Source organism: Rhinopithecus roxellana, chromosome 19 (genome assembly GCF_007565055.1).
Source record: "Rhinopithecus roxellana isolate Shanxi Qingling chromosome 19, ASM756505v1, whole genome shotgun sequence".
NCBI classification, from domain to species: Eukaryota; Metazoa; Chordata; class Mammalia; order Primates; family Cercopithecidae; genus Rhinopithecus; species Rhinopithecus roxellana.
The window spans coordinates 48,648,659-48,757,931 of NC_044567.1; the positions used below are offsets into that span (position 1 = coordinate 48,648,659).

General features: G+C 43.5%; 1 protein-coding gene and 1 pseudogene across 2 annotated transcripts; one reads left to right on the forward strand and one right to left on the reverse strand.

Moving 5' to 3' along the window:
• Nucleotides 1–26,626: 26,626 nt before the first annotated feature.
• Nucleotides 26,627–92,768, forward strand: SUZ12 (SUZ12 polycomb repressive complex 2 subunit). 2 transcript variants are annotated; one of them, XM_010372982.2, is made up of 16 exons: nt 26,627–27,140; nt 29,586–29,632; nt 29,722–29,786; nt 37,250–37,318; nt 57,475–57,524; nt 62,675–62,760; nt 65,069–65,300; nt 66,112–66,205; nt 73,059–73,164; nt 78,518–78,695; nt 84,071–84,162; nt 85,012–85,155; nt 85,682–85,839; nt 86,678–86,876; nt 88,556–88,635; nt 90,364–92,768. In XM_010372982.2, the coding sequence occupies exons 1-16, from the start codon at nt 26,867–26,869 to the stop codon at nt 90,707–90,709; spliced, it is 2,220 nt and encodes a 739-aa protein (XP_010371284.1). In that variant the 5' UTR covers nt 26,627–26,866; the 3' UTR covers nt 90,710–92,768. The 2 variants fall into 2 exon arrangements, with proteins under 2 accessions (XP_010371284.1, XP_010371285.1); XM_010372983.2 differs by lacking the exon at nt 37,250–37,318 and having other exon boundaries at nt 90,364–92,725.
• A 12,267-nt stretch (nt 92,769–105,035) lies between these two features.
• LOC115895040 lies at nt 105,036–105,188 on the reverse strand (annotated as a pseudogene).
• Between the last annotated feature and the right edge of the window lie 4,085 nt (nt 105,189–109,273).

The window sequence follows — 109,273 nt, forward strand, 5'->3', positions numbered from 1 at the left end:
GGGAGGCGGAGCTTGCAGTGAGCTGAGATCCGGCCACTGCACTCCAGCCTGGGCGACAGAGCGAGACTCTGTCTCAAAAAAAAAAAAAAAAGGAAAGATCCCAAATGGTGTATAAGAAAAGTGGTTAAATAAATTATAGTACATCCATGCAATGGTATACTATGCAACCATTAAAGAAAGTAAGGAGTGTGTATATCTAATGGGATGGAAATAGGCTTATCTTACGTTGCTAAATTTTAGAAAGGTAAGTTGCAGGCCGGGCGTTGTGGCTCACGCCTGTAATCCCAGCACTTTGGGAGGCCGAGGGGGGCGGATCACGAGGTCAGGAGATCGAGACCATCCTGGCTAACACAGTGAAACCCCGTGTCTACTAAAAATACAAAAAATTAGCCGGGCGTAGTAGCAGGCGCCTGTAGTCCCAGCTACTCGGGAGGCTGAGGCAGGAAAATGGCCTGAAGCCAGGAGGCGGAGCTTGCAGTGAGCCGAGATTGTGCCACTGCACTCCAGCCTGGGTGACAGAGCGAGACTCCATCTCAAAAAAAAAAAAAAAGCAAGTTGCAGAACAGTGTATTGAATAATCCATTTTAAATATGTGTATGTGTCATTAAAAAAAAAAAAGCGCCGGGCACAGTGGCTCACGCCTGTAATCCCAGCACTTTGAAAGGCCTGGCGGTGGGGGGGGGGGGGGTGGATCACCAGGTCAGGAGTTCAAGACTAGCCTAGCCAAGAGGGTGAGACTCCCTCTCTACTAAAAATACAAAAATTAACTGGGTGTGGGGGCAGGCGCCTGTGATTCCAGCCACTAGGGAGGCTGAGGCAGGAAAATTGCTTGAACCCTTGGAGAAGGAGGTTGCAGTGAGCCGAGATCTCACCACTGCACTCCAGCCGGGACAAAGAATAAGACTCCATCTCAAAAAAAAAAGATTGGAGGATTGCCCACCAAATCATTCAGATTGATAAACTCTGGGAAGTGGAAAAGGGACTTTATACTTTGCTATATTGTTGAGTAATATAACAAAGGCATATAATTTTTGTAATATTTATTAATTAATTTTTTTTTTGAGATGGAGTCTCACTCCGTCACCAGGTTGGAGTACAGTGGCGTGATCTCGGCTTATTGCAACCTCTGCCTCCCAGGTTCAAGATTCTCCTGCCTCAGCCTCCCAAGTAACTGGGACTACAGGCGTGCGCCACCACACCCAGTTAATTTTTGTATTTTTAGTAGAGATGGAGTTTCTTTTTTTTTTTTTTTTTTTGAGACGGAGTCTCGCTCTGTCGCCCAGGCTGGAGTGCAGTGGCCGGATCTCAGCTCACTGCAAGCTCCGCCCCCCGGGTTTACCCCATTCTCCTGCCTCAGCCTCCGGAGTAGCTGGGACTACAGGCGCCCGCCACCTCGCCCGGCTCGTTTTTTGTATTTTTTAGTAGAGACGGGGTTTCACCGTGTTAGCCAGGATGGTCTCGATCTCCTGACCTCGTGATCCGCCCGTCTCGGCCTCCCAAAGTGCTGGGATTACAGGCTTGAGCCACCGCGCCCGGTCAGAGATGGAGTTTCACCATGTTGGCCAGGATGTCTCGGTCTCTTGACCTCGTGATTCACCCGCCTTAGCCTCCCAAAGTTCTGGGATTACAGGCATGAGCCACTGCGCCCGGCCTATTATTATTTTTTGAGACAGCGTTTCGCTTTTGTTGCCCAGGCTGGAGTGCAATGGCACCATCTCAGCTCACCGCAACCTCCACCTCCCAGGTTCAAGTGATTCTCCTGCCTCAGCCTCCTGAGTAGCAAGGATTATAGGCATGCACCACCACGCCCAGCTAATTTTGTATTTTTACTTGTTGGTCAGGCTGGTCTCGAATTCCTGACCTCAGGTGATCTCCCCACCTCGGCCTCCCAAAGTGCTGGGATTACAGGTATAAGCCACCGCGCCTGGCCTGTAATTTCTATTTAAATAAAACATTTTAATGGAAACCAAAAAAAAAAAGTAAAAATAGGCTTCAGAATCAAACTGATTCAAATCCTAGTTCCATCAGCTTTTTAGGGTTCAGTGAGATATTAAGATGAAAATTTCCTTTACCTTAACTTCTGATTGTCTCTTCACAGCAAATGACTGAAATAGCTAAGCTTTTCTCTTATATATTGTTTTTAAGCGCCAGAGACGACTCCCTCTTAAGGGGCTTGTGATCCATTTTTCATGTAAGGAACCCTTTTTGTAAAGTGAATCATTTCCCTAATTTTTCTATTTGCTAATAAGATAATAAATATAGTATATTCTCTCTCTTTCGCAAATTCCACCCCCTTTTCTCTGCGTCTCACTTCAAGAGTCCACAACCTGGGAGCTATCCAGGTACCAATTAACATTTAAAAAGCCCTCAAGTTGTTCACACAAATAGTTCTATTATTGCTTTCCTTTACAGCCTTGGTCTGCTCAAAAACCCACATTCAAATTGGATCACATAAACTCCAGCCCTTAAGCACACAGGTATTGTAGGCAAGAGGCCGCTTTTGGCTACAAACCCCCTTATTCATTTAAAATAACTTCATTCATAAGGTTAATTGAACAGCTGGTTTGTGCCCATCACAGGCCCTGACAAAGCACTTCGTGGAACTTGTCACTAATCCTTACAGCAACTCTGGTTGGGTGTTACTAGTGTCATTTAACAGATTAGCAAACCAAGGCTCCAAAGGATAAAATGGCTTGACCAAGATCTCACAGGCAGTGAATTGGGGAGCCTGCTGGAAAATCTAGGATTTGGGGTAACTAAAGGTCACTACGGTTCTTTTTTAAATAAAATTTTATTTTATTTTATTATTTATTTATTTAGAGACACCGTCTCACTCTGTCGCCCAGGTGGGAGTACAGTGGCGGGATCTCCGCTCGCTGTAACCTACGCCTCCCGGGTTCAAGCCACTCTCCCTCCACAGCCTCCGGAGTAGTTGGGCTTACAGGTTTCCGCCACCATTCCCAGCTAATTTGTGCATTTTTACAAAATGCACCATGTTGGCCGGGCTGGTCTCGATCTCCTGATCTCAGGTGATCCGCCCACCTCGACCTCCCAAATGCTGGGATTACAGGCGTGGGCCACCGCGCCCCACCAGGAAAATTTTAATTAATTAGTTTTAAAACCCAAACAGCACTCTAAGACTTGTAAAGAAAAATGGCATTCCCCTCCCCCATGCATCCCCTCTCTGGAATTGTAACTTTCCTGTGCAATCATGTGGTATTTTTTTCAGGTATTTCTACTGGTTTCCCGCCATCTTTCTAAATAACCGGTTTAACTGGTGTGTGGCACAGATTTAACTACGATGTAACCAAAACGCCACTCTACAGTTAACTCCTTCTATTCCTTAGATTTCATTCCCGGGGTCACCTCTTTGGCCTAGGTGCACATGCCGCGGGCTGCGCTCTAGGTGGGGCGCAGGCTTTCGCCCGCCGCGTGCACGCTGCGCTGCGCAGCCCCAGCCAGCCCGGCCCGGGCTCAGCGACCCCCACCCCCGGGACCCCGCACCGGGGCTGAGCGCTCCCCTCCCGCCGCCCGCGGCTCCACGCCCTCGCCCCAGACTCCTTGTCAGAGAGGGAGGGTCGGGGAGCGAGAGCCGGGGTCCGAGGTGACCGTCGTGGTTGGGGCCGAGGTCCGTGTGGTAGGGGACTGGGACAGGAGTGGGAGTCGCAGGGCGAGGACCCAGGTCAGGGCTGGGAGCGTCAGGACTCTCTCCTTGTTTGGCCGAGCGGCCGGGACTCCGGGTGGGCGGCGGATGGAAGCGGGCGCTGCCCTGCCCGGCGGCGTCCGGGGCTTTCTGGAGGTTTCCTGCGGGCGCTCGACAGGGCGGCACCAGCTGCCGCGGAAAGGACGACCGCCGCCGCTGCAGCCGGGTCCCCGCGCCCCTGTCCGGCCTCTGGGCCGCCGAAGCAGGCCTCCCTCACCGCGGTAACTCCATGCCTGCAGCTCCAGACCAACCCCACAACCTTGTCCTGTCCCCAGGCAAGGAGTTGGCCTCCCTGGCCACAGGGAGGGAATCCGGTCCAGGTCACAGCCGGCCTCTGGCTTTCGTGGGGAGGGCACCAGGGCTTCAGGTTTCCCAGCTCCCGCGTTACCGTTCCAAGGCCCCTCCTGGAGCTCTGATTTGAGGGGAGCACTCCATGCCCCTTCCTCCAAAGAGGTAAGGGGTCACAACACGGAAGCCTTGCTCCAAACAACCCCCCCCCACCAACCCTCTCCACTCCTCCATCCTGACACCCTTTCTCTCACCATTATCCGTCTGAGAGGGTCCAGGACTTGAGCAGTTTCTGAGGGCGATCTCCTTTATCTTTATGGTGGGGGGTCTGTTTCCCACTAAGTGTAGTATCATCTTCTTTTTGGCCTCTCACCAACTCTGCCCGCCCCGTCCCTACACACACTCATCCCCCAACCTCCCCAAATTGTGGGCTAAACCGATTTTGAATTTATGTTATTATGAGTTTGAAAATACTTTTCCCTGCCAAACGCGGTGGCTCACGCCTGTAATCCCAACACTTTGTGAGGCTGAGGCGGGCGGATCGTCTGAGGTCAGGAGTTTGGGACCAGCCCGACCAACATGGAGAAACCCCGTCTCTACTAAAAACACAAAATTAGCCGGATGTGGTGGCGCTATGCCTGTAATCCCAGCTACTCAGGGAGGCTGAGGCGGGAGAATCGCTTGAACCTGACAGGCAGAGGTTGCGGTGAGTCGAGATTGCGCCACTTCACTCCAGCCTGGGCAACAAGAGCGAAACTCGATCTCCAAAAAAAAAAAAAAAAGAGAGATAAAGAAAATACTTTTCCCAGTTCGTTTGTGTAATATACTATGATTACGTTTCCTTTTTTTTTTTTTTTTTTTGAAGCGGAGTCTTGCTCTGTTCCCCAGGCTGGATTGCAGTAGCTGGATCTCGACTCACCACAACCTGCGCCTCCCGGGTTCAAACGATTCTCCTGCCTCAGCCTTCTGAGTAGCTGGGATTACAGGGGTTCAGCAGCACACCCGGCTAATTTTTGTATTTTTAGTAGAAATGGGTTTTCGCCATGTTGGCCAGGCTGGTCTCGAACTCCTGACCTCAAGTGATCTGCCCGCCTTGGCCTCCGAAAGTGCTGGGATTACAGGTGTGAGCCATCGTCCCCAGCCATATCTCCTTTCTTATCAGACTTATTTTTTTTTCTTTTCCTTGGAGTTAGTGATTGTCTTAACGGTTTGTTTGTTAAGGCTTTTATGTACCTATCATTAACTCCCCCCCAAATGCTTTGCCAGAACTGCCAGGCTTCATTCACTCGAACTCATCAGATAATACATCTATTTTTTTCTTGGAAATATTCCTCCCATGCGAATCTTAACTGTTGTTCATTAGACAAACTGCACAGCTGTTTTGGGAATTCCCTTCTTCATCATCCTGGGAATTTTCTTTACCTCTTTGTGTGAGTCCCCTTTGTCCTGGGTTCCATGTTTGTTTTTCTCCCTCACTTTGGTAGAATATGTCCTCCGGTAGCTTTCTGACAAAGCGTGTGGTGAAGGGGAAAATTTTTTGAGATGTTGCATGCCTGAAAATATCTTTTTTTTTTTTTAAAGGACAAAGTATTGCTATGTTGCCCAGGCTGGAATGCAGTGGCTATTCACAGGCACCAGCATAGCCACTGCAGCCTCAAACTCCTGGCCTCAAGTCATCCTCCTGTCTCACCCTCCTGGGAGAAATATATCTTTATTTGATCTCGCTTGATTAATGTGATAATTTGTCTGGTTACATAATTCTAAGTTGGAATCCATTTTTCCTTAGAAGTATGACTTGTCTTCTAATTTCTGTATTACTGAGAAGTCTAAGGAAATCTTTACTTACAAAAGAACATAACTGTGTACCTTTTTTGTTTGTTTGTTTGTTTTTTGAGACGAGTCTCACTCAGTCGCCCAGGCTGGAGTGCAGGAGCACGATCTCAGCTCATTGCAACCTCTGCTGCCCAGGTTCAAGCGATTCTCCTGCCTCAGCATCCCAAGTAGCTGGGATTACACGTGCCTGCCACCGTGCCCAGCTAACACAACTGTATACCTTTTGTATGACCCTATTTTTATTATGAATTCTGGAAGCTTTGAGGATCTTCTATCTTTGATGTTTTGAAAATGCAAGTGACAGGCCAGGCGCGGTGGCTCACGCCTGTAATCCCAGCACTTTGGGAGGCCAAGGCAGGTAGATGACCTGAAGTCAGGACTTTGAGACCAGCCTGGCCAACATGGTGAAGCCCCGTTTCTACTAAAACTACAAAAATTAGCCGGACGCGGTGGCAGGCACCTGTAATCCCAGCTACTCAGGAGGCTGAGGCAGGAGGATCACTTGCACCTGGGAAGAGGTGGTTGCAGTGAGCCAAGAGCATGCCATTGGACCCCAGTCTGGATGACAAAAGCAAAACTCCATCTCAAAAAAAAGAAAAAGAAAATGCAAGTGACATGCCATGCTTTGATGTGCATTTTCACTCATTGTGCCAGACAGAGAGCCCTTTCAATGTAGAAACTGTTGCCCTCAGTTCTGGAAATTTTTTTGCTTTATTTCTCTTGCATTACTCATATCTTCTACCTCCAGACACTCGTACCCCACTGTGCTCCACCCCATCCATCTTTGTTCTTTCTTTCTTAAATTCTTGTTACTTTTGTATATTGGAATATCCAAGTAAGTCTAATTCTCTCATCTTTTCTTTCATACTTATCTTTCTTTTTTCCCCCCACTGTCTGCAAATTTCCTCAACTCTACTTTCCAGACTTTTCATTGCCCTTTGATCAATGTTGCCTTCTAAACAATAGTGTGCTAGGCCGGGAGCAGTGGCTCATGCCTGTAATCCCAGCAACTCGGGAGGCTGAGGCAGGAGAATTGCTTGAACCCAGGAGGCCGAGGTTGTGGTGATTCGAGATTGTGCCATTGCACTCCAGCCTCGGCAACAAAAGTGAGACTCTGTCTCAAAAAAAAACCAAAAAACAATGATGTGCTAGTACATTTCTTTTTTTTTTTTTTTTTTTGAGGCGGAGTCTCGCTCTGTCACCCAGGCTGGAGTGCAGTGGTGTGATCTCGGCTCACTGCAAGCTCTGCCTCCTGGGTTCATGCCATTTTCCTGCCTCAGCCTCCCGAGTAGCTGGGACTACAGGCGCCTGCCACCTCGCCCGGCTAATTTTTTGTATTTTTAGTAGAGACGGGGTTTCACAGTGTTAGCCAGGATGGTCTGGATCTCCTGGCCTCATGATCCGCCCACCTCGGCCTCCCAAAGTGCTGGGATTACAAGCGTGAGCCACCTCACCCGGCCGATGTGCTAGTACATTTCTAACAACCAACTCTCAGAAGCAGAGGGAAGAAAGCCTTGATTTGTAGTGTTTGCCCATTTTGATAGTGCAAATATTTCCATCATGGCTGCTTTCAAGCTACTAACATTATATCACTGAAGGTAGAGTCAGGAAGAGATGCACAGTAGCATATCATATTAGCATTCCCACCATATAGATAGAATACACATAAATAATCTCAAGTGCATAGATAACAATAAAATGTAGAAAAATAATTTGGGGCCGGACGGAGTGGCTCACGTTTGTAATCCCAGCACTTTGGGAGGCTGAGGTGGGCGGATCACCTGAGGTCAGGAGTTTGAGATGAGCCTGGCCAACATGGTGAAACCCTGTCTCTACTAAAAATACAAAAATTAGCCAACCACGGTGGCAGGTGCCTGTAATCCCAGCTACTCGGGAGGCTGAGGCAGGAGAATTGCTTGAACCCGGGAGGCGGAGGTTGCAGCGAGCCAAGATCATGCCATTGCACTCCAGTCTAGGCAACAACAGTGAAGCTCCGTCTCCAATTATAATAATAATAATTTGGAAGTAATGAGTTTTGATTATTTATTTTGGTTTTTAATATAATTGATTTAATTGTAACTACGTAATAATTTAACAGTGACAGTGTTTTAACAACTAGCTTTTAAAATTTTATAAAAATTCAACAGTTGATTCTGTATGTGATAATTTGTCTGGTTACATAATTCTAGGTTGGAATCCATTTTTCCTTAGAACTATGACTTGTCTTCTCATTTCTGTGTTATTGCTGAGAAGTCTAAGGAAATCCTTCCTTACAAAAGAACATAACTGTATACCTTTTTTGTTTGTTTGTTTGTTTTTTGAGACGAGTCTCACTCAATCGCCCAGTCATACCAGGCTGGTATGAGCCAGCTCTTGTAAACTATTGCTTCAAAATAATCATGGTCGGCCAGGCATGGTGGCTCACGCTTGTAATCCCAGCACTTTGGGAGGCCGAGGCGGGCAGATCATGAGGTCAGGAGATCGAGACCATCCTGGCTAACATGGTGAAACTCTGTCTCTACTAAACTGCAAAAAATTAGGCTGGGCATAGTGGCTCACGCCTGTAATCCTAGCACTTTGGGAGGCCGAGGCGGGCGGATCACGAGGTCAGGAGATCGAGACCATCCTGGCTAACACGGTGAAACGCCGTCTGTACTAAAAATGCAAAAAATTAGCCGGGCGTGGCGGCGGGCGCCTGTAGTCCCAGCTACTTGGGAGGCTGAGGCAGGAGAATGGTGTGAACCCGGGAGGCGGAGCTTGCAGTGAGCCGAGATCGCAGCCACAGCACTCCTGCCTGGGCGACTGAGCAAGGCTCCGTCTAAAAAAAAAAAAAAAAAAAAAAAAAAAAAAAAAAAAAAAGAAAAAGGCCGGGCGCGGTGGCTCAAGCCTGTAATCCCAGCACTTTGGGAGGCCGAGACGGGCGGATCACGAGGTCAGGAGATCAAGACCATCCTGGCTAACACGGTGAAACCCCGTCTCTACTAAAAATACAAAAAACTAGCTGGGCGAGGTGGCGGGCACCTGTAGTCCCAGCTACTCGGGAGGCTGAGGCAGGAGAATGGCATGAACCCGGGAGGCGGAGCTTGCAGTGAGCTGAGATCCGGCCACTGCACTCCAGCCTGGGCGACAGAGCGAGACTCCCTCTCGGAAAAAAAAAAAAAAAAAAAAAAAAAAAATTAGCTGTAGTCCCAGCTACTTGGGAGTCTGAGGCAGGAGAATGGCGTGAACCTGGGAGGTGGAGCTTGCAGTGAGCCGAGATTGCACCACTGCACTCCAGCCTGGGTGACAGCCAGACTCCATCTCAAAAAAAGAAAAAAAAAAAAAAATTCATGGTCTCTAATGTAATAAAAGTAAATTAGGGGTCAGGCATGGTAGCTCATGCCTGTAATCCCAGCACTTTGGGAGGCCGAGGCGGGTAGATCACGAGGTCAAGAGTTCAAGCCCAGCCTGGCCAACATGGTGAAACCCTGTCTCTGCTAAAAATACAAAAATTAACTGGGCATGGTGGTGTGTGCCTGTAATCCCAGCTACTGGGGAGGCTGAGGAAGAAGAATGGCTTGAATCCAGGAGGTGGAGGTTGCAGTGAGCCAAGATGGTGCCACTGCACTCCAGCCTGGGTGACAGCAAGACTCCGTCTCAAAAAAAAAAAAAGTAAATCAGATAATCTTCCAAATGCAGTTCTGATCTTGTCACTCCCTTGAGTAAAGCTTTCTATTGCTTCTCTGCTTACTGAAACCCTCAAGGCTCAATTCACATTCCACCTTTCTTATTAGTTCATCAAACAAATATTGATTAGGTATCTGCTATGGGCAAGGTCTTAAGCAAGCTGCTGAGGATACAAGGATGAGTAATATACATTTCTTTTCTTTTTTTCTTTTTTTTTTTTTTTGAGATGGAGTCTCACTCTGTCACCCAGGCTGCAGTGCAGTGGCCTGGTCTTGGCTCACTGCAACTTCTGCCTCCCAGGTTCAAGCAGGTCTCCTGCATCAGTCTCCTGAGTAGCTGGGATCACAGGCATGTGCCACCACACCCGGCTAATTTTTGTGTTTTTAGTGGAGACGGAGTTACACCATGTTGGCCAGGCTGGTCTTGAACTCCTCACCATGTGATCCGCCCGCCTTGGCCTCCCAAAGTGCTGGGATTATAGGCGTGATCTACCACGCCTGGCCATTTCTTTTCTTTAAGGCACTCCATGGGGTAGTAGGAGAAACTTAAGTATGTATTACTCAATGTGATAAGAACATGAAAAATACATGCACAAACTATTATAGGAATGCCTTGCAAATGACTAATTCAGCCTGGGGGAATCTGCCATGGAAAAACCTAGCATGTCTTCCCTTGTCTTTTAGGTCTCTTAGTGGGTTGGGGTTTTTATTTTATTTCATTTTATTTTGAGATGGAGTTTTGCTCTTGTTGCCCAGGCTGGAGTGCAATGGTGCGATATCAGCTCACTGCAATGTCTGCCTCCTTGGTTCAAGCGATTCTCCTGCCTCAACCTCCCAAGTAGCTGGGATTACAGCATGCGCCACCATGCCCAGCTAATTTTGTATTTTTAGTAGAGACGGGGTTTTTCCATGTTGGTCAGGCTGGTCTCAAACTCCCAACCTCAGGTAATCTGCCTGCCTGGGCTTCCCAAAGTGCCGGGATTATAGGCATGAGCCACCACACCCAGCTGGGGTTTTTATTTTATTAAGCATTATATACTTTTCTCAATACAAGCCATAAAGGTAAAGTATAGTGTTCATTTCAAAGACTGCTAGTCAATTTTTCTTTTTTTTTTTCTTTTTTTTTTTTTGAGACGGAGTCTCACTCGGTCGTCCAGGCTGGAGTGCAGTGGCCGGATCTCAGCTCACTGCAAGCTTCGCCTCCCGGGTTTACGCCATTCTCCTGCCTCAGCCTCCCGAGTAGCTGGGACTACAGGCGCCAGCCACCTCGCCTGGCTAGCTTTTTGTATTTTTTAGTAGAGACGGGGTTTCACCATGTTAGCCAGGATGGTCTCGAACTCCTGACCTCGTGATCCGCCCGTCTCGGCCTCCCAAAGTGCCGGGATTACAGGCTTGAGCCACCGCGCCCGGCCTGTCAATTTTTCTTTTAATCTACAAGATATGTCCTCAGAAAAAACTGCTAGTTTATTCAGTTAAGTGCCAACTTTTTTTTTTTTTAAACAGAATCTTGCCCCATCGCCAGGCTGGAGTGCAGTGGTGGGATCTTGGCTCACTGCAACCTCTGCCTCCTAGGTTCAAATGATTCTCCTGCCTCAGCCTCCTGAGTAGCTGGGACTACAGGCGTGCACCAACACGCCCAGCTAATTTTTGTATTTTTAGTAGAGACAGGGTTTCACCATGTTGGCCAGGATGGTCTCGAACTCCTGACCTCAAGTGATCCGTCTCGGCCTCCTAAATTTATGGGACTACAGGCGTGAGACACCGTGCCTGGCCCTGAAGTGATTTTTCTAAGGCTATGTAGATGGTGGCTGAGCTATGATCAGAGAACCTAGGTATCTGGGCTCCCACTGCAGTGCCTTCTCTAAATTTTTCAAACATTTACCTAGGAGCAAGTTCTAAAGTTCACCAAGCAGTATCTGAAACAACTTTTTGTCAATATGCGAATTCCTCTGTCAATTAGTTGACAAACATTTATTGAATGCCTATTCTACAATGTGCTCTGGAGATGCACAGATGAATTAGACACATTTCCAACCTTCATTAGCTAATAGAAGAAACAAGCACATACATTACAGGTAATTCATTCTATCTGGGAAGATTTAGAGGATATTTTCAAGTCAGAGATAACATCTGAGTTAAAGCAATGAATAAGTAGAACTTTGATGAGGAAAGTATTCTAGGCTTATTAAGAAAATGTAGAAAATGTTCATGGAATAATGCTGCAATTAGTATGACTGGAGAGCAATATGGCCAGGAATGGAAGGAGTTAAGAAGGTAGGAAGCAGTCATTTTGCAATGCCTTTATCTGAGAAATTAGGGATATTTATTTACTTGCAAAAGGCTCCATCTTAGTGTTCTTTGAAGGAGGAGTCAGTCGCTTAGGCTCTTGAAAAGGTCTTTAAGACTCAGATTTCCAAACTATTTATTACAAGTCATACTTCTCTGAAAAACTCTTGATGTAACAGAGTTACAGAATATAACAAGTTCCCCAATTCTGTTTGGGAGTTTTATGGTGAACTCAATGTCTATTCATGACGTATTCTGTTCTTTCTTCTTCCACTAAGACACATTAGTAAAATTTAAAGATTTATAAGAAATGAAAAGTACCTTCTAATGAGGAAAAGGGAACTGTGCTTTTTTTTTTTTTCTCTTGGTCTCACTCTGTCACCCAGACTGGAACACAGTAGTATAGTCGTACAGTCATGGCTCACTGTAGCCTCAAACTCCTGGGCTCATATGATTTTCTTATCTTTTTTTTTCCCTGAGATGAGTGTTACTTTGTTGCTCAAGCTGGAGTGCAGTGGGGCAATCTTAGCTCACTGCAACTTCCGTCTCCCGGTTCAAGCGATTCTACTGTCTCAGTCTCCCAAGTAGTTGGGATTACAGGTATGTGCCACCACGCCCAGCTAGTTTTTGTATTTTTAGTAGGGACGGGGTTTCACCATGTTGAAGGCTGGTCTTGAACTCCCGACCTCAGGTGATCCACCCATCTCAGCCTCCCAAAGTACTAGGATTACAGGCATAAGCCGTGGCACCTGGCCCCTCATCTCCTCTTTCAACAACATTTGTTGGGAAGGGCAATGAGCAGTGCCCCCTTTCCTTTATTTATTTTTTGTTTTAATTTTAATTTAATTTAATTTTTTTTTTTTTTTGAGACAGGGTCTTGCTCCATCATATAGGCTAGAGTGCAATGGAGTGATAACGGCTCACTGCAGCCTTGACTTCCTGGGCTCCAGAGATTCTCCCACCTCAGCCTCCCAAGTAGCTGAGACTACAGACATAAGCCACTGTACCCAGCCTTCTTTTATTTTTTGTAGAAATGAGTGTCTCACACCTGTAATTCCAGCATTTTGGGAGGCCAAGGCAGGCAGATCACCTGAGGTCAGGAGTTGAGACCAGCCTGACCAACATGGAGAAACCCCTCTCTGTTAGAAATAAAAATTAGCCAGGCGTGGTGGCATGAGCCTGTAATCCCAGCTACTCGGGAGGCTGAGGCAGGAGAAGCACTTGAACCCTGGAGGCAGAGATTGCAGTGAGCCCAGACTGCACCACTGCACTCTAGCGTGGGCAACAGAGTGAGACTCTGTCTCAAAAAAAAAGAAGAAGGAAAGAAAGAGAGAGAGAGAGAGAGAGAGAGAGGAGAGAGAGAGAGAGGGAGGGAGGGAGGAAGGAAGGAAGGAAGGGAGGGAGGGAGGGAGGGAGGGAGGAAGGGAGGGTGCTGCTGTGTTGTTCAGGCTGGTCTCAAACTCCTGGTTTCAAGTGATCCTCCTGACTTGGCCTCCCATAGGCATGAGCCATGGCACCTGGTTCCAGCTTTCCTTTTCCTCTAGGATTTGGTTGTCATCTCTTACCTCCCTAACATTTCAAGGTTCCTGGGAAAATGAAATTAGTTCTTCCTCACTAAAATGTGGCAACAGGGCCAGGCACAGTGGCTCACGCCTGTAATCCCAGCACTTTGGAGGCCACTTTGGGAGGCCGAGGCAGGTGGATCATTTGAGATCAGGAGTTCAAGACCAGCCTTGCGAACATAGTGAAACCCCGTCTCTACTAGAAATACAAAAATTACAGGCATGCCATGGTGGTGCATGCCTGTAATCCAAGTTACTCAGGAGGCTAAAGTAGGAGAATCGCTTGAGCCTGAGAAGTGGAGGTTGCAGTGATCTGAGATCGCGCCACTGCGATCCAGTCTGGGCGACAGAGTGAGACTCTGTCTCAACACTAATACATAAATAAATAAATAAAATAAAATAAGATGTGGCAACAATTGTTAAACACATGAGTAATTATATTAACAGCACAAACTTGGATCCACTGGAATAAGTACTCTGGAAAAAAAGAGACAGATTGAAAAAGAATATGATTACTCTCATTAAAATACCAAAGACTACATCTAGGCATGGTGGCAGTGCACCACAGGAGCCTGAGTGAGGCAGGAGGATCCCTTGAGCCCAGGGTTTGAGGCCAGCCTAGTCACCATACTGAGAGTCTATCTCAAAAAAAAAAAAAAAAAAAAAGCTATTGGATTACTACAACTCATGTTTAGCTTACTATAGATAAAGATGGATATTTACAGAAATAATTATAGATTTGTGTGTATATATGGGTTAGTATACATACACATATTTTAGCTCTGTCTACTGGAGAGCCTAGAAGCACTGACACCCCAGAAGCAATGAGTATACCCAGCAACCACATCTTGGTTTCTTTTTTTTTCTTCTCTTTTTTTTTTTTTTTTTGAGATGAGTCATTGCATCGGGCCTTCATTTCTTTTTAATTTTTTTTTTTTTTTTTTTGAGATGGAGTCTCACTCTGTCGCCCAGGCTGGAGTGCAGTGGCGTGATCTCTGCTCACCGCAAGCTCCACCTCCCCAGTTCATGCCATTCTCCTGCCTCACCTTCCCAAGTAGCTGGGACTACAGGCGCCCGCCACCACGCCCTGATAATTTTTTGTACTTTTGGTAGAGATGGGGTTTCATCGTGTTAGCCAGGATGGTCTTGATTTCCTGACCTCATGATCCACCCGCCTCAACCTCCCAAAGTGCTGGGATTACAGACGTGAGCCACCGTGCTTGGCCATTTAATTATTTTTTTCTCTATTTTGAGACACTACTTCACTCTGTTGCCCAGGCTGGAGTGCAGTGGTATGATCTCGGCTCACTGCAACCTCTGCCTCCCGGGTTCAAGTGATTCTCCTGTCTCAGCCTCTGGAGTAGGTGGGATTACAGGCATGTGCCACCACACTCAGCTAACTTTGTATTTTGAGTAGAGATGGGGTTTCACCATGTTGGCCAGGTGAGTCTCAAACTCCTGACCTCAAGTGATCTGCTCACCTTGGCCCCCCAAAGTGCTGGGATTACAGGCATAAGCCACCACTCCTGCCCTCGCATCTAGGTTTCTAATACTGAAGCTGGCAGGGCTTCTGGGTGGGGTGGGCACTTGGAGAACTTTTCTGTCTAGCTAGATTGTAAACACACCAATCAGCACTCTGTGTCTATCCAAAGGTTTTTAAACACACCAATCAGCACTCTGTGTCTAGCTAATTGGGTGGGGACTTGGAGAACTTTTGTGTTTAGCTAAAGGATTGTAAACGCACTAATCAGCACTCTATGAAACAGACCAATCAACACTCTGTAAAATGGACCAATCAGCACTCTGTAAAATTGACCAATCAGGAGGATGTGGGTGGGGCCAAATAAGGGAATAAAAGCAGGCCACCTGCTCAGGGACAACCTGTTCTGGTCCCCTTCCCTCCTGTGGAAGTGTTGTCCTTTTGCTCTTGCAATAAATCTTGCTGCTGCTCACTCTTTGGGTCCATACTACCTTTATGAGTGCCAGCAGTCACTGACAGGTCTGCAGCTTCACTCCTGAAGCCAATGAAGCCACCAACCCACCAGGAGGAACAAACAACTTCGGATGCACTACTTTTAAGAGCTGTAACACTCACCCTGAAGGTCTGTGGCTTCACACCTGAAGTCAGCAAGAGCACGAACCCACCAGGAGGAAGATATTCCAGACACATCTGAACATCTGAAGGAACAGACTCTGGACACACCATCTTTAAGAACTGTAACACTCACCGCAAGGGTCTGCGGTTTCATTCTTGAAGTCGGCGGGATCAAGAACCCACTGGAGGGAACCAATTCTGGGCACAATACCATTCTCCAATAAAAGAACTAGGACTCTTTTATTCCTGAATTATCCAAAAACAAAAGACAAATGCTGTTATTTTCTAATGGGTGCAAAAAAGGGTTACAAATTTAGCTCAAAACATGTCAAGTGATATAGAAGAGTTCCTGGTAAGAAAATATACAACATTTAGGAAGGGAAACAAAATTAAAAACTATACGTTACACTTACCATGTAGTAATTTAAAAGTTATCTTTTTCTTTTTTTTTTATTCTCCAATAAAAGAACTAGGACTCAAGGATTGGAGTAGGGATTATACAAGATGAGGCTGGTGTATTTGTAGTACTAGAAAGTAGAAAAGTGCTTAAAGCCACAATGATGAAGGCATGTCAGCGTGGCACAGGAGCTAACTAAAAGATCTCCCAGTGGCCACAGTAGTAACCATCTGAATATCAAAATAAAAAAGAGTCTGGGCATGGTGGCTCATGTCTGTAATCCCAGCACTCTGGGAGGCCTAGGCAGCAGCCTGGCCAATGTGGTGAAACCCTGTCTCTACAAAAATACCAAAAAAAAAAAAAAAAAAAAAAAAAAAAAATTAGCTGGGCATGGTGGCTCAGTAATCCCAGCACTTTGGGAGGCTGAGGTGGGCAGATAACCTCAGGTCGGGAGTTCGAGACCAGTCTGACCAACATGGAGAAACCCCGTCTCTACTAAAATACAAAATTAGTGGGACATGGTGGCACACGCCTGTAATCCCAGCTACTCAGGAGGCTGAGGAAGGAGAATCGCTTGCACCTGGGAGGCAGTTTGTAGTGAGCTGAGATTGTGCCATTGCACTCCAGCCTGGGGACCAAGAGCAAAACTGTCTCAAGCAAAAACAAACAAACAAAAAAATTAGCTGGGTGTAGTGGCAGGTGCCTGTAATTCTAGCTATTCTGGAGATTGAGGCAGGAGAATCACTTGAACCTGAGAGGCAGAGGTTGCAGTGAGCCAAGATAGGGCCACTGCACTCCAGCCTGAGCCACAGAGCTAGACCCCGTATCAAAAAAAAAAAAAAAAAAAAAAAGAAAATTAAAAAGATAGTATTAGATTATACTCCAAAGTATAAAATAAATATCCATGAATCCATACTGATATAAAGTATTGAATAAATACAGAAATGGAAGAGAAGATAAATATCCACTTCACAAAAGAATTCCAAATTATTCATACAGATACTTAGCCATCAAGGTGGTAGAGCTTAATTCACCACCACAAGCACTATTACCACACCTTGAGTGTAGTGCTACACTTGGGGACTTGCTTCCAAAGAGTACGGGAGAGAAAAGTATGGAGAAGGTTGACAGATGTTGCCAGGTGATCAAGATTAATGTCAATAATGACAATCATATGGATACCAAATACCCTGGATATGGTATGATGACAATGGTACTTCACTTTTGTGATCTCCCTCCATAAAACCTATAACTCAACTATAATTATTAGAAAAACATCAAACAAGGCTGGACATGGAGGCTCATGCCTATAATCCCAGCACTTTGTGAGGTCAAAGTGGGTGGGTCACCTGAGGTCAGGAGTTCGAGACCAGCCTGGCCAATATGGTGAAACCCCATCTCTACTGAAAATACAAAAAATGAGCCTGGTGTGGTGGCACGTGCCTGTAATCCCAGCTGCTTGAGAGGCTGAGGCAGGAGAAGCGCTTGAACCTGGGAGGCAGAGGTTGCAGTGAGCCAAGATGGCACCATTGCACTCCAGCCAGGGCAAAAAGAATGAAACTCCGTCTCAAAAAAAAAAAGAAAAAGATAACTTTTAAATTACTACATGGTAAGTGTAACGTATAGTTTTTAATTTTGTTTCCCTTCCTAAATGTTGTGTATTTTCTTACCAGGAACTCTTCTATATCACTTGACATGTTTTGAGCTAAATTTGTAACCCTTTTTTGCACCCATTAGAAAATAACAGCATTTGTCTTTTGTTTTTGGATAATTCAGGAATAAAAAATGGAACCCAAGCTTTATAAAACTTATAATTCTAGGCTGGGCGCCATGGCGCACGCCTGTAATCCCAGCACTTTGGGAGGCCAACGCAGGTGGATCACACGGTCAGGAGGTCAAGACCATCCTGGCCAACATGGTGAAACCCCGTCTCTACTAAAAATACAAAAATTAGCTGGGCGTGGTGGTGCGAGCCTGTAATCCCAGCTACTCCGGAGGCTGAGACAGGAGAATTGCTGGAACCCAGGAGGCAGAGTTTGCAGTAAGCCAAGATTGTGTTGCTGCACTCCAGCCTGGCAACCCAGCGAAACTCCGTCTCAAAAAAAAAAAAAAAAAAAAAAAAAAAAAAAAAAAAGTATAATTCTATAGAAAAAATAACATTGATATAAATTTAACTTTGGTGTAAAAGAAAAAAGTGAATTTAACTTTGGTATTGCACACTGGAAAGTGATTTCTACGAGTTCTCAGAATTAAAGAACTGAGGTAACTTTAACAAGAACCGACATTAAAGTTTAGACTTCAGCACTACATAATATATGCCTTTAGGAAATCTGTACTTCTAAACCCTAAGTAAGTTTTTTGGTTTCTTTTTGAGACAGAGTCTGGCTCTATTGCCCAGGCTAGAGTGCAGTAGAGTGATCTCCACCCACAGCAATCTCTGCCTCCTGGATTCAAGCGATTCTTCTGCCTCAGCCTCCCGAGCACCTGAGACTACAGGCATGTGCCATCAAGCCTGGCTAATTTTTGTATTTTTAGTAGAGATGGGGTTTCACTATGTTGGTCAGGCTGGTCTCGAACTCCTGACATTGTGACCTGCCTGCCTCAGCCTCCCAAAGTGCTGGGATTACAGGCATAAGCCACGGTGCCCAGCCCTAAATATGTTCTGTTGTTGTTGTTGTTGCTCTGAGACAGAGTTTAGCTCTTGCTGCCCAGGCTGCAGTGCACTCCAGCCTGGGCAACAGAATGAGACTCTGTCTAAAAATAAATAAATAAATAAATAAATAAAATTGTATTATGAAAATAAGAACAATATGTGTAATAACAACAAATAGCTAAAAATAAAGGTCTGCATCTCTTAATTTGTTCTACTTAACAGTAGTAAATTAGTGGCTGGACCCGGTGGCTCACGCCTATAATCCCAGCACTTTGGGAGGCCGAGGTGGGCGGATCACGAGGTCAGGAGATTGAGACCATCGTGGCTAACACGGTGAAACCCCGTCTCTACTAAAAATACAAAAAAATTAGCCGGGTGTGGTGGTGGGCACCTATAGTCCCAGCTACTCTGGAGGCTGAGGCAGGAGAATGGTGTGAACCCAGGAGGCAGAGTTTGCAGTGAGCCGAGATCGCGCCACTGCAGTCCAGCCTGGGCGACAGAACAAGACTGTCTCAAAAAAAAAAAAAAAGTAGTAAATTAGCAATTGCAAAATAAAGGTTAATTTATAAACTTTGAGTGGAAATCCAGACTATAGTAGTATTATAGAAGTGATGGCTGGGTAGGGTGGCACATGCCTGAATCCCAGCACTTTGGGAGGCCGAGGTGGGCGGATCACCTGAGGTCGGGAGTTCAAGACCAGCCTGACCAACATGGTAAAACCCCGTCTGTACTAAAAAATACAAAATTAGCCAGGCCTGGTGGCACATGTTTGTAATCCCAGCTATTCGGGAGGCTGAGGCAGGAGAATCACTCAAACCTGGGAGGCGGAGGTTGCAGTGAGCCAAGATCACACCACTGTACTCCAGCCTGAGTGACAGAGTAAGACTCAGTCTCAAAAAGAAAAAAAAAGAAGTGATGATAATACCTGACAGGTTGACCCTAATGATCATGTTGACATGATTTATGAAGTACAATGACATAATAATGCTGTTTTTTTCCCCTAGAAAATGAAGAAAACGTAAGTTCACACACAGTTTAGTGGTATTATCAGCGAAACTAATTTTTTTATTTTCTGGGCAGGACAGGCATGAGATATTTACAGAATTATCTTTTTCATTTTCTTTTTCTTTTTTTGAGATGGAGTTTTGCTCTTGTTGCCCAGGCCAGAGTGCAATGTTATGATCTTGGCTCACTGCAACCTGCGCCTCCTGGGTTCAAGCGATTCTTCTGCCTCAGCCTCCCCAGTAGCTGGGATTACAGGCATGCGCCATCACGCCTGGCTAATTTTGTACTTTCAGTAGAGACAGGGTTTCTCCATGTTAGTCAGGCTGGTCTTGAACTCCCGACCTGTGGTGATATGCCTGCCTCGGCCTCCCAAAATGCTGGGATTACAGGCGTGAGCCACCGCACCCGACCAGAATGATCTTTTTCATCTGCATTTCATTACCGTGAAACAAAGTAATCTTCATTAGTCTTATCATAGGTTTTTATGTTTTATTTTCTTTAATTAATTAATTAATTTTTTGAGACGGAGTCTCGCTCTCCCACCAAGGCTGGAGTGCAGTGACACTGTGGCACAATCTCAGCTCACTGCAACCTCCATCTCCCAGGTTCAAGCCATTCCTCTGCCTCAGCCTCCAGAGTAGCTGGGATTACAGGCACCTGACACCACGCCCAACTAATTTTTTGTATTTTAATAGAGACGGGGTTTCACCGTATTAGCCAGGATGTTCTTGATCTCCTGACCTCGTGATCTGCCCACCTTGACCTCAGCCTCCCAAAGTGCTGGGATTACAGGCGAGAGCCACCGCACCCGGCCAGGTTTTTTTTTTTTTTTTTTTTTTTGAGACGGAGTCTCACTCTGCTGCCGGGGCTGGAGTGCAGTGGCCGGATCTCAGCTCACTGCAAGCTCCGCCTCCCGGGTTCACACCATTCTCCTGCCTCAGCCTCCCGAGTAGCTGGGACTACAGGCGCCCGCCACCTCGCCCGGCTCGTTTTTTGTATTTTTTAGTAGAGACGGGGTTTCACAGTGTTAGCCAGGATGGTCTCGATCTCCTGACCTCGTGATCCGCCCGTCTCGGCCTCCCAAAGTGCTGGGATTACAGGCTTGAGCCACCGCGCCCGGCAGGTTTTTTTTTTTTGAGACGGAGTCTCACTCTATCATCCAGGCCGGAGCGCAGTGGCGCGATCTTGGCTCAGGCTCATTGCGAGCTCCACCTCCTGGATTCACACCATTCTCCTGCCTCAGCCTCCTGAGTAGCTGGGACTACAGGCGTCCACCACCAAGCCCGGCTAATTTTTTGTATTTTTAGTAGAGACGGGGTTTCCCCATGTTGGCCAGGATGGTCTGGATCTCATGACCTCGTGATCCGCCCGCTTTGGCCTCTCAAAGTGCTGAGATTACAGGCGTGAGTCCCTGTGCCCGGCCCAGGTTTGTTTTTAATGCTGTCAAATTTTGAAATGAGTATATCCCAGAATACACTATTGGTGCTATTTTAGCTGGTTATTTCTCCTTATCAGACTTGGGAAGACAGCATAGTATACTGTAGTGGTTTTCAAAAAAATTATTTTTATCAAGTAGAACCATTATCTTCAAACAAATTATAAAACAGGCACAAGTAGAAAATTTCAGATGAAAGCAAATAGGAATGCAGAGCCCACCATATTGCAGCCTCCTCTTCTTCCTGAGGGTAGCTTCCTGAAACTCTGGAGTTCCAGAAAGACAGCTTGGATAGTTTAGTCATACTGGAAAACGAGGGGTTTTGAGTCCCCTATAGCTGGGTTTAAACTCTAGCTCTCTCCTTTGGGGGATGGTGTAATGGTGGGGGAGTTACTTAATATCTTTGAGATTCAGTGAGAAGTATTTGAGGGGGTTGACCAATACTAATAGTAACTAACATTACTGTTTATGATTGTTGTATGGACAGGTTCCTCAATAAATGGCAACTTACTTCACATTTGTTTAAAGTTAAACGTAAAACAACTTGTCCCACAGTCTGAAAAACAACCATAATAGTTTTTTTCCAGGCATAGGCCTCCCAAAATTCAGGTTTAGATATTTCCACTTTGGCACAGGTGGTTTTTTTTCTCCCCCAGGTTATTAGTGTCAAGTTTCTTCTTGTCCCAGGAGTTCTAACTATGCCTTACTAACATCCTTATTATATCTCATTAACTCTAGATAAACACACATACACAAATCAGTGGTTTATTATGAAAACCCTATAATATACAGTGAATGTTCCATAGTTCTCATGCTTTTCTTTCCTACACACAAAAAAACAAAAATCAGTAAACTTTTGGTTTTAAGAGTTCAACAGGACTGTTGAAACTGTTCCTTCAAACTATCTTTTATTAGGCAGGTCATTACTTTTTTTATCTTAGAGACCTTTTTATTATTATTATTATTATTATTATTATTATTATTATTATTATTATTTTTGAGATGGAGTCTTGTGGTATTGCCCAGGCTGGAGTATAGTGGCATGACCTCGGCTCACTGCAACCGCTGCCTCCTGGGATCAAAAGATTCTCCTGCCTCAGCCTCCTAAGTAGCTGGGATTACAGGCATGCACCACCATGCCCGGCTGATTTTTGTATTTTTACTAGAGACGGGGTTTCACCATGTTGGCCAGGCTAGTCTCAAACTCAGGACCTTAGATGATCCACCTGACTTGGCCTCCCAAAGTGCTGGGATTCCAGGCGTGAGCCAACACACCTGGGCTTTTACTTATTTTTATTTCTTTTTCTTTTTTCCTATTTAGATAATCAATCACCAGTTGACATTCTTTCTTTGAAAAAATCAAATTTGATTCTATTTCTTTAAGAACTTATCAACTAATATAACATGTCAGTTTCCTCAACAAGACAAATTTTTTTCCTGATACAGCGTTTGTTGACATTTTTTTTTTTTTTTTTGAGACGGAGTCTTGCTCTGCCGCCCAGGCTGGAGTGCAGTGGCCGGCTCTCAGCTCACTGCAAGCTCCGCCTCCCGGGTTCACGCCATTCTCCTGTCTCAGCCTCCCGAGTAGCTGGGACTACAGGCGCCCGCCTCGTCGCCCGGCTAGTTTTTTGTATTTTTTAGTAGAGACGGGGTTTCACCGTATTAGCCAGGATGGTCTCGATCTCCTGACCTCGTGATCCGCCCGTCTCGGCCTCCCAAAGTGCTGGGATTACAGGCTTGAGCCACCGCGCCCGGCCGGCTTTTTTTTTTTTTTTTAAGACAGAGTCTCACTCTGTCGTCTAGGCTGGAGTGCAGTGGCATGATCTTGGTTGACTGCAACCTCCGCCTTTCGGGCTCAAGTGATTCTCCTGCCTCAGCCTCCCAAGTAGCCAGGACTACAGGTCCTCGCCACCACACCCAGCAATTCTCATGCCTCAGCCTCCTGAGTAGCTGGGGTTACAGGCACCCGCCACCATGCCCAGCTAATTTTTGTATTTTTAGTAGAGACAGGGTTTCATCATAGTGGACATTCTGGTCTCGAACTCCTGTCTTTGTGATCTGCCCACCTTGGCCTCCCAAAGTGCTGAGATTACAGGTGTGAGCCACTGCGCCTGGCCTTGTTGACTTATTTTAATAGTCTCAGCCCTAAATTTTAAGGAAATGAGGATGAGTGGAGGATAGAAGGACACTGTACAAGGGAGGCTTGATACTTTCGTTAAGTCAAGTGCATTCATACTGATGATGATTCATTCCAGCACATCAGAGGCAATATTTACCGATTTTTTTTTTTTTTTTTTTTTTTGAGACGGAGTTGTGCTCTGTCACCAGGCCACCAGGCTGGAGTGCAGTGGCATGATCTCGGCTCACTGTGACCTCTGCCTCCCAGGTTCAAATGATTTCCTTGTCTCAGCCTCCCCAGTAGCTGGGACTACAGGCGCGTGCCACCATGCCCAGCTAATTTTTTGTATTTTAGTAGAGACGGGGTTTCACTGTGTTGGCCAGGATGGTCTCGATCTCCTTACGTTGTGATCCGCCTTAGCCTCCCGAAGTGCTGGGATTACAGGCGTGAGCCACTGCACCCGGCCTACTGATCTTTCTTGACTTAGAAATGACATATGAGCCAAGATTGCGCCACTGCACTCTAGCCTGGCAACAGAGCGAGACTCCATCTCAAAACAACAACAAAAACAAAACTCTTTATTTTTCTGGCATGATAATAAAGCATGAGGGCTCCAGAGACACTGCCTGGGTTAAAATCCCAGTTTGTGCAAGCTTCTTAACAAGTCTTGTGGTTATTTCCTCATCTATGAAATGGATATATTAATAAGTGTCTACCTCAGAGGATTGGCGTGAGAATTGCATGAGTTAAGCTTGTAAAAACTTAAAATACTGCCTGGCACATAGTAAGCACTCAGTCATTATTATCCAAATTTATATTTGTGCACTTGTGTCCAACCTTATTCATCAAGACTCACTGGATGAATCCCAATTCTATGCCAGGCACAGTGATAGACACCTCAGCTACCAAAGCATCCATCATCCGTGCCCAAAGAGCTTAACAGTAAAGTAGAAAGAAAAAGACTTGCTGCTATAACACAAAGTTTCTTAACTTGAACAGGCTTCAGGAAGTCTGAGAACTTGAATGAGAAAAAAAATACATATTTATTTACACTAACCTCTAGCTAGAATTTAGCATCTCTTTCAACTACTAATAGGTGACAAATCATGGTAGTGTTAGAAGTGCCTGTGGCTTTGTTACCAAGAGAAATGACTGATATTTCTCTCGGAGGCGAAGGTTGCAGTGAGCCGAGATCGCGCCCTTGCACTCCAGCCTGGGTGACAGAGCGAGACTCCGTCTCCAAAAAAAATAAAGGAGTACAGAGAATAGTGTAATAAACAAAAGGGGATTCTGAACTTTTTGTCTGAATATAAAATATAGCTTGTCCTTACCAACAGGCATTCCTCATTTCAGGTGAGAAGGTATACCTAATTTCGGATGTGTTCTTGAAATGCCAAATACTATATACATCATTTGTAGAGGTCACTTTCTTTTTTTTTTTTTTTTTTTTTTGAGACGGAGTCTCGCTCTGTCGCCCGGGCTGGAGTGCAGTGGCCGGATCTCAGCTCACTGCAAGCTCCGCCTCCCGGGTTTACGCCATTCTCCTGCCTCAGCCTCCCAGGTAGCTGGGACTACAGGCGCCGCCACCTCGCCCGGCTAGTTTTTTGTATTTTTTAGTAGAGACGGGGTTTCACAGTGTTAGCCAGGATGGTCTCGATCTCCTGACCTCGTGATCCACCGGTCTCGGCCTCCCAAAGTGCTGGGATTACAGGCTTGAGCCACCGCGCCAGGCTTTTTTTTTTTTTTTTTGAGATGAGGTCTTGCTCTGTCACCGGGGCTGGAGTGCAGTGGCCGGATCTCAGCTCACTGCAAGCTCCGCCTCCCGGGTTTACGCCATTCTCCTGCCTCAGCCTCCCGAGTAGCTGGGACTACAGGCGCCCGCCACCTCGCCCGGCTAGTTTTTTTTTTTTTGTATTTTTAGTAGAGACGGGGTTTCACCGTGTTAGCCAGGATGGTCTCGATCTCCTGACCTCGTGATCCGCCCGTCTCGGCCTCCCAAAGTGCTGGGATTACAGGCTTTAGCCAAGAGGTCACTTTCTTAAGTAACAAAGGCTTTGATAAAACCTGTGCTTTAGATATTTAATCATTACAAAGACAACTAGTTTTGTAAACAACTTGAATAACCATTCCAAAGACATTTATTTTGTAAACAGTGTTTTGCAGTTAACTATAGAGAACCCAAGTAGACATCTGAAAAATGCTGTTGAGCAAATGTTTATAGATTGGGATTTTTGAAATTTTAATGTAATATAAAATAATAGGATGTAAATTGGAAGAACATCCTTAGAGATCATCTTTTCCAACCTGAAATTCAAATCTTTAAGAATATTAGCTCAACTCCAAACCAATCTGTGCCAGAAGACTGAAATGGGCCTATGCGTCTATCATTTAAAGTAAGACCTCACCGGGCGCGGTGGCTCACGCCTTTAATACCAGCACTTTGGGAGGCCGAGGCGGGCGGATCACGAGGTCAGGAGATCCAGACCAGCCTGGCCAATATGGTGAAACCCCGCCTCTACTAAAAACACAAAAAATTAGCCGGGCGTGGTGGCGGGCGCCTGTAACCTCAGCTACTCGGGAGGCTGAGGCAGGAGAATCGCTTGAACCCGGGAGGCGCAGGTTGTAGTGCGCCAAAATCGCGCCACTGCACTCCAGCCTGGGCGACAGAGCGAGGCTCCGTCTCAAAAAAAAAAAAAAAAAAAAAAAAAAAAAAAAAAAAAAAAAAGCAAGATCTGCAAAACACCGGATTCCTTCTCAGCTTTCTGACCTGAAAAGGTATAGATCCTCAAGAAGAGAAGAGTATATGTACGTACTTTTCAGCCAGTTTACCGCTCTGACCACTCTTACGGTGTCTGGGGGCAAAAAACTAAGGATCTAGACTTTGCTCCCATCACGAGATCTTCCCCCTCAGGATCTCGGCATCTACAGAAAATAGTTTTCCTTGTCTATAGAGCACCCCTACAACGATGTAAGTCACTCCTTTGGTGGAGCTCAGTCGCCTCCCACAGCAGCAGCCGCAACCCCTAGGCTGTGCACGGTGGGATTCGGCCATGGATGGCTTGGGGCACATGGTGTCGAGGGGACAGGGGACGCGATCCCCGCCCCAGGAGCCCCTCAACTGAGAAGCCACCCCGACCGGGGTCACACCAACCCCCCTGGCAGGTCCCTTCTTGGGAAGTTAGAGACTCGCTGATATGTAAAAGATCTCAGTTCATTTAACAGGCCCCTCGCTACCAGTTTCTTGGAGGCCTGCTTCTCTTCAGGGGTCCTCTAACCCCCTGGGAGCGGTGACTGACGACGCTCAGAAGGCGAGAAACGGCTCCCTAAACCGCTCGTTGGGTCCCTCTCTCCCCACAATGCACCGGGGCCAGCAAGAAGGCCGCTCCGACCCCTAATTTTCCCGCGAATTCAGTTCAAAGAGGCGGCCGGGCCCGCGATCGGCAGCGCGCACGGGCCAACCAAGCCGCGCCTCCGCGAGAAGCACCTCCGCGTGACTGACGGGGGAATCCGCGGGCCAACGGGCTAGGCGGCCCAGCGGCGCGCGCTCCCGCCGGCCAATCAGAGCGCCGGGCGGGGGAAGTGGGCGGAGCGAGGCCAGGGTAGGGTGAGCGGCCTCCGGAGCGGAGCAGGGCTCTGAGGAGACACTTTTTTTTTCCTCCCTCCTTCCCTCCTCTCCTCCTCCCTTCCCTTCCCCTCTCCTCCCCTCTCTCCTCCTTCCCCCCTCGGTCCGCCGGAGCCTGCTGGGGCGAGCGGTTGGTATTGCAGGCGCTTACTCTCCGGGGCCGCCCGGCGGGTAGCTGGCGGGGGGAGGAGGCAGGAACCGCGATGGCGCCTCAGAAGCACGGCGGTGGGGGAGGGGGCGGCTCGGGGCCCAGCGCGGGGTCCGGGGGAGGCGGCTTCGGGGGTTCGGCAGCGGTGGCGGCTGCGACGGCTTCGGGCGGCAAATCCGGCGGCGGGGGCTGTGGAGGCGGCGGCAGTTACTCGGCCTCCTCCTCCTCCTCCGCGGCGGCAGCGGCGGGGGCCGCGGTGTTACCGGTGAAGAAGCCGAAAATGGAGCATGTCCAGGCTGACCACGAGCTTTTCCTCCAGGCCTTTGAGAGTGAGTGTGTGCGAGGCTTTGAGGGCAGGAAGACCCACTCTGCCAACACCGGGGATGGGACAGTCTGCTGGGCCCCCTTCCTCCTCGGGAGTCCACTTGTGTGTGAGTGGAGGGAGGAATTGAGGGGATGTCCCCCTTTCGGGGATTACGTCTCCAGGGGATCCGGAGTCTAGGGCCTTGGGAGAGCTGGAAAAGAGGGTCCGAGTAGGTTTTTGACTCCCCCAAGATTGACGCAAGAGGCTCGGGACGGGCCCCACGTTCAGAGCAGGCGGCTTTTAGTTGAGGAGGTAGCAGTTGAACTGAGCCGCAGTCACATCCTTGTGAGACTAGGTCTTGTTTTCTTTCATGCCTTTCGGACTCTAGAAATACAGGGGTTTCGGTTGTAGCTTTTGAGGGGCAAAATGAAGCCTGTGAAGGGATGAGTGCAGTCGAACCGAAGAAATTGTCCTTAGTCTGAAATGCTTTCGCGCTAACTTGGTGCTGCAGGTTCACATGGCACCTTTGGATGCTTAAAACCCTTCAAATCTATCCTCCCATTTTGTGGATATGTAAACTGAGCCAGAGAGTGGTCAAGCATCTTCTCTGGAGACGACCCCGGAAGTCTGTTTTTTATGCTCGGTTTACAGAACATTTTCTTACGTCAATTTCTGTTTCTAAGGTCTGTCTGGAAGGTGAAACAGACTTACTTGGAAAGGAGAGCAAGGTGTCTGAAAACAAACAATAGAATTTATTAAAAACATCGTGACTGCAAATAATCCTGATTGTTCTTTAAGGAATGTTATATCCTGATTGGTTTCCTTTTTTGCTTTTGTGTGTTACAATTTGGGTGATCTTTAATAGCTGAATAATCTTACGGAAACTTGAATAAACTTGGCTCTACTGCCCAGTGTCCTTATTTACAATTTCACTGTGGCATATGTTAAGGGCATGGTATCAGCTGTGCTTGGAAAGATGTATTACATTGTTTAATACCCTTCCTTCTTTCTCTCTCATTAGTGCTTCATGAAATTCTAATTGGAACTTAATAGAAGGAATTTCAATTTTTATCAAAACGAATATTGAACCTGCTTCAGAGAGATTCACATTATTCACGTATTATATTTCTTAATATACTTTGAAATATCTGGAGAGGCTTTAGTTGGAAATAGGATGGAGAACTGAAGGGGAGTGGTGACAATGATACTTGTTTGAACCCCTTCTAAAGTATCTCATCTCCCTTTAGTTAATTTAAAATAAAACCAATTGAAGATTTAGGTGGAAATTTTAAAAGTTCCTTCTGAATGTTAAGAGAAGACAAATCCTCGAAGAAAGTTTTAACTATTTGAGTTCTGATGAGTCCACCTCAGAGAAGTCAAGTGTCATTAAGAGCTAGATCTGGTCATAAAACAACTTGAAGTTGTTTACTGGAAAGTTTAAATACTCTAATGTAATTATTCACATAGTTATTCCTATTTGGTTTATTTTGATACTGCTGTATAATGACCTAATGTGATACTAATAGGTCATTAATGTAACTGATATGATGGTATATGTATGTATTTTTCATCGACTTAAGTCCTGTATAACAAATTACATTTTAACTAATTTGAAATTTAGCTCATTTTAAGCGTTGGAAAGACTGTTTTGGGAATCTGTCAATTGTGTAAAAAATATATTGAGGTAATATTTACATTGGACAAAATAGATACAACTTTAAATTATAATTAGGAATATTTATTGAGAATTTTTGCTGCAGTTTGTGTCCAAGATTTATTTCAATATTGACTGACTTTTGAGTGCAGTGGATCCCACCTGTAATCCTAGCTACTCTGGAGCCTGAGGCTGGAGGATCGATTGAGCCCAGAAGTTCAAGACCAGCCTGGGCGACATATCAAGTTGACCCCTTTTCAAAAAAAGAAAAAAAAAATACCTTGACTAACTTTCATCGTACCTGTATTAGGAATGTCTGGATCTGTATTAGGATGTCATCATATCTGTATTAGGATGTATTAGGAATCTGTTTTGGCTGACTACAAATTTTTTAAGTGATCATTTAAAAAGTGAAATTTTCATCTTGTTTGGCATCAATCAGTAGTTCTTTTGTTGACTCCAGCTACCTATTGCAGCTGATTTTTGGAAGAAAATCGGTTATAAATAGTTTAAATTAGCTAAGTTAAATAAGTACAACTACTTCTCTTCAGTTGCGCCCAGTAACAATAACTATCTTAGAAAGGCTTAAGAAAAATATTGTAGAGAACCTTCAGTATAAAAAGTGTAGATGAACTTTGTGAATGTATGCTATTGATGTGCATACTAACTTTCTTGATGTAAATATTTAGTGCGATATAAATATTTAGTGCATGATTTCCATAGCAGATGATTAGTTTATATTGATTATAACATGGTCTGGGTTGATATTTTTCTGATAAGTAAGTTTAGATCATGTTTGGATTTTGTTTTACCTAGAGCCAACACAGATCTATAGATTTCTTCGAACTCGGAATCTCATAGCAGTAAGTAGTCAACAAAATTCATCAATATGATTTCTCTCTTATAACTGCATCTGTATTCAATTTTAACATTTTTAAAACTCTTTTTGTAGCCAATATTTTTGCACAGAACTCTTACTTACATGTCTCATCGAAACTCCAGAACAAACATCAAAAGGTACATTTTATGAATCTTATTTCAAGCTGATCAAACCATGTTTTATTTTAAAGTATTTCTCAAAATTAAAAAAAAGAACAAAAATAAAGTACTGTAACTAAAGATTTAACTTGAAAACTGAAGTGAGAGAGTGACTGGTTGAATTGGTTGCACAGTGGTTTTCAATAGTTTCATCTTTGTAAGTCTCAGGTTATTACTAGTTTTTTTTTTTTTTTCTAATAGAAATGAGGCTGGGCACTTCAGGAGGCCACGTCGGGCGGATCACTTGAGGTCAGGAATTCGAGAGCAGTTTGGCCAACATGGCAAAACCCCATCTCTACTAAAACAAAAATTAGCCTAGCCGGGCGTGGTGGTGTGTGCCTGTAATCTCAGTTACTAGGGAGGCTGAGGCAGGAGAATTGCTTGAGCCTGGGAGGCGGAGGTTGCAGTGAGCCGAGATTGTGCCATTGTATTTTTGGTTTTTTTTTTGAGAGAGAAGTCTCACTCTTTTCCCCCAGGCTGGAGTGCAGTGGTGCAATCCCGGCTCACTGCAACCTCGGCCTCCTGGATTCAAAAGATTCTCCTGCCTCAGCTTCCCAAGTAGCTGGGATTACAGGCGCCTCCCACCACACCCAGCTAATTTTTGTATTTTTGGTAGAGATGGGGTTTCCCCATGTTGGCCAGGCTGGTCTCGAACTCCAGACCTCAGGTGATCTGCCTGCCTCAGCCTCCCAAAGTGCTGGGATTACAGGGATTACAGGCATGAGCTGCCGTTCCTGGCCTTTTTTTTTTTTTTTTTTTTTGGAAACGGAGTCTCACTCTGTCTCCGAGGCTAAAGTGCAGTGGCGCAATCTTGGCTCACTGCAACCTCCACCTCCCAGATTCAAGAGATTCTCATGCCTCAGACTCCCGCGTAGCTGGGACTACAGGCGCACACCACCATGCTCGGCTAATTTTTTGTGTTTCTAGTAGAGATGGGGTTTCTCTGTGTTAGCCAGGATGGTCTCGATCTCCTGACCTCGTGATCCGCCCTCCTCGGCCTCCCAAAGTGCTGGGATTGCAAGAGTGAGCCACCATGCCCAGCCTGGCCTTCTTTTTTTTGTGATGGAGTATCGCTCTTGTCGCCCAGGCTGGAGTGCAGTGGTGCTGTCTTGGCTCACTGCAACCTCCGCTTCCCAGATTTAGGCAATTCTCCTGCCTCAGCCTCCTGAGTAGCTGGAATTATAGGCTACCGCCACCACTCCCAGCTAATTTTTTGTATTTTTAGTAGAGATGGGGTTTTACTATGTTGGCCAAGCTGGTCTCAAACTCCTAACCTCATCAGCTGCCTGCCTCGGCCTCCCAAAGTGCTGAGATGACAGGCGTGAGCCACTGTGCCAGGTCCCCACTGGTTATTTTCAAGTTTGATAGAAGTTGAAAATTTAAATATTTACCAAAGGGCTCAGGGTAACTATATTTGTTACATAAAATTTAAGTTAATTTTTGATTATTATGTGTAATTTGAATTAACTCCTATAATGGTAGGTTCAGAAAGTCTCATTTTATATCTTTAGTGGTATTCTTTTCTTTTCTTTTTTTTTTTGGAGACAGTTTCACTCTTGTTGCCCAGACTGGAGTGCAATGGCGCAATCTTGCCTCACTGCAACCTCTGCCTCCTGGGTTCAAGGGATTATCTTGTCTCACCCTCCCAAGTAGCTGAGATTACAGGCGCCCACCACCACGCCTGGCTAATTTTTTGTATTTTTCATTGAGTCGGGGTTTTACCATGTTGGCCAGGCTGGTCTTGAACTCGTGACCTCAGGTAATCCACCCACCTCAGCCTCCCGAAGTGCTGGGATTACAGGCCTGAGCCACAGCGCCCGGCCTTGGTGGTGGTCTTACTGAAGGGGAAACACTTTTGAAATCAACAGGATGAAAGTTTTTAAAAAACAATGAAGTCTTAATCATTAGATTTTAAAGTGGGGTCTGGAGGTGGGAGACAGCTTATTTTTGCTGTGTAACCTGTACTACTCAACCATATGTAATTTTCGATGAAGTTTTTTGTCCTAGGTGCAATATTATATTTGAGCGTATCAAGTGAACAAGTTTATGTGTAAAGGCGAGAATTCTATTAAACATTTGGTATTGTTATTATAGTTTTAGTAAAACCATCAAGTTACCTCATTAGAGTTTGAAACTAAGCTTTTTGGTGGACTGCTACTGTTTATTACTACTACATTTCTATAGCAAGACATGGTTGAATTTTGTAAATACATCTACTTGTATTTTGAAGATGGAAGTGTTAAAATTATTTGTCTTTTGGCAATCTTTCTGAATAGAGAGAGCACATGAGCAAGTTTGCATTGCAATTGATAAGTGAAAATTGCTAAGCACCTAAGTAACTAAAAAGAAGGTGATGAATTAGGTTACAGAATTAGTTTTGTCCACCCTTTACCTGTCTATTTCATTATTTGATCTCTACCAGCATTCAGCATGCTTTTTCTGTAAAGGACCAGTAAACAACAGTAATTATTTTAGGCTTTGCAGGCAGGATGCAAAATTGAGGATATTATGTAGGTACTTAATATAAAAAAAAAGAAAATATTTACACATTTTTAAAATTTCAGTCCAAAATGTCAATCCGTAAATCTTTTATTGATAAAAATACAACAGTATAAGATAGAACATTTCATAATACAGGCCTACTAATGAGAAATGTAGAATTTTATGTTTTATTTTTGTGAGCGTAGCGGAGATAACACTTAGCTTAATTGGGGTTCAGAGTTAGTGTTTTCTATAATCAAATCAATTGCTAATGTTTATCTATAAAAACCATTCTTACCTTCTGGGCTGTACAAAAACAGGCAATAGGCCAGATTTGGCCATGGTCTGTAGTTTACCCACCCTTGATTTATTCTATAAAACTAGTAGAATTTGATTAACTTTTTTGTTTCATCAAACCTTTTTTTTTTTTTGGAGACAGAGTCTTGCTCTGTCACCCAGGCTGGAGTGCCGTGGCACAATTTCGGCTCACTGCAATCTCTGCCTCCCAAGTTCAAGCAATTCTCCTGCCTGAGCCTCCTGAGTAGCTGGGATTACAGGGGTGTGCCACTACGCCCAGCTAGTTTTTGTATTTTTAGTAGAGACAGGGTTTCACTATGTTCGTCAGGTTGGTCTCGAACTCCTGACCTCATGATCTGCCTGCCTCGGCCTCCCAAAATGCTGGGATTACAGTCGTGAGCCACCGCGCCTGGCCATCAAAATATTTTTTTTTTTTTTTTTTTTTTTTTTTTTTGAGGCGGAGTCTCGCTCTGTCGCCCGGACTAGAGTGCAGTGGCCAGATCTCAGCTCACTGCAAGCTCCGCCTCCTGGGTTTACGCCATTCTCCTGCCTCAGCCTCCTGAGTAGCTGGGACTACAGGCGCCCGCCACCTCGCCTGGCTAGTTTTTGTATTTTTGGTAGAGATGGGGTTTCACCGTGTTAGCCAGGATGGTCTCGATCTCCTGACCTCGTGATCCGCCCGTCTCGGCCTCTCAAAGTGCTGGGATTACAGGCTTGAGCCACCGCGCCCGGCCCAAAACATTTTTAATATAGAAGGTCAGTTGAGTTGCTGTCTAAGATGCAACCTGATCTTAATTTAAAAAGGGATTAAATTATTGTAAAATAAGTTTGCATTCATAGATTAAAAAGTACACATTCATTTTATTATTATTATTATTATTTTTGAGAAAGAGTTTTGCTCTTGTAGCCCAGGCTGGAGTGCAGTGGTGCGATCTTGGCTCACTGCAACCTCCGCCTCCCGGGTTTAAGTGATTCTCCTGCTCGGCCTCCTGAATAGCTGGGATTACAGGCATGCGCCACCATGCCCAGCTAATTTTGTATTTTTAGGAGAGACGGGGTTTCTCCATGTTGGTCAGGCTAGTCTCGAACTCCCGACCTCAGGTGATCTGCCCACCTCGGCCTGCCAAAGTGCTGGGATTATAGGCGTGAACCAGTGCGTCCTGCTAAAAAGTACACATTTAAAATCTAAGTTCCATTTTCCTGTCATGTTTGTTAATTTGCCCCATTGCAGGATATGTTTCTGTTGTCTGCATGGGTAGAGATAATTTTAAAAGCTTAGTTAAGTAAAAACTGATTTTCTTAATTATTGCCCTTTAGGTTAAAAAAAAAGTCTTTGGGGAATTTTTAAGCAGTCTGCCAGCCAAGAAACATTTAAGTCCCACCTAGTTTAGTTCCTACAGAAATGCATAGGAATAGGCTAGGCATGGTGGTTCAGACCTGTAATTTCAGCATTTTGGGAGACTGAGTTGGGAGGATCACTTGTGTAACTTTTAGTACTTAACCATATGTAATTACGAATGCAAGTTTTTCATTCTAGGTGCAAGATTATATTTATTTGAGTGTATCATGTAAACAAGTTTACAGTTATAGGCCAGCCCTGGCAACATAGCGAGACCCTATCTCTACAAAAAATTTTAAAAAGTAGTTGGGTGTGGGCCGGGCGCGGTGGCTCAAGCCTGTAATCCCACCACTTTGGGAGGCCGAGATGGGCGGATCACGAGGTCAGGAGATCGAGACCATCCTGGCTAACCCGGTGAAACCCCATCTCTACTAAAAAAATACAAAAAACTAGCTGGTCGAGGTGGTGGGCGCCTGTAGTCCCAGCTACTCGGGAGGCTGAGGCAGGAAAATGGCATAAACCCGGGAGGCGGAGCTTGCAGTGAGCTGAGATCCGGCCACTGCACTCCAGCCTGGGTGACAGAGCGAGACTCAATAAAAAAAAAAAAGGTAGTTGGGTGTGGTGGCTCAAAAAAAAAAAAAAGTAGTTGGGTGTGGTGGCTCATGACTGTAGTCCTAAATACTCAGTAGGCTGAGGCAGGAGGATCACTTGAGCCCAGAAGTTCCAGGGTGGCTATGAATGTGTCAGTGCACTCTAGCCTGGGCAGCAGTGGGAGACTGTCTCAAAAAAAAAAAAAGTATGGGAATCCTTTAATCATCTTGTTAGATGCCTGATCTTATATATATGACTTATTAGGACTAATTATTAAGGAATTATAGCACAACTCGTATACTGTTGTCTTCAACGTAGTTGGTGACTTTGGAAGGTGGCAGATTTAGCCCAGTGATTGTCGTCTTTTCTCAAAATGTTTTCAGAACTCCTTTTTTACTATTACAGCAGCATAATATCCATTGTTGGAATAAGCATATCACTCCCTTTAAAGTCATACTCTCAGTTGTGATATTAATTCTGGTATATTTATTAAAGTCAGCTTATGCTTTACTCTTTCTAGGAGTATTCAACTTCTATAGGCAAACACTGCCCCAACAAAGTAGAAATATAGGTGAGGAAAAGGGCATCATTTATTGAATCCATTTTGCTAGATTTCGTGTAAGCTGTTTCTGAACTCACCCAAGAAAAGTTTCTGAAATTTCTTGAATATTTAAATATTCTCCTTTTAGATGACCTTTTGATAATTATTTCCTTTGTTAAATCTGACCTACAGTAACATTACCTTTCTAAAGAACAGAAATACTTGGTGTTGGGGGAGGAGCGGCTTTTGTATAGTTGCTTATGAGGTTGGTTTTGTTTTGTTTTTTCCTAAGGAAGGCTGGGTTGCTTTTGTGATTTATCTGTTTCAAATGGTTGTTAACATTCAATTCTATTCACTTCTGTATACAACTTCATAAAGGTAGAAGAGATGAACCTTAGAACTTACAGTCTTTTTCTGCAGACAGAATTTCTTAATCATTACATAAACATTATTCTGAAAAGTTTTCAGTAATTTCATGGCCCTCCTCAATAGTAATTTTCAGTATTTATACTGAATAGCTCTTTGCAACTAGCTTAAAAGAGTCCTTTATTTTTCTTCTTTTTTCTCTCTTATCTGTGGAGATTGAAAATATATTGCCATCCTTCAGAAAGCACTTCTTACTGTACTCTATTGGATGAAACTTTACTATTGAAGTTTTCAGTAACTCTAAAGGTAAAGAGAGAAGCTTTTTTTCCCTTAAGATCTTCGCTGTGGAGGCTCTTCTCATTCACTTGAAATATAGATTGTATCAGTTCTGCTCTAATATCAATATTTTACTATATTTACATTAACATTTCTCTGCTGTTAATTTTTACAGTAGTTGACTACAGTAAATGCTCTTTTTTGGCCAGGCATGGTGGCTCACGCCTTTAATCCCAGCACATTGGGAGGTGGGGATGGATGGATCATCTGAGGTCAGGAGTTCAAGACCAGCCTGACCAACATGCTGAAACCCTGTCTCTCCTAAAAATGCAAAAATTAGCCGGGCGTGGTGGCGCATGCCTGTAATCCCAGCTGAGGCTGAGGCAGGAGAATTGCCTGAACCCGGGAGGTGGAGGTTGTATCGACCTGAGATCACATCGTTGTACTGCAGACTGGACAACGAGTGAAACTCCATCTCAAAAAAAAAAAAAAAAAAAAGGAAAAAAATAGTTCTTTTTGAGGAATGAGATTATTTGTAGTTTTTGGTGTCTGCATTCAAGCATTATAAAGTAATTGATGTGGAGTACATTTGACTTTTCAAGTTCTAAATAGGAAGGCACTATATGAATATAAAGAGACACATTTTTTTCTAATTAAATTATATATGGGTATGGCTTTTTAGACTCTCTCTAGAACATATCATAGACCACCTTAAGAGCTAAGATGAGGCTTGTTTTACAATCCATTCATTCTTTAATTTCTTTGAGAGATTATACTTAAGTTTCTGTTTTTCGGGAAATAACTTTTTTCTCTTAAATTTGTCAGGTTAAAAGCTAATAATTTTATTACGATTCGATGGATGATCGTTCCCTAACTTCAAAAATTTTTCATGATGTCAGTAACCATCTCTTTAATATGACATATCATTGAGCTTTAGGCTTTGCTGATAATCTTTGAGGATACTTTATGAACTTCAAATATATTTTATAGAATATTTCTTTTTTTATGTGATGATGCTAGTGCATATTTGTTGTGTTGCTTAGTATATGTATTGTTTCAGAATACACATAATTTATATTTGTTTGGGTCAATTCAACAGATACTTGAATACCTACCACGTATAAGGCACTATGCCAGCACTACATAGCTTTCCTTGAAGGAGAACTGTCACTGCCCTTCAGGAGCGTATAATCTAGTAGGATAAATAAAATATTTACATGAGTTTTACATGTAGGAAACTGAATGAAAACTAAGTGTCAAAATAAACATAAACCAAGTACCATGGGTAAGGAGAAATCACTGGTTTGGGAATAATTGGGAAAAAAGTTAAATGAAAACAAGTTAGCGTTTTTAGATGGGGCTTGAAGGCTTGTCTGCTGTATTATACACGGTCTCCATAGTATTCATTGTTATGGCTAATTATCCATAATTTATCTTACTAAAAATAATCAAAATCTGATTTCCATCTTGCCTATTAGAGTGACAATAAAGTATAATTTGTTTCTTTTTCCCAGTTGAGAAGTGATTATTTTGTTTATCTGTTTCTTCCAGGAAAACATTTAAAGTTGATGATATGTTATCAAAAGTAGAGAAAATGAAAGGAGAGCAAGAATCTCATAGGTAAGATAACCTATCAGTTTACATTAAGTGATATGCTTTAGGAAAGAGGAAAAATTACAGTGATCATTTTCCTAGTGATCACCTTGATATAAGGAGTTAGAAGGAATCTTAGAGGTCAGTTTGGTCCAAACTCACACACAACTCAGGAATTAATTTCTGTAGCATTCCTGGCAGAGAATCCTTAAGCTTTGGCTTGAATACCTCCAGTGTAGTTGTATTTATTATTGTTTGTCTTTATTACCAGTTTCTTCTATTTTGAGTGAAACCTCTGACTTCTGCTGTTGGTCTTAACTCTACCACCTCATTTAAAGAGGGCTACTCGGCCGGGCGCGGTGGCTCAAGCCTGTAATCCCAGCACTTTGGGAGGCCGAGACGGGCGGATCACGAGGTCAGGAGATCGAGACCATCCTGGCTAACATGGTGAAACCCCGTCTCTACTAAAAAAATACAAAAAACTAGCCGGGCGAGGTGGCGGGCGCCTGTAGTCCCAGCTACTTGGGAGGCTGAGGCAGGAGAATGGCGTAAACCCGGGAGGCGGAGCTTGCAGTGAGCTGAGATCCGGCCACTGCACTCCAGCCCGGGCGACAGAGCGAGACTCCGTCTCAAAAAAAAAAAAAAAAAAAAAAAAAAAAAAAAAAAAAAAAAAGAGGGCTACTCATATTTATGTATATGTGCTAGGTACTGTGGCAGGGACTTCACAATATTACATATCTTGTAAGTTATTCTCAAATATGAGAGGGGTTCTCTTTTTTTCCATCTTTTTCTTATTTAAATCTGTCAGGCAACATATTCATAACTTTCATTTCATATTTGAAATATGTTTTTCACATAGTTTCAGAAACTTGAACATTTGGACAGAATCTACTTGTACATTATCAAATATATGCCTAGAACTAATCCCTAAATGTTCTGACTAGTCTAATATCTGTCTACTCTAGATAGTATGCTTCTATTTATTTTTTGATATGTAAACTGTTTATTTTTTGATGTTTTTGATAGAAAATTGAATATTCTAAAGAGAAATAGCAGTTTGAGTGGTGTTTGTTCATTCATTAACTACCAATGGAGAGAATGCAGAACTAAAATTACTAGATTTTTGAAAAAATAGAGTTGGAAAATTTGTCACAATGTATTTTTCTTTTCCTCCTAAAGTTTTAAATCGTAGCTTACCAATTTAGATAGGATATACACTCAATGATGCATCAATTATGCATCTCGTTGTTTTCCCATTGTTCTATTGACTGGTAAAAGACTTCCTTTTGGCCGGGCGCGGTGGCTAAAGCCTGTAATCCCAGCACTTTGGGAGGCCGAGACAGGCAGATCACAAGGTCAGGAGATCGAGACCATCCTGGCTAACACGGTGAAACCCCGTCTCTACGAAAAAATACAAAAAAATACAAAAAACTAGCCGGGCGAGGTGGCGGGCGCCTGTAGTCCCAGCTACTCGGGAGGCTGAGGCAGGAGAATGGCGTAAACCTGGGAGGCGGAGCTTGCAGTGAGCTGAGATCCGGCCACTGCACTCCAGTCTGGGCGACAGAGCGGGACTCTGTCTCAAAAAAAAAAAAAAAAAAAAAGACTTCCTTTTTTTCAGTCACTTATATTTTAAGTTTGGCTTTGGAATGAAGTGATTTTTTTACTTGAATTGTAAAACATTAGTTTTTATTTTATATCCTGCAATCTTGTGGGAAGATTGTGAAGTATAATTTATATTTCCATGTCTAGGCAATCCTGACTTGTAGATAAACTGTGATAGTCCATTCTAGAAGCCGAGATCGTGAATTGTTACCTGTTATATCTGTTAATGCCCGGGGAGGGCCTTTTTTACTTAAAATACAGACTGTAGTAAGATCCTGGTCTGACCTCCCTGCTTCTTTTCTCGTGACCACATTAAAAGTTTGCCCTATAGTCATTTCAGGGTTCAAGTGAGAAGGAAGCATGACCCAATAACAAGAACACTTGACCCTTTTCTTCATCTTCCTCATCAGGGTTTACCTTCACTACTAAACCCTATTACTATCTCATTGTGACATTGGGTTTGAAAAATATTACAGAGCTTCCCTAAGAGTGTGTGAGAGATACATACTGTTCAGTTCTCTCTGAACAGTTGTTTCCCCAGTAATTTTGTTCCTTTTGACATGGTGGGTTCAATAGCAACTAAAAGATTAACATCAGAGGATTACATAAATTCCTGCTCGTAGTTTTGGAAGAGAACTTTTTCAGTCTTCAGGGTCTAGCTAGGATCAGTGAATTGGCCATTTCAGCCTCTCAAGATTCTTATGAATGTCTCCCAGAGGCATTAAGATGAATTAAGAAAGTGTGTCATTTTAAGTTTACCGCTAAGACCCTACATTATTAACTTTCTTTAATCTATTTTTTTTTTTTTTGAGATGGAGTCGTGCAGTGGTGCTGTCTCGGCTCACTGCAACTGCCACCTCTTGGGTTCAAGCAATTCTCCTGCCTCAGCCTCCCAAGTACCTAGGCTTACAGGCGCCTGCCACCACACCCAGCCTTTTTTTTTTTTTTTTTTTTTGAGACCAGCTCTCCCTCTCACTGAGGCTGGAGTGCAGCGGTGCGGTTTTGGCTCTCTACAGCCTCCACCTCCCGGGCTCAAGCGATTCACCTGTCTCAGCCTCCTGAATAGCTGGGAATACAGACGTGCACCACCACACCCAGCTAATTTTGTATTTTTAGTAGAGACAGAGTTTCTCCATGTTGGCCAGGCTGGTCTTGAACTTCTGACCTCAAGTGATCCGCCTGCCTTGGCCTCCCAAAGTGCTGGGATTACAGGTATGAGCCACCAAGCCTGGCCAATTTTTGTATTTATTTATTTATTTTTTTGAAATGGAGGTTTGCTCTTGTTGCACAGGCTGGAGTGCAATGGCGTGATCTCCACTCACTGCAACCTCTGCCTGCTGGGCTCTCCTGCCTCATCCTCCCAAGTAGCAGGGATTACAGGTGCCTGCCACCACACCCAGCTAATTTTTTCTTGAACTCCTGACCTCAGGTGATCCACCCACCTTCCAAAATGCTGGAATTATAGGCATGAGCCACTGTGCCCAGCCTCCTTTAGTCTATTTCTTATCTCAAATTAAGGTAATCTTATTTTTCTCCTAAACCTATCACACAGGGTTGTAAGAAGGACCCTAGACACCAGTATATGATGCCAGCAGTATAAATATTTACTTCTAAAATCTATTGTCACATTCTTAAAAGATAGCACAGACTGGGTATGGTGGCTCACACCTATAATCCCAGCACTTTGGTGGCTGAGGTGGGTGGATCACTTGAGGCCAGGAATTTGAGACCACCCTGGCCAACATGGCATAACCCTTTCTCTAAAAAAAAATACAAAAATCAGCCAGGCGAGGTGGTGTACACCATAATTCCAGCTACTTGGGTGACTGAGGAAGGAGAATCCCTTGAACCTGGGAGGCAGAGGTTGCCGTGAACTCAGATCGTGCTACTGCATTCCAGCCTGGGCAAGAGTGCAACTATGTCTCAAAAAAAGGAAAAAAATGATTAATCTTCGTTGTTCCATAACATTAGTTAATAGAAGTTAATATCTTAAATCGTACACAAGAGTATCTCTCCTCCATTTATATTCTTTGTACTATTTCAGTTTGACTCGATCCTGGATCTGTACAGCTGTAGTCTGGGAGTCTTCCGCTAGAATTCATGTTCTTTTAGCACTGCCAAAGTTATAGTATGTATGCTTCTGAGCCCAATATATTTCATTCCTCAAAGTTCAAAGGGTATCAAGATAGATAAAAATACCATAGTAGTATAGCCCAAAAGTTAGTTCAGTCAAATACATTTCTGAGCTGATTATGACGTTTGTAGTAATTTGTAAACTAAACCAAGATAGCATTATCAGTTCAAAAGAAGTTGGTGTTTCAGGGTCTTTTGTATTTTAGACCTACAGTTGTCTTAAGTCACTTGCAGAAACTTGTTAGTGGAAGGAGCTGATAGAAATGGTGGTTACTTATTTTTTTTTTTGAGACGGAGTCTCACTCTGTTGCACAGGCTGGAGTGCAGTGATGCCATCTCAGCTCACTGCAAGCTTCGCCTCCCAGGTTCACGCCATTTTCCTGCTTCAGCCTCCCGAGTAACTGGGACTACAGGCGCTTGCCACCATGCCCAGCTAATTTTTTGTGTTTTTAGGCAAGATGGGCTATCTCCATGTTAGCCAGGATGGTCTTGATCTCCTAACCTCATGATCCGCCCACCTCGGCCTCCCAAAGTGCTGGGATTACAGGTGTGAGCCACCACACGCCCAGCCCTTTTTTTTTTTTTTTTTTTTTGGAGACAGTCTCACACTGTCGCACAGGCTGGAGTGTAGTGGTGTGATCTTGGCTCACTGCAACCTCCGTCCCCCACGTTCAAGCAGTTCTCCTGCCGCAGCCTCCCTAGTAGCTGGGATTATATGCATGCCGTACCACGTCCGACTAATTTTTGTATTTTTAGTAGAGACAGGGTTTCGCCATGTTGGCTAGGCTGGTGTCAAACTCCTGACCTCAAGTGATCCTCCCACCTTGGCCTCTCAAAGTGTTGGGATTACAGGCGCGAGCCACTGTGCCCATCCTTCTTTTTCTAAGAGACAGGGCCTTGCTCTGTTGCCCAGGCTGGGGTGCAAGTGGCTGCCCACTGCAGCCTCTTAACTCCTAGCCTCAAACCGTCATCCAGTCTTAGCCTCATGAATAGCTAGAACTACAGGTGCGTGCCACCATGCCTGGCTAACTTTTAAATTTTTGTAGATACGGGATCTTGCTATGTTGCCCATGCTGGTCTCAAACTCGTGGCCTCAAGTGATCCTTTTGGATTGGCTTCCCAAAGTTCTGGTATTACAGGTGTGAGCCACCATGCCTGGCCTTTATTTTCTTTATAGAAGGTCTGATAATAATGCCTATATCCTTTCCAGCTCTTGTTTCTGGTACTCCAGTTTTGAATTTTTCATGGATTTTGACCAAGCACTATGACTGATTAGAATAAATCTCTTCCCTTTGTGTAGTTGTATATGCTAGCAGGATTCTAGGGATTCTTAGGCTGTCAATCCTACCAATTTTGGAATTATCTTTTTTTGTTGCTGTTTTTTTGAGATGGAATCTAGCTTTGTCGCTCAGGCTGGAGTGCAGTAGCGCAGTCTTGGCTTACTGCAACCTCCTCCTCCCAGGTTCCAGCAATTTTCATGCTTCATCCTCCTGAGCAGCTAGGTTTATAGGCGCCCACCACCAAGCCCAACTAATGTTTGTATTTTTAGTAGAAACGGGGTTTCGCCATGTTGGTCAGGCTGGTCTTGAACTTCTGACCTCAAGTGATCTGCCTTCCGTGGCCTCCCAAAGTGCTGGGATTACAGGCGTGTGCCACCGTGCCCGTCCCTAATGTTGGAATTCTCTGGTAACAGCTCTTGAGTGCTGAGTGCATCTCCATGGACTAAAATGCATCATGAAAAGATTTTTAAATCTGAATTGCTTCAGAGTGTTTACCAGGGCCAAATGAAGCAAAATGTCGCTTCTTTCTTGCCCTTATTCCTCTTCTGTTCCTGGTCTTCTGTTAGTAGCTGGAGAAAAATCCCCTCAAAAGATACCTGAATTAAAACTTTTATTAGGGTTATTTTCAAGCATGTATTTTTATTTCATTTTTATTTTTTGAGACAAAGTCTTGCTCTGTCACCCAGGCAGGAATGTAGTGGCACAATCTTGGCTCACTGCAACCCCCGCCCCCAGGTTCAAGCAGTTCTTAAGCCTCAACTTCCCGAGTAGCTGGGGTAACAGGCATCTGCCACCACACCCAGCTAATTTTTTTTTTTTTGAGACGGAGTCTTGCTCTGTCACCCAGGCTGGAGTGCAGTGGCCGGATCTCAGCTCACCGCAAGCTCCGCCTCCCAGGTTTATGCCATTCTCCTGCCTCAGCCTCCCGAGTAGCTGGGACTATAGGCGCCTGCCACCTTGCCCGGCTAGTTTTTTGTATTTTTTAGTGGAGACGGGGTTTCACCGTGTTAGCCAGGATGGTCTCGATCTCCTGACCTTGTGATCTGCCCATCTCGGCCTCCCAAAGTGCTGGGATTACAGGCTTGAGCCACCGTGCCCGGCTTTTTTTTTTTTTTTTTTTTTTTTTTTTTAAGTAGAGACAGGATTTCACCTGTTGGCCAGGCCAGTCTCAAACTCCTGACCTCAGGTGATCCACCCACCTTGACCTCCCAAATTGCTGGGATTAAAGGTGTGAGCCACCATACCTTGCCTTATTTTTGTTTTTTGAGAGAAGGTCTTTCTTTGTCACCCAGGCTGGAGTGTAGTGGCACAATGATGGGTCACTGATGGATTGAATTCATGGACTAAAGGGATCCTCCTGCCTCAGCCTCCTGAGTAGCTGGGACTACAGGCGTGTACTATCGCACCTCACTAATTTTTTGAATTTTTGTAGAGTCAGGGTCTCACCATCTTGCCCAGGCCACTTTTGAACTCCTGTCCTCAAGTGATCCTCCCACCTTGACATTCTGAAGTGCTGAGATTACAGGAATGAGCCCCCATGCAGCCTTAATTTTTTTTTTTTTTTTTTTGAGACTGAGTCTTGCCCTGTTGCCCAGGTAAGAGTGCAGTGATGCTATCTCGGCTCACTGCAACCTCCACCTCCCGGATTCAAGCGATTCTCCTGCCTCAGCCTCCTGAGTAGCTGGGATTACAGGCACATGCCACCACGCCCAGTTAATTTTTGTATTTTTGGTAGAGACGGGGTTTCACCATGTTGGTCAGACTGGTCTTGAACTCCTGACCTCATGTTCCGCCTGCTTGGCCTCCCAAAGTGCTGGGATTACAAGCGTGAGCCACCACACCCAGCTGACTTTTTGTTTTTGATGCAACCTAAGCTTTTGAATTAGTAATCTTCCTTTTCTAAACCTTCCCCTTTTTAAGCATTTATTTTTACAATAAGGCCTGGATCTGTATTTTTGTGTGTACATTTCATTTCTGTAGTGTGCAATGTCCTAGGCACTATACTCAGCACTCAGGTATATAATGGTGAACAAAATGGATGAAGGCCTTTATGGAGCTTAGTGTTTAGGGGAGAAAGACATAATCATATAATAAATGGGAAATAAGTGCTGGCAAAGAAAAGCGTAAGAAAACTATGAGTGTATAAAACAGGAGAACCAGCTTTCATTTGAGGTGTTAGATTTGGGAATAATGATGATCAGGGAAGGCATCTCTGAAGAAATAAGCTGAGATTTGAAAGAAGTGTACAGAGGTAAAATGGGGTGGGAGGATGAACAAATAGGTGGTTCTAGTTGAAGGGAATATTACATATACAGCATTTGATGCCAGAGTAGCTGTGTAGAAAGAGCAAGGAGAGTGGTATGAGAAGAGGCTGGAGCAGAGGCCTGAGCCAGATAGTCCATTGTCGTCAAGGTAATTTAAGGATGTTGGTCTCAAGAAAGTCGTTCGTTCTTTTTTTTTTCTCTGAGAGATGGAGTCTTGTATTGTCACTCACACGGGAGTGCAGTGATGCATTCATAGCTTACTGCATCCTCAAACTTCCAGGCTCCATTGTCTTACTTTATTTTTTATTTTACTTTTTAGAGATGAGGATTTTCCCTGTCACTGATGTGGCAGTACAGTGGTGTGATCATGGCTCAATTACAGTCATGAACTCCTGGGCTCAAGGGACCCTCCTACCTTAGCCTCCTGAGTAACTGGGACTACAGGCACATGCTACCATGCTCCACTTATTTTATTTTATTTTAAAAGGTTTTTTAGGAGACAAGGTCTCACTCTATCACCCAGGATGGATTGCAATTGTGCGATCATGACTCACTTTACCCTTGACCTCCTGTCCTCAAATGGTCCTCCTACCTCAGCCTACCGAATAGCCTAGGACCTCAGGCGCAAGACAACACACCTGGATGATTTTTTTAAATTTTGTAGCCGGGCACGGTGGCTCACACCTGTAATCCCAGCACTTTCAGAGGCCAAGGAGGGCGGATCATGGGGTCAGGAGATGGAGAACAGCCTGACCAACATGGTGAAACCCCATCTCTACTAAAAATACAAAAATTAGCTAGGCAGGGTGTCGCACAACTGTAATCCCAGCTATTGAGGAGACTGAGGCAGGAGAATCGCTTAAACCCGGGAGTTGGAGGTTGTAGGGAGGCGAGATCGCACTCCATTGCACTCCAGCCTGGGTGACAGAGCGAGACTCCATCTCAACACTTTTGTAGAGATCCATTGTCTTGTCATGTTGCCCAACATGGTCTCAAAAACTCCTGGCCTCAAACAGTCCTCTTGCCTCAGCCTCTCAAAGCATTGAGATTACAGGTGTGAACCACTACAGCCAGCCTTTTGTTTTTAAAATTATATATTATTATTATTTTTTTTTTTTTTTAATTTTTTTTGAGACGAGTCTCACTCTGTCGCCCAGGCTGGAGTGCAGTGGCACGATCTCGGCCCACTGCAAGCTCTGCCTTCCCGGGTTCACACCATTCTCCTACCGCAGCCTCCTGAGTAGCTGGGACTACAGGTGCCCACCACCATGCCTGGCTAATTTTTTGTGTTTTTTAGTAGAGATGGGGTTTCACCGTGTTAGCCAGGATGGTCTCAATCTCCTGACCTTGTGATCTGCCCGCCTCGGCCTCCCAGAATGCTGGGATTACAGGCGTGAGCCACTGCACCCGGCCATTATTATTTTTTTGAGAGGGAGTCTCATTCTGTCACCAGCAGTCTGGACGCACTGCAACCTCCGCCTCCCGGGTTCAAGCGATTCCCCTGCCTCAGCCTCAGAGTAGCTGGGACTACAGGCATACGCCACCATGCCTGGCTAATGTTTTGTATTTTAGTAGAGATGGAGTTTCACCATGTTGGCTAGGATGGTCTCAGTCTGACCTCATGATTCCCCTGCCTCGGCCTTCCAAACTGCTGGAATTACAGGCATGAACCACCGCACCCAGTCCATTTTTAAATATATATATAGTTACTGTTTTTGCATTCTTCTGTTTCTTCCAACATCAGATCAGTGCATATGATGGTTAGGATTATAATCTGAGTTCCAGGAGCAGGATGCTGCTCTTTAGTCACTTCGGAACCTCAAGATATCACAGAAAACCCTCCCCACCCACCTCAGCTATTATTACACTTCTCACCTAGTATTGTGGTGTGTAAAAAAGTTATTATTTATTTTATTCTGTCTCTCTCTATATATACACACATATATATAGAGTATATATTTTCTCTCTATATACATATATTCTATATACTATATTCTAAATATTCTAAATACTATATACTATATTCTAAATATTCTAAATATATAGAATATAGTATATAGAATATATATACATATAGAGTATATACATGTGTATATGTGTGTGTGTGTGTATATATATATATTTTTTTGAGACAGTCTCAGTCTATGGCCCAGCAATGTCGCCATCTCAGATCACTGCAACCTCTGCCTCCCACGTTCAAGGGATTCTCATGCCTCAGCCTCCCAGGTAGCTGGGATTATAGATGGTGCCACCACGCCCAGCTAATGTTTGTATTTTTAGTAGAGACTGGGTTTTACTATGTTAGCCAGTCTGGTCTTGAATTCCTGACCTCAAGTGATCGAGCCACCTCAGCCTCCCAAAGTTCTGGGATTACAGACCTGTGCCAGTGTGCCTGGCCTTATTTTTATTACTATCATTATTATTATTATTTTTGAGATAGAGTCTTGCTCTATTGCCCAGGCTGGAGTGCAGTGGCACGATTATGGCTCACTGCAGTGTCAACATGCTGGGATGAAGAGATCCTCTCGCTTCAGCCTCTTGATTAGCTGGGACTACCTGGCTATGGCTACGTTGTTTTTTTTTTTTTTTTTTTTTCTTCGAGATGGAGCCTTGCTTTGTTGCCCAGGCTGGAGTGCAGTGGTGTAATCTCTGCTCACTGCAATCTCCACCTCCTGAATTCATGTAATTCTCCTGCTTCAGCCTCCTGAGTAGCTGGGATTACAGGCATGTGCCCCTATACCTGCATAATTTTTTTTTTTCCCCCTGAGACGGAGTCACGCTCTGTCTCCCGGGCTGGAGTGCAGTGGCCGGATCTCAGCTCACTGCAAGCTCCGCCTCCCGGGTTTACGCCATTCTCCTGCCTCAGCCTCCCGAGTAGCTGGGACTACAGGCGCCCGCCACCTCTCCCGGCTAGCTTTTTGTATTTTTTCTTTTTCTTTTTCTTTTTTTTTTTTTTTTTTTGAGACGGAGTCTCGCTGTGTCGCCCAGGCTGGAGTGCATTGGCGCGATCTCGGCTCACTGCAAGCTCCGCCTCCCGGGTTCCCGCCATTCTCCCGTCTCAGCCTCCGAGTAGCTGGGACTACAGGCGCCCGCCACCGCGCCCGGCTAGTTTTGTGTGTGTGTGTGTGTGTGTTTTTAGTAGAGAGGGGGTTTCACCGTGTTAGCCAGGAGGGTCTCGATCTCCTGACCTCGTGATCCACCTGCCTCGGCCTCCCAAAGTGCTGGGATTACAGGCTTGAGCCACCGCGCCCGGCCCCCCACATAATTTTTATTTTTATTTTTATTTTTAATTTTATTTTTTTTGATACAGAGTTTCTCTTTTTTTTTTTTTTTTTTTTTTTTTTTTGGAGACGGAGTCTGGCTCTGTCGCCAGGGCTGGAGTGCAGTGGCCGGATCTCAGCTCACTGCAAGCTCCGCCTCCCGGGTTCCCGCCATTCTCCTGCCTCAGCCTCCCGAGTAGCTGGGACTACAGGCGCCCGCCACTGCGCCCGGCTAGATTTTTTTGTATTTTTTTTGGTAGAGACGGGGTTTCACCGTGTTAGCCAGGATGGTCTCGATCTCCTGACCTCATGATCCGCCCGTCTCGGCCTCCCAAAGTGCTGGGATTACAGGCTTGAGCCACCGCGCCCGGCCCAGAGTTTCTCTCTTCTTGCCCAGGCTGGAGTACAGTGGCATGATCTTGGCTCCCTACAACTTCCGCCTCCCAGGTTCAAGCGATTCTCCTGCCTCAGCCTCCCGAGTAGCCAGGATTACAGGCGCCTGCCACCACGCCCACCTAACTTTTTTGCATTTTTAGTAGAGAGGGGGTTTCGCCTGGTAGGGCAGGCTGGTCTCGAACTCCTGACCTCAGGTGATCTGCTTGCCTCTGCCTCCCAAAATGCTGGGATTACAGCCATGAGCCACTGCCCCCAGCCAGTTTTTGTATTTTTGGTGGAGATGGCATTTCACCGTGTTGGCCAGGCTGGTCTCGAACTCTTGACCTCAAGTTATTCACTGGCCTCAGCCTCCCAAAGTGCTGGGATTACAGGTGTGAGCCACTGCGCCTGGCCCTGGCTCACCTTATGTGTACTCACAGTACTTTTGTAGAGATGAGGTTTCACCATATGGCCCAGCGTGACCTCGAACTACTGAGTTCAAGTGATCTGCCCACTTTGTCCTCTTAAAGTGTTGAGATTACAGGCGTGAGCCACTGCATCGGACCTATTAAATTATTTTAAAGAGAACTATTGTATTAATGATTTTTTCCTACCCTTCTATTTTGTACATTTAGCCGCATTTTAAAATCTTTAGGTTGGCCAGGCGTGGTGACTCACGCCTATATCCCAGCACTTTGGGAAGTCGAGGCAGGCGGTTCACTTGAGGTCAGGAGTTCGAGACCAACTTGACCAATGTGGCGAAACCCCATCGCTACTAAAAATACAAAAAATTAGGCCGGGCGCGGTGGCTCAACGCCTGTAATCCCAGCATTTTGGGAGGTCGCGGTGGGCAGATCATGAGGTCAAGAGTTTGAGACTATCCTGGCCAACATGGTGAAACCCCGTCTCTACTAAAAATACAAAAATTAGCTGGGCGTGGTGGCTTGTGCCTGTATTCCTAGCTACTTGGGAGGCTGAGGCAGGAGAATTGCTTGAACCTGGGAGGCAGAGGTTGCAGTGAGCAGAGATTACACTACTACACTCCAGCCTGGCTACAGAGTGAAACTCTGTCTCAAAAATAAATAAATAAATAAATAAATAAATAAATAAATAGCCGGACATGGCGGTGCGCACCTGTAATTTCGTCTACTTGGGAGGCTGATGCAGGAGAATTGCTTGAACTCAGCAGGCGGAGGTTGCAGTGAGCAGATATAGCTCCACTGCACTCCAGCCTGGGCTACAAAGTGAGACTCCATCTCAAAATAAATAAATAAATAAAATCTGTAGACTACCTCTTAGGTTGGTTGTGTGTCTCTCCCACAATTAATAAGATCTGATGTTTTCCCTTTCTTTTTTTTTATACACTTTGCCTTGATTGTAAGCTTTGAAGTTGTTTTGAAATTGTCGTCTTTTCAGTCTTGAGTTTTTGTTCTTTTTTCAGAACCTGGGCTATACACATTTCTTTTTGCATACTTACTCTTAAAGGTGCCTCGTCAGTTGCCACTTGAGCATATCTGATTCTTAAAAATTTGAATATTCAAGAACAAATTTTAAAAATATTCCTTGTATAACTTTTGTTTTTGTAGTAATTCCTTTGTTTTCTTCACAGTACTTCTGCAGAGTGATCCATTTATGATTCATAGATACACATCATCCACCATTCACCTTTATCTTCCCATTACAAAGTGCTTCTAACCCCTATATTTTGAGATCCTGGGTTTCAGAATATTAGACTTGATGTAGACATGAGTTTCTCAGCTTTACGTATCATAGGATAAAATGTATATAACAAAAGTTGAATAGCTAACATCTAGCTATAGAAACCAAGTTGATTATCAGACTTGTCCTGTTTTGAGGTAATACTGCCCTTAAAATGAAGCCTTATACCTGCTGCTAGCAGATTCACATATATAAATTAGAGGCACTAATCTTGATCTCTTGTTATAAAAACTAGTTCCTCTGTGGGATCTGGCTGTTCTTAAAATGGGAGACTCTTCCTTGAATTAGATTTCAAAGTGTCAGTCTCTTATGAATTAGCTTAGCATCATTTTCTGTAGACTGTATCAGGACTGTAGATGTTTGTGCTTGGAATGCTGAAATTCGCATCTCAAAATTTCAAATTCTCTACCTGATTTCTTGTTATCATGTGTCTTCCTGAGAAGATAGAGGGAACACATCACATGGATGAACTAAGTTTCTTAAATCTTATTCTGGTCATCTAAACTAGATTTTTTGTGGCCTAAAACCAAATAATCCTGACCAACCTTACATGTTTCTTTTCCTCCCATTCATCTGGTCCAGCCTAACCAAGTAAGATGTGGACAAAGTAGCCACAAGAGAGGGGAGAGGGAAGGGAGAGAGAAAACTTTGCCCTTTTCCTTGGAAGAAACCACCTATGGAAAGAATCATTGGTACACTTTATTCTAGGTACATATCAGAGTGTTTACTTATTTATTTGAGACGGAGTCTCACTCTGTTGCCCAAGCTGGCGTGCAGTGACGCAGTCTCGGCTCACTGCAACCTCCGACTCCCGGGTTCAAGCGATTCTCCTGCTTCAACCTCCTGAGTAGCTGGGATTACAGGTGCCCGCCTCCATGCCCGGCTAATTTTTGTGTTTTTAGTAGAGACAGGGTTTCACCATGTTGGTCAGATGGGTCTCAAACTCCTGACCTCGTGATCTGCCTGCCTCAGCCTCCCCAAAGTGCTGAGATTACAAGTGTGAGCCAGGGCGCCCAGCCCGAGTGTTTACTTTTAGGTGGGGAAGGGGAAATCATGCATAGCAAGTCACATTCCCAATGTTACATTTATTTATTTATTTATTTATTTATGAGACTTGCTCTTGTCCCTCAGGCTAGAGTGCGGTGGTGTGATCTTGGCTCACTGCAACCTCCACCTCCCAGGTTCAAGCTATTCTCCTGCCTCAGCCTCCTGAGTAACTGGGATTACACACGGGTGTTACCAGGCCCGGATAATTTTTTGTATTTTTAGTGGAGACAAGGTTTCACCATGTTGGCCAGGCTGGTCTCCAACTCCTGACCTCAAGTGATCCCCCCACCTCCTTCCCAAAGTGCTGGGATTACAAGTGTGAGTCACTGTGCCCAGCCCCAAAGTTGCCTTTTAAAATTGGTTAATTGAAATTTAGAATTATTTCTCAAAGTCCGGGTGTGGTGGCTCACGCCTGTAATCCTGGTACATTGGGAAGCCAAGGCAGCCAGATTGCCGGAGCTCAGGAGGTTGAGACCAACCTGGGCAATACAACGAAACCTCTCCTCTAAAAAACACAAAAAATTAACTGGGCGTGGCAACGTGTGCCTGAATCCCAGCTATTCAGGAGGCTGAGACAGGAGAATGGCTTGAACCCCTGGAGGCAGAAGTTGCAGTAAGCCGAGATCACGCCATTGAACTCCAGCCTGGGTGAAGGAACAAGACTTTGTCTCAAAAAAAAAAAAAAAAAAAAAAGGCCGGGTGCGGTGGCTCAAGCCTGTAATCCCAGCACTTTGGGAGGCCGAGATAAGCGGATCACGAGGTCAGGAGATCAAGACCATCCTGGCGAACACGGTGAAACCCCGTCTTTACTAAAAAAATACAAAAAACTAGCCGGGCGAGGTGGCGGGCGCCTGTAGTCCCAGCTACTCGGGAGGCTGAGGCAGGAGAATGGCGTAAACCCGGGAGGCGGAGCTTGCAGTAAGCTGAGATCGCGCCACTGCACTCCAGCCTGGGTGACAGAGCGAGACTCCGTCTCAAAAAAAAAAATTCTTTCTCACAAAGAAATACTAGTATAATAATGGCTGGTTGGCTGGGCACAGTACTAATACCTGTAATCCTAGCACTGGGACGCCGAGGCGGGTCAGTAGTTCCAGACCAGCCTGGCTGACATGGTGAAACCTCATCTCTACTAAAAATAGGAAAATTAACCCAGCATGGTGGCCGGCACCTGTAATCCCAGCTACTCAGAAACTGAGGCAGGGCCGGGCGCGGTGGCTCAAGCCTGTAATCCCAGCACTTTGGGAGGCCGAGACAGGCGGATCACGAGGTCAGGAGATCGAGAACATCTTGGCTAACACGGTGAAACCCCGTCTCTACTAAAAATACAAAAACTAGCCGGGCGAGGTGGCGGGCGCCTGTAGTCCCAGCTACTTGGGAGGCTGAGGCAGGAGAATGGCGTAAACCCGGGAGGCGGAGCTTGCAGTGAGCTGAGATCCGGCCACTGCACTCCAGCCTGGGCGACAGAGCGAGACTCCGCCTCAAAAAAAAAAAAAAAAGAAACTGAGGCAGGAGAGTTGCTTGAACCCAGGTGGTGGAGGTTGCGGTGAACTGAGATCGCACCATTGCACTCCAGTCTGTGACAGTGAGACTCCGTCTCAAACGAAAAACAAAACAAAAAAAGCTGGTTATACATGCAATCCTATGTAAGGTATAATGTACCATTTAAAACTGTCTCAAATCATCTGTGGTGAAAAATCATTTTGTTTATTTGTTTTTAATTTTCAGTGTGCTTTTAGTAGTAGTCTCAATTTCTTGAGTTGTTGTAGAATGGTAACATTTTTCCTAGTGACCTCAGTTTGTAGACCACGTTTTGAGTAACACTGATTTAAAATATACTCTGGGGTAAATAAATAAGATCTTTCTGGTATTTCATAGTTGAAGCTTACCCTCACACTTCTCAGAAAAATAATGTAAATAATACTAATAGTACTGCAATGTAATGGGCCTTGATTCCAGACCTTTTAATTTGTATTACTCTAGGACATTATCTTATGAAAAAAAATTTGTTGGGTGACTTTCTGTAAGACACTGCTAGATGCTAGGGACAGTAATAAAAAGATGTGTATGGAAAAATAGTGACTAAAAGGTGGTAAATAGGAGTGCTTGTAAAGGGATAAAGTGGTCATTTAGCTCTTGATTGGTTGGGTTTAGGGTCTTTGTAGAAGAGGGAGAGAGTATTTTGCTGGTTACTTTATTACTTTCTGCAAGCCTGACTGGGCGGCACAGTGGCTCATGCCTATAATCGCGGCACTTTGGGAGGCTGAGGTGGGATGATCACTTGTGCCCAGGAGTTCATTACCAGCCTGGGCAACATAGTGAGACCCTGTCTCTAAAAGAAAAAAAAATTAATTGAATTAAAACCTAAACAAAACAAAACAAAACCTAAACAGGCCAGGCGCACAGTGACTCACACCTGTAATCTCAGCACTTTGGGAGGCTGAGGCAGGTGGATCTCTTGATCTCAGGAGTTTGAGACCAGCCTGGGCAATATGCATAACCCGAACTCCACAAACATGCAAAAATTAGCCAGGCGTGATGGTGCATGCCTGTAGTCCCAGCTACTCTTGGAGACTGAGGTGGGAGGGTTGTTTGAGCCTGCAAGTTGGAGGTTGCAGTGAGCCTAGATTGTGCCACTGCACACCAATCTGGGTGACACAGTGAAACCCTGTCTGAAAGCAAAAAACAAAGTCTGAAGCCTCACACTCTTTGTGAGACAAAATATCCTCATTTTATAGATAACAGACCACAGCGAATGAGTGGCACCAGAATTCAAACTTGGATTTTCTGACTCTTATAAATTCTATTCTATCTTTATATGTAAGGCTTTCATAGAACAAGAAATGGGAACCATTTCAGCAGTTAGACCAAAGATTTGGTATTTGGGGTCTCAGTAGATGTGCAGAAAGAAATAATAGATTAAAAAAAAAAATGATAGATTCTTAAGAAAGTTAATCTGGTCTTAGTATGTAGGTTTAATTGACGCAATGAAGAGTAGGATAGATTTGTTGTGACTAATGGATTATCTTCTAATGTGAGAATTGTAGTTCCTTTTTCACTTATGTTTTGGATTTTAGCTAATTCTGCTGTGTAAGGTGGTATTTATGGAACTTTTTCTAGGATAATGCTTTTTAGTAAAATGGCATGTAGAAATTACGTGATTCATGTAAAAATGTTTATAATATATGAATTGTTTATACAGAATAGGTTTTTAAGACTCCCATTGTATACATTTTTTTTTTTTTTTTGAGACAGAGTCTCGCTCTGTTGCCCAGGCTGGAGTGCAGTGGTGCAGTGTCGGCTCACTGCAACCCTCACCTCCTGGGTTCAAACGATTCTCCTGCCTCAGCCTCCCAAGTACCTGGGACTATGCTAATTTTGTATTTTTAGTACAAGCAGGGTTTCACCGTGTTAGCCAGTATGGTCTTGGTCTCCTGACCTCGTGATCCACCCGCCTCATCTCCCAAAGTACTAGGATTACAGGCATGAATCACCATGCCTGGCTGATACTTAAGTTGTGGTGGTGGTTCTTAGTTTTTTGTTTTGTTTTGTTTTTGTTTTTGTTTTTGAGACGGTGTCTCACTCTGTCGCCCAGGCTGGAGTGCAGTGGCGCGATCTGGGCTCACTGCTACCTCCGCCCTCTTGAGTTCAGGCGATTCTCCTGCCTCAGCCTCCCGAGTAGCTGGGATTACAGGCTCCTGCCACTGCGCCCGCCTAATTTTTTTTTGTATTTTTAGTAGAGTTTCACCATCTTGGCCAAGCTGGTCTTGAACTCCTGATCTCATGATCCACCCGCCTTGGCCTCCCAAAGTGCTAGGATTATAGGCGTGAGTCACCGCGCCCGGCCGTTCTCAGTTTTTAATTTCATATTTTTGCTTTCTCCCATCCAAGTACCAGCCAGGCCCAACCCTGCTTAGCTTCCGAGATTCAGCACGTTCAGGGTGGTATGGCCATAGGCGCCAGCCCTGTGTTTTCTAACTCTGCTTGGACTCTTATAGTTCTACTCTTCCATAATAATTTTGTCCTCTACTGATAGCATACTTTTTCTTGTTTGTTTGTTTGTGTTTTTTGTTTTTGGGTTTATTTTGAGATGGAGTCTTGCTCTGTTGCCCAGGCTGGAGTGCAGTGATGCAGTCTTGGCTCACTGCAACCTCTGCCTCCTGAACTCAAGTGATTCTCCTGCCTCAGCCTCCCGAGTAGCTGGGATTACGGGTACATGCCACCATGCCTGCTAATATTTGTATTTTTAGTAGAGATTGGGTTTCACCGTGTTAGCCAGGATGGTCTTGATCTTCTGACCTCGTGATCCTCCTGCCTTGGCCTCCCAAAATGCTGGGATTACAATTGTGAGCCACTGCACCCGGTCCCCAGCATACTTTCTGTACTACTGTTCTAGAAATGCCCTTTAAAACCCCAACTCTGTAGAGTTTTTTTTTTTTTTTTTTTTTTTTTTGAGACAGAGTCTCGCTCTGTCGCCCGGGCTGGAGTGCAGTGGCCGGATCTCAGCTCACTGCAAGCTCCGCCTCCCAGGTTCACGCCATTCTCCTGCCTCAGCCTCCCGAGTAGCTGGGACTACAGGCGCCCACCACCTCGCCTGGCTAGTTTTTTGTATTTTTTCGTAGAGACGGGGTTTCACCGTGTTAGCCAGAATGGTCTCGATCTCCTGACCTCGTGATCCGCCCGTCTCGACCTCCCAAAGTGCTGGGATTACAGGCTTGAGCCACCGCGCCAGGCTGTAGAGTTTTTTTGTTTGTTTTGTTTTGTTTTTGAGACGGAGTCTCCCCCTGTCGCCCAAGCTGGAGTGCAATGGCGCAGTCTCGGCTCACTGTAATCTCTGCCTCCCAGGTTCAAGCGATTCTCCTGCCTCAGCCTCCCGAGTAGTTGAGACTACAGCCACGTGCCACCACGCCCAGCTAATTTTTTGTATTTTTAGTAGAGACGGGATTTCACCATACTGGCCAGGCTGGCCTTGAACTCCTGAGCTGGTAATCTCCTGCCTCAGCCTCCCAGAGTGCCGGGATTACAGACGTGAGCCACTGTGCCCAGCCCACCCTGTAGTTTTTTTAGCAGACCGTTTCATGGCCTATTTCACTAAGTAGATGGAGATAGCCCCCATCTTCCATGGAAATGTCTTACTTGCCTCTTATTTCTCTATCTTAGAAAAAGAGGAGTCCAGCCGGGCTCAGTAGCTCACGCCTGTAATCCCAGCTACTTGGGAGGCTGAGGCAGGAGAATCACTTGAACTCGGGAGGCGGAGGTTGCAGTGAGCTGAGATTGCGCCATTGCACTCCAACCTGAGCGAGAAGAGGGAAACTTCATCTCAAAAAAAAGAAAGAGAAGTCCTGGTCAAATTTACAAGGCTAACCTCTTCATAATATGTCCTTATTTCCAGTCATTACTTGCTCCTTAGTACTCTCTTGCCACAGTGTCTTTCTGTAACTGTTCCCATGTGATTACAAAAATGCCTAGATTGTCACCATCATTTAAAAAAAAAAAAATATATATATATATATATATATATATATATATATATATGCTCTTTACTAGTCTTTAGTGCCCATTAGTAAATGCCTTAAATAAGGGATCAGTACTGCTTTCATTTCCCCACCATCTGTTCTGTATAACCCTGCCTAATCTGGTGTCTGTACAAGTCACACTATGGAAACTATGCTCAGGAAACTTATGAATGTCTCCTGATCAACAACTATATTCTGTTTTGCAGTTTAAAAGTACTTCAAAAGCTTATTGATGCTTCTGTTTATTTTATCCCATCCTTATAGTTTTTTCTGTTATTAATATTTGTGAAAATAGAAGGAGCACTAGTTCTAGTTCATGCTTTCTTTTACTTTTCCATAGCTTCTAAAACTTAACAGTGAAAATGATATATTGAAACAGTAAATTATACATCTATATCAGATTTGTAATTGTGTATTTCATTGCTATTTGAAGTGTAAAGTAATGGTTCTATATCATTTTTATTGGGAAGGTTGAATTTCCATAGCTTCAGAATATTCAAATTTTTTTGCGTAGATTTAGCTACCCTTTTCAAAATTTCCTTTTGATGAAGTCGTTGACTAAAACTTCATTAAAACAAAACAAAAAGAATTCCAAAAACCCTCCAAAATTCCTTTTTTAAAGGTGGGAAGGCATACCTGCTGTCATTTTATAGGTAGAACACTAAAACACAGTAAATTACCTGGCCTCTAACTTCGTAGTCTGATTTTTTCTGCCTTGCTCTTGGTGTTTTTGTGGTTTTATTTTTTTGTGAGTTGTGAGCGGTTTTTTGATGCTTATGTTTTGTTAGGTGTATAGACACACTTTTGGATGTCATATTTCAGGGAAAGCATAGAGTCATGGGCCTGAATAACAATTGAGTACAAATCTTTATAAATGAGCTGAAGTAACTTTGATTTCAATGTTATATTTTAAAGTCTAGGTTATTTTACTATAGAGCATTAAAATGATAAAATATTTTCCTTTTTTTTTTTTTTTTTTTTTTTTTTTAGCTTGTCAGCTCATTTGCAGCTTACATTTACTGGTTTCTTCCACAAAAATGGTATGTACTTAAAAGTAAATAAGTGGCATTTTAATAGCAAGACACCTTTGTGAATGTAAAAAAAAGTGGGGCTTCTGAGTGTAAATTTATAAAATTATGTTTAATGGAAAAAAAGATGTTGATTCTGATGTTTTTGAACTTTAAATTATAAAGGCTAATGATGAAATTTTTTTTTTCGGGAGGGACAGCGTCTTACTCTGTTGCCCAGGCTGGAGTGCAATGGTGTGATCTCGGCTCACTGCAACCTCCACCTCCTGGGTTCAAGCGATTCTCCTGCCTCAGCCTTCCGAGTAGCTGGGATTACAGGCACATGCCCCATGCCCGGCTCATTTTTTGTATTTTTAGTAGAGACAGGGTCTCACCATGCTGACCAGGCTGGTCTTGAACTCCTGACCTCGTGATCCACCTGCCTTGGCCTCCCAAGGGGGTGCGGGCCACCACGCCTGTCTAATGATGAAGATTTTAACAAATTGTCTTAGAACTTCAATAGGTAAAGAATCTCCTCAGTAGAACCTTTTATGCACAAAGATTTTGAATTAATGGTATTGCGTCATGTTTTTAAAAAACAGTAAAACAACTGAAATAATCTCTATTACCAATGGCATATATTAATATTTTAGATATTATTAAAAGGAAATTACATAGTATATTACTCCAGTAAAAGCTCAAAGCATGCTGGAAAGAATTAGAGTTGTTTTTTTTGTTTTGTTTTGTTTTTTATTTTTTTGAGACAGAGTCTTGCTCTGTCGCCCAGACTAGAGTGCGGTGGCACTGTCTCTACTCACTGCAAGCTCCGCCTCCCAGGTTCACACCATTCTCCTGCCTCAGCCTCTCGAGTAGCTGGGACTACAGGCACCCGCCACCACTCCCGGCTAATTTTTTGTATTTTTAGTAGAGACGGGATTTCACCGTGTTAGTCAGGATGGTCTCAATTTCCTGACCTCGTGATCTGCCTGCCTCAGCCTCCCAAAGTGCTGGGATTACAGGCGTGAGCCACCGCGCCCGGCCTAGAGTTGTTTTAAAAATGGAAATATACGGCTGGGTGCGGTGGCTCACGCCTGTAATCCCAGCATTTTGGGAGGCTGAGGCGGGTGTATCATGAGGTCAGGAGTTCAAGACAAGCCTGGCCAATATGGTGAAACCCCATCTCTACTAAAAATAAAAAAATTAGCTGGGTGTCGTGGTGGGCGTCTGTAGTCCCAGCTACTTGGGAGACTTAGGCAGTCACTTGAACTTGGGACTCGGAGGTTGCGGTGAGCCGAGATTGCGTCATTGTACTCCAACCTGGGTGACAGAGCCAGACTGTATCTCCAGGAAAAAAAAAAAGAAAAAAAGGGAAAAATACTTATCAGCTTGTCTATCATAAGTCTGTGTATACTGTATATCTTTTTATTATTATGCAATGGAATAAAACCATTATTAGAAACATGCTAGTTTAGTTGTCTTGGTATTGTTTAGTAAGACACAAAGATTGAAAATGAGGCCTGGCATGGTGACTCATGTCTGTAATCAGCATTTTGGGAGGCTGAGGCGGGAAGATGACTTGAGGCCAGGAGTTCAAGACCAGCCTGGGCAACACAGACCCCATTTGTACAAAAATTAACGAGGTGTATAGTGGTATGTCCTGTAGTTCTAGGTACTTGGAAGTCCAAGGTGGCAGGGTTGCGTAAGCTCAGGAATTCAAGGTTACAGTGAGCTATGATTGCACAACTCTGTTCCAGGCTGGGCAACAGAGTGAGACCCTGTCTCCAAAAAATCCCAAATATTAGGCTGGGCATGGTGGCTCACAGCTATAATGTCAACACCTTGGGAGGCTGAGATAGAAGAATTGCTTGAGGCTTGCCTGGGCAACATAGGGAGAACCTATCTATAAGAAGTAAAAAAAGATGAACTGGGCACAGTGGCACATGCCTATAGTCCTAGCTGTTCTGTAGTCTCAGCTACTCAGGGGGCTGAGGTGGGAGGATTGTTTGAATCTTGGAGGTTGAGGCTGCAGTGAGCCAAGATTACACCACTGTACTCCAGTCTGACTGACAGAGTGAGACCCTGTCTGAAAAAGACAAAAGACAACCTTGCCAATTGTCAAACTGCTCTAATATAACCACTTTTAAATGACTCTTTGGGTTTTGTGTTTTTTTTTTTTTTTGAAACAGGGTTTTCTCATGTCGCCCAGGCTGGAGTGCAGTGGTGTGATCAACTCCTGGGCTCAAGTGATCCTCCTGCCTCAGCCTCCTGAGCAGCTGGAACTACAAGCGTCCCCACCATGCCTGGCTAATTAAAAAAAAATTTTTTTTGTTAAGATGGAATCTTACTACATTTCCCAGGCTGGTCTCAAACTCCTGGGCTCAAGTGATTCTCTCACCTCAGTCTCCCAAAGTGCTGGGATTATGAGTGTGAGCCACTGAGACTGGCCTTAGGGTTTTTGTGTAAGAAATTTGAAATCTCATATTTGTATTAGCAGCTAATGTAATTTCTAGTTTTTACCTTAGATCTGGTGGTCTATTTTTTATATAGAAGTAACCTGGGTAGCATTACTGTTTTTGATTTCCTTCAATTATTTGTAATGGTCTGCTTATAGTCCTTATTTCTAGTCATCGTATTTTGTTTTCTGTGGTGCTTCTGACATGTCTAGACTTTAATTCTTCAGAAGCTTATAATTTTAATTTAATTTTATACATTCATTAGCCCTTTGTTCTCAGGGACCTGTGTAGAACACATAGTTTATCCATCACTGAAATTTTTGGAAAGTAGTCAGATTAAGCTTTTTTCCTATCTACATGACAAAATATATAAAGTTCAAAGATTGCTCAGTTTTACTTTGTTTTTATTTTTCTTGATATTGATGTAAATAAGATAGTGAACTCTGTCAGTATCTCTATTTCCAGAAAATAATTCCTCTGTCACTCAGGCTGGAGTGCAGTGGTTTGATCTCAGATCACTGCAGCCTCTGCCTCCAGGTTCAAGTGATTCTCGTGCCTCAGCCTCCCAAGTATCTGGGATTATAGGCGGGTGCCACCACACTAGCTAATTTTTTTTTTTTTTTCTGAGACAGAGTTTCACTTCTTTTGCCCAGGTTGGAGTGCAATGGCATGATCTCAGCTCACCACAACCTCCACCTCCCGGGTTCAAGCAATTCTCTTGCCTCAGCCGGGCGCGGTGGCTCACGCCTGTAATCCCAGCACTTTGGGAGGCCGAGACGGGCGGATCACGAGGTCAGGAGATCGAGACCATCCTGGCTAACATGGTGAAACCCCGTCTTTACTAAAAATACAAAACAAAAAATCAGCCGGGTGCGGTGGCGGACGCCTGTAGTCCCAGCTACTCGGGAGGCTGAGGCAGGAGAATGGTGTGAACCCGGTAGGCAGAGCTTGCAGTGAGCCCAGATTGCACCACTGCACTCCAGCCTGGGCGACACAGTGAGACTCCATCTCAAAAAAAAAAAAAAAAAATTCTCTTGCCTCAGTCTCCAGAGTAGCTGGTATTACAGGCATGCACCACCATGCCCGGCTAATTTTTTGTATTTTTAGTAGAGATGGGGTTTCTCCATGTTGGTGAGGCTGATCTCTTGAACTCCCCACCTCAGGTGATTTGCACGCTTCGGCCTCCCAAAGTGCTGGAATTACAACAGGCATGAGCCACCGAACCCGACCCCTAATTTTTATATGTTTGATAGAGACAGGATTTCATTTCAACATGTTGGCCAGTCTGGTCTCAAACTCCTGGCCTCAAGTGATTCGCCCACCTCGGCCACCTGGGATTACAGGTGTGAGCCACCACACCCGGCCCTCCTGCAACTATTTTCATTTATGCTTTCTGCCAAGAAGCTTTAACTGTATTTGTCAAAATTACATTTGACTAGCAGTGTATTATCATAAATGTTCAATCTTCAAGCCGGCCCAGTTGCATGTGCCTGTAGTCTCAGCTACTTAGGAGGCTAAAATGGGAGGATCACTTGAGCCCAGAAGTTTGAGACCAGCCTGGGCAACATAACCAGACCCTTGTCTGAAAAACAAACAAACAAAGATATTAAATCTTCAAATGAGAAATATTCAGTAAATATGGCCAGGTGTGGTGGCTCACACCTGTTATTCCCAGCACTTTGCGAGGCCAGGGTGGGTGGATCACTTGAGGTCAGGAGTTCAAGACCAGCCTAGCCAACATGGTGAAACACCATCTCTACTAAAAATTTAAAAAATCAGCTGGATGTGGTGGTGCGCACCTGTAGTCACAGCTGCTCAGGAGGCTGAGGTGGGAGGATCACTTTAACCTGGGAGACAGAGGTTTCAGTGAGCCAGGATCGCCCTACTGCACTCCAGCCTGGGTGACAGAGCGAGTCTGTCTCAAAAAGAAAAAAGGAGTTAGGAAATATATGTATGTGTGTGTGTGTATATGTATGTGTGTATATATATATAAAAAAAAATAGAAATGTATAGATGTTTTTTTAGAGACAGGATCTTACTGTTTCACCCAGACTAGAGGGCAATGACAGGGTCATAGCTCACTGCAGCCTCGAACTCCTTGGCTCAAGAGATCCTTCCACCTAGCCTCTGAAGTAGCTAGGACTACAGGCACATGCCATCCATCACACCCAGCTAATTTTTTGACATTTTGTAGAGACGAGGTCTCTGTATTGCTCAGGCCAGTCTTGAACTCTTGGCCTCAAGTGATATTCTTGTCTTGGCCTCCCAAAGTGTTGGGATTACAGGCATGAGCCATTATGCCTGACCAGTGAATATTTTTTATACTTACAACCTGGGCATGGTGGCTCACGCCTGTAATCCCAGGTACTTAGGAGGCTAACGTGCTGACGTGTGGGGGTCACTTGATCCCAGGAGCTTATTGCAGTGAGCTGTGATTGTGCCACTGCGCTGTACCTTGGGTAACAGAGCAAAACCTATATCTAATGGGAAAAAAATTACAGCATATAGGACAATGACTATATTTGTCTTGTGAATGCTTTATTTAGACTATATATAAAGGCTTTTAAAGAGTTCGCTGTAAGTTTAGAACTGATTTGAGGAAAAAAGAATGAGTGAACTTTTGAGAAGTCTTATGGGAAATCTGTTTTAAATTCCCTGATTTACTAACAAAATGAATACTGTGTTTATATATTTTTAAAATATATTTTAAAATCCTGATTTTCTATTTAGATAAGCCATCACAAAACTCAGAAAATGAACAAAATTCTGTTACCTTGGAAGTCCTGCTTGTGAAAGTTTGCCACAAAAAAAGAAAGGTAATGTCAGTAAAATGATATTGATAGATTAAATGGAATAATTTGCTTAATTGGACATCTTTTTGCATATATATTGTATTTTAAAGCTGAGTTTTAAATTTTGAAAGCTTAAGAAATATGTTGATGGCCTAATTATAAAACTGATAACCTCTTTTGCCAACTCGCGTATCTGTGTAGTTTTTCTAGTCTTTTAATAAGTGTCTGTACAACACTTTCTCTTACAGGAGTCTGGAAATGGAGAAACTGTTTTAGCATTTGGCATGAATTCAGTTGCTTTTCTACCATTTCAGTCTCTTAGCGTATTTCTTAGCTATTTGTACCCATTGATATTTTAGATAAGGGTTAAGAGAGAGTTTTTTTCCATAAGATTATCCTTTTTAACACTGCTCTCAGGCAAAGAAATTTTGTTGTCAGTGTTATTAGCCATTCAATTATTAATACATTGCTTCAAATTATTATAAGGTGAAGTTATTTCACCATAGAAACAAGTGTTACGATGTTTCCTGGTCAACAGATCGAAGCCAACAGATCTACCTTTAGTTGCCTCAAGTCCCCGAGTGTTTCAAGAGGAGTGGGAACTGGTCTGGGTCCAGGGTCCCAGTATTGATATTCTTCCGAGACCATAGGCCATAAGGGCCTCAAACATTGGGAGGGAGTAGACTAAGGCACTTTGGAGGCAGCAGTGGAACTTTATTTTTAAAAGTTTATGTAAAGGCTGGTTGCCGTAGCTCATACCTATAATCCCAGCACTTTGGGAGGTAGAAGTGGGCAGATTGCTTGAACCCAGGAGTTCAGGCATCTTGGGCAACATGGCAAAACCTTGTCTCTACCAAAAATACAAAAATGAGCTAGGCCTGATGGCGTGTGCCTGTAGTCCCAGCTACTCGGGAGGATTGCTTGAGCCCGGTAAGTTGAGGCTACAGTGAGCCATGATTGCACCAGTGAGCTCCAGCCTGCGCGACAGAGTGAAACTGTCTCAAGAAAAAAAAATATATGTAAAGTTAGGAAATATCACTCCTTGCCAGGTGTGGTGGCTCACACCTGTAATCCCAGCATCCAGCAGGCCAAGGCGGGCGGATCACGAGGTCAGGAGATCGAGTAGCTAACACGGTGAAACCCGGTCTCTGCTAAAAATACAAAAATTTAGCTGGGTTTGGTGATGGGCACCTGTAGTCCCAGCTACTTGGGAGGCTGAGGCAGGAGAATGGTGTGAACCCTGGAGGCGGAGCTTGCAGTGAGCCGAGTTCGCACCACTGCACTCCAGCGTTTGTTTGTTTGTTTTTTTTCTTTGAGACTCTGTCTCAAAGAAAAAAAAAAGGAAATATCACTCCTTACTCCTACCTAACCTCCATACACATTACAACAAGTGGTGGTATGAAAATCCAAGATACATTACTTAGAATAAGATACGAATATAAATACAGTCATTCTTATGTTCAAAAAAAGGTATCAGGGATAAACATTTTCCTAGAAGAATATACACAGCCAACTGCTAGTATTAGTCATCTCCAGAGCGTAAGACTTGGGGGTGGGTGAGATTTCAAAATTTTCACTTTATACTCTTATAAAATGGAAAATTTTTTAGACAGTATGTAGTCTATTTTAAAAGAAGTAGCTGCTGTAAGATACTGTCATAAAGGTCTTCTGATCCTTCCAGTTTTTCTAGTATGCATTTTCAGTGTAACTAATCAGTGTAACTAAAGTGCAATAACAGGATATTACTCAGAATATGATCATTGGTAAATAAAACCAGTTTTGTTTTTCTTTCTTTAAGGATGATGATCCTTTCTGTTAAACATATTTTAACTATATGGATTTACTGTTTAATAATGTAGCTGTTCACCATGGGATTATTAGTCATTTTTTTATTTCTAATGGTCCTATTAGTCATTGTCATGTTAAAATAGAATATTTAAGAGATTTGATAAACGTACATGAGTTTAACATTTTGACATGGTTTTTTTGTTGTTGTTAAAAAAGCCTTACCGAGATATGTAGCATGCTTTTAATTCTATATTTCTAATATACAACTGTTTGAGATCACTGTTAGCTAAATTTAGATATACTGTGTCATTATAATTTCATTATGTTGGAGAAAACGTCAATTGCTTTAATATTTTGGAATATAAGTATTTCAAATTTTTATTTTTGCTTCACAATTTTCAGAACTATGGTTAGAATTTTAACATTCCATTTGGTGATCATGGTCTATCTCCCATTGTTTCTTATAGCTATGATTAGAAGTTTTATTGTAATTCTTACTGCTTATGTACAAATAAATATAATTTAATAATCTTTACCTTTGCAGGATGTAAGTTGTCCAATAAGGCAAGTTCCCACAGGTAAAAAGCAGGTGCCTTTGAATCCTGACCTCAATCAAACAAAACCTGGAAATTTCCCGTCCCTTGCAGTTTCCAGTAATGAATTTGAACCTAGTAACAGCCATATGGTGAAGTCTTACTCGTTGCTATTTAGAGTGACTCGTCCAGGAAGAAGAGAGTTTAATGGAATGATTAATGGAGAAACCAATGAAAATATTGGTAATTTTTTTTACTAGATTTTATCACTGGAGGTTAAGATGGTCACTGAAAATGATTGTACCAGTGTTCCTTCATGATAGTCATGGTGCTGAGTCTTAAAGCAAGCAGTGAATTCACTTCCACCTCAGTATTTTGTTGTGCAAAATTTCAAACATAAAGGACAATGAGAAGTGTTTTATAGTGAACACCTATCTACTTACCTCTTAGATTCAACAATGAACTTTTTTTTATACTTGTTGCATATTTATCCCCCTACCCATCCCTCTATTCTTCCAACAATTATGAATTCATCTTTGAGGTATTCATTCAACAAACACATAGGTGCTGGGGATGATCTAATTTAATTGAAGATGATTAAAACATTCAGTCCTATCCTCCAGAGTCTCACAACCTAGTGTAGGGAAATAGACATGAAATAAATCATTGTAGCAAAATGATGAGTGGCATAATACAGGTATATGTGAAGTTCAGCAGAGAACTACCTTGGAAGAAATAATCTTTGACTCTTGAAGTATTGTTTGAAGTGTTTGGAGAGTTACCATGAGTGAGAAGGAATTTGCCTAGCAAAGATAATTCTCAACAGAAACATTAGCATTTGCAAAGATGTGGGGTTAATGTTGTGAGTGTTAAAAAGAACATATAGTAAAAATGCAAAATTGGAAAACATATAGTCTGTATATTATTGCAACTTTAGTGTAATTTGTACCTCATTTGGGATAAATATAGCATGTTTTATTTAAGCGACTATATCTCATAAATAACACATTTTTGTTCTAATATTTGATTTATGAGAAATGTTTGTTAAATTTAGATGTCAATGAAGAGCTTCCAGCCAGAAGAAAACGAAATCGTGAGGATGGGGAAAAGACATTTGTTGCACAAATGACAGTATTTGATAAAAACAGGTAATGTTGATGAACCAGTGAGGCTCCCACAATGTTCTGGAAATATTTTCATTCTGACGCAGAATATAATTATTTATATTGATTATTTCATTGCTTTTGTTTCTTTTTATTATGGATGAAAAAACAAATTTGCAAACACTGAATTTTTGTTTGTTTCATAGAAAACAATAAACATCGTTAAGGAACTGTTTGGATAGATAGCTCAGTTAAGCTTACTTATTTGGCGAATATTTTCTGAGTGTCTGCTCTTTGCGAGACACTGTTCCAGATGTTGAGAAGGCAACAAAACCCCTGTATTCATCATGGAGCTTAACTTAGTGGAGGAAACAGACCACCACCCAAAAAATCAACTAATGTCACTTAGTGATGAATGTTGGGAAGAAAAATAGAGAATAAATGGTTACTATTTATAGAAATAGCCTCTGGGAGGAGGTAGTATTTGAGAAGAGTCTTAAATGGACTGGGCCCTACATAAATCTTGGGTTTATGTGTTTATTAAAAATTAAGGAAGGGGAGCTGGTCATGGTGGTATGCACCTGTAGGTCCAGCTACATAGGAGGCTAAGATGGGAGGATTGTTTGAGCCCAGGAGTTGAAGGCAGCAATGAGCTGTGATCATGCCACTGTACTCCGGCCTGAGTGACAAAGTGAGATCCCATCTTTTTTTTTTCTTGCCCATTGCAACCCCTCTGCCCCCTGGGTTTGGGCAATTCTCCTGCCTCAGCCTCCCAAGTAGCTGGGACTACAGGTGCGTGCCACCACGCCCAGCTGATTTTTTGTATTTTCAGTAGAGACGGGGTTTCACCGTGTTAGAATGGTGTCAGTCTCCTGACGTTGTGATCCGTCTACCTTGGCCTCCCAAAGTGCTGGGATTACAGGCGTGAGCCACCACGCCTAGGCAAGACCCCATCTTTTTTAAAAAAAGAAAGAAGGCCAGGTGGGGTGCCTCACGCCTGAAATCCCAGCACTTTGGGAGGCCGAGGTGGGTGGATCACAAGGTCAGGAGTTTGAGACCAGCCTGGCCAAGATGGTGAAACCCTGTCTCTACTAAAAATACATAAATTAGCCGGGCACAGTGGTGTGTGTCTGTAATCCCAGCTACTCCAGAGGCTGAAGCAGGAGAATCGCTTGAACCCAGAAGGCAGAGATTACAGTGAGCCAAGATCGCACCACTGCACTTCAGCCTGGGTGACACAGCAAGACTGTCTCAAGAAAAAAGAGGCCGGGCGCGGTGGCTCAAGCCTGTAATCCCAGCACTTTGGGAGGCCGAGACGGGCGGATCACGAGGTCAGGAGATCGAGACCATCCTGGCTAACACAGTGAAACCCCGTCTCTACTAAAAATACAAAAAACTAGCCGGGCAAGGTGGCGGACGCCTGAAGTCCCAGCTACTCTGGAGGCTGAGGCAGGAGAATGGCGTGAACCCGGGAGGCGGAGCTTGCAGTGAGCTGAGATCTGGCCACTGCACTCCAGCCCGGGCGACAGAGCGAGACTCCGTCTCAAAAAAAAAAAAAGAAAAAAGAAAGAAAATCATGTATAATCATTGTGTACCTCTGTGCATTTGGTACAGGATGGCAAGAAACAGGCTTATAATAATTTATGAAATTTCTGTTTGGAAACGAAACATTTTAGTGAAAATATCACCAGTGAAAGAATGTCTAGGAAGCAAATCCAGCATTTGTTTTTCAGGATTGGAGGAAGAAACCTATGCCATCATTTCTTGTACCAGGCTGCTTGCTGGTAGTTAACAGTTTATTGTCAGGTATAGGACAAAGAACCAGGAAAAGTAACTAGGCCATTCCTCCTGTTGTTTATTATTTATTTATTTTTGAGACAGACACTCGCTCTGTCACCCAGGCTGGAGTTCAGTGGCGTGATCTTGGCTCACTGCAACCTCTGTCTCCTCGGTTCAAGCAACTCACTTGCCTCAGCCTCCCGAATAGCTGGGATTACAGGCACCCGCCACCACACCTGGCTAATTTTTGTATTTTTAGTAGAGATGGGGTTTCACCATGTTGGCCAGGCTGGTCTTAAGCTCCTGCCCTCAGATCATCCACCTGCCTCAGCATCTCAAAGTGCTGGGATTACAGGTGTGAGCCACCGTGCCCGGCCAGTGTCTTTGTTTTTTTCTTTTTTTGAGATGGAGTCTCGCTCTGTCGCCCAGGCTGGAGTGCAGTGGCGCGATCTCGGCTCACTGCAGGCTCCGCCTCCCAGGTTCATGCCATTCTCCCGCCTCAGCCTCCCAAGTAGCTGGGACTACAGGCACCCGCCACCATGCCCGGCTAATTTTTTCATATTTTTAGTAGAGAAGGGGCTTCACTGTGTGTTAGCCAGGATGGTCTCGATCTCCTGACCTCGTGATCTGCCCATCTCAGCCTCCCAAAGTGCTGGGATTATAAGCGTGAGCCTCTGTGCCCAGCCCAGTGTCTTTTTAATGTCAGAAATTTTATTGTGGATCGAAGATTTGAATGGAAAACAATAAAACCATAAATGTACTAGAAAATAGGGATCATGTCTGTGGGGGGAAACAGTTAGAATGAGGCACATTGGACTTCATCAGTGCTGTTAATTGTTCTATTTTAGGCACTATGGGGTATGTTCTCTTTTCTTTTTTATTCTCTGTACCTGACACGTACATTAACACATTTCTTGTAAGAAAAAGATAATGCTTATATTTTAAAGAAAAAGTGCCAAGAAGAAACTGGGAGAATTTCCACCCAGCAGCTTATTTTGAAAATATTTACCCGGGCGTGGTGGCTCATGCCTGTAATCCCAGCACTTTGGGAGGCTGAGGCAGGCGGATCACGAGGTCAAGAGTTCGAGACCATCCTGGCCAACATGGTGAAGCCCCATCTCTACTAAAAATACAAAAATTAACTGGGCGTGGTGGTGCGCTCCTGTAGTCCCACCTACTCAGGAGGCTGAGGCAGGAGAATCACTTGAATCCAGGAGGTGGAGGTTGCAGTGAGGTGAGATTACGCCGCTGCACTCCAGTCTGGTGACAGAGCGAGACTCCATCTCAAAAAAAAAAAAAAAAAATTCAAACCTATAGGAAAGTTGAAAGAATACTAAAGAATACTACAGTCATTTAATATCCACATACCCTTCATCTCGATTGTTGTTAACATTTTGCCACATTTGATTTATTTGTGAGTATGTATTTTATTTTTGTGCTGAACAGTTTGCAGGTTTTGCTTTATTTCTCATTTATAAACTCTGTTGCATGTAGCTCCTAAGAACAAAGACATTTTCTGGTATAACCACCATACACTTATGAGGAAAATTGAAATACAAATACAATACTATCTCCCCAGTTGACCTCAATAAAGTCCTTTATAATTTGTCCTGTCCCCACCCCAATTCTATAGCTAGTTGTCATAGTTCTTCAGTCTCTTTCAATTTGGAATAGTCCCCCACCCTTTCCCACTACCTTTTGTGACATTTTTCCCCCAGTATAGGGCTGTAGTTTTGCAGAATGTATCTCAATTTGAACTTCTGTGATGATTTCCTCATGATTAGCCTCAGGTTAAACATTTTTGGCAGGGATTCTAATGAGTGATGTGTTCTTTATATATCACAGGCCAAAGGTAATATTAGGTTTGATCACTCGGTTAAGATGCTGTTCACAGTATTTCTCCATTGTAACAGTACTTTTTTCCCCTTTTATATAAATTACCATATAATTCTTACACTAATACATGAAGCTGAGTAAATATCCATTTTCTTCCCATAGCCTTTCACCTAATAGTTTTAGCATCGATTGCTTATTTTTGCTTGAATAAAATTGTTCCTTTGGCAGTTGGGAAGTGGTAATTTTCTAACATTTCTTCCACATTTATTAGTTTGCATTTTTCTGTAAAGAAGAGCGTTCCTTCTCTGCTCCCACTGCTTCACTTGACCAACCCTAAAATAAATATATATATATAAAAACAGGCAAGCATAGTGGCTGACGCCTGTAACCCTAACACTTTATAAGTCCAACACGGGAAGATTATTTGAGCCCAGGAGTTTGAGACCAGCTTGGGCAACATAGCAAGACCCTGTCCCTAAAATGAAAAAAACAAAAAAATTAAGAAAAGTTATATGTAAATTTAAAAAAAAGAGCATTCCTTTTCCCAGCTTTGGTATTTTAAAATCGGTATGGAGTAACAAATTTATTTTTATTCAACTAGTTTTAATCTGTTGATACTGTTATTTTAATGCTCAAATTGTCTCATATTTGGTCAGGAGGAACCCTTCTAAGTAGGCTTCTGTGTCCTGTTTTGTTGCTGCTGGTTTTTCCTGATCTTCTAGAATAGTAAGATATACCAGAATTCCTTCTCCTTTTTTTTTTTTTTTTTTTGAGACGGAGTTTCACTCTTGTTGCCCAGGCTGGAGTACAAAGGCACGATCTCAGCTCACCACTACCTCTGCCTCCCAGGTTCAAGCGATTCTCCGGCCTCAGCCTCCTGAGTAGCTGGGATTACAGGCATGCACCACCATGCCTGGCTAATTTTGTATTTCTAGTAGAGACGAGGTTTTTCCATGTTGGTCAGGCTGGTCTCGAACTCCTTACCTCAGGTGATCCTCCCACCTCAGCCTCCCAAAGTGTCGGGATTACAGGCATGAGCCACCGCACCCGGCCTACCTTCTCCTTTTCTTACCTCTGCTCTGAAATTGTGATTTCTTCAAGGAGTCACGCATGATTCTTTATAGAAGAATAGTGTTTTTAAGCCAAAATCTGCATGTTAGGTATGTAAAAATTGTTTTTAAAATCTCACAGAGGGCTGGGAACAATGGCTCACACTTGTAATCTTAGTACTTTGGAAGACCAAGGTGGGAGAATCGCTTGAGCCCAGGAGTCTGAGGCTTTAGTGATCTATGATTGTGCCACTGCACTCTAGCCTGGGTGACAGAGTGAGACTGTCTTTAAAAAAAAAAAAATCCAGTTAATTCCTTGAAATAATAACGAAAATTCAAAAGCCATATAGGAAAAGAATGCAAGGTTGAACAAAATAAAAATGAAAAACTTCTTTAGAAAACAAAAAAGCCACCATAACCAAAGTCAAAATGGAAATGACAAGACAGGGAGAAATTATTTTCAACTCGTTTTATAGGTAGATATCTCATTCTTGAATGTAAAAAGGTCATAGGAATTTTACAAGACCACTGCCCAATAGAGGAATGGGCAAAGGAAACCATAAGTTTACCAAAATAGATATATATGGTTCTTAAACAATTTAAACGATAAAATATCTGAATTAAAAGTACACTGAGATGCATGTTTTCACTTATCAGATTGACAGAGACCAAAAAACTTTTGATAAAGCACTTGATGAGACTGGAGGAAAGGTCTCCACGTACATTACAGATAGGAGAGTGCATTGGATTGTAACTATCAAATGTACATCCATAAAATGGAATAGTATGTATCTATGTAAAAGCATAAGGAAGCTCTGTTTTGATTTAGAAATATATGAATTTATTGCCTATTTGAATAAATTAGTTTTTAAAATAATTGAATGGCTTTGCTGATATGTACTATTGAAGTTGACTAAATTTAAGTTGTACAGCATAGAGAAAAGACAAAAATTCTTAAGTCTCAATTATTTGGTTTTAAGAGACTTTAGAGACAGACACCTGGATTCATTTGCTAGCTCTGGCTATTTATGGTTTCATTTTAAGGCAAGTTATTTAACCTTTTCTTGCCTCAGTTTTCTCTTCTGGCAATGGAATAATAGTACGTAGTTCATAGCATTGTTGGGAAGATTAAATGAACCATGTAAAATCTTTATAATAGTGCCTGGCACATAGTGAACACTCAATAAATGTCAGCTGTTTTTACCTAATAGAATTTCTCTAAGAGTGATGAAGAGAAGCCACATTCTTGATATATACAGTTAATTACTGAGCATGGTTGAAGAATAGTGTTTAGAGTAGTAGTGGTTACTAGTGTTTAAAGTATGGAAAAAATAAATTATACATAGACATGTATGTACACACACCTTAAAACTATATTGTATGAATATATTTGAATTATTTGATTCAATTAGTGTTCCATGAAATATTTATTGAGCACCTATATGTGCCAGGTGCCCCCAGAATTCTATAGTTACTAGATTTGTCATAGTCATCAGTTTACTGGTCAAGTATAAAAGTAAAGGATTCTAGTTCAAACAATTACAGTAGTTAAAAGTAATAGAATTCTTAGTATTTCCCTAAGACAACCATTGTAACACTGTTCTATTTTTAAAAATATAAAGCTTGGGCCAGGCGTGGTGGTTCACGCCTGTAATCCCAGCACTTTGGGAGGCCGAGGTGGGTGGATCACGAGGGCAGGAGTTTAAGACCAGCCTGGCCAAGATGGTGAAACCCCGTCTCTGCTAAAAATACAAAAATTAGCCGGTCATGTTGGCATGCGCCTGTAATCCCAGCTACTCGGGAAGCTGAGGCAGGAGAATTGCTCGAACTGGGCAGCAGAGATATGCGGTGAGCGGAGATTGCACCACTGCACTCCAGCCTGGGCAACAGACCAAGACTCCATCTCAAATAAATAAATAAAGCCTGTACATATGCTTTATATTTAATGTTGACAACGTACCAGGTTTTGAGACCTCAAGCATATTATACTTTATGTGTTTCGAGTTATATCTGAGTAGCTACAGTAATGAATCCCTAGTAATACAGTTTTTAGTGTACATCATTAAAATTGCTTTCATCAGGACTGGAGTGTAGCTGTATTTTTAAATCTTGTCGGGTATGTAAGCTAGTGTATAAATTTAATAAATGCTTTTAGTATAAATCTAAAGATGTAGAATTTGTGTACTTATAGTAATAACACAGGTTACTTTAAAGTATATGTGTTTGTCTAACAGGCGCTTACAGCTTTTAGATGGGGAATATGAAGTAGCCATGCAGGAAATGGAAGAATGTCCAATAAGCAAGAAAAGAGCAACATGGGAGACTATTCTTGATGGGAAGGTATGGACTACTTAGAAGGTTGAGCACGTTATAGTTATGAACTCCCATTTTTGATTGATATTTTCCTCCCCAAATGCTAATTCATGTTGGAAGTAAAGTCCTTTGTTTTTTATTCTTTAAAAAACACAAGTAAATGATCAAATGATCTAGTCAGAGCATTTAATGGAAGGCATCATCCTTTTTTTTTTTTTTTTTTTGAGGCGGAGTCTTGCTCTGTTGCCCAGGCTGGAGTGCAGTGGCATGGTCTCGGCTCACTGCGACCTCTGCCTCCCGGGCTCAAGCGATTTTCCTGTCTCAGCCTCCCGAGTAGCTGTGATTACAGGCACGTGCCACCACGCCTGGCTTAAGTTTTTGTGTTTTTAGTAGAGACGGAGTTTGACCATGTTGGCCAGGCTGGTCTCGAACTCCTGACCTTGTGATCCGCCCGCCTCAGCCTCCCAAAGCACTGGGATTACAGGTGTGAGCCACTGCGCCCAGCCACATGGAAGGCATCTTTTTTTTTTTTTTTTTTGAGACGGAGTCTCGCTCTGTCGCCCAGGCTGGAGTGCAGTGGCCGGATCTCAGCTCGCTGCAAGCTCTGCCTCCCGGGTTCACGCCATTCTCCTGCCTCAGCCTCCCAAGTAGCTGGGACTACAGGCGCCCGCCACCTCGCCTGGCTAGTTTTTTTGTATTTTTTAGTAGAGATGAGGTTTCACCGGGTTAGCCAGGATGGTCTCGATCTCCTGACCTCGTGATCCGCCCGTCTCAGCCTCCCAAAGTGCTGGGATTACAGGCTTGAGCCAGCGCGCCCGGCCGGCATCATTCTTTAGAGCCAGACTGCCTGATTCAAATCTCTGCTCCTAGCTATGTGGCGTTTGGCAAGTTATTTATCCATGTCTCAGTTTTTTCACCTGTAAAACGAGACATAGAATTGATGGATTAGATGAAATAATAAAATATTTAGTACAGTGCCTGGCATACAATAAGTGCTCAATAAATGTTAATGGCTATTTTAAATTCCATTTATTGTAATGGCAGGTAATAAGGAATGACTAGTAATACATTTGTTAAGAAGTCTGCAGAATTTAGATTAAGCATACTTAAAATAACTCTTTTAAGAGATAAAGAGGAATCCATACATTTCTTAAATAGGTAGATTCAAAACTATAATGATGTCCTTTATTTCTAAATATGTTAAGTCAGTGTACCATCCAATGCAAAATCTCATAAGGATTTTTTTTAAGCCATAAAATTAGTTCCAAGTTAATCTAGAAGGATAAGTGTTTAGTAATACAAAGGGAAATTTTAGAAAAATATTTTGAGAATTTTTACTTACCAGTTTTAGTATGATATACAATATACAGTAGAATATACTGTAAAGTTAAGAGAACTTAAGCCCTATGGTATAAGCATAGGAATAGACAAGCATATCATTCAGGCATAGTCCTGAAATAGTTTGTTGTATATTTGAAATGTAGTTTATGATAAAGGCAGTGGTATAGCTCTGTGAGAAAGACAAACTGTTCATTAATTGTGACAACTCTTCTCCAGTCATCTGGAAATAATCTTAGACCTAATACATTCCAGAAGGCTCATAAACATGTAAAAATGAACATTCATAAGCATAGAAAAAAAATAGGTGAATGTTAATATATTACAGTGAAGAAGACCCTTCTAAGGATGATTTAAAAGTAAGAAAGCATAAAGTAAAAATTGCCTGGTTAAAATTAGTCATTTTTTTTTTTCTTTTTCTTTTTTTTTTTTTTTTTTTTTTTTTTTGAGACGGAGTCTCGCTCTGTCACCCAGGCTGGAGTGCAGTGGCCGGATCTCAGCTCACTGCAAGCTCCGCCTCCCGGGTTCACGCCATTCTCCTGCCTCAGCCTCCCGAGTAGCTGGGACTACAGGCGCCACCACCTCGCCCGGCTAGTTTTTTTTTTTGTATTTTAGTAGAGACGGAGTTTCACCGTGTTAGCCAGGATGGTCTCGATCTCCTGACCTCGTGATCCGCCCGTCTCGGCCTCCCAAAGTGCTGGGATTACAGGCTTGAGCCACCGCGCCCGGCCTAAAATTAGTCATTTTTATATTGCAAAAAATCTAAAGTTACAAACAAATTATGGAATGGGGGAAATATTTGTAGCACAAAATGCTAATATTATGAATACGTAATATTGTGAATTATAAAACAAGAAAAAGATACGCAGTGTAATAAGAAATATGTGTCAAGGACTATCATGCAGTTCTTAGAAAATATATATAGATGGCCAGCAAACTTTTAAAGCAATACTCAACTTTATTAGTGTTCAAAGGCATGCAAATGCAGAGATACTACTTTTGACAGTTTGACAAAGTTTGACAGTTTATAGTGTTTTAGGGATGTGAGGACACAAATGCTCTCAAATAATATTTTGATGTAAGAGTAAGTTGGGGCTGGGCTCAGTGGCTCATGCCTATAATCCCAGCACTTTGGGAGGCCTAGGCGGATGGATCCCCTGAGGTTACGAGTTGGACACCAGCCTGGCCAACATGGTCAAACCCCATCTCTACCAAAAACACAAAAATTAGCTGAGCGTGGTGGCAGATGCTTATAGTCCCAGCAACTTGGGAGGCTTAGGAGGTGTATTACTTGAACCCAGGAGGTAGAGGTTTCAGTGAGCTGAGATTATGCCACTTCACTTTATCCTGGGAGACAGAGCAAGACTCTGTCTCAGAAAAAAAAAAAAAAAAAAGGTTGATACAGTCTTACTATAGGACAGAATGGCAATATATATAAAGTTACAATTGTATATATAGTCTTTAACAGTTAAAATTTTATATTTTTGTCACAATGTAGTAACTTGTTAACAAAAGATATGGGTAACAGGTTTTCTCAGCATTTTTAAAATAATGAAACAGAAACACATTCAATCTAAAAAGCCATTAAAAAGGATGATAGTTTGACAATCTTTCCATATTAAATTTTTACATGAGTGTGTGTGTGTGTGTATATGTGTGTGTATATATGTATATATATGTGTGTGTGTGTGTGTGTGTATATATATATATATATATATACTTTTTTTCCCCCCTTCTTTCTAAAATTTATAATAGTGGTTAACTCCAGGTGATGAGATTTCAAGTAATTTTTATCTATAGTGTTTGAGTTTTCTGCATGGATTTATCTTTATGATCTTTTTCATTTTAAATTTCTTGTTTTAAAGTATGTTTTTATTCATGAGACTATAAGGATTATTATATATATGAAGGGTTTTGTTGGTGGTGGTTTTTTTGTTGTTGTTGGTTTGGTTTTTTTTTTTTTTTTTTTTTTTTTGAGACAGAGTTTCACTCTGTCACCTAGGCTGGAGTGCAGTGGCATGATCTCGGCTCACTGCAACCTCTACCTCCTGGGTTCAAGCAGTTCTTCAGCCTCAGCCTCCTGAGTAGCAGGGATTACAGGCACGCACCACCATGCCTGGCTGAGTTTTGTATTTTTAGTAGAGATGCGGTTTCACCATATTGGGCAGGCTGGTCTCGAACTCCTGACCTTGTGATCCATCTGCCTTGGCCTCCCAAAGTGCTACAGGTGTGAGCCACCGCGTCTGGCCTTTTTTTTTTTTTTTTTTGAGACGGAGTCTTGCTCTGTCGCCAGGCTGGAGTGCAGTGGCGTGATTTTGGCTCACTGCAACCTCCGCCTCTCGAGTTCAAGCAATTCTCCTGCCTCAGTCTCCCGAGTAGCTGGGATTACAGGCGCCTGCCACCATGCCCAGCTAATTTTTTGTATTTTAGTAGAGACGGGGTTTCACCATGTTGTCCAGGATGGTCTCGAACTCCTGACCTCGTGATTGCCTGCCTCGGCCTCCCAAAGTGCTGGGATTACAGGCATGAGCCACTGCACCCAGCCCTCTAGTCTAAATAGTTTTAAGAGGATTACTTTGTAATAACAATATAGAAGGAGTTTAGGCCTCTGTGGCAGTAAAATAAATTGAAGCTCATTGAAGGTTTTATAAAAGAGAATATCATGAAAGCAGTCTTTGAGAAAATTATTTGATCTCTCCTATATTTGAATAGGAAAGTAAAAATCAGAAGCAAGGAGAACAATTGAGGTACTCTGGTAGTAAGGCAATACTGATCTATACAAAGGTTTTTTTGTGTGTGTAATCCTTGAAGGATGAGGAAGAAATGATTAGACATTTTGAAAAGGACATGGTAATTACCTGAGAAATGAAAGAATAGGAGTCAAATATAATTCCAAAATTTTTAGCTTAGGGTCACTAGTAGGATGATAATGACAGGAACAAAAATAACGTGAGAAGGAAAGTGTGTTTTAGAAGAAAAGATAATGGATACACTTCTAAACATGGTTTAGTTCAAGGTGACATTGAGATCAATTGGCACTGTCGAAACAGCAGTTTGGACAAGCTTAGAGTTCAAGTATAAGGATAAGAATGGAGAACCAATTTGGGATCATCAGCTTTAATAGGTAAATTCTTGAGGATGGGTGAGTGATTCGGTCAGATGGCTAAAAGTTAGCTATTTTCAATAGCTCAGTGTCCTAAAATCAAAGAAGAGAAGCACTGGCAGTCTTTGTCAGTGAAACTGAGAGAAGCCAAAGAAAATTACTAATTGAAAAGCTGTTCAATTTACAAGAAAAAAAAGTAAATTGGTCACCTAAGAGCAAAGGTTACATGCTGGTGGGCTTTGGGTACCACAATTTTGTTTTTAAGACTTCAAGGCCGGGCGCGGTGGCTCACGCCTGTAACCCCAGCACTTTGGGAGGCCAAGGCGGGCGAATCACCTGAGGTCAGGGGTTCAAAACCAGCCTGACCAAGATGGTGAAACCCTGTCTCTACTAAAAACACACACACACAAAATTAGCCGGGTGTGATGGCGGGCGCCTGTAATCCCAGCTACTTGGGAGGCTGAGACAGGAGAATCCCTTGAACCTGGAAGGCAGAGGTTGCAGTGAGGTGAGACCATGCCAATTGCACACCAGCCTGGACGACAAGAGTGAAACTCCGTCTCAAAAAAAAAGACATTTTGAACTGGTTAGCAACAACATAAATGAGAAGTTTTCCCATGAAAACTTTAATTTCTGACTTCTTTGGAAAAATCTGAAAATTTGGCTGTGCTGGACCAGTGTTTTCACATGGCAACAATTCACCCGTTGCTGATCAGTGGTCGCCTCTTTTAGGTAGCCTGTGCTCTCCAGTTCAAGTTCTACAGTGTCTGCTCCATACGTTTACTTTGTTTGCCTAGCCATCTCAGTCAGCATTTGGATTTTCAAGACAAATCTATTAAGGCAAATCCACATTGACTTACAATGATTTTTTTTTATTTCTACAATTTATTTGAATTCATTATCTGAGTCTCCAGTCTTTGCATGTTTTTTATTTTTTAGAGACTGCCTCCATTTGAAACATTTTCTCAGGGACCTACGTTGCAGTTCACTCTTCGTTGGACAGGAGAGACCAATGATAAATCTACAGCTCCTATTGCCAAACCTCTTGCCACTAGAAATTCAGAGAGTCTCCATCAGGAAAACAAACCTGGTTCAGTTAAACCTACTCAAACCATTGGTAAGAAAACATTACAATCAAAATAATGGTTTGCAGGGTTAGGTCTCATGCTTTAGATTAATTCACTTGTGTTTTGCTTTATGTGATTCTTCTTCTTCTTTTTTTTTTTTTTTTTTTTTTTTTTTGAGATGGAGTCTTGCTCTGTTACCCAGGCAGGAGTGCAGTGGCGTGATTTCGGCTCACTGCTACCTCTGCCTTGTGGGTTCAAACGATTCTTCTGCCTCAGCCTCCCGAGTAGCTGTGACTACAGGCACATGCCACCACACCTGGCTGATTTTTTGTAGTTTTAGTAGAGACAGGGTTGGCCAGGCGCAGTGGCTCACACCTGTAATCCCAGCACTTTGGGAGACCAAGGTGGGCAGATCACAAGGTCAGGAGATTGAGACCATCCTGGCTAACATGATGAAACCCTGTCCCTACTAAAAATATAAAAAAAAATTAGCCAGGCGTGGTGGTGGCCACCCGTAGTCCCAGTACTCAAGAGGCTGAGGCATGAGAATGGCGTGAACCCGGGAGGCGGAGTTCGCAGTGAGCTGAGATTGTGCCACTGCACTCCAGTCTGGGCGACAGAGCAATACTCCGTCTCAAAAAAAATAAAAGTAAGTCAATAAATTTAAAAAGTAGAGATGAGGTTTCACCATGTTAGCCAGGATGGTCTCCATCTCCTGACCTCATGATCTGCCCGCCTCAGCCTCTCAAAGTGCTGGGATTACATGCGAGAGCCACCTCTCCTGGCCTCTATGTGATTAGTCGTTTGGAAATACTGTTTGGCTTATTAGGTAGGTTACGAATCATGGTAAATTAGGGTTCTCCTATCTTAAGTGTAAAGTTTTCTGTTGAAGTAGTAGTAAAAATTCTTCATCCAGAACCTTTGTGCCAAGTGTGCCTAGAAATTTGAATTGGAAAAAAAAAAAAAAAAAAAAATTATAGAAACGTGATATGGTATAGATGTCATATATAACATCTTTTTTTTTGGAGACGGAGTCTCACTCTGTCGCCCAGGCTGGAGTGCAGTGGCCGGATCTCAGCTCACTGCAAGCTCCGCCTCCTGGGTTCACGCCATTCTCCTGCCTCAGCCTCCCGAGTAGCTGGGACTATAGGCGTCCGCGATCTCGCCCGGCTAGTTTTTTTTTGTATTTTAGTAGAGACGGGGTTTCACTGTGTTAGCCAGGATGGTCTCGATCTCCTGACCTCGTGATCCGCCCGTCTCGGCCTCCCAAAGTGCTGGGATTACAGGCTTGAGCCACCGTGCCCGGCCTATATATAACATCTTGAAGTGGAGTCCTCATGTTGATTTAGGGCAAGTTTTTCCACTAAACAAATTTACCAGAAACTTACAAGAAAACTATTGGTTTTTCAGATTAGCTTTTAAGACTTTAGAATCGCCGGGCGCGGTGGCTCAAGCCTGTAATCCCAGCACTTTGGGAGGCCTAGACGGGTGGATCACGAGGTCAGGAGATCGAGACCATCCTGGCTAATACGGTGAAACCCCGTCTCTACTAAAAAAATACAAAAAACTAGCCGGGCGACGAGGCGGGCGCCTGTAGTCCCAGCTACTGGGGAGGCTGAGACAGGAGAATGGCGTGAACCCGGGAGGCGGAGCTTGCAGTGAGCTGAGAGCTGGCCACTGCACTCCAGCCTGGGCGGCAGAGCAAGACTCCGTCTCAAAAAAAAAAAAAAAAAAAAAAAAAAGATTTTAGAATCACAACTATAAAGAGCTTTGGAACTAAGTTTTGTTTTGTTTTGTTTTTTTTGAGACGGAGTCTCGTTCTGTGGCCCAGACTGGAGTGCAGTGGCACAATCTCGGCTTACTGCAAGCTCTGCCTCCCTGGTTCATGCCATTCTCCTGCCTCAACCTCCTGAGTAGCTGGGATTACAGGCGCCTGTCACCACGCCGAGCTACTTTTTTTTTTTTTTTTGTATTTTTAGTAGAGATGAGGTTTCACCTTGTTAGCCAGGATGATCTCGATCTCCTGACCTTGTGATCTGCCCATCTTTGCCTCCAAAAGTGCTGGGATTACAGGCATGAGCCACCGAGCCCAGCCCAGTAACTATGTTTTTTATAGCTCACATAGAAGTTTTTCTGTTTGTTTTTTTTGTTTTGTTTTGATTTTTTTTTTTTTTTTTTAATTGGAGTCTCGCTTTCTTGCCCAGGCTGGAGTGCAGTGGTGCAATCTTAGCTCACTGCAAGCTCCACCTCCCAGGATCATGCAGACTCCTGCCTCAGCCTCCAGAGTAGCTGGGACTACAGGTGCTGGCCACCATGCCTGGCTAAAATTTTTTTTTTTTTTTTTTTTTTGTATTTTTAATAGAGACGGGGTTTCACCGTGTTAGCCAGGATAGTCTCGATCTCCTAACCTCATGATCTGCCTGCCTCGGCCTCCCAAAAAATTAGGCCGGGCATGAGCCACCATGCCCGGCCTATTTTTTTGTATTTTTAGTAGAGATGGGGTTTCACTGTGTTAGCCAGGATGGTGTCGATCTCCTGACCTCGTGATCCTCTCACCTGGGCCTCCTCCCTAAGTGCTGGGAATTACAGGTGTGAGCCACCCCGCCCAGGCTGCAGTGCAGTGGCATGATCTTGGCTCAGCACAACCTTAGCCTCCCGGTTTCGGGAATTCTCCTGCCTCAGCCTCCCGAGTAGCTGAGATTACAGGCACACCCCACCATGCCCAGCTAATTTTTGTATTTTTAGTAGAGACAGGGTTTCATCGTGTTGGCCAGACTGGTCTCAAACTACTGACCTCCGGTGATCCACCCATCTCGGCCTCCCAAAGTGCTGGGATTACAGGCATGAGCCATCGTGCCCAGCCAATTTTTAAGAGGAAAAAACATTTACAAATAGAGTTAACTTACTGCTGAGTTTAAGGCACAAGTTGCAGTGTTCTATCATTTTTATTTTACTTTTTTTTTTTTTTTGAGACAGGGTCTCTCTCTCTCACCCTGGCTGGAGTGCAGTGGTGCTATCTCAGCAACTGCCTCCCAGGCTCAAGAGATCCTCCCACCTTAGCCCTCCACATAGACAGGAGGACTACAGGCTCGTGCCACCACACCCTGTTAATTTTTGTATGTTTTGGTAGAGATGGGATTTTGCTGTCACCCACACTGGTCTCAAATTCCTGAGCTCAAGCAATCTACCTCCCTCAGCATCCCACAGTACTGGGACTACAGACTTGAGCCGCTGCGCCTGGCCAAGTTCTGTCGTTTTTGTATCTGTCCAGTAGGAACATTTTCCTTGACCTGAGAGCACTTGTGTGTGTCTTTACCTGCCTGTTTAAAGAAGGCAGAAGGCTTAAGTTGTCCTCTTTGACCGCTCATGTACACTTATTGTGTGCAGGTCACAGTAATGATCAGATTAAAGAGACATAAGAAATGGGGCCAGGCGCAGTAGCTGACAACTGTAATCCTAGCACTTTGGGAGACCAGGGTGGGTGGATTGCTTGAAGCCCAGGAGTTCAAGACCAGCCTTGGCAACATAGTGACACCCTGTCGCTTATAAAAAATAAAAAATATGGCCGGGCGCGTGGCTCAAGCCTGTAATCCCAGCACTTTGGGAGGCCGAGACGGGCGGATCACGAGGTCAGGAGATCGAGACCATCCTGGCTAACACGGTGAAACCCCGTCCCTACTAAAAAAATACAAAAAACTAGCTGGGCGAGGTGGTGGGCGCCTGTGAGTCCCAGCTACTTGGGAGGCTGAGGCAGGAGAATGGCGTGAACCCGGGAGGCGGAGCTTGCAGTGAGCTGAGATCCAGCCACTGCACTCCAGCCCGGGAGACAGAGCGAGACTCCGTCTCAAAAAAAATAAAATAAAATAAAAAATATAAATAAAATAAATGGCCTGTGTCAGGGGAAAGGTTTTCCAAGTAAACTGTAGTGTGGGCACTTCTCAGAATACTCAGAAGCCAGTGAAATAGGTAAAAGGTTGCATCGAAACTAAGAAAAAGTTGTATACAAATTATACCTAATTGTTAATTATGTAAGGAAATATAAATGCCTTTTTTTTTTTTTTTTTTTTCTGTTTTTTTTGGAGACGGAGTCTTGCTCCGTCGTCACCGGTGCTGGAGTGCAGTGGCGTGACCTCAGCTCACTGCACCCTCTGCCTCCCGGGTTCAAGCAATTCTCCTGCCTCAGCCTCCCAAGTAGCTGGGACTACAGGCATGTGCCATCATGCCTGGCTAGTTTTTATATGTATGTATTTTTTTAGTAGAGATGGCGTTTCACCATGTTAGCCAGGCTGGTCTCAAACTTCTGACCTCAGGCAGTACGCCCGCCTCAGCTTCCCAAAGTGCTGGGAATGCAGACATGAGCCACCATGCCCGGCCTGAAATAACTTTAATATAATAAGTATAACTTTCTGATAAACCATCACTTAGTGCTTGCTCACACCTGGACTCTGAGAATACAAACACCAATTAAAACCACACTCTGGGCTGGACATGCTGACTCATATCTGTAATCCTAGCACTTTTGGAGGCCAAGATGAGCAGATTGCCTGAGCTCAGGAGTTCGAGACCAGCGTGGGTAACATGGTGAAACCGTGTCTCTACTAAAATACAAGCAATCAGCCGGGTGTGGTGGCGGGCACCTGTAAACCCAGCTACTCAGGAGGCTGAGGCAGGAGACTTACTTGAACCCAGGAGGTAGAGGTTGCAGTGAGCTGAGATTGCACCACTGCACGGCAGCCTGGGCAACAAAGTGAATCTCTGTCTCAACAGCAAAAAAAACACAACCACACCCTGACCTCAAAGTGCTTAAAACAGCATGGTAATGACATATAATTACTTGGAGTTACTTTTATAATTGTTTAGGACATAGGAGGTGGTTTTTTGTTTTTGTTTCTGTTTTTGTTTTTTGAGACAGAGTTTCGCTTTTGTCACCCAGGCTGAAGTGCAGTGGTGTGGTCTCAGCTCACTGCAACCTCCGCCTCCCTGGTTCAAGCAATTCTCCTGCTTCCACCTCCTGAGTAGCTGGGATTGCAGGTGCCCGCCACCACGCCCAGCTAATTTTTTGTGTTTTTAGTAGAGACAGGGGTTTTGGCATGTTGGGCAGGCTGGTCTCTAACTCCTGACCTCATGATCCGCCTGCCTTGGCCTCCCAATGTGCTGGGATTACAGGCATGAGCCACCGCGCCGGGCCGGAGGTGCTTTTTAAGGAAAAAAAATATGTCCTGCCAACAGACCTTAACATCAGATTAGGGATGCTGATTATGGATATTGTTCCCGCAGTCATCAGTTGAGGGAAATAACAGAAACATATTTAAATACCACAAGTAGAATTCTGTGAAACCTTTAATATTTAATAGTTTTTGTGAGGTATGTTATTTTGCTTTTCAAAAGCAGTGTTTTTATTGAATATAAAAGTGTATGTTTTCAGCTGTTAAAGAATCATTGACTACAGATCTGCAAACAAGAAAAGAAAAGGATACTCCAAATGAAAACCGACAGAAATTAAGAATATTTTATCAGGTAAACATAGCTGACCCTTCTTAAATTAGTTATGAAATGTATTTGTTTTTTGTCAAACATGAATATTTTTTATTTTTATTTAATTTATTTATTTATTTGAGACAGGGTCTCACTTTGTTGCCCAGGCTGGAGTGCAGTGGTGCAATCTCAGCTCACTGCAACCTCTGCCTCTTGGGTTCAACCAGATTCTCACACCTCAGCCTCCCAAGTAACTGACTACAAGCACACGCCGTCACTCCCGGCTAATTTTTGTAGTTTTTATGGAGACGAGGTTTTACCATGTGGCCCAGGCTTATCTTGAGCTCCAAGCGATATATTCGACAGTGTCTGCCTTGGCCTCCCAAAATGCTGGGATTAACAGGCATGAGCGACCTCGCCTCGCTGGGTATATTTAATTGAAGAGAATATCTCTAATTTGATTTTCCTTTTAAATTTTTAAAACTATTTTTAGAAGTGATTTTTTTTTGTTTTGTTTTGTTTTGTTTTTTTGAGACGGAGTCTCGCTCTGTAGCCTAGGCTGGAGTGCGGTGGCCGGATCTCAGCTCACTGCAAGCTCCGCCTCCCGGGTTTACGCCATTCTCCTGCCTCAGCCTCCCGAGTAGCTGGGACTAGAGGCGCCCACCACCTCGCCCGGCTAGTTTTTTGTATTTTTTAGTAGAGACGGGGTTTCACCATGTTAGCCAGGATGGTCTCAATCTCCTGACCTCATGATCCGCCTGTCTCGGCCTCCCAAAGTGCTGGGATTACAGGCTTGAGCCACCGCGCCCGGCAGAAGTGATGTTTAAACAAAATATCTTGTTATGCATAAATTGGAGATTTGCTTTTTTTTTTTTTTTTTATTGTTTTTAGTTTCTCTATAACAACAATACAAGGCAACAAACTGAAGCAAGAGATGACCTGCATTGCCCTTGGTGCACTCTGAACTGCCGCAAACTTTATAGTTTACTCAAGCATCTTAAACTCTGCCATAGCAGATTTATCTTCAACTATGTTGTGAGTAATTTTTCATATTTTCTCAATTTGTATTAAGAACATCTCTTGTATCATACAAATATATACACCTGTGTACCCACAAAAATTTTAAAAATTAAAAAAGGGAAAAAATATACATTAAGTACAAGACAGCTTGACTTTCAAAAATTACACTTTGTATAAAAATAACAAATTTCTGTATTTGATAGATTGCTGTATATATGGATTACCATGAATGATGCGGAGTTGACATATATTTGGAATTATAATTAATGTTTGTGTAGTGTGTCTTAATTGACTCACAAAATCCTCAACCAACTCTTTGAATTAAATAATTTTCTTATTCTTGCTCAACCAAGAAATAAATGACATAATTAAGATTTTAACACATTTTGTTGACCCCAAGTCTTCTGACTGCCTGTTTACCGTGCTGGTGTGCCTGGCCTATTTTAGTTTTCTAAATATTAAGAACCCACAGATTCTTTAATTAAATTGGAGGGATATTTAGGATAGGATAATTAATATTTTTTTGACATTTTTGTTGCAGTATCATCCAAAAGGTGCTAGGATAGATGTTTCTATCAATGAGTGTTACGATGGCTCCTATGCAGGAAATCCTCAGGATATTCATCGCCAACCTGGATTTGCTTTTAGTCGCAACGGACCAGTTAAGAGAACACCTATCACACACATTCTTGTGTGCAGGTCGGTAAAAAGGGCATATACCAAAAGTTTATGCTCTGATTTTTACTGATGTTGGGGGAAGAAAGGAGCCAGACGAAGCTACTAGTTAGGTGGAAATTATTTTTCAGTATTAGGTGTCTATGGGGTTGTTAACTGCTTTATAACACTTGATAGCTCCTATTTCTACAGAGGTTTTTTCACTTTTTCTTTGAACTTTATCCTTAAGTTTTAATAATGTTAATGTCACTACTGCTCCAGTGGTTAGTGAGGTTAAAGAATTTTGTCAGTAGAAGTTTCTGGAGAATTGCTTGAACCTGGGAGGTTGAGGTTGCAGTGAGCCGAGGTCGCGCCATTGCGCTCCAGCCTGGCAACAAGAGCGAAACTTCATCTCAAATAATAATAATAGTAATAAATAAAATTACAAAGGGGGAATTTTTAATCTTAGTAAAACTGAAAAAAATTTTAAGGCAGGTGTACGTAACCAGTGTTAGGACTTTTCTGCTTTGTGAATATACATGAGTTAGAATATACAGTTTTGACATGTAGAATTTTATATGCATATTCCTATCTGAGTGGGCCCTAACTAGCACTTCATTTCTTTTTCCTCCTTTTTAACTATAACTTTTCACACCCAGAAAGAGAGTTTTAAAACTGTATTTGAATTAATATGTAATAGGTTTGATTTACATTATGTACCGAAAGAAAATAACTATTGGGGCTGTGCCTCTAATACTGTTGTTTTCTGGTTAGTTTTATAAAATGGTGATGTTGCAGATTATCAGAGATCTCAACTCCTAGTTGTGAGGTTAGATGGTATACATGTAGAGGCCATAAATCAACATTTATTTCTTTTCATTAGGCCAAAACGAACAAAAGCAAGCATGTCTGAATTTCTTGAATCTGAAGATGGAGAAGTAGAACAGCAAAGAACATATAGTAGTGGCCACAATCGTCTGTATTTCCATAGTGATACCTGCTTACCTCTCCGTCCACAAGAAATGGAAGTAGATAGTGAAGATGAAAAGGATCCTGAATGGCTAAGAGAAAAAACCATTACAGTAATTATTATTACCATCTTTATTGGCAATTGTCTTGAAATATTAATTTGTTTTGAAAATTGCTTAGTATGAACTAGACTTTCAGTGTAAAGGAACTCTTTTTAAAAAAAATTAGGCCAGGCGTGGTGGCTCAAGCCTGTAATCCCAGCACTTTGGGAGGCCAAGACGGGCGGATCACGAGGTCAGGAGATCAAGACCATCCTGGCTAACATGGTGAAACCCCGTCTCTACTAAAAAATACAAAAACACTAGCTGGGCGAGGTGGCGGGTGCCTCTAGTCCCAGCTACTCGGGAGGCTGAGGCAGGAGAATGGCGTAAACCCGGGAGGCGGAGCTTGCAGTGAGCTGAGATCCGGCCACTGCACTCCAGCCTGGGCGACAGAGCGAGACTCCGTCTCAAAGAAAAAAAAAAAAAATTAAGGAATCCAGAAATGTACAGTTTTTAAAATTGTCACTTTAAAAGTTAACCAAGTTAGGCCGGGGGTGGTCGCTCATGCCTGTAATCCTAGCACTTTGGGAGGCAGTCAGATTGCCTGAGTTCAGGAGTTCAAGACCAGTCGACAACATGGCGAAACCCGGTCTCTACTAAAAATACAAAAAATTAGCTGGGTATGGTGACACGCACTTGTAGTCCCAGCTACTCAGGAGGCTGAGGCAGGAGAGTTGCTTAACCCCAGGAGATGGAGGTTGCAGTGAGCCAGGATTACACCACTGCACTCCAGCCTGGGTGACAGAGCGAGACCCTGTCTCAAAACAAAAAAGTTACCAAGTTAAAGGGAAGAGGGATTTTCTTCAAGTAAATTTGTATTGTGTTTTCATTTCTATATTTATAGGTAATCGTAATTTAACCTTTCCGTTTTTATTTATTTGCTTGCTTATTTATTTATTTTCTGAGACAGAGTCTCCTCTGTCACCCAGGCTGGAGTGGAGTGGCATGATCTTGGCTCACTGCAAGCTCTGCCTCCCGGGATCATGCCATTCTCCTGCCTCAGCCTCCCGAGTAGCTGGGACTACAGGCGCCTGCCACCACACCCGGCTAATTTTTTGTATTTTTTTTTTAGTAGAGACGGGGTTTCACCGTGTTAGCCAGGATGGTCTTGACCTCCTGACCTTGTGATCCACCCACCTCGGCCTCCCTAAGTGCTGAGATTACAGGCGTGAGCCACCGCACCCGGCTACCTTTCCCTTTTTAAATGATGGCAGGTGTGCTGGCTCACGCCTGTAATCCCAACACTTTGGTAAGGTGAGTTGGGCTGATCACCTGAGGTCAGGAGTTTGAGACCAGCCTCGCCAACATGGCAAACCCCTTCTCTACTAATAGAAAATACAACAGTTAGCTGGGCATGGTAGCATGTGCTTGTGATCGCAGCTGCTCAGGAGGCTGAGACAGGAGAATCACTTGAACCTGGGAGGTCAAGGTTTAAGTGAGCTGAGATTGTGCCACTGTACTTCAGCCTGGGCAACAGAGCAAGACTCTGTCTCTAAATAAATGAATAAAATACAATAAAATGACTACTTAAATAGAAGTCAATTTTAAGAAATGTTGCCACTTTGCTGTATAAGTATGTTGTAATATTTTTAGTTCCAAAACAGTCTGTTTTTGACATACTCACAAATTTTTCTTAAAGTATGTTATGTTTAGTCTGTGTTTTAATAGGTGTTTTTCTTTCTTTTCCCCAGCAAATTGAAGAATTTTCTGATGTTAATGAAGGAGAGAAAGAAGTGATGAAACTCTGGAATCTCCATGTCATGAAGCATGGGTAGGGTATTTCTAAATTAATTTAAATATTTTATTCTTTATGGTCTTTTGCTGTTTTCCATTCTAGAAATCTAAAATTCAATTAATGTATATGTGTCCCAAATCTTATTCTAGTCCAGTGTTTTTTGGTTTGGCTGGTTTTTTTTAGGTACAAAGACGTTCCTTTTGGTATTATTTTTAACAGTGAATTAATATTATATTCATTAGTATTAATAAAATCAGGGCAAAAACTGGGCCTTGTCTTTAGAACTTGTTGCAGAGATGTGAGTCATTGCAACATTATGTATCAGGGTTGTGATTCCATCACCTTTCAAGAGGAACAGACTGCTACAACCCTGGTGTCTATAGGAAAGGGTGTCATCATCATAGACCTTCCTCAGAAATCACTGGTGCCCATCCTAACTCTCGTAGTAGTGTTTCTCCCATGCTTGCAAACTCTATCAGGGTTGACTTGTTCACACTCAAAACATCTTATAGAGCTGGGCGTGGTGGCTCACACCTATAATCCCAGCACTCTGAGAGGCCAAGGTGGGGGGATCACTTGAGGTCAGAAGTTTGAGACCAACCTGGCCAATATGGTGAAACCCTGTCTCCACTAAACATACAAAAATTAGCTGGGTGTGGTGTCACACACCTGTAATCCCACTTACTCGGGAGGCTGAGGCACTAGAATCGCTTGAAGAACCCGGAAAGTGGAAATTACAGTGAGCCAAGATTGCACCACTGCACTCCAGCCTGGGCAACAGAGTGAGACCCTGTCTCCAAAAAAAAAAGCCGCCTTGGTGGGACCCATGACCAGGGAGCAGCAGAAGGCAAGACAGAGCTGGAGGTTCATTTAATGACCCAGTTTTCATGCCTTTTTATTGCCATGTGTTACATGTCTGGAAATCCTGAAAATTACCACAGTTATTACCACAATTTTTAACAGTTGGTTAATTTTTCAGAATAAAATATGAGGCTTTTTGGATTTGTTTACCATTTCATAGAGGTGAAAGGAGAACAATTTTTGTTTCTTATTCCTTTGCAGCTAAAAGTATGTTCCTGGCTTGGTGTGGTGGCTCACACTTATAATGCTGGCACTTTAGGATGCCAAGGCTGGAGGATCACTGGAATTGAGGAACTAAAGACCAACCTGGGCGACATAGTGAGACCTTGTGTCTACTAAATTTTTTTTTCTTTTTTTTGAGACAGAGTCTCTCTCTGTCGCCCAGGCTGGAGTGCAGTGGTGCAATCTCGACTCACTACAAGCACCGCCTCCCAGGTTCATGCCATTCTCCTGCCTCAGCCTCCTGAGCAGCTGGGACTACAGGTACCCGCCACCACGCCCAGCTAATTTTTTGTATTTTTAGTAGAGACGGGGTTTCACCGTGTTAGCCAGGATGGTCTCCATCTCCTGACCTCGTGATCCGCCCGCCTTGGCCTCTCAAAGTGCTGAAATTACAGGCATAATTACCCGGCCCACCCAATCATTTTATGCTTTTAAGACTGCTTATGTAATTGAAGAACAGAAATTATATCTACTGTTCTAATGGCACCTGTTTAAGCTTAACTTAGATTAAATCTCTTGAAATTTCTAAAATGGTAAGTCTCAGTTTCTCTATAGTTTTACCGCTTCTTTTATCATCTTTTATTTACTGGAATTGGATATAGTCTTCTTATAATGATTATCACTATTGCATTTGACAAAAATGCCTTGTATTGCTATTGATATTCTGTTTTTATTAAATAGGTTTATTGCTGACAATCAAATGAATCATGCCTGTATGCTGTTTGTAGAAAATTATGGACAGAAAATAATTAAGAAGAATTTATGTCGAAACTTCATGCTTCATCTAGTCAGCATGCATGACTTTAATCTTATTAGCATAATGTCAATAGATAAAGCTGTTACCAAGCTCCGTGAAATGCAGCAAAAATTAGAAAAGGGGGAATCTGCTTCCCCTGCAAACGAAGAAATAACTGAAGAACAAAATGGGACAGCAAATGGATTTAGTGAAATTAACTCAAAAGAGAAAGCTTTGGAAACAGATAGCGTCTCAGGGGTTTCAAAACAGAGCAAAAAACAAAAACTCTGAAAAGATCTAACCCCGTGTTATGGACAAACACTGAAATTACATTTTAGGGAATTCATCCTCTAAGAAGAATTATGTTTTTGTTTGTAATCATAGGTTCCAAACAGGCACTGTTAGATGAAGTAAATGATTTCAACAAGGATATTTCTATCAGGGTTCTACTTCACTTCATTATGCAGCATTACATGTATATCACTTTCATTGGTGTCATTAAAACATTCTCTAGTTTAAGCATGAAAAGCAATATTTCAAAGAAAGTATTTTTAAATTCAACAATAGTCATCAAATATGTTGAATTGATAATCTAGAAATTATTTCATATATAAATTAGAATTTTTTTGCATTTATGACTGGCTGTTTTTCTACTTTGTAATTGTGAGACATTTTCTTGGGGAGGGAAAATTGGAATGGTTCCTTTTAGAAATTGAAGCGGTCTTCATATATCAACTACAGAAAAGGAAAAAAATAGATATTGAAGGATTTTTGTGAAATTATATTGCATTACTATTTGCAGTCAAACTTAGATCCTTGTTTTTGAAATCATTTATCAATTCAGAATGAAAAATTATAATGTGAGATATTTTACATTACATAAGTTCATTTTACAATTAAAAAATAGCACTTCTTCATCTTATGCCTGTTTGAGAAGATGATAAATTTTCACATTGTTGACAGTGAAATGCCATGTTGGTTTATAAGATTACTGACCATTTGTTTTCATGTGGATAATTTTAGTGCATTGCTCACTCAGTATGTTTTTTTTTAACTTGAACATTTTGCTTGTTTTGGTTTTTCTTTTTTAATTAGATAATCACATGGAAAATTAAGCTGTTCGTATCTTTAAATTAGGATTGCAAACCAAGGGAAGAACACGCTTGAGATTTTAAGATGTCACTTATGAGGGGAGAAGTGTTCTTAAAAAGTCAACCAGAAAACTGTTATGCCTTTTATTTCTTTGCAAGGATGTCTTTGTAATGTGTTTCATGAATAGAATATCCAATACAGATAAGCTGACTTGAATCATTTTGAGCAATTTTGCCCTGTGTTATATGTGTTTCATGCACATATTTGCAGTTGGATTTTCTCCAACAGAAAGTGGATTCACTACTGGCACATTAACAAGCACCAATAGGTTTTATTCCAACTCCGAGCACTGTGGTTGAGTAACATCACCTCAATTTTTTATTATCCTTAAAGATATTGCATTTTCATATTCTTTATTTATAAAGGATCAATGCTGCTGTAAATACAGGTATTTTTAATTTTAAAATTTCATTCCACCACCATCAGATGCAGTTCCCTATTTTGTTTAATGAAGGGATATATAAGCTTTCTAATGGTGTCTTCAGAAATTTATAAAATGTAAATACTGATTTGATTGGTCTTTAAGATGTGTTTAACTGTGAGGCTATTTAACGAATAGTGTGGATGTGATTTGTCATCCAGTATTAAGTTCTTAGTCATTGATTTTTGTGTTTAAAAAAAAATAGGAAAGAGGGAAACTGCAGCTTTCATTACAGATTCCTTGATTGGTAAGCTCTCCAAATGATGAGTTTTAGTAAACTCTGATTTTGCCTCTGGATAGTAGATCTCGAGCATTTATCTCGGGCTTTAATTTGCTAAAGCTGTGCACATATGTAAAAAAAAAAAAAAAAAAAAAATAGATTATTTTAGGGGAGATGTAGGTGTAGAATTATTGCTTATGTCATTTCTTAAGCAGTTATGCTCTTAATGCTTAAAAGAAGGCTAGCATTGTTTGCACAAAAAGTTGGTGATTCCCTCCCCCAAATAGTAATAAAATTACTTCTGTTGAGTAAACTTTTTATGTCATCGTAAAAGCTGAAAAAATCCCTTTGTTTCTATTTATAAAAAAAAAGTGCTTTTCTATATGTACCCTTGATAACAGATTTTGAAGAAATCATGTAAGATGATAAAGCATTTGAATGGTACAGTAGATGTAAAAAAAATTCAGTTTAAAAGAACATTTGTTTTTACATTAAATGTTTATTTGAAATCAAATGATTTTGTACATAAAGTTCAGTAATATAAAAGCTGTATTCTGTTTTGGGGTTTTTTGTTATTATGCATTGTTAACATGTACATTAAAATTTTGGTTTAGATAGCATAGTAAGAATTCAGCCTCAGATGAGTCAGAGCTAATAAGAAATTAGGAAAATCTTAATGTGAAATCCTGCTTTCATCAGTTACAACTAGTATGTCATTTATGGTATTACAGAAATATTTAAAAACTTTTAGTTCAGAGTAATGTCAATTATTAGTCACCCACATAGCTATGCATCTTTCGTTGTGGATTTTTTTCTTTTAAGTGAAAAAAAGAATTTATCTTGGTAATTAGAAAGCTCATAGAGGCCAGGTATGGTGGCTCACACCTGTAATCCCAACACTTCGGAAGGCTGAAGCGGGTGCATCACAAGGTCGGGAGGTCAAGACCAGCCTGGCCAACATAGTGAAATCCTGTCTCTACTAAAAATAAAAAAATTAGCTGGGCATGGTGGCAGGCACCTGTAATCCCAGCTACTCGGAGTCTGAGGCAGGAGAATCGTTTGAAACCAGGAGGCAGAGGTTGTGAGCAGAGATCGCACCATTGTAATCCAGCCTGGGCAACAGAGCAAGACTCTGTCTCCAAAAAAGAAAAGAAAAGAAAAAATTAGCTGAGTGTGGTGGTGCACACCTGTAGTCTCAGCTACTCCAGAGTCTGAGGTGAGAAGATCACTTCAGCCTGGGAGGTTGAGGCTGCTGTGAGCCATGTTCATGCCATGCACTCTATCCTGGGTGACAGAGTGAGACTCTGTCTCAAAAAAAAAAAAAAAAAAAGTATACTGAATATTAGATACTGCTTCAGTAAATAATTTCTAAAATTATTTAAATACTGAATGCGAAAGGAATTTTTTTTTTTTTTTTTTTTTTTTGAGGCAGAGTCTCACTCTGTCGCCGAGGCTGGAGTGCAGTGGCCCGATCTCAGCTCACTGCAAGCTCCGCCTCCCGGGTTTACGCCATTCTCCTGCCTCAGCCTCCCGAGTAGCTGGGACTACAGGCGCCCGCCACTTCGCCCGGCTAGTTTTTGTATTTTTAGTAGAGACGGGGTTTCACCGTGTTAGCCAGGATGGTCTCGATCTCCTGACCTCGTGATCCGCCCGTCTCGGCCTCCCAAAGTGCTGGGATTACAGGCTTGAGCCACCGCGCCCGGCAGGAAATTTTTTAAAACGATTTTGGGGCCTGGCATACTGGCTCATGCCTGTAATTCCAGCACTTTGGGAGGCTGAGGTGGGAGGTGTTTTGAGATCAGGCTAGGCAACATAGTGAGGAGACTCCATCTTTATTAAAATATAGGAAAATTGGCCGGGCGCGGTGGATCACCGAGGTTAGGAGTTCAGAGACCAGCCTGGCCTATATGGTGAAACTCCATCTCTATTAAAAATACAAAATTAGCCGGGCGTTGTGGCAGGCACCTGTAATCCCAGCTAGTGGGGAGGCTGAGGCAGGAGAATCGCTTGAACCTGGGAGGCGGAGGTTGCAGTGAGCCAAGATCACACCACTGCACTTCATCCTGGGCAACAAGACTGAAACTCTGTCTCAAAAAAAAAAAAAAAAAAAACAGAAAAAGTAAGAAAAGATGGATTAAGAACACAGACGGTTTCATCAAGACGGAAGTTGGCAGATGTCACTGTTCAGAAGAGAAGGAGAAACAGGCACTCAACACATTTATGGCCAGAAAATAAACTGGTACAACCTCTAGAGAAAGCAATCTGCTGCTTTCTGTTAAAATCGCAATGCAGATAACCTTTGCCCTAATAACTCAATTTTTAGGAATTTATCCTACGTGTGAACTAGAATATAAATTGACAAATTGTCACCACTGTTAAAAATAGCAGAGTAGACAAATCAATAGGGGACTGGTTAAATTATCATACATCCGTATAAGTGTACAGTATACTATTTAGCAATTTTAAAAAGGATCAGAAAGGGCTGGGTGCAGTGGCTTATGCCTGTAATCGCAGCACGTTGGTAGGCCTGTGGGTGGATCATTTGGGGCTGGGAGTTCCAGACCAGCTTGACCAACTTATCAAAACCCTGCCTCTACTAGAAATATCAAAAATTAGCTGGGCATGGTGGTGCAAACCTGAAATCTTAGCTACTTGGGAGGCTGAGGCAGGAGAATCACTGGAACCTGGGAGGTGCACTGCATTCCAGCCTGGGCAACAGGGAGACTCTCAAAAAACAAAGACAGTGAAAAGCCTCCCTCCCGTTTGTCCTTTTCTCCAATTCACTGTCCTCCATAAAAGCAACTGTTACTGTGTATACTTTTAGATATACTCTACAACTCAAATATGGGTATTTTTCAATTTTTAATAATAAAAATGGTAGTATGCCATAAATTATTCTGTACTTCTGTTTTGGTGTTTGTTCCACATTGACATCAGTTCACAGAACCCTTTTCTGATCCTTTTCTTTTTTTTTTTTTTTTTTTGCTCTTTGAAGCAAGAGTCGTGCTGCTGGGCAAGGCTGGAATGCAGTGGCACAACCTTGGCTCACTGCAACCTCCACCTCCCAAGCTCAAGTGATTCTCCTGTCTTAGCCTCCCCAGTGAGATTATAGGCACTCACCACCACGCCCGGCTAATTTTTGTATTTTTAGTAGAGACGGAGTTTCACCATGTTGTACAGGTTGGTCTCGAACTCCTGACCTCAAGTGATCCACCTGCCTCGGCCTCCTAAAGTGCCTGAATTAACAGGTGTGAACCGCTGTGTTGGGCTCACTCAATTTATATTTTCTGCTTGTTAAAGTTACAGTATGTTCGCTGGGCGCGGTGGCTCAAGCCTGTAATCCCAGCACTTTGGGAGGCCGAGACGGGCGGATCACGAGGTCAGGAGATTGAGACCATCCTGGCTAACACGGTGAAACCCTGTCTCTACTAAAAAATACAAAAAACTAGCCGGGTGAGGTGGCGGGCGCCTGTAGTCCCAGCTACTCGGTAGGCTGAGGCAGGAGAATGGCATGAACCCGGGAGGCGGAGCTTGCAGTGAGCTGAGATCCGGCCACTGCACTCCAGCCTGGGCGACAGAGCGAGACTCTGTCTCAAAAAAAAAAAAAAAAAAAAAAAATTATAGTATGTTGCTCCTAGTATAATTATACCAGATACCATGTTAAAGCAGACGTTGATGTTTTCTCCTGTTGGCAGTAAAAAAAGAAAAAAAAATAGCCCTGGTTTAAATTCATCTATTCATCTAAAGATGAAATTGTATGTAGTCTCCCCTTCAACAAACAACTACCAGGATATGCCAGAACTTAAGTTCACAGTATGCACTCTGGTGTGTGTGTTCGTTTTTTTGAAAAAAAAAAAAAAAAAAAATTATGTAGACCAGGCACAGTGGGTCACACCTGTAATCCCAGTACTTTGGGAGGCTGAGGTGAGTGTATCAACCTGAGGTCAGGAGTTCAAGACCAGCCTGGCCAACATAGTGGAACCCCATGTCTACTAAAAATACAAAAATTAGCCAGGCATGGTGGTGGGCACCTGTAATCCCAGCTACTTGGGAGGCTGTGGCAGGGATAATTGCTTGAACCTGGCAGGTGGAGGTTGCAGTGAGCCAAGATTGTGCCACTGCACTCCAGCCTAGGTGACAGACGGAGACTCCGTTTATACACACACACACACACACACACACATACACACAGAGATAGAGTGAGTCTCGCTATGTTGTCCAGGCTGGGCTCAAACTCCTGGGCTCCAGCAGTCCTCCTACCTCGACCTCCCAAAGTACTGGGATTGTAGGCATGAGCCACTGTACCTGGCTCACTCTGGTTTTTTTTTTTTTTTTTTTTTTTTTTTTTTGAGATGGAGTCTCGCTGTGTTGCCAGACCGGAGTGCAGTGGCGGGATCTTGGCTCACTGCAACCTCCGCCTCGCGGGTTCAAGTGCTTCTCCTGCCTCAGCCTTCCAAGTAGCTGGGACTCTAGGCGCACGCCAGTACGCCCAGCTAATTTTTGTATTTTTAGTAGAGACGGGGTTTCACCATGTTGGCCAGGATGGCCTCAATCTCCTGACCTCGTGATCTGACCTCCTTGGCCTTCTAAAGTGCTGGCATTACAGGCATGAGCCGCCGCTCCCAGCCCCACTCTGGTATTAGTAGGTGCCCAAGATCCACTGATCTTTTTTTTTTTTTTTTTTTTTTTTTTTTTTTGAGATGCAGTTTTGCTCTTACTGCCCAGGCTGGAGTGCAATGGCATGATCTTGGCTCACCGCAACCTCCACCTCCACCTCCTGGGTTCAAGCGATTCTCCTGCCTCAACCTCCCGAGTAGGTGGGACTACAGGCGCACACCACTACACCCAGCTAATTTTTGTATTTTTAGTGGAGATGGGGTTTCACCATGTTGGCCAGGATGGCCTCAATCTTCTGACCTTGTGATCCACCCGTCTCGGCCTCTCAAAGTGCTGGGATTACAGGCATAAGCCACCGTGCCTGGCCCCAAGATCCAATTTCTAGAGGAACGTATATTCCTACTAGTGTAAGGTTGATTTGTACAGGGTAAAAATTCACTCACATTCTTACTCAAAGTAAGATTGTTACTTAAACATCTACTGGGATGAATCATTTTATAAAACTGGTTCTAGAAAACAGGATTTATCTCCTGGATTATTGGGGTTTTTTTTCTTTTTATTGTAAATCCATTTTTTGTTTGTTTGTTTGAGACGGAGTTTCACTCTTGTTGCCCAGGCTGGGGTGCGATTGTGCAGTCTTGGCTCACTGCAACCTCCAACTCCTGGGTTCAAGCAATTCTCCTGTCTCGGCCCTCCAAGTAGCTAGAATTACAGACGCATGCCACCACGCCCAGCTAATTTTTGTATGTTTATTAGAGAGAGGGTTTCATCATATTGGTCAGGTTGGTCTCAAACTCCTGACCTCGGATGATACATCCGCCTCGGCCTCCCAAAGTGCTGTAATTACAGGCTTAAGCCACTGGGCCCGGTCTTGCTGATCCATTTTTATCTGCTATCTTTTCCACATGGCAAAGTTCCAACCAGGGGCCACCTGCGGGTGCCCTAACTCCTGGAATAATATTTATGTCCAAGCTACTACATCATTTTCCTTTTTTTTTTATTTTTCTTTTCCTTTTTCTTTTTTTTTCTTTTTTTTTTTTTTTTTGAGACGGAGTCTCGCTCTGCCGCCCAGGCTGGAGTGCAGTGGCCGGATCTCAGCTCACTGCAAGCTCCGCCTCCCGGGTTCACGCCATTCTCCTGCCTCAGCCTCCTGAGTAGCTGGGACTACAGGCGCCCGCCACCTCGCCCGGCTAGTTTTTTGTATTTTTAGTAGAGACGGGGTTTCACCGTGTTAGCCAGGATGGTCTCGATCTCCTGACCTCGTGATCCACCCGTCTCGGCCTCCCAGAGTGCTGGGATTACAGGCTTGAGCCACCGCGCCCGGCCTCCTTTTTCTTTTAATTTTACTTTTTTGAGACGGAGTCTCGCTCTGTCGCCCAAGTTGGAGTGCAGTGGCACGGTCTCGGCTCACTGCAAGCTTCGCCTCCCGGTTTCACACCATTCTCCTGTCTCAGACTCCTGAGTAGCTGGGACTACAGGCACCCACCACCACGCCCGGCTAATTTTTTTTTTTTTTTTTAGTATTTTTAGTAGAGAGAGGGTTTCACCGTGTTAGCCAGGATGGTCTTGATCTCCTGACCTCGTGATCCTACTACCAAGGGGCCTCCCAAAGTGTTGGGATTACAGGCGTGAGCCACCGCGCTCAGCTTTTTTTTTTTTTTTTTTTTTTTGTGACAGGGTCTCTCTCTGTCGCCAGGCTGGAGTGGAGAGCAGTGGTGCGATTTCGGCTCAGTGCAACCTGCAACTCCCTTGAACCCGCCTCCTGGGTTCAAGTGATTCTCCTGCCTCAGCCTCGCGAGTAGCTGTGATTACAGGCACGCACCACCACACCCAAGTGATTTTTTTTTTTTTTTTTTTTTTTTTTTTTTTTTTTGAGGCAGGAGTTTCGTTCTTGTTGCCCAGGGTAGTGTGCAATGGCATGATCTCGGCTCACTGCAACCTCCGCCTCCCGGGTTCAAGCGATTCTCCTGCCTCAGCCTCCCGAGTTGCTGGGATTACAGGCGCTTGCCACCATGCCTGGCTCATTTTGTATTTTTAGTTGAGATGGGGTTTCCCCATGTTGGTCAGGCTGTTCTCGGACTCCCGACCTCAAGTGATCTGCCTGCTTCGGCCTCCCAAAGTGCTGGGATTACAGGCGTGAGCTACCGCACTTGCCCCCACGCCCAGGTAATTTTTGTATTTTTAGTAGAGACACAGTTTCACCATGCTGGCCAGGATGGTCGCAATCTCCTGACCTCGTGATCTGCCCGCCTCGACCTCCCAAAGTGCTAGGATTACAGGTGTGAGCCACTGCTCCTGGCCTGCCATCCTTTTTTGTAACCCAAATAGCTTCTACCTGTTCTTCTAGTGTGCTATCACTAAGTAGCCATTCTTCTGTTCAGCTATTGAATATCTGTGCCAACACTTTTCCCAAGCACTAGGAATGGGAAGTTGTGTAAGACTAAGATCCTGCTTCAAGGATTCTCCCAGTGCTTACAGGTCAAAACAGGAGTCATTTACATCTTCTTTCTTTCCCTAAATAAGCATATATCCCTTTGGTAGACTTGCTACTCCAGAGAAAAGGTGAAGTTATACAAGTATCAGAATAGAAGTTTTTTCTATTTTGACACGTAAATAGAATGTGCCTGAAATTTATGAATTGCCTGAAATACCTAGAATGTAATGGGACTAATAAATCTTAGCTCCTTTCTTTATTTTTTTTATTTTTTTATTTTTTTTTGAGGCAGAGTCTCGCTCTGTCGCCCGGACTGGAGTGCAGTGGCTGGATCTCAGCTCACTGCAAGCTCCGCCTCCCGGGTTTACACCATTCTCCTGCCTCAGCCTCCCGAGTAGCTGGGACTACAGGCACCCGCCACCTCGCCCGGCTAGTTTTTGTATTTTTAGTAGAGACGGGGTTTCACCGTGTTAGCCAGGATGGTCTCGATCTCCTGACCTCGTGATCCGCCCGTCTCGGCCTCCCAAAGTGCTGGGATTACAGGCTTGAGCCACCGCGCCCGGCCTGCTCCTTTCTTTATTAATTCAACTAAGATTTTCTACCAAGTGGGTTGTCTAAATTATACCTATTTCTCTTCTTATTTGGGGAGTAGATTCTTCTGTCAGACCTTGTAGGGGAAGGATCATAGTTGCTATATGGGTAGTTAGGATTACAGAGCCTTATTTATTCTTTTTTTTTTTTTTTTTTTTTTTTTTTTTTTTTTTTTTTTTTTTTGAGACGGAGTCTTGCTCTGCTGCCCAGGCTGGAGTGCAGTGGCCGGCTCTCAGCTCACTGCAAGCTCCGCCTCCCGGGTTCACGCCATTCTCCTGTCTCAGCCTCCCGAGTAGCTGGGACTACAGGCGCCCGCCTCGTCGCCCGGCTAGTTTTTTGTATTTTTTAGTAGAGACGGGGTTTCACCGTATTAGCCAGGATGGTCTCGATCTCCTGACCTCATGATCCGCCCGTCTCGGCCTCCCAAAGTGCTGGGATTACAGGCTTGAGCCACCGCGCCCGGCCGCCTTATTTATTCTTTAAAGACTTACTTAGCATCTAATATGGCTCATACATTAGGCATGGGGATACAAAGATAAATAAGCCAGATACCATTGTCATCGTCATGAATCTTAAATTCTAGTGAGGGAGATTTTCATTTATGTTTTAATAAGTTATATTCCATAATGTCTAATACCAGACTTGTGTCCTGGACATAGTGTAGTACAGGGAAGAATTATGGGCTTTGGAATTAGGTATGGATTTGAATCCCAGCTTTGGTTTGTGCTTGCAACTTTATATATAACTCAGAAAGTTACTTAACCATGCCAAATTTGTTTCTTCAACTGTAAAATGGTATTATGGGTGCCTTGCTCAGCAAGGTACTTAGAACAATAACTGGCTCTTGGTTTAGCATCACCATTCCTGTCCCTATAACCAAACTGCTTGGTCTACCTCAACCCTCCACTCCCACCTCAGAAGAGAACTCAAATGTTAAATAGTATAACCTCGCCCCTTCTTCCTTAAGATACTTTAAGAATATGGACATCTGTTAAGATTATATAAACACAGTCTAATTCTACAAAAACACACCTTTCCTAATATTGCCTTATATAAGATTGCTGCATAGAAGTGGTATAGAAAAGGTCAATTTTTAAATTTAATTTAATTTATTTATTTATTTTGAGACAGAGTCTTGCTCTGTCCCCCAGGCTGAAGTGCAGTGGTGCGATCTCGGCTCACGACAACCTCTACCTCCCCGATTCAAGCGATTCTCCTGCCTCAGCCTCCCAAGTAGCTGGGACTACAGACACCCACCACCATGCCTGGCTAATTTTATGTTGGTTTTTTTTTTGGTAGAGATGGGGTTTCACCGTGTTGGTTAGTCTGGTCTTGAATTCCTGACCTTAAGTGATCCACCCACCTTGGTCTCCCAAATGCTGGAATTGCAGGCTTGGGCCAGCACACCTGACCAAGTTTTTTAAATTGACATTCAATTTTATGGAATAGAAGCATTTGTTAGATTAGTTTCACTGAATATAATTTTTGTCTTTTAAAAAGAAAGTACTGCCGGGTGCGGTGGCTCAATCCTGTAATCCCAGCACTTTGGGAGGCCGAGGCGGGCGGATCACAAGGTCAGGAGATCGAGACCATCCTGGCTAACACGGTGAAACCCCGTTTCTACTAAAAATACAAGGAAATTAGCCGGGCATGGTGGCGGGCACCTGTAGTCCCAGCTACTCAGGAGGCTGAGGCAGGAGAATGGCGTTAACCTGGGGGATGGAGCTTGCAGTGAGCCGAGATTGCGCCACTGCACTACAGCCTGGGGCACAGAGCAAGACTCCGTCTCAAAAAAAAAAAAAAAAAGAACTAGTCTTAGTTCAAAAGTATCAGACACCCATATATCAAGAAACGTAGGATACTAAGTAGGTCCCACATGTTTGGATTTCACAGACCAGTAATATATATTTTTAAAATTTTTAACTTTTTATTTCATTAAAAAGATTCACAAACATCCCATCTACTGTCACTTTCATTTTATAAAGGACAGATAATACAAAAAATAAATTCAGAATAAATGAGTTTTTTCAATAGAATAAATTTAGATTTATTTTTAAAAAATCAGTTGGGTGCCAGGTGCGGTGGCTCATGAGGCCTGTAATCCCAGCACTTTGGGAGACTGAGGCAGGCAGATCACGAGGTCAGGAGATCGAGATCATCCTGGCTAATACGGTGAAACCCCATCTCTACTAAAAATACAAAAACTAGCCGGGCGAGGTGGCGGGCGCCTGTAGTCCCAGCTACTCGGGAGGCTGAGGCAGGAGAATGGGGTGAACCCGGGAGGTGGGGCTTGCAGTGAGCTGAGATCTCGCCACTGCACTCTAGCCTGGGCGACAGAGCGAGACTCCATCTCAAAAAAAAAAAAAAAAAAAGTCAGTTGGGGATGACAGCTCACATCCCAGCACTTTGGGAGGCCAAGATGGGATGATCACTTGAGCCCAGGTGTTCCAGACCAACCTGAACAACATAGTAAGACCCCATCTCTAATTAATTTATTTATTAATTACTATGCAGACCAACTTTTATTTGCTTTGGAGTAGTTATTCCTAAGTCTGCCTTTGCAATAGAATCATCTAACTTCTTTTTTTTCTTTTTCTTTTTTTTTCTTTTTGGAGATGGAGTCTCACTCTGTCGCCGGGGCTGGAGTGCAGTGGCCGGATCTCAGCTCACTGCAAGCTCCGCCTCCCGGGTTCACGCCATGCTCCTGCCTCAGCCTCCCGAGTAGCTGGGACTACAGGCGCCCGCCACCTCACCCAGCTAGTTTTTTGTATTTTTTAGTAGAGACGGGGTTTCACCGTGTTAGCCAGGATGGTCTCGATCTTCTGACCTCGTGATCTGCCCGTCTTGGCCTCCCAAAGTGCTGGGATTACAGGCTTGAGCCACCGCACCCGGCCCCGACTAGTTTTTTGTATTTTTTTAGTAGAGACGGGGTTTCACCGTGTTAGGCAGGATGGTCTCGATCTCCTGACCTCGTGATCCACCCATCTCGGCCTCCCAAAGTGCTGGGATTACAGGCTTGAGCCACCGCGCCTGGCCTTGAAATAGTTTTTATAGATGGAGACAAGATTAGTCTAAAATATGCATGAAGAGGAAAAGGAATTGGAATAGCTAAATTTAAAAAACAGTATTTATTTATTTATTTATTTATTTATTTATTTATTTATTTATTTATTTATTGAGACAGTCTCGCTCTGTTGCCCAAGCTGGAGTGCAGTGGCGCGATCTTGCCTCACCACAACCTCTGCCTCCCGGATTCAAGCGATTCTCCTGCCTCAGTCTCCCAAGTGGCTGGGATTACAGGCATGTGCCACCACGCCTGGCTAATTTTTCTATTTTTAGTAGAGATGGGGTTTTACTATGTTGGTCAGGCTGGTCGCAAACTCCTGACCTCATGATCCACCGGCATTGGCCTCCCAAAGTGCTGGGATTACAGGTGTGAGCCACCATGCGTGGCCTATTTTTTATTTTATTTATTTATTTATTTGTTTTGAGACGGAGTCTCGCTATGTTGCCAGGCTGGAGTGCAGTGGCTCAATCTCGGCTCACTGCAACCTCTGCCTCCCAGGTTCAAGCGATTCTCCTGCCTCAGCCTCCAGAGTAGGTGGGATTACCGACACGTGCCACCACGCCCAGCTAATTTTTGTATTTTTAGTAGAGACAGGGTTTCACCATCTTGGCCATCTTGAACTCCTGACTTTGTCATCTACCCACCTTGGCCTCCCAAAGTGCTGGGATTACAGTTGTGAGCCATGATGCCTGGCCAATTTAATAATATTTTAAAAAATAAAAATAATAGGCCATGTGCGGTAGCTCACACCTATAATCCCAGCACTTTGGGAGGCCGAGGCAGGTGGATCACCTGAGGTCGGGAGTTCAAGAGACCAGCCTGACCAACATGGAGAAACCCCCTCTCTACCAAAAATACAAAAAATTAGCCGGGCATGGTGGCGCGTGCCTGTAATACCAGATACATAGGAGGCCGAGGCAGGAGAATCGCTTGAACCTGGGAGGCAGAGGTTGCGGTGAGCAAAGATCGTGCCCCTGCACTCCACTCCAACCTGGGCAACAGAGCAAGACTCTGTCTCAAAAAACGACGACAACAACAACCAAACAAAACAAAACAAAAAACTAAACAAAACAAAAAAACTAGCTGGGTGTGGTGGCACGTCCCAGCTACTTGGGAGGCTAAGGCAGGAGAATCGCTTGAACTTGGGAGGGGGAGTTTGCAGTGAGCTGAGATCATGCCACTTCACTCAAGCCTGGGGGACAGAGTGAGATTCTGTCTGAAAAAAAAAAAAAAAAGAATATAATCTGATCACTAAGGATATTCATTGCTAGAGTTGGTCGTTGTTTGTACTTTTTCAGAGGACAGAGGTAGAAAATATATATTCTTAAATTTATGTTACTCCATTTTCTTCTGGCATAAAGCAGTGCTGTCAAAATTATTCTTATTATAATCTAATTTTCATTCCCTTATAAGTCACATGCTCTTTGTCTTGGATGCCTAGACTGTTGTTTTTTTCTCTAAAACCCAATACTTTTACTAAGATATAACCTGATGTTGGTTGCTCTGGGTTGATACTTTTTAGGTATACAGTGTGCTCTTTCAATATATACTTTCAAATCTTTTTATATTTCCAAAAAGCTTTACTGAGTTATAATTTTTGACATTTATTCTATTTTCCTGTTCTTGGTTTTCTTCTTTGAGGACTTTGTTATCTGTATATTTGATTATCTTTACTGTCTTCAATATTCACTACCTTCTCTTGAACCCTTTTTATGTTTCTACATTTATTTATTTTTTGAGATAGGGTCTCACTTTGTCGCCCAGGCTGGAGTGCAGTGGCACAATCATGGCTCACTGCAACCTCTGCCTCATGTGCTCAAGTGATCCTCCAGCCTCAGCTGGGATCACAGGTGTGCACCAGCATATCTGGCTAATATTTAAAATGTTGGTAGAGATGAGGTTTCACCATGTTGTCCCGGCTGGTCTGGAACTCCTGGGCTCAAGTGATCCTCCTGCCTTGGCTTCTCAAAGTGCTGGGACTACAGGTGTGAGCCACTGTGCCTGGCCTCTGGGATTTCTAGTCTCTATCTATTCCTCTCCCCAACTTTGGGTTTGATTTTTCTTTCCTTCATCTCGAATCTATTCCGTTCAATTTTTTTTTTTTTAACTTTTAGTGGGAGAGCACATAGCCCTTCACTACCACAAACTGTACATTCAAATTTCCACATTTTGGTAAATCGCAGGGGTCCATACATCCAAAGTCTAATGAATAAGCCTTGCCCTTGGAAAACCACCTTCCTGATCACAGTATCTCCCGTCAGGTATTATCCTCAATTTTTTTTTTTTTTTTTTTTTTGGAGACATAGTCTCGCTGTGTCACCCAGGCTGGAGTGCTGGAGTACAGTGGTGCAATCTCAGCTCACCACAACCTCCGACTCCCAGGTTCAAGCAGTTCTCCTGCCTCAGCCTCCCAAGTAGCTGGGACTACAGGCACTCGCCACCACGCCTGGCTCATTTTTGTATTTTTAGTAGAGATGGGGTTTCACTATGCTGGTCAGGCTGGTCTTGAACCCCTGACCTTGTGATCCACTCACCTTGGCCTCCCAAAATGCTGGGATTACAGGCTTGAGCCACCATGGCTGGCTGATTATCCTCAATTTTAATTCTCCTCCCTTCAATTTTTCCTCATTACTGGAGCCTATCCTAGAACAGTCTAGCACATCACTTTTGAGAATCCATAAGACCTGGACTACTCCAGGTCCTTCAGATTTTCTTACTGTGCAGCAAAGGGTTAAGTAGCAGGTCTGGGTTGGCCACACCCTTCAGATCCTAAAGAAAGGGTAGGCCTTGGCAATATCCTGCCTGATAAGCTTGTCCTTGTTTACCTGGGGGCCTTGAGCCTTGTGGTATCAGCCTGAGCTCAGGCAGGGCTAAGGACTAAGGTGAGCCACATAGGGGGACAGCCATGCCCCCATGCCCCCAGGCTGCTGATAAAAACCAAGACTTAGGTGAAGTTCCCTGATAGATAATATTCTGTTCAAACTGTCACACACTGTTGAAGAGCAGCTAAGTACTGTCCACATGATTCCACTGGGAGAGGATAAATGGAAGCTTGTGCCTGATCTCTCCAGGCCCCTGCCCTGTGTGTCTTTTTCCATTTTTTTGTTTTTTGCTTTTTTTTTTTTGAGACGGAGTCTCGCTCTGTCACCCAGGCTGGAGTGCAGTGGCCGGATCTCAGCTCACTGCAAGCTCCGCCTCCCGGGTTTACGCCATTCTCCTGCCTCAGCCTCCCTGTCTTTTTCTATTGCTTATTTTATTTATTATTATTATTTTTTGACACAGAGCCTCGCTCTGTAATGCAGGCTGGAGTACGTGGTGCGATCTCAGCTCACTGCAACCTCTGCCTCCTGGGTTCAAGTGATTCTCCTACCTCAGCCTCCCGAGTAGTTGGGATTACAGGCACTGGCCATCATGCCTGGCTAATTTTTTGTATGCCTCAGCCTCCCAAAGGGCTGGGATTACAGGTGTGAGCCATAGCACCCAGATTTTATTATTTATTTATTTATTTATTTATAAGATGGAGTCTCGCTCTGTTGCCCACTGGAGTGCAGTGGCCCGATCTCAGCTCACTGCAAATTCTGCCTCCCAGGTTCATGCCATTCTCCTGCCTCAGCCTCCTGAGTAGCTGGGACTTACGGGCGCCCACCACCACACCTGGCTAATTTTTTTGTATTTTTAGTAGAGACAGGGTTTCACCATGTTAGCCAGGATGGTCTTGATCTCCTGACCTCGTGATGTGCCCACCTCGGCCTCCCAGAGTGTTGGGATTACAGGCGTGAGCCACCACGCCCAGCCATTTATTTTTAATAGACAGGATTTTGCTCTGTCACCCAGGCTGGAGTATAGTGGCAAATGTAGCTCGCTGTAGCCTCAAACTGCTGAACTCAAGTGATCCTTCCACCTTAGCCTCCTGAGTAGCTGGCTAATGCCTGGCTATGCCTAGCTAATTAAAAAAATTTTTTTTGGTAGAAATGGGGGTCTCATCATGTTGCCCAGGTTGGTCTTGACCTCCTGGCCTCAAGCAATCCTCCACACCTTGGCCTCCCAAAGTACCGGGATTACAGGTGTAAGCCAGCAGGCCTGGCCAAACTTGCTAATTTTAATCTGTGTCTTTTTGCTTTACTAAATAGTAACCATGAGCATAACAGCTTTTCTGAGTTCTGTGAGTCCTGGCAAGTCATCAAATCTGAGAGTGATCTTAAGCACCCCTGAACACACTTACCATGGCCCACTTGCACTCATCTGGTATTGGAAGGAAACAAATTTCTTGAGTTTCAGCTGCTACTTTTCAGTTGTTCCATGGTGCTTTCCAGGAGTTCCAGTTGATGATATGGGGTTTCCCCTGTTCTCACAGGCTTTGCGCCTTCTTCGTCCTGCACAGACACTGAGATCATGCAGGTCTTGCATCTGTTTGTAGTTCGTCTTCACTAGCTTGTATTTTAGAATTTGAGGGGGTAAGTGGTCACCTAGTCTTATTGTAGATATTATCCAGGGGATTTTGCTTTTGTTATCTATCTAGTTGCTCTATTTCTTTGTGTTTATTAAGAGATGGGGTCTACCAATGTTGCCTAGGCTCACTGCAACCTCAAATTCCCAGGCTCAAGCGATTCTCCCACCTCAGTCTCCTGAGTAGCTTTGGAACTACAGGTGGGCACCACCACACCTGGCTAAATTTTTATTTTATTTTTTGAGACATTGTCTCGCTGTTGTCCTGGCTGGAGTGCAGTGGCAAGATCTTGGCTGACTGCAGCCTCCACCTCCTGGGTTCAAGCAATTCTCCCACCTCAGCCTCCCATGTAGCTGGGACTACAGGTGTGCACCACCACATCCAGCTAATTTTTATAATTTTAGTAGAGATGGGGTTTCACCATGTTGGTCAGGCTGATCTCAAACTCCTGACTTCAGGTGATCTGCCAGTCTAGGCCTCCCAAAGTGCTGGGATTACAGGTGTAAGCCACCACACCCAATTTTTTTTTTTTTTTTTGAGGCGGAGTCTTGCTCTGTCGCCCAGGCTGGAGTGCAGTGGCCGGATCTCAGCTCACTGCAAGCTCCGTCTCCTGGGTCTACGCCATTCTCCTGCCTCAGCCTCCTGAGTAGCCAGGACTACAGGCGCCCGCCACCTCGCCCAGCTAGTTTCTTTTTGTATTTTCTAGTAGAGACAGGGTTTCACCATGTTAGCCAGGATGGTCTCGATCTCCTGACCTCGTGATCCGCCCGTCTCGGCCTCCCTAAGTGCTGGGATTACAGGCTTCAGCCACCGTGCCTGGCCACACCCAAATTTTTTAAGTGGATAAAAAATGGCTAGGCATAAGCCACCATGCCCAGCCAAAAAAATCAGTTTTTTTTTTTAAGACAGAGTCTCGCTCTGTCGTCCAGGCTGGAGTGCAGTGGCCGGATCTCAGCTCACTGCAAGCTCTGCCTCCCGGGTTTATGCCATTCTCCTGCCTCAGCCTCCCAAGTAGCTGGGACTACAGGCGCCCGCCACCTCGACCGGCTAGTTTTTTGTATTTTTTAGTGGAGACAGGGTTTCACCATGTTAGCCAGGATGGTCTCGATCTCCTGACCTTGTGATCCGCCCGTCTCGGCCTCCCAAAGTGCTGGGATTACAGGCTTGAGCCACCGCGCCCGGCAAAAAAATCAATTCTTATGATCATATCATCACACAAACTCTTCTCTCCAAGCACACAGTTTTGGAAACTAGGTTCCCTTACTTATTTGAACAGAATGAGTTCTTTTTTTTGAGACAAAGTTTCACTCTTGTTGCCCAGGCTGTACTGCAATGGCATGATCTCAGCTCACTGTAACCCCCGCCTCCTGGGTTCAAGTTATTCTCCTGCCTCAGCCTCCCCAGTAGCTGGGATTTTACAGGCATCCACCACCATGCCCAGCTAATTTTTGTATTTTTAGTAGAGACGGGGTTTCACCAGGTTGGCCAGGCTGGTCTCAAACTCCTGACCTCTGGTGATCCACCCACCTCGGCCTCCCAAAATGCTGGGATTACAGGTGTGAGCCAACACGCCCAGCCAATGAGTTCATTTAAAAAAAAAATCTTCACAGTTCAAGAAAATCAATATTTAAATTAGTTTCAAGGCCAGACACAGTGGCTCACGGCTGTAATCCTAGCACTTTGGGAGGCCAAGGAGGTAGGATCACTTGAGGCCAGGTGTTCAAGATCAGCCTGGCCAACATGCCAAAACCCCATCTCCACTAAAAGTATAAAAATTAGCCAGGTGTGGTGGTGCACACGTGTAACGCCAGCTACTTGGGAGGCTGAGGCAGGGAAATCCGTTGAACCCAGGAGGCGGAGGTTGCAGTGAACCAAGATTGCACCACTGTACCCCAGCCTGGGCAAC

What these genes read in the sequence shown, in the direction of transcription:
- SUZ12 (XM_010372982.2), top strand. Translation starts at nt 26,867, where the DNA reads ATGGCGCCTCAGAAGCACGGCGGTGGGGGAGGGGGCGGCTCGGGGCCC. An exon ending in AGACTATTCTTGATGGGAAG is followed by an intron (nt 73,165 to 78,517) that starts GTATGGACTACT and finishes TTTATTTTTTAG; the next exon opens with AGACTGCCTCCATTTGAAAC. An exon ending in TAAACCTACTCAAACCATTG is followed by an intron (nt 78,696 to 84,070) that starts GTAAGAAAACAT and finishes GTATGTTTTCAG; the next exon opens with CTGTTAAAGAATCATTGACT.